Raw genomic sequence first — 101,243 nt, forward strand, 5'->3', positions numbered from 1 at the left:
CAGCCCAGCCCTGCCTGGGCCCTCGTCTCTCCTCTGCAGAGCGGGCTGTTTGTGGCTTCTGCTCGGGAGGCTCTCGGGTCGGGGGCTGAAGTGACCTCTGCCGCCTGCACGTGGCGGGAGCTCAGGACGCGGTGTTTCTCCTGCCCACCCCTCTCCCTGCCTGGCCCCCAGCCAGGAAGGCGGCTAGTGCTCGGAGCACCTCCATCACCGCCCCCGGCCCCGGCAGCTGTGGGCCACCCCTGACCAGAGGAGGCCCCACACCCGGCCCCTGCCTGAAGCTTCCTGCAGGACGAGCCCCGGCCCTGGGAGCAAGGGGCTTACGCGGGGGTCTGGGGGCTCATCCGAGGACCCCGAGGGGCCCTGAGCTGGCTCTGTGCAAAACGGGCCCCGTGTCGTCTCCTGCTGCGGCCCTGGGCCGAGTTGTTCTGTGTGAGCGTGCACACAGCCGCCGGAGCAGCAGCTGATCCGCCCGCACAGCCCGGCAGCCCTGGGCGGTGCCATCTGCCCACACAGCCGGTGGCTGCATCGCCTGGATGGGCGTCTTCCAGGATTTCCTTAGATATTTTAAGGCCTTGGAGCCCCAGATCCTCCACACGGAAACTACCACGTGGGCGGTTTGCAGATGCTTGGGTCCTACAGATGGGAGTCACTGACAGCCCCCGGTCCCCGCTTAGGGGTGGGGGGCCTGTGACCTCAGACTGGGGCGACCCTGGCACGACATTCCAGCCTGTGCCTGGGGGAGGGCGACCTGGAGGTAGACAGACAGACGGACGGCTCGGTGCCTGGCCAGCTGAGACCACAGAGCTGTCAGGAAGAGCAGCTTGTGGACCAGAGAGCCGGGGGGACCCAGGACAAAGGATGCGCCCCCGGAGGCTCGTGGTGGCCCAACCACGGGCCCTGCTGACTGAGCCCAGTTACCCTGGAAATAACTAAAAGCCACAGGGGAAGGAGTGAATTGGTCACAGGGGCCCCTCCCGCTCAAGGGGCCGAAGCAGGGTGGTGATCACATGGGGCTGCTCCTTGCGAGCCTTTAATTCCCGCACTTTCAGAGCTGGAGTCTGGCCTGCCTCCCGCCGGGAGGCCTGGCTGCTCCAGATGGAGGTGGTTTAAGGACCACAGGCTGGGCACAGGGGTGCCAACAACCCCAGGTCCGCACCTCTCACCTGCGGACGATCCACTCCCCACCACGAGCAGGGGAGTCCCGTCCCGGGGGCCGCCCGGCCGCCTCTGTGTGCCCGATCGGCTCAGAGGCGCCTCTGTTCTGGGTCAGCCTTCCTCCCGCGGCTCTGCCGGCTCCTTCACCAAGGTGCCGGGTTGTTTATGCCTAAAGCTTAAGGAAGTGCCCGCAACACCTGCACAAGTGTGATGGAAGCGACTGGGTGAGTTTGGAATGTTTCTCCGTCTTTGGTAAGTATCCCCGAGCATATTTAACACAGTCCCTACTCCAGGCTCCGTCCCCCCAGGAAATGTCCGTGTTCCTGGCTGTTCCATCGTCTGACGTGTCCCTTCGTGGGTTCTAACGAGGAGGCCTGGGGACAATACCTCTAAACGCTTGCATGTCAAAGGCAGTCTGTCAATAGCGACTGTGTGTGCAAGTTACTTGGACAAATGTGAAAACCCAGCTGTCATCCTATACTGACCTAAATAGAACACTGCATTTTCTTCCTCCATATACCACTGCTTTTGAAAAGTCACAGTCAGATTTTCTTCCCCTGATAGACCTCAGGCATTTTGCCTGACTGTCTGCAGGATTTTTTCCTTAATACACAATAATGTTACAAAAATACGTCTCATTCTGGGTCACTCTCCCTGAGCATGGAATGTGTCCTTTCAATACTTAAGTTTCAGACCTTTTCATGCTAGGTGAGTCATGTTGGATTTTAATTTTTAATACCTGCTCTCTTCCGATGCTTTTGATTTTTTGTTCTTCCAGGAATCCCTTTATATGTATGTTAGCTCCTGTTCTTTCTTTCCTAAATACTTTGAGATATAATTTACATGTCATAAAATTCAGTCAGTCAAAATATACAATTCAGTGCATTTGCCAAGTTGTGCAACCAAACCATCCCCATAATCTAATCTTAGGACATTTTCATCAGCCCCGAAGAAACTGCATGCCTGTCCGCAGGCCCAGCCTCTGGAGGCATGCCTTCCGTCTCTCGGGTCTGCCTGTCCTGACATTCCTCACAAACGGAACTCACAATATGCGCCTTCTCTGAGGGACCTCCTTCGCTCAGGGTGGTTTTCGAGGTCCGTCATGTTGCAGCAGGTGTCAGTAGGTCATCCTTTTCTATAGCTCGGTAATATTTCTATTACTTCATTCCATCAGCACGGCATATTTTGTTTATCACGGTAAGATCAGGCGGACTCCTGTGATCAGAAACGTGGGGGGATGTGAAGCGTTGACTCCGGGTCACAAGTCACAGAGGGCCCGCGGCAGGCTGGGCTGGGCGTCCGCTCCGTCTGCCAAGAAAACCCCTTGGATTCTCCTTGCGCTCACCCCAAGGAGGCCAGCCGCCTTGCTGTCAGGACACTCTACCGGGCCCTGGAGAGGCCCTCACCGTGGACCCGACTTGCTCCCGAGGGAGTCGGTCACCCAGGAGGAGTTCCTGAGCCCCGGTCGGGCCTTTGGAAGTCAGTGACCCAAACAAGCATGGACCACGCGGGGGACCCCCAGCTGAGCTTCCCGCGTGAGCGCCAAGCGCCAGCCCACCTCGCGGCAGACCTGGGTGGGTGCTGTCGCGTCCACCGTCCGGGGGGTGACAGACTGTTGTCCCTGTCCGCGGGGCTGCGACGCTCCAGCTGGCCCGCTCTTGTCCGGGAGACCCTCTGCGCGGGGTCAGGCTCTGACCACAAGCCCTGCCTTTCGCTCACTTCGGCATAAAGCGGGTGCCCGGTGCTCGGAACCCGCAGCGGCTCGGACGCACCGCTCACGACCCCCGCGCCGCCCGGGCGCTGATGCTGGGACCTCTCCCCCGACGGACAGCCCTTCCTGCTCTCCTCTGCTGGACTTAACGTCTCCGGCTTCCCAGTCTGGGGCGGTCCCGGCCCTTGCTCCACGGAGAGCTCGCCCCCCCGCGGACTCCGCTGTCCCCGACCCTCAGGGCCTCTGGGCGGCGACCGCGGCTGGGCGTTTGCTGAGCGCGTTGCTCCCGAGCGTCTGAGCAAGTCCTCGGGCGCTCGGTGTTCGCAGGCCCGCCCGACACCCGCTGCTTCCCGCCTTGCTCCTGCTCCGAGGGCACCGGTCCCGAGCTGCCGGCGGGACCCCCGCCACCAGCAGAGGGACGCCCTGACGCCTGGCTGCTTGCAGACGGTGCCCGTGCACTCTGGCCCCGCTGCCCTGGCGGCCGTCCGGGTTTATGGGGTTTGGGGAGAGCCGAGCCCTGCGCCACCTCTAACACATCCTTCGCCGAGACAGGGCATTGGAGAGTTTCAGGGCCTTAGCATCGCGTTGTGCTCAGGCCCTGGGAGCCAGGAGTCCAGGCTGCGGAGGTGAGGGACTGTTATGGGGGGGGCGGATATTAAGGAGATAAAATGCTCATAAACCACGTTGACCTCTTATACTGTGTGTATGTATAAAGTCGTCAGAAGCTAAAACCTAAAAACACAGCCGTGTAGAGCCCCACTGATTCTTGGGTCCCGTATGTGTGTTCAGGCTGAGTCGCTTTATCCGACTCTTTGCGACCCCGTGGACTGCAGCCCACCAGGCTCCTCTGTCCATGGGATCGTCCAGGCAAGAGTACTGGAGTGGGCTGCCATGGCCTCCTCCAGGGCATCTTCCCGACCCAGGGATCGAACCTCCGTCGCTTCTGTCTCCTGCTTTGGCAGGCGAGTTCTTTACCACAAGCGCCACCTGGTAAGTGTATAAATTTTATAAAAAATCAAATCTTAAAAAACTAAAGGGAATCGCAAATATGAGCAAGGTACATGAGACTACCAAAAATTTTCAGACAGATTTTTAAAGACTTCTAAATATATACATATAGTCATTGTAATCTGGAACTTGGTTGATTGGCTTCACAGCAGATCTAATGCAAATGAAGAGGGAACAGTGACGCGGACGATGGTCTGAGAAGGTTCCCCAGGATCCAGCAGAGAGGCCAGGGGACGTAGAAGGTGAGGACACAAGGGTGCGGAGCGTATGATTTCTGCCCCGAAGGTACGCATGCCCACGCTGGGGAGAGGTAACAGGCTGGGGATTTTCCAGAGCCGATAGACTGTTGAAACCTCCGTTTCATCAATAAGCTGGAGTGAGAGGAAGAAACCCTCACAGCGAACCTGCAGAAGGCCCACTAGAGGGAGCACGGTGGACCACGGCGCGGGGCGGCAGGGAGTCTGGATGTAAGAGAGATTCAGGGAGCGGACAGGCCCCTCTGAGTGCGGGGATGGACGAGGGGCAGAGTCCAGAGTGCGGCCGAGGCTGGGGCTGCAGCAGAGTGTTGGGGTGATTTCCTGGGATGGGAAAGCCGGCAGGGTGGAGAGGGGGTGGCGGGCTCTCTTCTGGCCTCCGACTTGCACGGGGAGAGCAGACGGGAGGCTGGAGGCCTGGCCGAGCTCAGGAGAGGGACCCAGGACGGGGGGGTCAGCAGCAGGCCGTCTTCACGGACGGGCGGGATGGGGCCACCCAGGGACGGTGTGTAGATGGACAGAGAAAAGAGAAGCCGCCAGGGACCACGCCCCGGGCCCTCGGAAGCTTCGAGTCGGGAGAGGAGGAGCTGGCAGAGGGACTGCGGTGAGGGAAGAAGTGGGTGCTCTGGATGGATCCGTGTCCCCCAGAATCCACACGTGGGAGCCCTCACCCACATGGGGACCCGACCTGGAGTCGAGGTCTTCAGGAGGTCATCAAGGTTAAATGCGGTCACAGGGTTGGACCCTAACCCAACACGACAGGGATCTCGCAGGAAGGGGAGGACACGAGGGGCGCGTGCACGGAGGCGAGGCCACGTGAGGACGCACAGGGAAGGGTGGGGGGGAGACCCACTTGCCAGCACTTTGACCCTCGGCTTCCGGCCTCCGGGACTGTGAGGAGTTCACCTCTGCTGTTTACGCCCGGGTCTCTGGTATCCCACTGTGGCAGTCCCAGCAGGCTGAGACCAAAGGGAACCACGACCTCACGGGGCCAGCACCCAAAGCGGGGAGAGAGCCCCAGTGGACAGCCCGCACAAACCCCGAATGGCTCCCCCAGGAACGTCCTCGCAGGAGGCATCCTCAAGCGCATCTTTAGGGAGGAAGCGTCTTCCCGGCTATTGTGGACACAGCGGAGAGGTAGCCACTCTGCAGGGACCCAGTGACTTCTGGCCCAGCGCTGGGCCAGCCTCCACCATCCTGGGTGACTGCATCTTCCAAAAGAGGCCGCACAGTGTCGACCCCTCCCCCTCCGCCACGTCCTCCCAGCGCCTTGTCCGGAGGGAGAGTGGCTGTGCCCTCCCCTGACCTGGGCAGGCCTGGTGATCCAGAAGTGATGCTCCAGGACTGGAAGCCCCTCCTGGCGTCCCCCAGGCTCACCCACTCCTGGACCAGCCACGCTGCTGCCCGGAAGCCCGAGTGGAAGGCAGAAGAGAGGCCCTGGCTCACCAGTGAGTGAACTCCCGGAAGCGCATCGTCCAACCGCCCGCCAGCCGCCCAGGCCGAAGCCACGTGGGCCGAAGTGGGTGACCCTCCCTGCTCAGCCCTGCCTGTGCGGCAGACCTTGAGCCAGATGCGCGATCACTGCCGTGGAAGCTTCGGGGCACTCTGCCCGTGACCACTCAGCCCAGAACTGTGCTAAGTCACTTCAGTCGTGTCTGACTCTTTGCAGCCCTACGGACAGTGGCCCGCCAGGCTCCTCTGTCCATGGGATTCTCCAGGCGAGAATACTGGAGTGGGTTGCCATCTCCTCCTCCAGGGGATCTTCCCGACCCAGGGATCTAACCCAAGTCACTTGCGTCTCCTGTGTTGGCAAGCAGGTTGTTTACCACTAGCCCAGAGCGGAACTTGGTTACTCTGCAGAGGGAGACCGGAAATCCCCGGTCATCCCTGGGTCCTGAGTCATCACTGGGGTGCCCTATTTCTCTCTCAAAAGTGTCCTGGCTTGGAGGGTGAGTTGTGAGGTCATCCTGTCTGTGCAAAACCAGAAGGCCCACTGGCTCCTTCCTGGAAGGGGCTCAGGATCCCATGATTGGACCCGGGTGGGTGAGTTCCCTTCCTGTTCTTTGAAGGGGGTATGTAGAAGCCGAATGTGAAAATGTGAAAATTACATCATAGTTTGGTTTCTGGTATCTTCTTTTCTGGTTTGTGCTTAATCGAAGGTCCTTCAGGGAGGGGTGAGCTGAGTCCAGGAAAGGAGGGGGCTTCCTGGAGGGCAGGGTGGGGGCTCCACCCTCCCTGCACGTGGAGCAGTGTTGGGGCTCCCCGGGAGGGTCTCAGCAATGTGGCAAGGCAGCCCAGCACCTCTGGCACCCAGCACAGGTAGGTCCCGGGTTCTGGTGGGAGCCCTGGGTGGTCCAGTCTTGGGTAGCACCTTGTCTCAACCAGATCACAAGCTGCAAAGTGAGACAGGCTGGCGAGGCCTGTGCAGACGCCGTCCTGCCCCCTGCCCCAAGCCCCGGCCCCTGCCCACGAGCCCCGCCCCGCCCCTGCCCCTGCGGCTCCCCAGGCTCCCGACTGGGGCCCTGCTCCATCCACAGGGCGTCCCGGGCACCCAGGGGCCCACAGCTGCAGGGCGCCTGGACCATCAGGCCTCCTTCTGGAGGCGGGGGGTCCTCCCCAGGTACCCCACAGTAAGTCAGAAAACTGGGACCTCGTGAGCTGCCCTGAGGTCACAGGTCCCCTTCGAGGGACGCCACCCCACCCCCGCCACCCCAGGGAACTCTGCAGCCCCACCTACCTCCCCGCCCCAGACGGCGCTTCAAGGGGCTCCGGGCTCCTCTCCAGGTGGCCCTCTCTCGAGGACACTTTCCTCTCGGGTTCCAGAATCCTCTCTTCCCATCAGGCTGGCCGACCTGCAGGTGCGCTAAGCCCCTGGGGGCCCCCACACCCTGCCACACCTTTATAGACTGCCCTCAACTAAGCTCTCCTGCAGTGTCCTTAATCTGAATGCAAACCTTTCCTCTGGGACCCTGAGAGATCTAAGGTCTGGGGATTTCAAGGAAGGTCAAGTATCAAAAACAGATCAATGCAAATCCCATAAGAATAGATTACAGGACAAAAAGCATATAATTCTCTCAGGTGATGCAGAGAGAGGCTTAACATCTGTTTATGACTTTTAAGATTTAAATAAAGATTTAACACTTCGCTGTGACCTTTTTCAAAAACCTCTCAGCAAATTAGGAATAGAGCCAAAGGAAACATCCCTGACTTGGTAAATGCAGTGAAAGCCCCCCACAAAGGTGTATTTAGGTAAGCAGAGTGGTGGCTTGGCAAGCGGGAGGCTGATCAGCAAAGCACAGAGCATGGTTCAGGGCCTATTCCGAGGGTGGGTACAGAGTAAAGATAAAGACAAACTTTAAATTCACTGTGGACGGTGACTGCAGCCATGAAATCAAAAGACACTTGCTCCTTGGAAGAAAAGCTATGACAAACCTAGATAGCATGTTAAAAAACAGAGACATTACTTTGTCGACAAAGCTACGGTTTTTCCAGTGGTCATGCATGGATATGAGAGCTGGAACATAAAGCAGGCAAGAATCGGTGCTTTCAAATTGTGGTGTCAGAGAAGACTCTTGAGAGTTCCTTGGACTGCAAGGAGATCAAACCAATTCTAAAGGAAATCAAGCCAGAATTGGAAGGACTGATGCTGAAGCTGAAGTTCCAATACTCTGGCCACCTGATGTGAAGGACTGACTCATTGGAAAAGACTCTGATGCTGGGAAAGATTGAAGGCAGGAGAAGAAGGGGGCAACAGAGGATGAGATGGTTGGATGGCATCACCGACTCGATGGACATGAGTTTGAGCAGGCTCTGGGAGTTGGTGATGGACAGGGAGGCCTGGCGTGCTGTAGCCCTTGGGGTCACAAAAGAGTTGGACACGGCTGAGCAACGACTGAGCGACTGAAAGTCTACAACAAAAACTAAAGATAAAAAAGCGCCCGAGCACAGTTGTTTCCCGTGAGGGTTCAATCCTGAAGCCACTCTCCGCGTGTGCTGGAGTGTGATGGGAAGTGAGTGGGAGGTGGCTGGGGGCCAGCGTCCACTGCTGGGTGGGGATTTTCAGATGAGCAGGAGGAGGAGTTCAGAACAGCCGTGTGTTGATGGATCCGAGGTGGAGACGCCGGCAGGAACAGGAGCTCGAGTGTAGTCAGCAGAGATGCAGGCGGGCCCGTTTAGACACGTGCAGATACGTGTGTGTACACCAGTTAGCACACACGTGTTTTCCCTGGCTGTGTCAGCCGCGAGGGCTGAGAAACAGCAACAGCCCAGCAGCAGCCAGCCCCCAACCAGGGCCCAGATCTCGACTTCTAACAGGATTCTCCAGCAAGAGGAACCAGGGCTCCCTAGAGAAATGGCTGATTCTAGGGCTAGGGTAGAGAACATTCCAGAGAACCTGCAGCTTCCTGTCATGCCAGAAAGTAGGAAAGCGTCAGCAAAGCTACAAGCGTGTCCCAGACACAAGAGACACCTGAGGGGCTCCCGGCGACCAAGCCTTGAATAATTTGAGCAATAAAATAAATAGTGCAGGGCTCTGATCCGAAGCGTAAAATAAACATCCAAAGTACATAGCCATATAAACACATGATTAAATAAACAATAGAAGAGAAGATACAAATCTCCCTGTGCAAGCAAGCTGCCTTCCCAAGACAGAAACTGCATTCCCCACCCCACCCCCGCCACATCTTCTGCGAGCTTTGGTTGCCTCCTAGGCCTTCCCTGAGATCCAAAGGCTACATTTAATCAGAGACGTGAGAAAATAGGAAAAGAAAGGAAAGCAGAGAAGACAAAATAATAGTAATAGTTTAGTCATTAGACAAAGTCTAGGGCCTTTAGTTCTTCTTCAAGGACGACAGATGACAGCCTTAGCCATGTCTTTTGAGCTGTTTGGCAGGTGCTGAAACCCCCACCAGGTAGGAGAAGCTACCTGCACGCTGCCCGCAGGCACGTGGCTCTCAGGCCGGTGGGAACCGAGGGGCCAGCTGACCCGAGATGTGAGGCTCAGCCAGCGTCCCAGGCACGAGGGACAAGTGGCCGCTGAGTACGGCTGTGTGAGAGAGATGAGCGTCTCCAAAACTGGAAGACTGCCCCTCCCCAGCCTGTGGCCCCTGCCTCTTCTCCGCGGCTGATCTCCGAGCAAAGCCTGGGAAGCGGGTCGCCGGTTCACCGGGCCGTGAGCCCACCCTCTCCCCGGGGCGGCCGGCTTCCCCAGCACGGCTATCTTTCCTCTTCTCCAACCCTGTCTCTCCGTTTGGAATTCCTGAGTGACAAGCAGCTGAACCTGAGTTGGGTCACACCTGACGAAGAATTCCACGTGGCTTACGCAGAAGCTCAAGGAGGCAGAGGGCGGCCCCCCAGCCCTCGGGGGCTGCAGCGTGGCCTCCTTCCAGGGGACAGTGTGCAAAGCGGGGAGAGAGGCGCTCAACCAAGGGGACCCCTGACGAGCACGGCTCAGCCTGGCGGCCGGGACCAAAGTCCCGGGTCACACGTCACGGTGACGCTGAGTCCCCATGAAGAGCAGTGGTGGAAAGGCTTGCTCCCTCTGTGCACTTCCTCCCCAAGCCCGTGACCACAGTGTAACCATGAGGAAGACATCAGACTCACTCCACTTGAGGGCCACTCGACAAAATACCTGCCAAGTCTTCCTCAAGGTCGTCCAGGTCAGGGCAAGTGTGAGAACTGTCTCCCCACAGAGACCCCTAAGGCCACAGAGTGACCAGGGCAATGTGGGGTCCGCGTGGACGACAGAGGACATCCGTACAAACCAAGGAAGCCTGAGCAAGGCAGAGACTTCGATTAATAGCGATGCATCGATATTGGTTCACTGGTCATGACAAATGTCTCACTAAGGTGAGATGTTAACGTTAGGGGAACATTCAGCACAGGCTGGACAGGAATTCTGTGCTATTTTTGCACCTTTTCTGTAACTCTTAAAACTATTCTAAAATAAACAGGCTATTTTTTCTTTTTTAAGTGCATTTACTATGGCATCATTGAGACCCATCCCCTACAAGATCCGGAACAAGAAAGGAGGGGGAAGTGGGGAGCCAGCCCCCTCCCTCCTGCCCCCACCCCCCGGCTCCCAACAGGGCCCCCCCGGCTCAGCTGGTGAGAAGTTGCAGAGTCTGAAGTCCACCGAGTGGCTCTCCGGCCAGGCTCCCGGGCCAAGACCACGGCCAGAGGCTGCAGCGGGCGGGACGAGGCAGCCAGGAGCCCAGCCCCACTGAGTGAGTTACTAGGAAGTTCCCCGGGCTTCCAGCCTAAGCTCACAGGGGAGATGCGCAGGGCATCGTTTCATATGTTTACCTGGGTTTAGAGTCAAGGTTCATTCTAGCCTCATGACGGGAACTGGGCAACCTTGCTCGTGGTTCTTTCATCTTTCTCTTTTCTGAAACAATTTATCCAGAAAAGGAATCAACTGATGATTTAACGTTCGGTCAAGTCCCCTGTGCTGGCAGTCTGACCGCCATTTCCGTTTCCTGAGCACTGATTTGTATTCAAGCTCTCTCCTTCCTCTCGGGCCAATTTTAGCCTTTCACATGTTTCAAGTGTACCCGCTCCCGCCCTCCAGGTTTTCAGATTCATCATCTGCAATGACAGTGCTGTGCACAGGCCTCCTCTAATCGGAGCCTATTGTGTTTCATCAGCTTCTTTCCAAGGACCACACAGCTGAATCCTGCGGATCTTGGCGTGTGTTGTGAACATCATTTAATCCTGAGAGCGTTCCATTTCCTTTCCACCCAGCAGTCCTGAAGTGGCCAGAAGTGCTGTCGCGTGCAGGCTGACTCACCTGCCCTCCATTCCCCCTGTTTTCCAGATGGGGAAACTGAGGCACAGAACCGTGCCATAACTTGCACAGGCCCTGCGGGGCGGTCAACCAACCCCTAGGGTGTGGGGGATGAGGTGAGCCTTTTCCTCCGCCCCTGTGGGGAAGCCTACGGATTCCCTTCCCAGCACACGATTTGTAAATGCATAAAACAAAAGGCATCGTGCTTCAGAGCAAACCATCGTGCTTCAGCTTACCCTGAAATACAGCTACCGAAACAACAGCAAGTGTAGCCTCTTACGCAGCAATGAATGAGGCTTCTCGCTGGTGTATTAGTGGAGATCCAAAGACGGGTCTCATGACCACCAATATTGAAACATCAACCAGTGCTTCCGAGACCCTACAGTGTCAGCCCAGGACCCGGATTCCAGGCGGGGAGGCACAGGTGAGCACTCAGTTTAGGCTTCCCAGGTGGCCCCAGTGGTGAAGAACCCACCTGCCAATGTGGGAGACGTAAGAGACCCAGATTTGACCCCTGGGTCGGGAAGATCCCCTGGAGAAGGAAATGGCAACCCACTCCAGTGTTCTTGCCTGGAAAATCCTATGGACAGAGGAGCCTGGAGGACCCCTACAGTCCATGGGGTCGCAAAGAGTCAGACGTGACTGAGCGACTGAGCACACTGCAAAAATAAAAGGTGGGACGTTTCCCGTCCAAGTTCACGGCCGCCCGGGATTCCATCCTCAACGCGATCCAGCTCAGGGAGTTGGTAACAGTTTGCACCTGAGGGCTGTGACCAGCCGGCTCCTCTTCCTTCAGCCGGATGTGTTCTCAGAGGACGGTCATCTGAGCGGGGTGGGGTCCCTCCTTCCCGGCGCCTTGAGGGGTTGGGGGGACATCCTCCCTGCTTCCTTTCCCTCCCCACTGACCGCTCCCTGCAAACAGGTTTCCCGGGGCAGCCAGGGCAGGGGGTGGGGTGAGCCGTGGAGCAAGCTTCCTTCCTTCCGTTTCGTGGCTGAGTTCGCCGTCCTCCCCTCATGCGTGGCTGCGGTTTTCCGCCACGCTCCTGGGTCCACAGCGCTTTTCTTCCACGGACTCGGCTGCTGTCGGGACACCGGAGATCAACCTGACTTGTGCTCTTTGGTGAGAAGCCTTCTTCTCTTTGGGGAAACTGCTAGAATTTTCATTTTGTCTCCAGTATTTGGAAACAGAAGCGTGCCTGGACGCCCTTACCTCCCCCATCAGCATCTGAGCCCCTGAATCCTTCCAGCTCGGATCCCAGAAACGTCCCCTGCGTTTTCAGATGCTCCCCACCCCCACTGGGCTCCTGGGTCCCGGAGCTGGCATCTCCACTCTGCCCTTGGTGTGCATTTCCCGAATTCATCTCACCACAGTTTCTGCCTCCTTGATGCTTTCTCAGCCCTGCAAGCTGCCCGTGGGCTCAGCCGCATCCGTCCTGCTCTTTGTCCTCTCTGTGGTCTGATTCACGCTGACCGTCACAGCCGTCAAACCTGATGTCTCCGCTCCGGTCGTTCTTTCATGGCTTTGTGCTTGCTTCTCATTGACTCTCTCCTCCTCTATCCGCTTCGCGGGGTCAACCCCACTAGCTCCACTTCAATCTCAGGCGCACGTCACACTCTTGGCCCACCTGTTCCAGCCGTAGTGCCTGACTCCGGGGGTGTCGTGGGAAGCTGGCACCGCCTCCTGAGGTCGTCTCCTGGCTCCGCAGGGCTGCCCCCGCTGCTCGCCGTCCCCAGAGCCCCGGGAGGGCAGTGACGCGCCCACCTGTGATGTTGTGACCTCTGATAGAAACACATACACGCTCAGGCTTCGTCCCGTTTCTGGCACAGAGCTTCTAAAACCTTCCACGTTTCCTAAGAGACTGATCAAGTTGTCGTCTGTCGTCTGAATGAGTTGACTTCGGAAGTGTGGTGTCAGGAGAACCAGCCACGTGATAACAGCTCCCCGCCTCCGCAGCCTGGCCACGGGGTCCGTGTCCCCCTGAAGGGCGCGCCCGCAGAGGTCTTGCTCCCGCCCCCGCTGCCCCCACCCCCTGAAGCTGCCCTCTTTCTCAGGGGCTTCCCTGGGGTCTTGCTTGGTGTTTACCTTTCCCTAAGTCCATCCTTCCTGCCTTCTGTGGTTTCCTGGGATTGACTGGGGAGGAGCCCCCCTAAACCATGAATCCAGACAGGATGGGGAGGACAGGCTCTGGGGGTTCCTGCATGAGCAAGGCTGTGGCCCCCAGAAGCTCTGCCACCCGGGTGCCGTCTGAAGCTTTGCTGGGTAACGATGCCTGCGCCTCCGCACAGCAGGCCCCTGCGGCTGGTTCCCGGCACCTGCCCGGGCAGGACGGTGAGGGTGAAGTGCCCCATCCTGCAGCAGAGCCTTGGCATAGAAGAGGGGGCCTGCTGAGGGGGCCTGGTGCACCGAAAGCGCGGCTGAGACCACCCCCTCCCGACACACACACGTGCGCACACACAAACTTCACGCCCTCCTCCCACGCCTGCTGCGGGGCATTTTCCACAACCGGATTAACTGGGAGATCGGGAAGGGGATCCAGGGCAGGGAGGGGCCTCGATAAGCAAATCAGAGCCTAGCAGATGTTCTCCTCCTCACCGTGACTGCAGGCCTGAGCTGCAGGCCTGCTGCCGGCAGGTGTGTGCGCTCAGGTGCTCCAGCGGCAGGTGGAAACCCCACTGCCTGTCCCCCCTGCCTCCCCGAGGACCAGGCCCCCCATCCGAGCCCAGCGCTGCTGCAACTTGGGCTAGGCAGAGAGCAGCCCCGGGTTTGGGAGGGTTGGGCTGGCAGAACCGAGGGTGGCACCTGGGGAAGGAGGGGAGAAGGAGCCCAGGGCCCCCCCAGGACCCCCCAGGACAGAAGAGCGTGACTGCACGCCCCGTAGGCCCCGGCCCAATGCCCGAGCGTCGTGGGCTGGACCATGTCCCCCAGCTCCATCGGTGGGGTTCCCGCCCCACTGAGGCTGTATTTGGAGACGGAGCTGTGAAGTCGGGAGGGCGGCCCCGACTCCGCAGGGCTGGTGTCCTTACAAGAGGAGACGCCAAGCTCAAGGTCCCGCCCCTGTGCGCACACTGAGAAGGCGGTGGCCTGCCCCCAAGGGGAGAGGTCTTCCCAGAGAAGAGCAGCTGGGATTTAAGCCAGCTTCGTGGGATCAACAATGTCACTGAGGCCCCTGCAGCCCCCGGGGCGGCTCCACACTTTGACCCCAGACCGAACTCCTCTCCTGAGTCAGGCACCCTCGCCCGCCCTGAGGCCCCTGCAGCCCCAGCTGGGCCCCACAAGGCTGCCTCTGGGCTGGCAGCTCAGAGGACCTGCCGCCCCACCCCAGGAACGCGGCCTCCCACCCCTCCCACCCCCTCTCCAGGGCAGAGGATGCCCCTGGCACAATAGGCCTTCTGTCCCTCGGCCAGGTGACCCCAGGCTGACATGGCAGCTGCAGGGAGGGCAGCCTCAGGCAGGCGGGGCAGGGGGTGCAGGGTGGGCCCCTCCCCCTCCCCCTCCCCCTCCCCCTCCCCCTCCCCAGGCCCAGCATCTTTCCAGCGCCCACTGGGTCGCAAGGTCCAGGAGACAAGGATAACGTGGACATGCCTCCCTGAGCTGTGTCCTCCACACGGCTCCTCCAGGCACTGTTCACCCAGAGTCACGCGAGGCCGGAAGAAGGCACAGGGGTCTCTGGGGGTGGAAACTCGCCTTGATCTGGGAGAGGGTCTCACGGGGCTGCGTGTCTGTCGAAAGCCATCAAACTGCACGCTTTGGATCGACACATTTTACTGTATGTAAAGCATACTTCAAAAGCACAGAATCGAAAAAGAGTTGTTCTTTAAAAAATCAGAAAATACAGGCAACCAGAAGATAGTGAATGTCTGTACCCTGTGAAGATAGTGAATGTCTGAGTCCACGGCTGGGAGAGCATGTACCCTGGCCCACCAGACTCCTCTCTCCAGCGGGGACATGTACCTGACGGCCCCAGACCACACGTGGGCCCTGAAGCCCGCAAACTTCTATCAACAGTAGAGCCTGAGTGTGTTTCTACTACGCCTGCCTCCATTTTTTCTTTAACAAATACACACTTCATACTGTGCCTAAACCTAAATCTTTTTCAACAAGTTCCTTTTTGTTCTAGGGCTTCTCTTCCAACCGTCTCAGTTGTTGCTGTTCCATCTCTAAATCCTGTCTGACTCTTTGCGATTCCCTGGACTGCAGCACACCAGGCTTCCCTTCCTTCACTACCTTCCGGAGTTTGCTCAAACACACGTCCATTGACTCAGCGATGCCTTCCAACCGTCTCATCCTCTGCTGCCTCTTTCTCCTCCTGCCTTCAATCTTTCCCAGCCTCAGGGTCGTTTCCAATAAGTCGGCTCTTCACAGTAGATGGCCAAAGAATTGGAGCTTCAGCTTCAGCATCTGTCCTTCCAAAGAATATTCAGGACTGATTTCCTTTAGGATGGACTGGTTTGATCTCCTCGCAGTCCAAGGCTCTCAAGAGTCTTCTCAAGCACCACAGTTTGAAAGCATCGATTCTTTGGTGTTCAGTCTTCTTTATGGCCCAACTCTCACATCCATACATGACGACTGGAAAAACCACAGCTTTGATGACACAGACCTTTGTTGGCAAAGTGATCTCTCTGCTTTCCAATACACTGTCTAGGTTGGTCATAGCATTTCTTTCAAGGAGTAAGTGTCTTTTAATGTCATGGCTATAGTCAAGGTCAACAGTGATTTTGGAGCCCAAGAAAATAAAATGTCACTGCTTCCACTTTTTCCCCTTCTATTTGCCATGAAGTGATGGGATCAGATGCCATGATCTTAATTTTTTCAATGTTGAGTTTCAAGTCAGCTTTTTCAGTCTCTTCTTTCACCTTCGTCAAGAGGCTCTTTAGTTCCTCTTCACTTTCTGCCATAAGGATGGTGTCATCTGCATATCTGAGGTTATTGATATTTCTCCCGGCAATCTTGATTCCAGCTTGTGCTTCATCCAGCCCAGTGTTTCTCATGATGTACTCTGCATATAAGTTAAATAAGCAGGGTGACAGTATACAGCCTTGACGTACTCCTTTCCCAATTTTGAACCGGTCAGTTGTCCCATGTAAACTTGTAACTGATGCTTCTTGACCTGCATATAAGTGTCTCAGGAGACACATGAAGGGGTCTGGTACTATCTCCTGAAGAATTTTCTACAACTTGTTGTGATCCACACAGTCAAAGGCTTTAGTGTAGTCAATGAAGCAGAAGTAAATGTTTTTATAGTAACTCCATTGCTTTCTCCATGATCCAGTGAATGTTGGCAACTTGATCTCTGGTTCCCCTGACTTATCTAAATCCAGCTTATCCACCTGGAAGTTCTAAGCTCACACACTGCTGCAGTCTAGCTTGAAGGATTTTGAGCATAACCCTTCTAGCATGTGAAATGGGTGCACTGTGCAGGAGTTTGAACATTCTTTGCCCTTCTTTGGGATTGGAATGAAAACTGACCTTTTCCAGTCCCGTGGCCACTGTTGAGTTTTCCAAATTTGCTGGCATATTGAATGCAGCACTTTAATTGCATCATCTTTTAGAATTTGAAATAGCTCAGCTGCAATTCCATCACCTCCACTAGCTTTATTTGTAGTGATGCTTCCTAAGGCCCACTTAACTTCACACTCCAGGATGTCTGGCTGTAGGTGAGTGATCACACCATTGTGATTATCTGGGTCATTAAGACCTTTTTTGTATAGTTCTTCTGTGTGTTTTTGCCACCTCCTCATAATCTCTTCTGCCTCTATTAGGTCCTTACATATTCTGTTCTTTATTGTGTCCATCTTTGCATGATATGTTCCCTTGCTATCTCTAATTTTCTTGAAGAGATCCCTGGTCTTTCCCATTCTGTTGTTTTCCTCTGCTTCTTCACAGTGTTCATTTAAAAAGACTTTCTTGTCTCTCCTTGCTATTCTCTGGAACTCTGCATTCAGTTGGATATATCTTTCCCTTTTCCCCTTGCCTTTTCTTCTTTTCTCAGCTATTTGTAAGGCCTCCTCAGACACCACTTTGCCTTCTTGCATTTCTTTATCTTTGGGGTGGTTTTTGTCATGACCTTCTGTACAATGTTACGAACCTCCATCCATAGTTCTTCAGGCACTTTAGCACCAAATCTAATCCCTCGGATCTATTTGTCACTTCTTCTGTTCCCTGGTGGCTCAGATGGTACGGCATCTGCCTGCAATGCAGGAGACCTGAGTTCCATCCCTGGGTTGGGAAGATCCCCTGGAGAAGGAAATGGCAACCCATTCCAGTATTCTTGCCTGGAAAATCCCATGGTCAGAGGAGCCTGATAGGTTATAGTCCACGGGATCACAAAGAGTTGGACACGACTAAGCGACTTCACTTTCACTTCCACTGTATAATCATAAGGGATTTGATTTTGGTCATAGCTGAATGGCCTAGTGGTTTTGTCTACTTTCTTCAATTTAAGCCTGAATTTTGCAATAAGGAGTTCATGATCTGAGTCACAGTAGCTCCCAGTCTTGTTTTTGCTGACTGTATAGAGTTTCTTCATCTTCAGCTGCGAAGAATATAATCAATCTGATTTTGGTGTTGATCATTCGGTGATGTCTGTGTGTAGAGTCATCTTCTGAGTTGTTGGAAGAGGGTGTTTGCTATGATCAGCGTGTTCTTTTGGCAAAGTTCTGTTAGCCTTTGCCCTGCTTCGTTCTGTACTCCCAGGCCAAAGTTGCCTGTTACTCCAGGTATCTCTTGACTTCGTATTTTTGCATTCCAGTCTCCTATGATGAAAGGGACATCTTTTTTGGTGCTAGTTCTAGAAGGTCTTGTAGGTCTTCAAAGACCTGGTCAACTTCACCTTCTTCAGCCTCAGTGGTTGGGGCATAGGCTTGGATTACTGTGATATTGAATGGTTTGCTTGGAAATGAACTGAGATCATTCTGTCATTTTTTTAGATTGCACCCAAATAATGCATTTCAGACCCTTTTGTTGACTATGAGGGCTACTCCATTTCTTCTAAGGAAGGGATTCTTGCCCACAGTAGTAGATATAATGGTCATCTGATTAAATTCACCCATTCCCATCCATTTTAGTTCACTGATTCCTAAGATGTCAATGTTCATGCTTGCCATTTCCTGCTTGACCTTGTCCAGTTTACCTTGATTCGTGGACCTAACATTCCGGGTTCCTGTACAATGCTGTTTTTCACAGTGTTGGCCTTTACTTTCACCACCAGACACACCCACAACTGAGTGCGATTTTCACTTGGGCCCAGCTGCTTCTTTCTTACTGGAGCTATTAGTGATTGCCCTCCTCTCTTCCCTGGTGGCCCAGACAGTAAAGAATCCGCCTGCGATGCAGGAGACCCGAGTTCAACCCCTGGGTTGGGAAGATCCCCTGGAGAAGGAAATGGCTACCCACTCCAGATTCTTGCCTGGAGAATCCCATGGAGAGAGGAGCCTGGTGGGCGACAGACCATGGGGTCACAGAGTCAGACACACGGGGGCAGCTGACACACACACACTTTGCCTCTTCCGACCTGGGGGCTCACCTTCCAGTGTCGCATCTTTCTGCCTTTCATACTATTCATGGGGTTCTCGTGGTAAAAGTCCTGGAGCGGCCTGCCACTCCCTCTTGCAGGAGATCACATTGTGTCAGAACTCTTCACTGTGTCTGTCTTGGATGGTTCATAGCTTGTGTCACACAGGCCGCAGGACAAGTCTGTGACCCGTGAAGCGGGACGTTCTGAGTAGCCCTGCCATGAACACCGCGGCAGCTTCTAAACTCCTGTCTTGAGATAAAGTCCCAGGATTGGGATTGCTAGGGCAAAAGTCACGTGCATTTTAAAGTTTTCTTTTGCTTGTTTAAAGACCAGCTGGAAAGCAGAGATTTTGACAGGTTTTGCTTTGTTTTTTTTTGTCTAATCTCTCATTTTATCTTTACAACCCAAAGGAGGCCAAGTCTAGAGGCAGTATCAGGAACATCATTCCACTTTGGATCTGAAGCTAAATGATCAGCTGCAGATCAGAAAGCAAATAACAAAGAGTAAAGATAATTACTGGATGTCCGCTTCTGAGGGGGGAAGGGTAAGTCCCACACAGAAGGCCATCAGCCCTGAAGTCAGCCACCGAGAGAGGCACGCTTGTTACAGAAATCCTACAGCAAAGCCAGGGAGCTATGGGCCCCCTGAGGACTAAATGGGCTGCAATTCTGAAGACGGGAGAATGGTCCATATAGGCAGATAGTTTACAACCGCCTTGTTTCCGGGGGACACCTGTCAGTCTGGGCGCCGGGCCAAGGCCTGGGCTTGGCCCCAGCCGCTGAGGAGAAGAGGAATCAGCCACGCTCTGCACAGTCCCGGGAGCATAAGGGTCAAACAGACTTCAGGGGCTCAGACCCATCACTGGCCTCGCACCAGCCCCACTCCAAAGCATTTGCAGAATCGTGTCACTGTATTTGGGAGGAGGCTGACCTCCAAGCTCTCAGGCAAATCTCTGAAGAGGCCAGTCCACAACCAGGCAGGCCCCTCCTGCCCCAGGTCACGGCCACTCCGGCCCCGGATCCACCCTCCTCCAGCCCTACAGCTGCCGGACAGTTTGCTCCCAGGTGCTCTAATCGGACCAACTCTCGCACAGGTAACAACTGCAAGTTCTGGACACAGAGACGACTGACTGTCCGACCGCACTGGAGAGCAGCCAGAACCAGGCGGACGCCGTAGGGGACCGACCCCGGGCAGAGGGAGCAGCTGCGGGTCCGGGTTCAGAGGGCAGCCCCGCCCGGGCCCGGCAAGGTAGCTGCAGCCACGCTGCACATGCGGGCTCAATGCCGGGAAGAACCAGAGGACAGAGTGCCCACAGCAGCTAGAAAGTGAGGACGCAGCCCAGAGAGGAGAGGCAGCCACACGCAGGAGCCCGGGCCACTGCGTAAGAAACTCGTCTCGGGCCTCGGGCTGGTCTGTGCGCTGTGCTTTTATAGGACCTGCTCCAAGCAGCTCAGCGACAGGACAGAGCTTCCCGCCAACCCCCACAGAGGAGACCACGGGCGGTCTGAGTGCTCAGCCCCAGGAGGAAACAAACCAAAAGTTAAAAATCTTAAAGAGAGCACAACAGAATCCAGAGTGCCTGCAACGCGTCATTCACACCCTTCGGGGTGGGGCGGGGGACATAAAACCAATACATGCACTCAAGCTCTAAAGTGCTGCTGAGACTCCAGAAGAAACACTGACGGAAGCCGGATGACAAAGGAACATGTCACTAAGGTACTGAAAACCAAGAAAACAGGCAATCCAAAACCCTGTACCCCGGGACTTCCCTGGCAGTCGCCAGGCTGAGCCTCCAGGCTTCCAACGCAGGGGGCATGGGTTCAGTTGATCCCTGGTCGGGGAACTAAGATCCCACATGCCTCCCAGCCACAAAATAAATAGAACGAAATTCTGTACCCTTCAAACATATCCTTCCGAGATGAAGATGAAGTCAGGACTTCAGAGAAACACAGACTAAAACAATCCATCTTTGTCAGATCTGCACAAATGAAATGAATATTAAAGGAAATTTATTTAGGCAGAAGGAAAATGATCCCAGATGTCAACACAAAAATGCAGAAAGAAAGAATAATACCAAAAAGGATGACATGTGTAGACAGATTGAAATGAATATAGACTGCAAAGCAACACTCATTTACAGAGTTTAAAAATAAAGGACTTCCCTGGTGGTCCAGTGGTTAAGACTCCACGCTTCCACTACAGGGGGTGGGGGTTTGATCCCTGGTCAGGGAACTAGATCTCATGTGCTGCACAACATGGCCAGAAAAATAAGATAAAAATATAAATAGAGCTATATGCATAATGACCATCACTATAAAGGGGGGGGATATTTGCAGTACGTGTGCAGCAAATGGCCAAAGACTGATGTCCAGAATATATAAATACAGAAAGAACGTCTGCAAATCAACAAGTGAAGAATAGAAAAATGAGCAAAAAGACCAGAACAGACACTTCACAGAAGAGAACAGTCAAGAAGATCAGTAAACAAATCAAAAATGACCCAATCGCATTAATCATCATGGAAATGCAATTTAAAATCACAGTGGAATATCCCAATCCCAAAGGACAGTCAACATGATAAAGATGAAAACGCCCAGTTATGAGCAAGGATGTATAGTAAGGGGCTTCCCAGGTGGCTCAGTGGTAAAGAATCCGCCTGCCAATGCAGGAAGAGATGCAAGATGCATTGGGAAGGTCCGCTGCAGGAGGGTTAGGGTTAGGCAGGCCACACCCGTGTTCCCACCTGGGGAATTCCATGGACAGAGGAGCCCCTCAGGTTACAGTGCACAGGGCCCCGAAAGAGTCAGACGCGACCGAGCGTCACAGGGCAGACCACGCGCAGTAAGCAGATCCCGCGGCCACCGGGGCGGTGAGAGCTGGGGCCGCCCCTTGGGGAACGTGCGCGCGCGCAGACACACGGCTGAGCTTTACCCGACAGACGGGTGCGGGCGGAAAGCACGCTCTTGACTGTGGCGAGCAGGCAGCGTCAGAGGCAAAAGCTGGAGCGCCTGGAGAGCCATCGCAGGAGAGCGGCGGGGCGGGTGGTCAGGCCGGGCGCATGACGGGCGCTCACACCGGGGCTGAGCCCGCGCAGCGCGAACGACCCGACCCAGTACCGCCCGTTTCCCGGGCGGAGTGCGGGCCGCAGGCGCGAGCGGGCTGTGAGGGGCTGGGATGGTCCCCGCTGTGCCTGCGGTTACGGGGCGAGTCCGGGCGCGTGGAAAGACGCGGAGCTCCGCTGACCTCGGGGTCCCTCCTGTGTGTACGAGAGCGCAGCGGGAGGGGGCCTGGGGCGCCCCCATCGTGTTCCCAGGGGCCCGATAGCCTGAATCGCTGTCCGCCACGCGGGGACATGAACACACGGACGCGCGTTCAGGCCTTCTCGCCCGTCTTCCTGCGGAGTCGTCTGTCCTTCCCTTGTTGGCCTGCAACGTCCTTGATATATTTATATATTCCGGACATAAGTCTTCTGCGGTCTGCTGCGCGTTTATCCCCACCTTTATGGTTACGCCCGGAGCTTGTTATCTCTTCAAATAATGACCCCCACCCCCGTTTTATTAAAAAATGACGGTGGGAAACGCAGTGCTTCTAGGAACCAGTCTCTTTTGTTAAAATGTTTACCTGAAAGTCAGCAAGTCTTTCCACTTAAATCCAAATGAAGTTCAGCATTTTATCTTAGAATAAAGCACTGAAGCTTTAGCCCAAGCTGGTTTTCAGTTAATCTCCAACCTTCATCTGGACAAACTTATGAAGCAAGGCGTCTGGGATAGGACTGACAAGGGAATGATGGTCACCTCTACCTGACATGGTTTCAGGTGACATTCACAAACTTCCTCTTCTGTGGTTTTTGCATTAATTCGTATTTTAATAACAAGCCTTTTTCAAAATGATGAACTTGTGCTTCTGTGCTTCTGGTCTGAACATCCCCAGCTGAGTCACCCTGAGGAAGTTTGCTATTCTCCTTGGAATTTACAACTTTAAAATGTAGATCATGATGTTACCACACTCATAGATTTTTTAACGATTACATTACATCATTTTTCAAAGCGCCCATAAAGGAGGACGGCTTCCCCAGTAACTCAGTGGTAAAGAATCCTCATGCCAGTGCAGGACGCGGGTTCCACCCCTGGGTCGGGAAGATTCCCCCGAGAAGGAAAGGGCAACTACTCCAGTATTCTTGCCTGGGAAATCCCATGGACAGAGCAGCCTGGTGGGCTGTAGGCCATGGGGTGGCAAGTCTGACAGGCTAAGTGTAACAATTTTCAGAGATTAGGAGAGGCCTGTCGGTGCTGCAGCTGTAGCCTTTGCTGCAGGGCATGAACAGGTAATAAAGTAACAAAAGGACTGGGACCCTCCCAAAAGGAGATTATAATCCAGCAACAAGAGGTGAGGGCAAACACCCAAGCCCAGCCCAATAAACCACCTGCTGCCCCCGCTGGCCAGCAGTATGAAGGGCAGAGAAAGCAGGGCCAGGAAGGAATGGGGGGGGGGCAGGCGGGGGGCAGCACAGGCCTCCTGGAGCACAGAGCACTCCGTGCAGGGCGGGGCCCCCAAAACCAGGAAGTCAGGAATTCCTGGACTCAAATTCTCCAGTCTGAGAGAGAGGTGGGGGGACCAGGCCGACAGAACCCAGGGAGGACCCACTGGAGGGCCCATCCGAGGAAGTCACCGACGCCCCCAGAGACTCCCGTGTGGAAATGGGTGCCCTGGACCCGTGCTCTGGCACATGGATGGCATAATGAGAGACCCGAGCTGCCGGCAGAGATGCCGTTGGGAGGAGGGCACCAAGGTGCAGCCAAGAGGTGGCAGGGCTGACGGCTTACGGCTTCTGTGCAGAGTGAAGCGTTCGTCCCCTCAAGGAGCTTTGCCCCAACTCTCAGAGGCAGGAGGAGTCACCCTCCCACCTGCAACGCTGATGCATCTGTCATCCTGCATCATCTCACCAGCTCAAAGAGCTCCTCAGGCTGGGACTGCTAGATAACACACGGACCACCTGGTTAAGTCTGAATTTCAGACAGGCAGCAAGTAAGTATCAGTATAAGCATATCCCACGCAGTACTGGGGACGTGCTTATATCAGGTATGGCATGTTTACATCAAATATGCATGTATGCGTATAAACATTGCATACATGCTTACAGTAAAGTATTCATTGTTTATCTGAAATTCAAGTTGAACTGAGTGTCCTGTATTTCCCATTACTTCAGCTGGCAACCCTACCCAAAGGTGATGCTATGCCTTTTTTCACCTGGTATAACCAATACCAACCTTATGCCCAGCACATGGCAAGCATTCAGTAAGTGTTAGGCAGATGGATGGATGGTAGATCCATAAGTAGATGATGAATGGATAGGTGGATGAATGGACGGATTGATAGACAGGTGATGGATGGGCAGATGAATAGGTGGGTGGATGGATGGATAGAAGAAAAGATGAACAGATAGATACATGCATGGATGATGAATGGATGGATAGATGATGACATATGCATGAACAGATGGATAGATAGATGGATGGCTAGATGGATGGGTGTTGGATTCTATAAGGGGTTTAACACTAATCAGTCCTAAGTACCTCATGACAGAGCCAGAAAGCAAAGGAAGTGTCTGCTGATGGGAAGACCCCCAGCTCTAATGCATCTCCCTGTCCCTGGGACCTCCCAGTCAGATTCTGTGTATACATGGGAAGCCTCTGCCATGCCCCAGAACCCTGGTGCGCCAGGGCACAGACTGGATGTTCCTGACATGGGGAGGGGCAACAGGACTGACCAGCAGGCTTCACAGCCCTGCTGGGGTCTCGACTTCCCAGCCTCGACCTTCACACAAAGGTGACCTCTCAACTCCCAAGACCACCAAGCTGCTCCCAGACTGCCGCCCACCCAATGGCCAAGCCCAAGCCCGCCAGTGTCACCCAGCAGCCCTTCTGAGGCTTCCTCAGTCCTGGTGTGCAGAGGGATACACCTCTCCCACCCAGGGGTCAGGAACCAGGGGCATGGCACCTTCCCAGAGAGACCCACCTCCACCTGTCGGGAGGGGCCCCATGGCAGGGGCACCTTGCCAGCTGGCTCCACCTCCCCTCTTGGACAGCGGGCCCTGCTGAACCTGGGCCTCGAAGAAAAGGTCTCCCATTTGCAGCACCCGTCTCCCATCCCCTCGGTGCCTCAACACAGGCTGCCAAGGGCGAGTGTGGGACCCAGACGGTCCGGAAAGTCCAACCCCAGGATTTTTCCTCCGAGGGATCCAGGCGAGGAGCTGCAGGAAAGCCAGCACTGACGGGGTGGAGCTGAGCCTGGGGATGGAGAGGCCCTCCTGACCCCGCCCACCCCCACCATGACTCCCGTCCATCAGTTCCCATCAATTCCACCTTCTCTCCTCCACCAGGTTGGGGTTCTGACCCAGGCACCCAAAAGGCTCTTGACTGTTTCTACATCCCGGGACAAGAACCACACACAGGCCCTGGGGCCTTCGTGTCCTCAGCTGCCTTGAGGGTCCAGAGCACCATCTCTGCCTTCTAGGGGCTTCCCCAAGTCAGGTGCAGCAAGGATCTCCCGGACCGTCCTCTGCCCGGCCAGTCCCGCGAAGCCCAGAGAGGCGAGTGTTTCCAGGAAGGGCCCCCTACCTGTGCTTGCTCAAGGAGGCACGTGGCCCAGGCTGGGGTGAAGCTCAGCACCTCTGCAAGATCCACCAGACAGAAGGGTCATTGCTGAACCTGTGCCTCATTCCCACGCCTCAGAACCCACTAGCCCAGCCCAGCTCCCACTTTTGCAGCTGGGAGAGGCCTGCAGAGAGACGGGGACTCTGGGAGCCCCTTCCCCTCTTGGCCCTCAGTTGCCCCCCCCCCCCCCCCCGCCCCACACATAACATGACAAAGGGAATTTGCCGCAAGTCCAGAAGGGTGGGAAAGCCGTGCAGCCTAATGGAGGGCGACAGGGGATGGGGGGGTGCGGGCAGCCACAAAGGGTGTCCCCTCCACCCCCCACCCGGGCCCAGGGAAGGGGCTGACGCAGAGGCCAGAGGAGGGCTGCAGGGTCTCCCCACTCATAGGTTGGTGGTCTCAGGGATGAGCTGTATGGGAGGTGGGGGGCTGCTCAAAGGCTCTGAACCGAGGTTCCCCAGCCTGGGGACAGAGGCCATGGGTCATGGCTAGGGGCGGGGCATGCCTGTGCTGGGCTGGACTCAGGGGAGCCCTGCAGACTCCGGGGTCCCTGGACCGAGCTGAGGGGGTCCCTGAAAAGTCCCCGGGCTGGAACCCCTGGTGTGGCCTGGGTTTGCTGGCTGAGTATCAGACGCCCCTCCGTGCTGACTTGTGGGGCCCCTCGCGGGGCTGAGGCAGAGCGGCGTTGGAAAGAGCCCGCAGCGTCCCCAGGGCCAGGCAGGGAAGAAGGGCCCGAGGCCCTCCTCCCTTCTCTTCCCGAGGAGACAGATGGCGGTGGGAGCGTCCTCCCCCGTTTTCCGGAGCATGACTCAGACAGCTGCCTCCTCAGCCCCACACCGCCGCCTGCCCTCCCTTCCCCTCCCCCAGCAGGGGACCAGCGCTCCCAGGGCCCCCCAGCTCCACCTGGGGCGCGCAGGGCAGAGGAGCTGGGAAACTCCCGCCAAGACCCCCACCCCAGGCCTGGGCAGGGGGAGGGGGAGACTGCCTGTCCCCAGTCTGCGCTGACCCTGCAGAGCCCTCTCGCGCGCCCTGTTGGTACCACCTCCCCACGCGCAGGTGGTAGGGAGACCGGCGCGTTCTGGGCCCCCCAGGTGTGCGCGGTGGGGGAGGGGTGGGGTGGAGGTGGGGCAGCGAAGGGGCGGGACCAGGCGCCCGCTAAGCTCGGTTCTTCCGGGGCGGGGCTGAGGGGAGGGCGGGGCTGGCGGAGGGCGGGGCTGGCGGAGGGCGGGGCCGAGGGGAGGGCGGGGCCGATGGAGGGCGGGGCCGATGGAGGGCGGGGCTGAGAGGAGGGCGGGGCTGAGAGGAGGGCGGGGCTGATGGAGGGCGGGGCTGAGAGGAGGGCGGGGCTGGTGGGGGGCGGGGGCTGATGGGGGCGGGGCTTAGAGGAGGGGCGGGGCTGAGGGAGCCGGGGGGGGGAGGAGGACTAGAGAAGTCTCCAGAGGCAGCAAGTGTGACGGGCGGGGGTCCATGGAGAAGGGCGCTGCCGCCCCAGTAGAAAGCGGACAGGCCGGCCTCCTCCCAGGAGAATGTGGGCCAGAGGCGCTCAGGTCACCCAGGAATTCCCCCGCGGACAGTGAGTTCAGGATAGCGTCCCAGCCGCCCACCACGCCCTGCCCCCGGAAGCCTCCAAGGGCACTCTTGGGGGGAGCCTGGAACCTCCTCTGGACCACCGCTAGGAGCCCTGCCAGCCCACCCCTCCTGCCCCGCCTGGCCTGGACACGGGCGCACACATGTACACACGCATGCACACATGCATGCACACCCTGAAAACAGAATTATGTAGTTGGAAGCCTCTTCCTGGAGCTCCACCATCACCCCGCCCCTCCAGTCCTAGCTGATGGTGGGCCACAGGAGGGTAGTTCGCCCTGCCTAGAGCAGCAGACCCTGGCCCCAGAGGGGACCATGCGGTTCCCTCCACTGAACGTCCCCACATGTCCCCCATCTGCACTTGTGCCCAGGACCCAGGCCCGTCCAGCCAGGTAAGGCCTCCTCTGGGAGGGCTCGGCACGTGACCTGAGGGTCACCTCCCAACCAGGACCACCAACGCTCACGTGTCCTGCTGGGTCCCTGGGTCTTCCTGCACCCCAAGGGCTCCCTGAGAGCTGAGTCAGAGACCTGCCTCTGCCTGCTGGGCATCTCCAACGCGGTCCTGCAGTCCCTCCCAGCCCTCCCTGACTGGGCTGCTCCCGGCTCCAGCCTCAACTTCTGCTTCTGTGGGTTGAGGACAACCAGACCTCACCCCTAGGTCCCAGCCCAGCCTCTGGGAGGAAGTGGGTGGGATGAGCATGTGAAGGGGTGCAGGGGGAGGGGGAGAGGGGTGCAGAGAGGGGCGTGGTCCTCCCCAGGGTGGGAGATGCCCACCCAAGCTGGAGCTGGTGCTGGCAGGAGGACCCAGGCTGCGGGCTCCAAGCCCGGCCTCGGCACCTGCCCTCCGTGGCTGTGAGCTCACCCTTAGCATCAACAGGTGACGGCTGCCTGCAGAGCCAAGCGAGGGTGAAGGAGGCGAGTCTCCGCAGGTGCCTGCATCCAGCGCTCGGGGTTGGCCTCCTGGTCTCATCTGCCCACATGGATGCCTGCTTCACTTTCTGGGGCCCTGGGCACTGGCCCATATCCATCAGTGAGGTGAACAAAGCCAGGCCACACTGAGCCATCCAGAGAAAGCCAGAGAGACACGGAGCTCTTGGGGTCCCAGGCCCCGTGTGTGTCTGTCACTCTGATGGTTTTAAGCCCGGGACCCGTGGGAGAGCCTGCCACCCCGGGTGGCCTTTCTCTGTGCCCTCAGGGGCTGAACGGGGCCCGAGGCCCCAGAGGAAGGCAGCACTGTGGCTGAAACAGGCTCTCCAGCGACCCCAGCCTTTGTGAATTGCCAGCTGTTCCCACAGGCCAGCTGACGTCATTACCAGCGAACACCAGGGGGCCTGGCCGCCTTCTCGGCTGGACACTTGAGTTTGCCCCCCTCACCCCCATCCCAGTCTTCCCAACACCAGGCGGTGCACCTTCTCCACCCGTAGAGTGAAAGTTGACCTCCCAACAGTCTCCCACACGTGCACGCCTGTCTAACCCCCACCAGATCTGCCTGCGTGGCCCCCCATTACAGCCCTGCCTGGCCCTATCCCACCGGGATCTTTCATGCCAGAAGTCAGGGTCCCCCACCCCGTCCCTGCTCAAACCTTGAGAAATGGAATATTCCGTGCCATATCTGTAAACAGAGGGCGACACAGTCACCAAGGTCTGCAGCCCCCCACTGTGAGCTTGTGAGCTCTGGGGAAACTCCGGAAAAGAAAACCCGGGAACCTGGCCCCAGACCTCTGAGGTGCAGATCAAAGGAATGACTGCAGTGAGCACAGACTCTTGCATGTTCCCATACACAGTAAAGCACTGAATTCTTTAACTTGGATTATGTGGGTTTCTTTAATTAACAATCATCTTTTGACATTCAGACTATCTACCCTCTGTTGCAAATCTTCTAGGTAACCTGGCTCCTCCCCTCACCCCCTCAAAGCAGTTCACTCAGGGTCACTTGAGATGTTGCCTCTCAGGCATGAAGTCCTGAAGATTCCCATCAGATAAGACATAACTCTCGACTCTCAGGCTGTGAATAATTCTCCAGTCAACAGCCCCTTCGAATCCTTCCTGCTCCCACGTCTTCTCACCCTGCACGATCTCCACCCTGACTCTGATCTCCACCAGGCAGCGGTGGGCGGTGGTGTGAAGCAAGATCTTAATTCCCTGCCCAGGAATTGAACCTGGGAATCCTGGATGAACACCAGGAATCGCAGCCACCAGACCAGCAAGGGCTAGAGGCTATTTTTCCCTGGATCTTTGTTCCCAGTTTAAAAAAAAAAATGCATTTATCACAGAGGGAGAAACTGTAAATGCAGGCACAAAGTTTATTAGTAGAGACAAAGTACAATTCATGGAAGAACACACAGAGGAAACCATCTAGATGAGCTGGAAGCAGGGCAGAGATGCACACCCAGAGAGAGACGGTGTGGGCGTCCCCGCCGCAAGGAGGAGCGCCGTGAGGAGGCGGTTAGGTCATTTATTTAGGTCAGTTGTTCTGGGTCTTTGCTTACCCTGAGCAAACTATCTGGTTTCTTTTTCCACACCTGACCTACCCTGGGACCCTCCCCTGGGTGGACACACACCTCTCAACCAAGATGGATCTCGAAGTCTTGAAGTGAAGGCTTCTGGGAAGAGCAAGACGCATTATGGCCTGGCATCATCCCTTGACTTTTGACCCACAAGGAGACTTTCTGAACATGTGTGGTGCTTCCCTTGCCTCATAAAGGGGGGAGCGGAGATCCCTTAATTCTTCACTCAAACACGGTCTTGCCCCTCTTTGTCCCTGACTTGACTATTACCTTGATATTCCTGTGACTATTACCTTAAGGTGTTTACAAGAGACAAAGACTGCCTATTGACCCTGATTCTACTGTTACTTCTATTTTGGAGGGCAAACAAGAGGCTGATTGTAAATTCCTCACCTGGAGCCCACCTGTCTCTGGTCTCAGGAAAGGCTTGCAGCTGTAAGTATCCAGCCTGAAGCCCACTTCTTTGTGCCCATGAAACGCAAACAGGAGCCAGTTGTAAACGTCTAGCCTGCAGTCCATCTACCCCTGCCTCGGGGCTCCCTCCTGCCCCCTTGGCATGTCCAAAGGAACTGTCCCTGCCCCAGTGAAGCTGCCCAGCACCACCTCCCCTGGATTTGAGCCAGGGCGCCCACTCACACTTCATGACACTGCTAGAGGCACAGATGGGAAGAGGACCTCTCAGAGGATCCCCCCCCGCCCCACGCCGGGAATGTCACTGCTTTCCCCCTCGACTGGGGCAGGGGCCCAGCTCCAAGCAGCCAAGGTGAGGCAGCTTATCAGCAGCAGAAACCGGATCTGGGCCTGGGCCATCCGGCTACACGGCTCCTGGACTGGACCACGGGGCCACACCGCCTGCTGTCTGCAGCAGTGTTCCTGGCTTCCACAGGCCGGGACAGGCCCGGAGCTCTGGAATTCGGCACACCCTGACTGCGGGCCCAGCCTGCAGGCCCTGCAGGCCCCCATCCCACACCGAGTCTGCCCGTCCGCCACTCTCCTCCCCCCTCAGCTGCTCTTCCAGATGACGCGGACCTGAGTCAGCGGCTGCAGGAGAACGTGGCCACTTCGCTGCCAACACGAGGTGGGGGGAACCAGAAAGGCCCAGGCTCTGTTAGCTGGGGTCAGCAGGGACCCTGGCCAGGGCTGAAGTAACCACACCGCTGCCGGTTCCCAGAGCCCTGCGTCCCTCTTCTGGGGAAAGCTTACACACACACACACACACAGCCCACCTTGAGGCGAGCTGCCGTTGGAGGGACCACAGCCCAGCCGTGGAGGAGGAACCAGAGGCAGTGAGGTGGGGTCTTTCTGGGCTCACCACCCACGTGCCCGCCAGCCATCACCCAGCGCCTTGTGCCGGGCCCAGGAGCAAATGAGCAAATAGTTGTGCCTTGAGAAGCGGGCCCGGGGAGGGGACCGAGTGGTGGGGGACCCACAGATGGGAAGAAATAGCACAGGGGTCAGAGCTCCCCAGAAGCTAAAGTAGGGAGGGGCGGGCGTCTCGCTGCTGCCCTCCCCCCATATAGCCTGGTGAATCCGGACCTTAGGTAATGCGTTCAGTGTTCAATAAATAAATTGATCCAATTTAAAATGAGAAAAGTTAAAAAAGAACATCCCTTGATAGCCATCAAGGGAAAGCGTGGTGCTGTGGCTGTCCCTCACCTCTGCAGTGCCAGAAGTGGTTCTGGCTGCCTCCCCAGGTGTGGTCTCGAGAGGATTGGGGTGAGACCTGGGGTAGGACACTGTAAGAGTGCCGGGCTTAGGGCCTGGCTTAGCACCCAGCACCCTGCGCTGGCGAGCTTCCCGCCCCCACGTGCACGCCCACGGATCCTCCCACCCCAGGGCGCTCAAGCAACAATCGGCTGTCCCTGGGCACTGCTAGCCACGGCCCCCGCGCCACTCATCAAGTTAGAGCTTGATTTCTAGTTAATCTCAAAAATATGGCCAAGGTAATCAGGAACTGACGGGAGAGGAAACGGTGTGCCACGCGGGCGGGCACAGAGAGGAGGGCGGGTGCAGAGCTCAAGGGGGTGGAGGGCGCGCAGGCACAGAGAGCCTGGCAGGTTCAGAGCCCCACAGAGGCGGAGCGCGCAGAGGTGGGGGTGGGGAGGCGGCTGGAGCTCACTCCTGCCTCCCGCCCCCACATCCTGGACACTCCGAGGCTGCTGGTACCCTGAGCCGCAGTCGCTCCCCGACTGGAGCTCACAGTCCAGCCAGGGAGCCGGATGGCTGCCCCACAGCACCGGGCTCGCAGGGCTGAGGTCCGCGGTTCCTGGGAGAGGGGAGCACGGTGATCCTTCCAGGGTGGGGAGGACTGGGGTCGGAGAATCCCCGCAGAGAGGTCCTCGCAGGGGAGTCCTCTGGGAGGCGGGGAGGGCAGTAAGCAGGAGTGGGACAGACAGCAGAGTCAGACCAGGCGCCGAGCAGCCAGGAGAGGTGGGTGCAGAGGGTCATACTTGGGTTATTTTCAACCCTTAAACCTTCCCACTGCTCGGGAGGAAAAAAGGAGAGTTCTGGTGGGGTCAGGAAGAGGCCGAACAAGCGGGTAGGCCAGGAGGGGCGGAGACCCCCAAGGGGGTGGGGCCAGGAGGGGCGGAGACCCCCCCAAGGGGGTGGGGCCAGGAGGGTCAGGAGACCTCCCCCAAGGGGGTGGGCCCGGAGGGGTGGAGACCCCCCCCAAGGGGGTGGGGCCAGGAGGGTCAGGAGACCTCCCCCAAGGGAGTGGGCCAGGAGGGGCGGAGACGTCCCCCAAGGGGGTGGGGCCAGGAGGGGCGGAGACCCCCAAGGGGGTGGGGCCAGGAGGGGCGGAGACCCCCCCAAGGGGGTGGGGCCAGGAGGGTCAGGAGACCTCCCCCAAGGGGGTGGGCCCGGAGGGGCGAGGGCAGAGCCGCCGCGTACGGGGCCTTCGGGGAGCAGAGCACCTCTGGGGGGCAGAGGGGCCACAGGAGCCCCTTCCTCCGCTCACTCACCCCCCCCACCTCCCGCATGAGATCTATAAACTCCTCCTGCACGGGAAAGCTCAGATGCCAGCGGATTCTTTTCCACCGGAGGAGAGGCTCAGAGCCTAATTCAAGGATGACTGGGAGCCAAATGGAGCCAGCTATTCTGGGCCGTGCAGGGGGCTGCGGCGGGGCGGGGCCTGGAGGCTGGAGGCTGGAGGCGCCAGGGTGGTCTGCAGTGAGGCAGGCGGGCCGGGGTAAGAGGCCCGTGAGGCCCGGGCTTGGCCCTGCGTCTATGAAAAACGCAGCCCAGTGGCCAAACTCAGGGGCAAGGATTGCGGGTCTGGTCTGAGTGTTAGTTGCTCAGTCGTGCCCGACCCTTGGCGACCCCATGGGCTGCAGCCCACCAGGCTCCTCCGTCCATGGGATTGTCCAGGCAAGGATACTGGAGTGGGTTGCCATTTCCATCTGCTCTCTAGAGTCACCACAAACACTGAACTAGCGGGAACTGAGCCATCGCCCTGGGGGAGCCCGGAGTCAGGGTCCTCAGACCACGTGGCTGAAATAACAGCCAATCAATACATAACCTTGTTCTGTGTTCCTTACTGTCAGACACTGCATTTGGGACATATTGTATTGCTGATTCAGGAGCACTGAACCGGAGGCAGCTGCCCGGAAACTCACATGGACAGGAAACTCCTCAAACACACATGTTTTCTCTGTGAAGCACACCCAGCCTTCCTGCACTTAGAGACCCAGGATGCACTTAGGGACACTGGACGAATTTAGGGTTAGGCTAGAGCCACTTGAAACAGGACTATCTCCCCCCAAAAGCACAAAAACGTGGAAGACTGAGTGCTAAACTGGCCGTGTTTGCAGCGTGAGATTGAACAAGTAAGCCCAGAGTGGCTCCTTCTGACCTCAGCTGGGGACTCAGAACTTCTGCTGGTCTATACATATCAGCAAATGATTGCCAGACAAGTATTGATTTTAGGGTTACAAATAGGTTTCAGCGAGTAGGCAAGTTCCCAAATGCAGAATTAGCAAGTGATGAAAACCTCCTGAGTGTGTGAGCGACCCTCAAAGGAAGAGGCTAGACGTCACTGACCTCCCGGAGCCTCTGAGTGACCTCCCAGTCCACGGTCCCACCGGGGTCCTCCCACCCCTCCCCAGACCAGGGATGGGCCCTGGTCCATCCTCCTGCGTGAGAGAGTGCTGAGGTTACAGCAGCCGAGCTGCCAGGCCACAGAGGAAAGGGGCTGAGGCAGAGGTAGAGGCAGGAGCGGACCCAGGGCCAGAGCGCCAGCCGCTGCCCCACCAGAGCTGACCTTCTGGAGGTGAGCAGAGTGGTCAGGCCCTGATCAGCAGGACCAGACGCAGAACGGCTGCCCGGGGTGCCACGGCCGCTCTGTAGCAGAGCTGGGTCCCATCGTTCTTGCTCACCAGGAAGACCTAGTCCTGGATGGATGAGTGCACGGATGGATGGATGCAAGGATGGATACATGGATGGGCGTAATAAGTGGATGACTTGGGGGCCGAATCCCAGATTCCCAGCCAATGCCAGGCTTCCCTCTTCTGCCTCTGAGAGGGAGGTTCAGGACTCTGCCTGCTCCCCACCCCAGGTGGGGAAGAGTTGGGGATCTGGGGCGCGGGACACCCCCCTCAGTGCTGCTCTCGCAGATGGATCACTCTCCCCAGTCCAGCCTGAAGGCTGGAAGGTCACTCCCCACTGTCCTCCCCTGCCCTCTTCCGTTCTCTGGATCCACAAACACACCCACTGACCACAACCGGCTGCAGCCAGGCGCCAGGCTGGGAGACCGATGAGTCAGCGACTGGTGCCACCCCACCCCCACCCTCTCCCCCAGGAGGGGCCAACTGCTGGATCCCAGGGAGCATGCAGAGGCCTGAAACCCAGCTCAAGGGAGGTAGGAAAGCGCCCGGAGGTCGAGGAGAGGGCCAAGGTGCCAGGCGGGGGTGCCGGCCAGCCTTCCAGGCAGCGGCCCGTCGGCAGAGCTGGGACTCGCGCATTCTAAGAACGGCAATCCCGGCGCGGGCGGCCACCAGGCGCACAGGTCCCCGGCTGGACGGTGTCCAGGAGCCAGTGCACCCTGCTTGGTGGCTCACCTGGCACGCCCAGCGCTCATTCCACGCTGGCCTGTTGCCAGGAGCTGCTCCCACACCGGGGCTGAGCCAAGGAGACTTCAGGGGCTGAGGCCGCGGGACCGGCAGGGGCGCGCTGGGCACCAAGGGGTGCGTGCTTGGCCCCAGGGAGAAGACAGAGCAAGGCTGTGAAGCCACCTGGACCCAGCTCTGAAGGGTCTGCTCCCAGTCGCCCACCCGCTGTGAGCCCTCAGCCCCCAGCCTCATGCCCCCATGCTCCAAAGGCGGCAGGTCTCTGGGTAGATTTGGTAAGCCAAAGCCGTCAGTGGAGACATTTCACCCACTGTGCTCATCTCTCCCAGTAACCTTTAGGCCGAATTGTCCATCTCTTTAACAGACGGGGAAACTACAGCTCAGCGGTTCAGGTCAGGTCCTGCCTGACCCTGAGGTCAGGCACCGCCAGTGCAGAACCCTCTGGACAGGGTGGTATCTCCCCCTGCAGGCCTGGGGCTGAAGGCACGCCTGCCCCTCCTTAACCCACGGCTGCCCTTCCCCAGAGGACTGGCCTCCTGCTGGGCCATGCAAGGGGGGCGGGGGGGCGCTCTTGATGAAGTGGGCACCCCCTTCTCACCCCCCACCCCCGTTCGTAGGAGTGATGAGGCAGGACAGAAAGAGGGGGCGGCACTTAGGCCTGCTGCCTGCAGCCAGCAGTGTCCAGGCCCAGAGACCGCTCAGACTGCATCTCTGCTGGGGACCAGGAGGAGGGCCGGGGGCTGGCCCCGATGGGGACGCTCTGGATTCCAGAAGACAGGGAGACCCAGCTGCCATGAGGGGACCCCAGGCGTCAGTTCCCGGGATCAACTGGCCCGAGGGGTCTCCCACGCGGGGTGTAGCCAGCACGGCCCGGGAGGCTGGTCCACCTGCCGCCAGACTTTGACAGGAAGCCTCAGTGGGTGAGCCGGTTACCCGGCGCGCTGCCTCCCGAGGCCTGCGGAAGGTTTGTGGAAGGGGCGGAGCAGCGGAGCCCAGGGAGGGGGGCGGACAGAGAGAGCTGAGGCGGGGGGGCCACTTCCAGAGCTTTCCCCGGACCCCCACTCCCCGCTCCCTGTATCCCAACCCCCAGCGCCACCCCCGCCCGGCAGGAGCGAAAGTGGGAGGACTGGGAACAGACCGAGCCCTGGCGGAGGTGCCGCGGGTATTTGCGGGCTTGGGGAGAGTCCCTGGGCGGCCCCGCCCGTGGCGGGGGCAGCAGTGGGCGGGGCCTCTCCAGGGACCCCCGTCTCCCCCAGTAGACTCCGCCCCGGGCCCGCGCCCGCTCCCCACGTGGCCGCCCGCGGGCTGGGCGGGGCTGGGCCGGGCCTCCTCTTCCTCTCGCGCGCCCCTCCGAGCCTGAGCCCCAGCCCGAACCCGAGCCGTGCGGAGCCGCAAGGTGGGCCGGCAGCCCGCGGCCCCATCATCCGACCCCGACCGAAGGCCGGCCCCATCCCCTCCCTCGGCCGCCGTCCCTGTTCGGTAAGTCCGCGCGCTCTGGGCCGGCCGGGAGCCGCGGGGAAACTGAGTCGGGGCCGTGGGGTGCTGGCGGCTGGGGAGCGGAGTTGGGGTAGCGGCGTGTGCACCCGGGGTGGCGACCCGCGGCCCCGCGGCGCAGGGCGGCTGGGTCCCCGCTCCCGGCGGGGATCCCGCGGCGCCCGGCCCCGTCGGCTCGCGCCCCGCCCCAGACTGCCGGCCCTGGCGCGGAGACGCCGCCCGAGCGCGCGCTGCCCGCGAGTGGTGGGCCGAGGGCCGGCAGGGCCGCCGCCCTTCCCAGTGCCGGCAGGTTTTACCCGCCTTGCGGCTGCCACATCCTGACCATGAATCAGCCACAGTTGGGAAAATAAACTTCATTTTCGCGTCTGCCGCCCTGGTGACACGAGGCACGCGGTGGCCTGCGGCCCGTCTGAGCTGCAGGGTCTGTAGCTGCCCGGGAGCAGGTGGGCGCAGGGGGCCTGGGCACCCCTCAGGAAGGCCTTGCGGGCGTGAGCCCCCGTCCCTGCCCTCTGTCCTCCGGAGTGGGGCTGGCAGTCTGGCCCTGCTCCTCCAGTCCCATCCTGGGACCCCTTTCCTGGGGAAGAACCTGGGGAGTGACCACAACCTTAGGAGGGAATCTGTGCCGCCCCCCACCCCTGGCTGTGCCCGCCTGACCCCTGAGGCTCTGTGACACAGGGCCCCAGGCTGCCCCTCCCACTCGGACACACGAGGAGTCAGAGGCCCTGTGATGGCCAAACCCTTGCAGCCAGGAATCAGGAACAAGGCCAGAGGTCGGCACACCCATGCAGGATCCTGGGTTGGGAAGTCCCCTCCCCACCAGCCCTTCCCCTTTCTCCCTCTGGCAGTGGGAACTGGCCAGGACTATGGCCTTCACAGGCCTCAGTTTCCCTATCTTCACCCTCAGGGTGGGGACGGTGGCTCAGACCCGGACCTCCTCCACCGCCCAGCAGTGGAGGAGTCGGGGACCTGAAGCAAACCCCTAGATTCCCTGGCATTGCTGCCCAGGGCAGGGGCGGGGGGGGGGGGTTACGGAGGGGGGTTAGCGTGCGTGCTGCTGCCCTCCTGCACCCACTGCGAGGGCCTTGGGTCCCAGTCTGGAGTCTGAGAGCTCACACTGTTCCCACCGCTCTCCCGCCCAGCACCAACTTTTTGCTGAAAGCCCGGTTGGTACCGTCAGCCCCTCCCGGCCACTGCCACCCTCCTAGGAGCTGCCAGCACCCAGTTCGGAGCTGACAGATCATCAGGGCAGGTGCGGGTGGAGGGGGTGCTGGCATGAACCCAGGTGACCGGTGGGGCTGCCCTCCCGTGACCCACGCAGCTGGCTGGTCCCCCGAAGGCTCTGCTCTTTGGTGGCAGAGGGTTAACCTCCAGGTGAGGCCCCCGCTGCGTGGAGGCGCTGACGGGGCTGTCGGAGCTAATTGCACACACCTCCCCCTTAGTCCGGGCCGGGAAGCTGTGCCCTGAATAGATTCCGTTTGCCTTTCGTCAAAGTGCAGTTGTTTCCCGGTTTGGGGAAGTGATCGGGTTCGTGAAGGTGGTGGGAGGGAGGGATGGAGACTGGGCGGTGAGAGGGCAAGGCCCTGCGTGCAGGCATGACCAGCTGGCCTGGCGTGGACCCGGGCAGAGGTGTGCCCAGAGGTGGACTCGAGCCCCTGGCCTGTGAAGGCGGTGAGAGGAGGAACCCAGAGGTGAAGTCCCCGCCGCGGCCCAAGGGTCTGTGGGCCGAACAAACGGAGGAGAGGAGTTGGTGAACTGGTCTGAATGTCCCCATCCGCTCTCTGACTGTCACGCCCCCGGGTGAGGGTTGGTCCTGTTTCACGGAAGAGGAGGCCGAGACAGGGTGGTTGGTTGACAGGATCAGGGCACGCCGTCCTGGAAAGAGGTGCCTACAAAGCCCCTACTGTGTGCACCAGCCTCTGCAGGGGCTGGAGCGCTGTGTTCACCATGCTGGGCATGGGGAGGCACTGCCCCAAGCGGGAGAGAAGTGGCCAGCCCCGGGGAGCCAGCACCTGGAGGCCAGGGCTGTCCCCCTGCCCCTCGTCACTCCCGCAGTCCCCACGGGAACAGCAGGCACGTGGGTGCAGCCGCCTCAGGGTCCCGGCTCCGACGCTCTGGGAGCTGGGGGAGCTTTGTCCTGGCCGAGCAGCGCCCCCTGCCCCTGGGCCTGCAGTGGGAGGCAGGTGCTGGCCCACCCTCAGGGCACCCCTCCCCCCCCGTGTGACTCCAGAGCCCAGCAGTCCTTGCAGGCAGATGGCGGCACTGGACGCCAGGGGCCACAGGTTCTTCGAAGCAGCGGACCCTCTTAGGAGTGGGGGAGGGGCAGGCACGGGTGGAGGGCCCCCCCTGAGCTGTCTGAAGACCAAGGGGCCAAGGGCGAGGGCGAGGCCCCTTTCCTGCAGCCCCCATCCTCCCCGGCCCTCCCTTGCCTCTGCTTTTTCCAGCTGCAGCTCCTGAAGGCCCTGCCAGTCATCCCCCAGCTCATGGGCTAACCCTGCACCCTCCAGCCCCCCACTTGGCGAGCTGAGTCCCCATCAGAGCACCCTGGGGCCTGACGGGGAAGGAGGGTGGACCAGGGGACCACCTGCTCCCACGACGCTGTGCCTGGGCCCACCCAACAGGAAAGGCAGACCCCCAGCAGGGGCTTTGCGGACTGCACTGCTGGGAGGCCCACTCAGCTGGGGCCATCGAGCAGAGCCCTCCTTAGATGGGAGGCCAGCCTGAAAACACGCTTGGGGAGGTGCAGGAGAGCATGTTTTGCACCCATTCTGCAGATGGTGCCGCTGAGACCTAGCATCAAAGGTGTGCGCTGTGGGTCAGGGAGGCAGAGAGGGCCGTTCCACTCTGCCCGCATCAAGCGTCCTGTGTGTTGATTTCCTGGGGCTCCTCGGAGTTCGCACTGGGCTGCTGTGGGCAGAGGCCAGCTCAGCCCCTGGCAGTTCCGGGCCCCCCACCACACCCGCGTACACACGCTGTCCCAGCAGACCCCACGGCTGGGGCAGGCACTGCTCCGTCCCTGAGCTTGGCCTTGATCCCTGCCGATGCCAGTGGGTCTGGGCGTGGACGCCACCGTGGGCCCTGCCCAACTGGGTGAGGGGGTCTCGGTCTCCCCGCCTGGCCTGGCGCCGGGTCCTCTGGGGCCCTGGGATGCGGCCTCGGTGTTCAGCCTGCCTCCCTTCACCCATGCGCCTGTGCCAACGTCCCCGTTTCTGCTCATGCACAGCTCTGCACGGCCGCCCGCGCACTGCAGCCAGGAAGCAGACATCTGCTCTTGACCGGGCCCCAGGGTGGGAGGGGGCGCTGGCCGTCCCCTTTCCTGCCTGGCTCTGCCGCCCCACGTGCACGAGCGTGAATGGCCTGAGAACACCAGCCCGGGGTGCCCAGATCAGCTGCTGCCCACTTTGGGGACACCCGTGCCCCCCACCCCGCCCCCGTGCTTCCAGGCTATCCCCCAGGGGCAGGACCAGGCCGTCCAGATGGAGGCGGCAGTGACGGACGGACGGCCAGGACCTGGGCGGCCACCTCTGAGAGGAGGGGGGAGCTGGCCAGAAGGGGCCTTGCTGGCCAGGCAGGCCCGGCCCTGCGCAGGCGGATTTGGCTCAGCCAACCCAGCTCCCTGGACAACATCCTGGCCATTTTACAGATGTGAAAACCAAGCCCAGGATGGGCCTGGCCCTCGGTGCCTGGCAAGGAACAGCACGCAGCGTCTCATGCCCGGCACTCAGGATCCTGCTTGCCTGGTTCGGTCGGGCTGCTGGCGCCGGCTGCGTGGCTCGGGAGGCCCAGGAACGCTGAGTAGGGGCCGAGGAAGTGGTGACCGCTCCAGCGCAGTGTCACCCAGGGACCCGGCCCAGGAGGTGTCGGGTGCAGTGGACTGGCGGGCAGTGGGGCCCAGCGCTTTCTGGCAGTGGCGGGCCTGCTTTGCAGATGGCATCCGTGGATCTGTTGGCAGATTGGGGGAGGGGTGGCATCAACTTGCTTATCCCTGGGTGAAGACAGGAGTCAGGGCCCAGAGGTCCTGAGGCCCGTGCCCAAGGAACATGGCTGGTCAAGCAGCAGAGCCTGGTCTTAGCTGGAACCTGAGCTGTCCCCTGCCCCCGGGGCCTGGCCACAGCTCCTGGTGGTGCCAGGCTCTGCAGGCTGGCCCTCCCCACCCCCCCAAGCCTGCTGCTTTGTTCTCCCTCCTCTGGGCAGGCAGCCTGGACCAGGGACACAGGAGAGGCGGGGCTGCGGGTGGGGGGTCCCCTGGGGCGGGCAGTGGTGGCCTTCACATCCAACCCCGAGACTCCAAGACAGGAGCAGGGTGATCAGTGACCGAAGCTGGCCTGACCCCTCCTTTACCCAACTCTGCGGATCCCCCGAGTGGCCTTTCCTGCATGGTGCAGGGGCCAGGGGAGGGACCCGAGGCTTCCTGTTCTGAGCTGTGTCTGCTCTTCAGGGACGGAACCCGGGCAGGGGGGATGCTGGTGACAAGCCTCGGGTCTGTGTGCGGCCCAGCAGAGCCTGCAGGTGGACGCTGTGGCCAGACACCTTGCCCCTCGGGGCGCCGCGGAGTTCCTCACCCTCTCACCCTCTAACCGCGGGCCTGCACACATCACTTCCCTCGAGCGCCGCAGCTGACTCAGCAATAAGGGGTGGCGGTAGGGATCACTGTCCCAGTCGGCCCCCGAGCCGCTCCCCACCCTTCCAGCCTCAGGCTCTGGAAGCTCGACCAGAACCCGAGACAGGCAGAGGCGGCCAGGCCTCTGGGCGCTCCCCGTTAGCCCAGCTTGTGCACCTGGAGCACTGAGCCCAGAGAGCAGGTGCCAGCGGAAGGCGAGGACAGACGCGGTCGCCGTGAGCCCGCAGGGCAGGTGGAAGCGAAAGCTGGGCTTCCTGGTGTGGCTGCCTCCACCCTTCCTGTCCTCCCCCTGCACCTGAACCCGAGCCGGCTCATCCTGGGGGCGGGGGACTCCCAGACCCCTCAAGCCCATTCCCCAAACCCGACACCCGCAGCGCCCAGTGCAGGGTGGACCCTTCTCCCAGCGCCCCCAGCACAGGGGCGGCACCACCCCACCCCCAGTGGCGAGTGTTTCCTGTCGAGTCAGGCCCCTACAGGGGCGCCCTCCGGGGCCCCCACTGACTCCTGCTTGTAACGAGAAGGGTGGGGTTCGTGGAGGTCTGTGTCTATCACCACCCCAACCTGACCCAGATCCTGGGGCACCAGGGACCGAGCCCCGGCCTGGCTCCCCTGACCACTCGTGTCCCCCGGCTCTTGGCACAGCCCGCCCTGGCCCCGATCCTTCTCCACTCACAGCACAGGAGACCCGGCTCCTGGCTCTGCCTTTCACCCCTGGTGACCGAGCTGGGACAGACCTGCTCGGAGCCCAGTTCTCCCTGTGAGATGCCGCTGGCCCCCTTCTGCCCCTGTGCTTGCAGGCTCCTTTCTCATTGTGAAATGACCGCATTCCCCCTGGACGCAGCCTCTCCCAGTGTCTGGCGTGTGTCCTGTGTGACACACCCCATTTCAGGTGGTTGGAATCCCACACAGTGCAGCCGGCCTCCTGGCGGTCGTCTCTGTTTTGCAGTTCGGCGCTGCCCCGGATGTCTTGGTGCCCACCTGCCTCCCCTGCCCCTCTCTCCTGCTGCTGGGTGCTGCGGTGGCTGGCCGGCCTCCTCACGCGCAGTGAGGCTCGGGAGGCAGAAGCCTCGCACCCCATCCTGGAGACACAGGTGGCAGTGGGCAGGAGAACTGTGTGGACAGGAGGTGGGCAGGGAGCCGTAGGACCCTGCGTGCCCGAGGCCTTGTGCCCTGCCCCCAGGCACGGGTGGGCGGTGGGCGGACACTCAGTCACTTCCCCGAGGGCCCCTGTCTGCAGGACCCCCTGCCTGGGACGAGCCCGAAGCGGGTGGCCCACACAGGTCAGTTGAGATCCCCAGAGGGCTCGGGGCCTGGTGAAGATGACACAGTGAAGCCGAGATTCTGGAAAGGAGGGAGACAGGGGGTCATGGCAGGGCAGCCTCAGCTCCCCCTCCCACCAGGCAGGGCCTGGGCTGCCCCTGGGCTCCAGGGAGCTGCCAGGAATGTGATCCAAGAGTTGCCAGGCAGTGGAAAAATTTTGGTTTTGTAGAAGCTAAAAATACTGTGTGGCAGCCCCTGCCTCCCAGTTCCGGAACCCCGCTCCTGACGGTTTACCGCCCACCCAGGGGGGAGACAGCTCACTCTGTGCGCCCCGCCCCCAGCCTTGCTGGCTGTGGGCCCAGCAGCACCCCAGCTCAGCGCTGATGCCGGCCGGCAGGGCTGCCCCAAGCTGTCTCCCCAGCTGCGAGCAACCGTTCCCCATCACAGGTGCCTTCCTTAGCCCTAGTTCCCGCCCCAGCCCGAGACCCCCCACCCTGCAACCCCTCACCAACAGGGACTGCAGAACAGAAAACCTCACCCACCTCCACAAGGTGAGAGGCTCAGGCCCGCGGCTGGGCGGCCCACCCACCAGGCCGCTTGAAGCCCAGTGGGCCCTGGACCCCTCCAGGGCCTCCCAGCCACAGCTCAATGTGTGTCCAGGACACAGCTCAGTGTCTGCCAGGGTCAGTTTCTCCATCTGCAGGGGCTGGTCTCGGGGATCTGGGAGGCCGAGTTTGACCCTGCCCCCTGCTACACACACACACACACACACACACACACACACACACACACACACACAGTTTGACTGATTATTGTAGGCAGGGGTAACGGCTTCCTGTCGGTCAGCACACTGCCCAGGTAACAAGGGCACCCGGGTGGAGGGGCCAGCATCACCATGCCAGGCTGGCCATGCGCAGGAGAGCCGGATGGGTGTCTGAGGAGGTGGCATCTGTGTGGGCTGGGTGATGCCGGTGAGCAGGACACCCAGATCAGTGAGTGGACCCTGGGAAAGCTCAGAGGGAGACGCTATCTTCCAGAGTCCCAGTCGGAAGGGGAAGGCATGACCCCTTTCCAGAGGACACCCCACGTTAATGGAAGAAAAAAGATGAACGCTAAGGATCTATGGGCAACGTCCCACTAATGTCAGAGCCTCAGGGGCTTTCCCTGCAAAGGGCCCTTCCCTGCAAAGGGCCCTTCCCTTTGTCCGCTGTAGTTTCGGTGCGGGGTGGGGCGGACTGCTTGGAGGACAGAAGAGGTGCTGAAGCTCCCGACCTTTCAGTTGCCCACGGTACAGGGTCTGGCCTGAGCCTCTTGAACTTGGACCCTGGGAACCCCAGACTTTTTCAGCCTGCGGTGCTGATTCCAAATTCCTGCGCAGGCCCTACCCTTGGCGGGCTGGCCACGCCCCTCGCCTGAGGGAGCCCGGAGCGCCGGGAACACATTCCTGAGCTTAGGACCCCGCCCGGTGGGGCCCCGCCCAGGACAGAGCCGAGGCCCCGCCCCCGGGGCCGCCCAGACTCAGCCTCGGCCCCGCCCAGAACAGAGCCGAGGGGCCGCCCAGACTCAGCCTCAGCTCCGCCCCTCGGCCCCGCCCAGAACAGAGCCGAGGCCCCGCCCCCGGGGCCGCCCAGACTCAGCCTCAGCTCCGCCCCTCGGCCCCGCCCGGAACTGAACCGCAGCCCCGCCCCCCCGGGCCTTGGCCCCGCCCCGAGCATAGCCGGGGCCCCGCCCGTCGGAGCTCTGGTCTCTGCGCCCGGCCTGGCTGCAGGGTGGGCGCTCAGCCCGTGGACAGGGCAGGCCGGGGCTGAGCAGGGCCAGGGCTGAGAGCCGGGCATCCCACGGACTGAATGACAGCAGCCGTGAGAACCCGGCGCGCTCGCCCTGTGCCCGCCAGGATCAGCTTCAGTATGAAAACCTGCTGCAGCCCGCCTTCTGGCTCGCTGCCTCCCACAGCGGGGAGGACCTCCAGGGACCCTCCCCGGGGTCCCTGCGTCGTCCCCAAGGGCCGTCGCCCACAGCCTGTGCTCCTGAGAGGGTAAACCTTGGTTCCCTCCTTGAGCCCCTCCAGTGTTCCCTGCAGAGATGCTCAGTCACCACCCAGAAGGGAGCAGGCAAAGCTGTTTGTTTGGAATCGGGGCAGCCAGGAAATCACTGCCGTGTGGTTACTAAATACATAGGACGCTACCTACACACACTTGACTATATGACACGCATTACTATGTTAAACTATTTTCTGTGTATAGAAAGCTGCTTTACAGGATGGGGCTTCCCGGGTGCTGGTGGGGGCTGCAGGGCTGGAGCTGCTCGACTGAGGAGACGTGGGCCCCCACGCGATGGCTGGGCGAGGTCCTGTCCTGTCCAGCTTTCTCTGGTCCTCAGTGGGAAGCGAGGACAAAGCCCAGGAAGCTGTGGGTTACTGATGAAGCCTGGGCCGTGGGGGGATGTCCCAGGGCCATCGTAGGGCTTCCGGGGCTGTCGCTGGAGATAGAGGCCTGACATCTGTCAGGTCTGGCCCACAGGGAGTGCGCTGGGTCCTGGGCTGCTTCCTGTGGGGACGGCCGGGTGTTCTGGTCTGCTGGCTGCAGCTGTGGGTCAGAGTTCCGTATGTGATCTGGCTGAGGTCCATTTGTATATTCACTCTTTATCCTGAAAAGCGGTTGGAACGTTTCTAGGAAGATGTTGTTGGCCTGGGGCCTGACCAGGTGGACCCTGGATGAGGCTGGCAACCTGGTGGGCATCACAGAGGGAGAAAAGTCACCCACGTGAGCCTCTGGGTCCCTAGCTGAGCTCGCTCTCCCAGCTAGATGCGCCGTGCTCGCTGGGCCATGTGGGCCGTGGCCAGTGGGGCCCTGTGCACCCTCTCTGACCCGCCCAGTGCCTCCATGAGCTGGGGGGGTGGGGAGCGGACAGCCAGGGCAGCTCAGCTGCAGGACACAGGGCCTAGGACCAGGCGGACAGGTGGGCAGGCTGGGCTGGTCACCAGCGGTGCTCCCCTCCCCTCAGACCCGGGGGCTCCCCTTTGGGGGGTCTTTTGGGGCAGTGAGCCTGTGGCTCCGGGAATTAGGGGCATGTGGGGAAAACTGGGCAGCACCGGAGGGGCAGCTCTGATGATGGGTGGCCTCTGGGAGCTTGTTTCTCCGCGTCAGGGGACCCCTGGGGCTCTTGGCTGGAGACGCACTTGGATGCCAGAGTGCTGGCCTGGGAGAGTTCCTCTGTGTCCGCCCAGCCTGTGCCAGGCAGCCGGGGCCTCAGGCCAGGGGAGGCGGGGGCAGGAAGGGAGGGTCAGCTCTGGGTGCTCCTTAAGCAGCGGCACCCACGGCGGGTGGCCGTGTGTGCGGAGGTCTGTCTGTCTGTACTCCTGGCTCTTCACAGTGCTGGTGGGAGTGCCCCGCCCCCACACCGCGAAGCTGCCTGGGAGGGGCAGCTGGGGGCTTCAGTGGGCAGCAGCGATGAGAAGCCAGGGGAATGCAGGGGGCAGCCCGAGGCAGGGCCCAGCCTGGGTGGGCAGAGGCAGCCGGAAGGTCCTGCGTGTCTGGGTGAGTGCCTGGGGGCCTGGAGGGTGGGTTAAACCTTGCAGTCGTGGGGCGGGCCAGGTCCAGTACAGGCCCCAGGCCGCAGGGGCCCCTGAGGGAGGGCTGGAGGACACCCCGCATCCCCCCCACCCGCCCAACTGCTGCAGCAGCCAGACCCGAGGCTCAGCCAGAACAAGCAGATCAGCCAGGGTCGGCTGAGAGGGCCGGAGCTGGACACAGTGGTCAGCGCCCTCCCCGCCCCCAGCCAGTCTGCCTCCTGGGAGGACCCAGGGGTCCTGCAGGGAAGGGGGAAGGATGACGGATGGGGGACCCCCTGCAGACAGACGAGGGGCTGCTGAAATGCCAGGAGGCCCCTAGGGGGTGGGGGAGACTCCGGAAACTCAGGTGTGGCCAAAATCTTGGCTCCCTGTCCACTGATGCCGAACAGAAATACGGAGGCAGAGTTTGGTGGAAAGAGAAAAGGGCAGCTTTACTATTTGCAGACAAAAGGGAAACACAGTAGGCTATTCCCTCAAAAACACTGCCCTGCTCTCAGGAAGAGGGAGGGGTTTTGAAACCTCATGAAGGTCTTGCCTTTTTTTTTTTTTTCTTCCTTTCTTTTGCAAAGTTTCAAAATGGTCACAGCTGACATCAGGCAACTCAGCTGACATCACCAAGTCTGGTGTCCCTGAAGTTATCGACTCCAGATCTTCTTTTTGAAATGTAGAATGCTACAAGAGGGTGTGGGGCTCAGGGGTAAAGGATCCACCTGCCAAGGCAGGAGACCAGGGTTTGATTCCTGGGTCAGGAACATCCCTTGGAGAAGGAAATTGCAACCCACTCCAGTTTTCTTGCCTGGAGAATTCCATGGAGAGAGGAGCATGGCGGGCTACAGTCCATGGGACTGCAAAGAGTCAGACATAACTAAGCTACTAAAGCAACAACAGCAAGAGAGTGTAAGGGGAGAATAATGCCGCATACAGAGTCCAATTCGCGTGAAGTCACAGAGTAATTAGCTCTGCTGAGGACAAGTCTACCTACGAGTGTTTGTTAGTAGCAACAGTTAAAGAATAACTAAGATTTTTAAACTGGCCTGTTTACGCTTTTTCCCCAGCCTGTTCATTGTCTCCTTATTTTCCTTGTTTATCAGGAAAGTCTCATTTCTATTTAAGAAAAGCCTCATGTCTATTTTTGCTGCCGCAGATTGCCCACTGCTAGTTCATCCCTCCATATCACTGGAGGAAGGGAAACAGGCGTCGTTCATGTCAGACTGAGGACAAAATTTCAGTTCTACTCCCATTTGACAAACATCAGCTGCCTGGCCCAGGGGCCCGTCTGTCTAATTCACAAGGGAGGACACCCAAGACCCTCACACAGTTTGGGGGGAGCCTCCAGGAGTGAACAGCGAGTGCTGGGGACCCCGAGCCCCGCCGGGCATCGGCACCTGGGCCATTGGCCCCCTCAACCTGTCTCCTGCATCACCCCAGCTGGTCCCTGGGGTCTCCCCCGTAACTGGCCAGGACCAGCAGCCCTTAGGGTGATGCCACAGTGGGCGCCAGCCTCTCAAGGGTCCCAGGCCACCTTCTGGCGTCCAGCCTCACTCTGCCATTTCCATGTCTGGGACCCTGGGCACGTTCGTGACCCGGCTTCCCTGGTGCCGCCTCCCTTTCCCTCCTGTGAAGTGGGGGGGGGGGCGTACCGTGCCCTTCTCCGGGTGGTGGGAGGTCAGAGGTCAGGGTGGGCAGTGCCAGCGTGAGGCCCCCTGGCATGAGGTGTGGTGGTGTCGCTGTCCCCTGCCCCCTGGGCCTCCAGCCCAGCAGCTCCACGCTGCCCTGCTCACACGCTAAATATAAGACCATACATGGTCACAGAAGAGCCTGGGCCACCGCTGACCCTCTGGGCCAGTCCCGGAGCTCGGGTTGGGGCCCACATCACAGCCCCGGGCCCGAGGAGAGGGACTTGACCGGCTATAGTGATGGCACAGAGAGACTTGCCACCTGTCCCCACTGTTCTGTTCTGAGAAGGGAGCCTTTGGGAATGTTCTGGCCTGGGCCACCCCCGACCCTCTGGGGGATGTTCTCTGGGCAGCAATCAGACTTCCTGTGTCCGTGTCCGAGGACATCCTTGGTCAGTGTCCGAGAGCCCCGGGCCTGGGGGACGCTGGTCCCTGCCCCCTGACTGACAAAGTGAGGCCCACAGGAGCTGGGGCCTGGCAGGGCTGCTCCCCGAAGGGCCCTGGTCTTGCCTAGAACTGAGTGGGCATTGGACATGACCCTGGAGCCAGCCACATTCCTGGTGCCGTGGGCAGTCTGGAAATGCCCCGGGTGTGGAATTGTCCCCGCCCACACTACTATCCGCCTCTGGGCCTGTCCACTGGGCAGGGAGCACCCTGGGCCCAGGTGAAGGAGCCCCGGAGACCATTTCTCTGCCTGAGCACCATGGGGCAGCGGCCTTCCTACCAGTGAGGCCTCCTACCGTCAGGGCAGGGGTGCGGCCTCCTTGGTCGCCATGACGACCGAGACGGCATGGGTGTAAGAGGCGCTTGGCACAGGGGAGCCTGGCGGGTTGAGGGATCGCCAGCACAGCGGGTCCGCAGAGCATCAGCAGGCGAGTCCCCAGTCGGCAGGTGGAACCACGGAGCAGGGGACACCAACTGGCCCCGCTGGGCCGCGGGTGCCCTGTAGGCCCTGGTGCTCACACCCATCTCCTCCCACCTGCAGCTGAGCAAGATGTCAGTGAAGGAGGGCGCCCAGCGCAAGTGGGCGGCACTGAAGGAGAAGCTGGGGCCGCAGGACTCGGACCCCACGGAGGCCAACCTGGAGAGCGCCGAGCCCGAGCTCTGCATCCGGCTGCTGCAGGTGCCCTCCGTGGTCAACTACTCGGGGCTGCGCAAGCGTCTGGAGAGCAGCGACGGCGGCTGGATGGTGCAGTTCCTGGAGCAGAGCGGCCTGGACCTGCTGCTGGAGGCCCTGGCGCGCCTGTCGGGCCGTGGCGTGGCCCGCATCGCCGACGCGCTGCTGCAGCTCACGTGCGTCAGCTGTGTGCGCGCCGTCATGAACTCCCGGGAGGGCATCCAGTACATCCTCAGCAACCAGGCCTACGTGCGCCAGCTCTCCCTGGGTGAGGCCCGGGCGGGTGCGCGCATGGGTGGGGGTGGGGGCCGGCCGGCCGGCAGGCGCGGGAACGGCTTCCTGGAGGAGCCAGTTTCCCGTCTGCCCACGTCCGGAGCCGGGGCGCTGTGCAGCCGTGATCCTCCGCCAGCTGCACCTAGTCGCCCGCCCTGCTCTGACTTCCCCTGCGTTTCCGCCTAGCCGGGTGCTAGTCCAGGCTGTGCCCCAGCCTGAGTCTTCTCTGCCCTTGAGGCCCCCGTCCACACCGTGGCAGTCAGAGTCACCTGGATCAGAAACTCACGTCCAGCTGAGGGGGCCCCCCTTCCACTCCGCCTGGTTTCGAGCTCCTCGGCCTCAGCCGGGGCTCAGCTCCTCAGGTCTGGGCCCCACTGCGGGCGTCAGTCTCCACCCCCACCCCCGCCTCTGCACTGGCCTCCTGGGGGCGCCTCCCCCTCCACGCCCTCCAGCCTCCTCCCCCACTCAGGCTGTGGTGCCCACATGTGCCAGCCGAGTCCTGCTCACCCTCCGAGCTTGGACTCGCTGTCACCTCTTTCAGGGAGTCTCGCCATGCTGTGGCCAGACTTAGCCCCCAACCTGGGGGAGACCCCAGGCGGCCCTTGGTGGACAGTGGTCACTGCACGCTCCGCCTGCCAGGCCGCGCTGCCCCCACTGGTGCCTGGGGCTCCAGGGCGGGCAGGGCCCATGTGGGCGAGTGAACCAGAGATCACCCGGCCCAGGCCCGCTGCTGCAGTCTGTGGAGTCCTTTGTGCCTTAGTCTCAGCAGGGTCAGCCAAGAGACACCCCCAGAGCGTCCCCAGCTCCGGGAATGCGGTGGGAGGCAGGGGCCCACGGGGACAAGGAGGCCTCGTGGGCTGTCAGTCGTAAACACGGTTGCTCTAAGTTTGGAGAAAACATGGGCTCAGCACTGGGAGGGGTGCCCGTGTGGGCCTTGGGCCCAGAGCCCGCAGAGAGCCCCCAACTTAGAACTGAGGGCCATCGGGAGTAGAACCCCAGTGACTGGGGCCGTGCCTGCCTCCACACCCCTTCCGGGGGTCCTGGGGGTGGCCAGCATGTTCAGAGACCAGTGCCTGATGTGGCGGTGGGCCCTCGTTTCTGCCAGCCCAGCAAGTTGGCAGCTGCAGGGTGGGAGCCCCGGCCGGGCAGTAGGTGCAGGCGGAGGGGGGCGGGACTGGGAGGAGGGGCCCCGAGCCCTCTGAGAGGCCCCCTACCCCTGGCAGCTCTGGACACGTCCAACATGATGGTCAAGAAGCAGGTGTTTGAGCTGCTGGCTGCCCTGTGCATCTACTCGGCCGAGGGCCACGCCCTGACCCTGGACGCCCTGGACCATTACAAGGTGAGCCGCACGTGGCGGGGGCCAGGCCGGAGCCGGGGGCACGCTGACCCCTGCCCCCGTCCCCGCAGACGGTGTGCGGCCAGAGGTACCGCTTCAGCGTCATCATGAGCGAGCTCTGGGACAGCGAGAACGTGCCCTACGTGGCCACCCTGCTCAGCGTGGTCAACGCCATCATCCTCGGCCCCGAGGACGTCCGCACCCGCGCCCAGCTACGCAGCGAGTTCATCGGTAACCTTGACCTCGGCCCCACGCTGCTCGCTCCTGGGGCGATGCCCCTCGCCCCTCTCCAGGGCCCCGGGGGCGGGCTCTGCTTGGGCCGGGGAAGCCTCCTGCCCTCCTGCTCCCTTCAGTGGACGCAGGGCCTCAGGACCCCTGGACGGTAGCGCTGGAGGGATCTCGGTGCTAGGCTGCCGCGTGAAGGGAGGCGGGCGGGCCGGCCGACGTCGGTCTGGCCCCACTGGCTGCACCACGTGTGTCCAGGGTGGGCTTCCCAGAGCCCGTGGCTCCGGCAACCCGAGGGAGCGGGTTCCCCTCCTGCCCCACAAGCTCGGCGCTGTGGGTGGTGGGAGTGAGCCCGGGGCAGGGCGGAGGGGAAGGCGTCCCATGTGCCGGTGACCCCCTGTCCCTTCCCAGGACTGCAGCTGCTGGACGTCCTGACGCGGCTGCGGTGAGTCCCCACGCACCTCCCCCCGGCTCCCGAGCAGCACCTCCAGGTGGGCGGGGAGGCGGCTTCCCGGAGTAGCCCCGACAGGCCACGCCTTCTGGGGCCAGGCCCAGTGAGAGGACCCGGCCTGCCATCCCTAGCTGGACGGGCCGTTGGGCGGAACTTCCCCCAGCGGCCGGCAGCTGGCCTAGAGCCAGGGTCCCCAGGTTTAACGCAGGACGCCCGGTTAAACTGGAGTGTACCCAGACCGTTCTGTCAGCGTGTGTCCCAGATGTCGCACGGCACACACTTGCACTATTTATCAGTCGACGTTTAAAGAAGCCCGTGTAGCTGAGAACCCCATCCTGGTCCTTACCAGGACCATGTTCCCCCCAGGGCAGAGGGCGGGGGCCACCCCACGAGGAGGCTCCCAGCCGACATGACTGGTGCTGAACTGGCCTCAGCGGAGAGAGGCCTGCTGGATTCGAGGACAGGTCGGGGCTGGCCTTCGTGGGCCCAGCACCCAGCTCAGACCAGCGCCGAGGCTCGGCGGGCCCTCAGGGGCCTTGGTGCCCCCCTGCCCTCCGCCCTGCGCCCCACGCGGCACAGCCGCGCCCTCTCTCCCTGCGAGTGTGGGAACTCACGCTTCCTGTCCCAAGGGGCATGGAGCTGACCGGAGAAGCCCACCCGACCGACTGTAGTGCCCCCCGCCCCCACTGTGGCAGCCACAGGCCCTGCTCGGGGTGGTCTGCGTGTCTGTCCAGGGAGGAGGTGGCGGGGGTGGGGGGCAGCCAGCTGAAGTCCCCGGCCTCCCGCTTCCCACCCACCCCAGAGACCTGGAGGACGGGGACCTGCTGATCCAGCTCGAGGCCTTCAGGGAGGCCAAGGCCGAGGACGAGGAGGAGCTGCTGCGGGTCTTCGGTGGCATCGACATCAACAGCCACCAGGAGGTCTTCTCCGCGCTCTTCCACAAGGTGTGTGCGGTGGGCAGCACCTCCCGGGACTCGGGGGGGGCCCAGGGCTCAAGAGGGGCCGCATGTCCTGACCCGGTCACACCCCGCCCTACTGGGCCTCGGGGAGCTCCGGAGCCGCACTCCGAGCCTGGGGCGGGGCCCCAGCAGGACAGCGTGGCTGCACGGTCCGTGGCCCAGCAGCCCGGCCCCTGTGGGGTGGTTCGAGGGGACGCTGGGACGAGTGAGAGGCTGAGACGGAGCTGAGTTCCAATCCAGCCCAGGTCCTGTTTTTTTTGTTTGTTTGTTTGTTTTTGTTTTTTTTAATTTTTAATTTTTTATTTTTCAGTGGGTTTTGTCATACATTGATATGAATCACCATAGAGTTACACGACTTCCCCATCCCGGTCCCCCATCCCACCTCCCTCTCCACCCGACTCCTCTGGGTCTTCCCAGCCCACCAGGTCCGAGCACTTGACTCATGCCTCCCACCTGGGCTGGTGGTCTGGTTCACCACAGATAATATGCAAGCTGTTCTTTCGAAACATCCCACCCTCATCTTCTCCCACAGAGTTCAAAAGTCTGTTCTGTACTTCTGCGTCTCTTCTTCTGCCCTGCATATAGGGCCATCGTTACCATCTTTCTAAATTCCGTATATATGTGTTAGTATGCTGTAATGTTCTTTATCTTTCTGGCTTACCTCACTCTGTATAATGGGCTCCAGTTTCATCCATCTCATTAGAACTGATCAAATGAATTCTTTTTAATGGCTGAGTAATATTCCATGGTGTATATGTACCATGCTTCCTTATCCATTCATCTGCTGATGGGCATCTAGGTGGCTTCCATGTCCTGGCTATTATAAACAGTGCTGCGATGAACACTGCGGTGCACGTGTCTCTTTCAGATCTGGTTTCCTCGGTGTGTATGCCCAGAAGTGGGATTGCTGGGTCATATGGCAGTTCTATTTCCAGTTTTTTAAGAAATCTCCACACTGTTCTCCATAGTGGCTGTACTAGTTTGCATTCCCACCAACAGTGTAAGAGGGTTCCCTTTTCTCCACACCCTCTCCAGCATTTATTGCTTGTAGACTTGGATTGCAGCCATCCTGACTGGCGTGTAATGGTACCTCATTGTGGTTTTGATTTGCATTTCTCTGATAATGAGTGATGTGGAGCATCTTTTCATGTGTTTGTTAGCCATCTGTATGTCTTCTTTGGAGAAATGTCTGTTTAGTTCTTTGGCCCATTTTTTGATTGGGTCATTTATTTTTCTGGAATTGAGCTGCAGGAGTTGCTTGTATATTTTTGAGATTAATCCTTTGTCTGTTTCCTCATTTGCTATTATTTTCTCCCAATCTGAGGGCTGTCTTTTCACCTTACTTATAGTTTCCTTTGTTGTGCAAAAGCTTTTAATTTTCATTAGGTCCCATTTGTTTATTTTTGCTTTTATTTCCAATATTCTGGGAGGTGGGTCATAGAGGATTCTGCTGTGATTCATGTCAGAGAGGGTTCTGCCTATGTTCTCCTCTAGGAGTTTTATAGTTTCTGGTCTTACATTTAGATCTTTAATCCATTTTGAGTTTATTTTTGTGTATGGTGTTAGAAAGTGTTCTAGTTTCATTCTTTTACAAGTGGTTGACCAGTTTTCCCAGCACCACTTGTTAAAGCGGTTGTCTTTTTTCCATTGTATATCCTTGCCAGGTCCTGTTTTCACTGAACCCGGTGACTCAGCCAGGGGCCAGGGTCTGCAGGGGCCATCCAGAAACAGCTGGAGACGTTGGGGCTGTCACCCTGGGCAGGGGCGCTTCCAGTGGGTGGGGGCCAGGGGGTCTGCTAAGCCCCCCCACGGTGACCCGGCCCCTGACATCACCACTGTGCCCATCGGAGAGCCCTCACTCAGGCTCATACCGGGCTCCCCGCAGCTCAGTTAGTAAAGACTCCGCCTGCAATGCAGAAGACTTGGGTTCGATTCCTGGGTGGGGAAGATCCCCTGGAGAAGGGCATGGCAACCCACTCCAGTATTCTCGCCTGGGAATGCCCATGGATAGAGGAGCCTGGTGGGCTACAGTCCATGGGGTTGCAAAGAGTTGGACACGACTGAGCAACCACCACCTGGGCATAGGGTGGGGACGGGGTGGACACTCGAGGGGAGGCTGGCGGACGTCGGCCCGGGAGATGACACCGCTGACCCGCACTCCTCGCCCGCCCCGCCCAGGTGAGCTGCTCCCCGGCGTCCGTCCACCTGCTGTCCGTGCTGCAGGGCCTCCTGCACCTGGAGCCCAGCCTTCGCTCCAGCCAGCTGCTCTGGGAGGCCCTGGAGAGCCTGGTGAACCGGGCGGTGCTCCTGGCCTCTGACGGTGAGCGGGGTGGGGCTGGGGGAGGAGCACCGTGCCCCAAGCTGCGAGCCCCTCCCGGACCCCAGCCGGGTGGGCAGACACGGGGTTCTCGGCCTGCGGGCGGAGGAGGCCAGCCTTGGCCCGTGCCCCCCATCCTGACTCCGGACATCCCCACCCAGGCCAGGAGTGCACCCTGGAGGAGATGGTTGAACGCCTCCTGTCCGTCAAGGGGCGGCCCCGCCCCTGCTCCCTGGACAAAGCCCACAAGAGCACCCAGGCCGACCTTGGCCAGAGCCAAAGGGGCAGCTCCCCGCAAAACTCTAGCGCCCCGACGGCAGGCCTGCGGGGCCAGCAGCCAGCCGCGGCCCTCGCCAGCCCGCTCGTCACCAGCGTCCAGGGCGAGCGTGGGCCGGCACCGCAGCCAACAGCCCCGGAGCGGCTGGAGCGCGCCCCGCCCCCGCCGGCGCCCCCGCTCCCTGGCTCCACGACCGCGCCCCCTCCCCCGCCGCCCCCTCCCCCGCCGCTGCCCCCGCCCCCGCCGGGCATGGGGGCTGCATTCCCCTCACCTCCGCCGCCCCCGCCGCCCCCACTGCCTAACTCTGCTGGGACCGTACCGCCCCCACCGCCCCTCCCGGGCCTGGGGGGCCCGCCCCCACCGCCCCCACCCTTGCCCGGCATCTCCGGGCCCCCTGCCGCGGGCGGCGTGGAGGAGATAATCGTGGCCCAGGTGGATAGCGGCCTGGGTTCGGCCTGGGTCCCCCGCCACCGGCGCGTGAACCCTCCCACCCTGCGCATGAAGAAGCTCAACTGGCAGAAGCTGCCGTCCAGTGTGGCCCGCGGTGAGGCCCGGCCGCCGTGGCTCCCCTCCGGGGCAGGGGGCGGGGACAGGTCAGGTTCGCCCCTCGGGCCCCTGTGCTCCCAGCCCCTGGAGGCTGGCGTGTCTCTGCTGCCCGGCCCCTGCACTGCGCGGGCCCAGGGGCTCGGCGTGCTGATACCCAGAGAAGGTCAAGGCCAAGGGTGGCTGGAGGCCAGGTCACCGGCCAGCCTGGACACTGGGCCCTGGGCACCCGCACGCACATACACAGCATGGCATCAGCTGGAGGGCTTCTTTGGCTGGGCATTTATGAAGTGCCTGCTGTATGCTTGCCCTGGGCCGGGCCCCAGGCAGGGCACCCCTGCCAGCCCTCCGGCCTGCACCACCTGCCCCTGAACTTGGGGGGCAGGCGTGAGCCTGACTGGCGGCCCCTCACCCGCAGAAGGCAGCTCCATGTGGGCAACGCTGAGCAGCCCCGACGCCGAGGTGGTGGAGCCCGACTTCTCCAGCATCGAGCGGCTCTTCTCCTTCCCCACGGCCAAACCCAAGGAGCAGGCGGTGGCCCCGGCCAGGAAGGAGCCCAAGGAGGTAGGGATGGGGCCGGGGCTAGGACAGGGCTCCGTGGCCGCCCTCCAGGTACTGACAGGCTGGGGGTGTTTTGCAGATCACTTTTCTGGACTCCAAAAAAAGCCTGAACCTCAACATCTTCCTGAAGCAGTTTAAATGGTGAGCTTCCAGGATCTCGATGCCTGGGTCAGACGCCCAGCCTCGGCCGTGGCCCGTCTTGGGCTCAGCAGTGCCCTCTGCAGGCTTCCCTGGGAAGTGTACACCCCTTCCCTGGGACTGGAGACAGTCGGATAATAGCAGCAAACGGTCCCAGCTGGGGGTCCTGGAGACCACCAGTGCAGCCTCCCTGGGGAATATGAGACCCAGAGAGTGGCAGGGATCCCCTAAAGCCACAGACGGGGGGTGGCCGCGCCCGGCCAAGGAGCTGGCCCTGCCCCCCTGCCCTCAGTGCTTCCTTGCAGCAGGTGCCCTGCCCCGGAGCTCACCGGGTACCGCTGAGCCTTCACCCTGTGTCCTGAGCAGGCCCTGGAAGGAGGCGGCAGGGGTCGCTTGGGCAGCTGGGGAGTGCGTCATTCAGCCACTCCCTGGGCAGGTGACCCGCCTTCTCTGTGCCCTGAAACTCCCTAGGTGGAGGGAGAAAGCCTGCTATGACCAGCATGGGGCTGTGGGCCCAGGGCTGTCCCAGGCGGGCAGGGTCCCAGGAGGCCAAGGGCCATGGTTCGTGCCGTCCTTGGCCACCTCCACCCTCTCGCCCCTCCAGCTCCAATGAGGAGGTCACCGCCATGATCCGGGCGGGGGACAGCACCAAGTTCGACGTGGAGGTCCTCAAGCAGCTCCTCAAGCTCCTTCCGGAGAAGCACGAGGTGAGTAAGTGGGGGCGACATGTGAGCCTGGGACCCTCCACGCAGAGCCGCGCCTGTGAGCGGGCTGTAGTGAGCACACGTGGGCGCCTCCCGCAGATTGAGAACCTGCGCTCCTTCGCGGAGGACCGGGCCAGGCTTGCCAGCGCCGACCAGTTCTACCTCCTCCTGCTGGGCATCCCCTGGTGAGCCGGCAGCCCTGGGGGTGGGCGGGGGTTGAGAGCGGGAGCTGGGCCCGGACCTGGAGCAGAGAGAAGGGGTTCCGTGAAGGGTGGGGGCAGACACCACTGGTGGAACCCTCAGCCTCGGGGCCCTCCGAGGAGCCCTGTGGGGTCCAGGCCTTCCTCCAGGCCAGGGACGTCGTGGGGGTGGGCGGTGGGCAGGGCTCCATGGCCTCCCGCAGGCCAGCCTGGGCCCTCCTGGGCGACCCCTCTGCTCTAGGAGGGGAGTGTCCCACAGAGGGCGACTGTCCTTGTCCTTGGCACCTGGGGGCTTGTCCAAAGCGCCCTTGCTGGGCCCTCCCAGTCCTGCCGGATCCCATCTGGGGCCTGGCCCGGGAATGAGCATGTTGAACCAGGCCAGGCCGCGAGACCCCGGCAGCTCCGAGCTGAGAGGACCCTGCGGGCCCCAGGCAGGTGGATGGGGGCCCCTTGAGCCTGAGCGCCTGCTCTGCCGCCCCAGCTACCAGCTTCGGATCGAGTGCATGCTGCTCTGCGAGGGCACAGCCGTCGTGCTGGACATGGTGCGGCCCAAGGCCCAGCTGCTGCTCGCCGCCTGCGAGAGTGAGTGCAGATGCGGGGCTGGGCGGGCTGGCCCCAGGCGGCGCCTGTGGGTGCCGAGCTTCCCCTCCCCACGGACCACCGCGGTCCTGAGGGCCGCGCCATGCATGCAGTCACGCGTGCACACACCATGTGGGCACACACACACTCACACACACCTATACACATGCCCACACACATGCATGCACGCGCACACACATGCATGTGCTCAGAAACACGCACACGCTCTCACATGTGCACATGCACAGCTCTTGCACACTTGCACACATGCAGACACATGTGCATGCACACTCACAGGTGCACGCCCTCATATGCACACACGTGTGCACGTCCACGTGCATGCACACACCTGCAGACACGTGTGCATACATGTGCTCTCACATACAGAGGTGTACACATGCGTGTACACGTGTGCACACACTGACACGTGCACGTGCTTTTGCACACATGCAGGCACATGTACGTGCACATGCACATACATGCAGATGTGTGTGCTCACACCTACACAGGTGCACGCATGCGTTCACATGCTTTCACACACACATACCGCTTTCCCTGAGTGAGGAGCCAGGGAGTCACCACAGCCACGTGGCAGGAACATAGACGGGCCTGACCACTGAGGCACAACCCGGTTCTGCTGGGCATGCACTGAGGGATGTGCCTGTCACCTCGATGACAGAGCCGAGAGCCAAGGCAGCCACAGGTTCCAGAAGGTCCCCTCAGCGTCCTCGCCCACAGAACGGGCAGTGGGGTTCAGGGAGCACTGCCGTAGGCATGCCCCACACTTCCCAGGGTCGGGGCTCCACCGCCCTGCCCCTCCGTCGTTCCCTGCGCCCCTGTCCCACCCTGGGCAGAGCCTGGGGAACAGGCCAGAGGGAGGCATAAAGGGACCTGTCCCGCAGGCCTGCTCACCAGTCACCGGCTGCCCGTCTTCTGCCAGCTGATTCTGAAAATCGGGAACTTCCTCAACTATGTGAGTGGACGGCACCCAGCCCGCCCCTGCTCCCAGACCCCCAACCCCCACCCCTCCACCAGGCCGAGAGACTCCCTCCCCGCCCTCCCCTCACAGGGCAGCCACACTGGGGACGCCGACGGCTTCAAGATGAGCACACTGCTGAAGCTTACGGAGACCAAGTCCCAGCAGAGCCGGGTCACACTGCTGCACCACGTGCTGGAGGTAGCAGAGTGGGGGGCGCCTCCTGGGTGCAGCACACGGGTCCAGAGGCCCCCGGGGCCCTGTCCAGCCCCCCAGGGCTCCCCTTGACAGCACTGCCCCGCCCTGCAGCCCGAACCCACTCTGACCAGCCCCCACCCCGCCCCAGCCCCGGGACAGCAAAACCGTGAGAATCGCAGTCAGGCCCAAGGGCCTGGAGGCTCAAGGTGCCGGGGGTTTCCCGAGGGACGTGGACCAGAGCTGCCGAGGGTGGGGCTCACAGGGCGGCCTTGGCTGTGTGGCCTCAGTGGGCCTCACTGAGCACACCGTGCTGCAGGAAGTGGAGGAGAGCCATCCTGACCTCCTGCAGCTACCCCAGGACCTGGAGCTGCCCGCCCGAGCGGCAGGGTAGGTGCCTCCCACCCCCACCCACACCCCGGCCAGCATGGCCGGGCTCGACCAGGCCGCTCTTGTGCTGGGGCACCACCCGGACCCCGGATCCGCTGCCTGACTCTCATCCCACTTTGGGACAGGACCTTGTGTCCACTGTGGCCTGTCCCTGTGCGACCGAGTGGGGAGGGGGGTGACCCGGCCACGGTCACCCCAGGGGCCGGTCTACCACGGCCCCGTCACGAGGCTGACTTTGATGACCTGGACATGCTGCCCGCATTGTACAGGCAGGGAAGCTGAGGCCCCGGAAGTAGGGTCAGGTCTGTGGGGTCGCACAGCCCAGGGGCGGCTCTGGGAGGGCAGGGTCCACCCTCAGCACTGGCCGGCCCGGCTCCATGCCACCATGGAAGGCTCTCTGGTCCTGGGGAGGCTGAGCCTTGCAGAGAGTCAGGCAAGGAGGGCAGGCTGAGCCGTCAGGGTCACTGTTTTGACTCCACCAGCCCAGCACCTTCTCAGGTGAGCGTTTGACCCACGCTGCCCTGCCCATCCTGGAGTTCTGACGTGCCTCTGGCAGCCAGTGCGCTGTCCGGGGCCACTGTCCCTGAGGGTGAGCCGTCCGGGGGCCCCGCTGACCTAGCAAGGCTGGACGGCAGCGTTCGACTGATCCAGCGGGCCCTCTGGCACCTTCAGGATCAACCTTGAGGGCATCCACGCGGAGTCCAGCACTAACCTGAAGAAGCTCCTGGAGATGGAGCAGAAGGTGTCCTCCTCCATCCCAGAGGTGCAGGAGCAGTACGCCCACCGCCTCCAGGCAAGCGCTAGGCGGGCACCGCCCTTTCCAGGGCTGGGGCGTCTGCCGGGCCTGGGGTCTCCTGTAAGGTGGGAGGGCGAGCAGGCGGGTGAGCGTGAGCGGGCGCAGGAGAACAGCCCCTGCTGCTGGCCCCCAGGCTGTTTCTCCTGCTGAGGGGTGTCGCCGGGTGCTGGGCTGAAGGGCTCAGCCCCCCGGCCCTCAGAGCCCCCGCGACCACGCTGCCTGCAGAGCCTGTGCTGGTGGCCGTCCTGCTGTGGCCGCACCTAGCGCTCCAGAGGCTCCAGCGCAGGCACCTCCTGCGACAGTGGGTGGGGCCCTGACGCCCCGCCCCCTGACCCCTCGCACGGCCCTGACTCCTCCCACTGCAGGCCCCTGACCCCTCCCACTGCAGGCCCCTGACCCCTCCCACTGCAGGCCCCTGACTCCTCCCACCGCAGGCCCCTGACCCCGCCCCTGACCTCTCACAGGGCTGATCCCTCCCACTGCAGGCCCCTGACTCCTCCCACTGCAGGTCCCTGACCCCTCCCACTGCAGGCCCCTGACTCCTCCCACCGCAGGCCCCCTGACCCCGCCCCTTACCCCTCCCATCACAGGCCCCCCCCCCGACCACGCCCCCTGACACCTCGCAGGCCCCTGACTCCTCCCACCGCAGGCCCCTGACCCCTCCCATCACAGCCCCCTAACCCCGCCCCTGACCTCTCACAGGGCTGATCCCTCCCACTGCAGGCCCCTGACTCCTCCCACTGCAGGTCCCTGACCCCTCCCACTGCAGGCCCCTGACTCCTCCCACCGCAGGCCCCTGACCCCGCCCCTGGCCCCTCCCATCACAGCCCCCTAACCCCGCCCCTGACCTCTCACAGGGCTGATCCCTCCCACTGCAGGCCCCTGACTCCTCCCACTGCAGGCCCCTGACTCTTCCCACTGCAGGCCCCTGACTCCTCCCACCGCAGGCCCCTGACCCCGCCCCTGACCCCTCCCATCACAGGCCCCCCCCCCGACCACGCCCCCTGACACCTCGCAGGGCCCTGAGCCCTCCCACCGCAGACCCCTGACCCCCACAGAGCCTTACCCGCCTCCCCCCGCCTCCCCCTACACAGGCCAGCATCACAGACTCGCAGGCGCTGGAGGCGGTGTTCCAGGCCATCGAGCAGAAACAGCTGGAGCTGGCTAGCTACCTGTGCGAGGACGCCCAGCAGCTGTCGCTGGAGGACACGCTCAGCACCATGAAGGCCTTCCGCGATCTCTTCCTCCGCGCCCTGAAGGTGGGGGGGGAGGTGTGCTGGGTTTGCGGCCCCGCTGTCCCCGAACAGGGCCGGCGGAATTGGGGTGCCGGAGGCTTGGGGTCACGGGCTGCGCCTGTCCCGCAGGAGAACAAGGACCGGAAGGAGCAGGCGGCCAAGGCTGAGAGGAGGAAGCAGCAGCTGGCGGAGGAGGAGGCCCGCAGGCCGCGGGGCGAGGGCGGGAAGGCCGGTGAGGCGGGGGCGGGAACGGGCGGTGGGGACCAGCCAGTCTGGCGTGGCCTGTCCGCCGCCCCGCGCTCTCAGGGGCTCCGGGGACCCTGGGCAGTGCCCCTGAGCGTCTCTGGGCTCCTCAGCCAGGAGGGGAGGCGGGAAGCAGGAAGAGGTGTGTGTCATCGACGCCCTGCTGGCTGACATCAGAAAGGGCTTCCAGCTGCGTAAGACGGCCCGCGGCCGAGGGGACGCAGAGGCGGCCGGCAGGGCAGCCGCCACAGACCCCCCGCGGAACAAGGCGCCTGGTGAGGCCCTGCACCAGCCCCCTGTCACCCCCCCCACCGTCCTTGCCTCCCCTCCTCCAGGAAGCCCTCCTTGTTGGTTCGGGAGAGCCCGCCCCTCTTCCCTGTTGCCCTGAGATAAGGGACACACCCCCGTGATCCTTGCACGCGTCTCTGCCGCAGCAGAGGGTTCCCTGGTTGCTGTGACAGCCATTCATCCAGCCCCCAGGCGGGCGGCAGAGCTGGGCCGGTGGGCTCGTTGACATATGCTTTGGGGCTCACAGGGGCTCTGAGGTGGCTGGGGGAGGCGGGATGAGGCCCTGGGGTGGCATTCTCCACTGCTGGGTAGGCTGCCTTGGGGGCTCTAGGGGCAGGGAAGACATATGTCATTGCCGTGGGCCCCGTGGGCCCTGATCCCCCATGCTGGGTACAGACCGTGGACACCGCGGCCCAGGCCTGCCTGGTGGGAACCCACTCGACCACCAGAGAAGGCTTCCCAGAGAAGGGGGTCCGCGGGACGGGTGGTATTGACTTGGGACGTGCTGAGTAGGGCCCTGGGGATTGGGATCACTCAGGGGGTGAGGCCCGTGCCCTCCAATGACCAGTATTTCATCCACAGCCGCCACCAGGGACCCCGTGGGAGGTACCAGCGCCCCCACCTCTGAGCCTGGCCTGGACGCTGCAGCCGGCAGGGAGCCCCGGGGCTGGGATCTTGCCGATGCCGCTCCCACCAGCCACCAGCCCACTGGAGACTCATCAGAGACGGGTGGCCCTGGGCCCCTGGAGAGGCGCTCTTCCTGGTACACAGATGCCAGTGATTTCCTGCCCATGGAGGACCCCCAGGGCCCCCAGCCCCCTGCAGGGGCCTGGTCAGTGGTACTGGGAGATGCTCAAGCCCTGAAGCCCCTCGACTTCAGTGACCAGCCCCCCAAAGCCATGGGTCTGAGCCAAGACGCTGAGGAGCCCATGGCTCCGCTGGGTGCCTGCCAGGCCAAGGCCGACAGCACAGGTGAGGGCCTGGAGGACGCAGCTGCCCACGGCCGCCGTGCCGGCCTCCCCGCTGCAGGCCCCATTGAGGATGAGGACGGGGAGCTCACAGCCCCAGACTCCGCGCTGGACACCTCCCTGGACAGGTCCTTCTCCGAGGATGCCGTGACTGACTCGTCGGGGTCTAGCACCCTCCCCAGGGCTCAGGGCCGGACGTCGAAGGGCACGGGCAAACGGAGGAAGAAACGCCCCTCCAGGAACCAGGAAGGTAACTCGAGGCCCCCGTCCCTCCCCATCCTGCGGAGCAGGGGTTCTGGGTGGGCGAGTCAGCAGGGTTGGGGGCATCGATGTGTGGTCTGAGCTCCTCTGTCCCACAGCCGGGGCCTGGACCTCCCCCTGAGGCCAGCCACTGCCCCCGGGAGTGGGCGATTCCTCGCCCCTCCGGGTCCTACCGCCTCTGCATCGGGAGGGCGCCGCCCAGCGGCTGCACCTGTAACCCACTAACTCTGCCTGGTGATGCCAACTCCAGTTGGGTGCGGCGGGGGGCCTGGGGTGAGGCTGCGCTTCGGCTCAGCGTCCATGCGGCCCCAGCCCCGACTCTGAGTCCAGGGTCGCTCGTCAGGGATGAGCTGTTGAGCACGTTTCTTTTATTTGGAAGCAGAGGTTGCCCCCGACCCTGACGCTAATAAAACAAAAAGGCTCTGTGTGATCCAGTGAGGTAGGTACTCGCCTGGCCCTCCGCACTAACTGTGGCCAGCAGGGGCAGGCCTGCGCCAGCCTCCTGATCACTAACCCGCTTCCCCCCCGCCCTCCCCGGGACCCTCCCGGCGCCCGGCTTCCCCTCCCACCCTCTCGGAGCCTTGCTTAGCTGCGTCTCTTGTCTCTTCCTGGGGCAGATGCAGCCTCAGAGCCTCCGCCGCCTCGCAGACGGGTGAACGGGGCTCCAGGGCCCTGAGGGTGGGAGAGAGGTCCTCCTGCCTGAGCGTCTGGCTCACTCCTACCCCTAAGGCATCCCCTTCCCCCGAGTCTGTCCTCAGGGCACCTTCCTCGGGCCCTGGTGTGAGCCACGTGCATCCCCAGGGAGGCAGCAAGGGACAGCGAAGGCCCCAGGGGCCGCTGCCAGGGACAGACAGACTGCCCACCCCTGCAGGGGTGCTCAGGCCTCCTTTCTAGCGGGGAGGCCTAGGGAGAGGGTTTGTAGGTGCCTCCCCGGTGACGGGCTCCAGGCCTCCCGGGGCCCCTGAAAGTGGGCGGGCCAGTCGGGGTCTTTGATGAGGCTCACAGGTGAGACCAGAGCAACAGGCCTGGGTCCTCACCACGCCCCAGCCTGGGCTGTGGACCATGATCGGATGTGGGGACTGGGAGCCCTGCGGGGTCCAGAGCTGCATGAGGACAGCCCTGGTTCTCCATGCACCTCCCACCCGCTGGACTTGAGACGAGGTCCAGCAGGTGCTGGAGACCTGGGCAGGGGTGCAGTCCGGGGCAGCTCTGACCGCCGGACACAGCCTTTCCCTCTGCTCCAGGGGTCGCCCCTGGGGGGTTCCGAGCTGGACTCTCCGCTCTGACACGCCCGCCTTCACTTTACAGGAGCCCTACACGGCCCTCGGGGCCAGAATCTGGCCTTGCAGCCCCAGCTGCTGGCCCTGGGTGTGGGGGACCTTGGGGGCGCGTCTGTGAGTTTGGGGACAGCAGCCACACGTGACCACTGTCTGGGGAAGACCACTGAGCCCGGTGTGGGATCTGAGCTCCCTCGAGCTCCCCCTGCCCCCACGCCCCACAGGGCCTGTTGTCCCTGGATCAGGAGGGGAGGAAGGGCCCCTCCTCTTTGTCGCCCCAGCTTTTTGTTTGGAAAAAAACTTCAACTTGAAGGAAAAGTTGCAAGGAAGACCCTGCTCCACAGGCCCCAGGGAACACCATCTACTCTTCACCTTGAAATTTCAAAAACATGCAAAATATAGGAAAACTGCTAACATCTGCGTCCTTCCCTCACCCCAGCCCCGCCCCACGCAACTTCACAGACCAATTTGAGTCGTCAGGACACGCCATCCCGGGCTGGTCCCCGGCCCGCAGGTCAGGGGCTCATCCCTGGCCCCCAGGTCAGGGCCGTTCACCCCACGTACCTGGACGGTGAGCCAGCCTCTGCTGCAGCCTCAGGGCGGCCCCACGTCTCCGTCTGCCCTTTGGGGCCGCTGCTTTGCTTTTCTGGACCGAGGTCCTGCCAGGACCGCTCACCCAGCCCCCTGTCTTGTGTGACGCTGAAGACACAAGTCACTTTGGGGGCATCCTGTTCGTCCCCCGCCAGGTCCAGATTGCGTTGGGGGCAGGACCCACACCCAGTGACAGGAGTCCTCCCCAGAGCACCGCAGGAGGGGCTCGCGGGCCCGTCTGCCCCGTGCTCGGTGGCACGGACGCCCGTGGAGAGGTCAGCTGGTGGTTTCAGCGGACCCTCTGCTGCCCGAGCGGGGCTTTCGCTCTGGGATGAGTGGGCGGCCCGTGGGTGAGGCCCGGGGACAGCTGTCAGTCTGCCCTTGGGTTTCTGTTCCATCCTTCCTCCCACAGTCTTCCCTGCTGGGCAGCGTCGGGAGCGGGTGGTCTGTGCCCACGCTGCAGTGCTCCCGTGCCCGTGGGACGAGTGGCATCAGGCCGCCTCCTCGGGGCCCTTTCTTAGGCACAACCCCACTCCCTCCATCAGCCCACCCCCGCCGGCCGGGCCCTGCCTGCCGGTTCCTCGCGGGGTGGGAGTGACGGACCGTCTGCTTCTGCCCCGGTTGTCTTCATCGTCTGTCTCTTCCAAGCACTGGTGCCCACGCCCCATGCTGCCTGGCACCGTGGTGGCCAGAAGGGCAGGGCCTTTGGGGGGAACAGCCAGGCAAGGGGCCCTGCAGCGGGCAGGAGCTGGAATTGGGGGCGAGGGGAGGTGCTGGTGCCCTGAGGATGGAGCAGAAAGACCGCAGGAGGCCCCCACCAAGGGGCTGGTGGGGATGTGACCGAGGGAGCCCCAGGGAGAGCCAGCAACAGCGGGGCTGGAGAGTGTGGACAGGGTGGGACTCAGGGACAGGACACCGCGGAGACCCCACCTGCCCATCTCAGAGGCAGGAAGTGTGCCTGGCGACACCGGGCTAGACGGGTGAATGGGGGCCGGCCTGCTGGGGGTCAGCTGGCACCTGCCGCCTGGGGCAGCCTCGCTGCTCCAGAGAAAGGGCCCGTGGTCAGAGTGGACCTCAGGACGCAGAGTGCTGCCCACTGGGCAAGGCTGACGAGCGGACGGCGGGAGCCTGGGCACTGAGGCAGGCACCGTGCCCCGACCCCCGGCCAGGCCGCTCTGACCACGTCCTCTCCTCTCCCCACAGGCCTCAGGCCCAGGTCCAGAGCCAAGTGAGAGGACCCACAGCAGGGCTGCCGGACGAGCTGCTGGGCGGGGCCCCCCCCCAGGCCAGGCTGGGGCCAGCCCCTGGGAAACCCAAACTCCGTGCCTTACCCGGCCCGCGCCACGGCCTCTCGGAGCCTCGGACTGCCGAGGCCAGGACCCCCACGGGCACTGGGGCCCGGCCCCCCTGGCGCCCCCCTGGCCTGCCTGCACACCCCTGCCCTCTGCTTTCTAAATGCCGCCGCCCAACCCCGACCTCACACGGCATGCACCACGGCCCCCATCCGACCGCCTGGGGGGGCGGGTCAAGTGGCTGCGTCCGGGGCACCCCGAGCTTGTGACCTGGCTCCCAGATTCCCCTGGGGACAGGCCCTCACAGACCTCCCCCCGAAGCGACGGAGCTAGGGAGGACTGGAGACCCTGCTCCACAGATCTGCCCCCAACTAACTCAGTTGGGCTGAAGCACTCGTCTTTAACTGAAATAGGATGATTTGTGGGTTTCTACCGTTTTGTGTGGCCGAGTTGGGGACAGGTAGGTGGGTGAGAGGACCCAGGGCCTTAGGGTAGAGGCAGGCCGTCCGGCCATGCATGGGAGGCCCAGGGTCCCTCTATTCAGGAGAGGAGGATCCCTGTGGAGTTGGCACCCATCCCCACACCTCCAGCCCTGAGGTGGGGGGGGCCTGCCCTTGGGTCCCCTCGTCAACAAGACAGCTGGCCTGCAGCTGCTGCCCCCTCCTCCAGGCCCCACGGGGCCAGGGGGAGGCCAGGATCCAGGCCGAGGGGCCAGAGGGGCTGCCGCCTCTCCTCACTGACCCCGTGGGCCCCTTGCACTGCCCCCACCCCCTGTGTGTACTGCCAAGACTGGAGAGGCTTTGGCTAATAAAGAACAAGGCTAGCCCAGCAAGGACTGTGGTGTATTTACAGCTCATGGGTGAATGTGGTGTGATCACAATGGCTGTGTGGAGAATGGATGGACTGATGATGGACAGATGGGTGGGTGGATGGATGATGGACAGATTGGAGGATGGAGGATGATGGACAGATCAGAGGATGGATGGATGATGGACAGATGGGTGAGGGGATGGACGATGGACAGATCAGAGGATGGATGGATGATGGACAGATGGGTGGGTGGATGGATGATAGACAGATCAGAGGATGGATGGACGATGGACAGATGGGTAGGTGATGGATGATGGACAGATGGGTGAGTGGATGGACGATGGACAGATCGGAGGATGGATGGACGATGGACAGACTGGTGGGTGGATGGACAGATGGGTGGATGGGTGGACAGGTGGGTAGAGGAAGAGACGAATAGACAGGTGGAAAGAGTGAGAGGTAGATGGATGGGTGGGTGGCTGCATTAGCAGGAAGGTGGCTGTGTGGACAGGCGGATGGAGGGGGGTGGGGTTGGCCCGAGGGGCCCTCCCTGCCCCCACAGAGCACCTGGGAGAGGGGCAGGGCAGACGGCAAGCAGACGCCAGCGCCGCGGGGAGGCGAGCATGCCCCGTGGGGCCATAACGTACACGTGTAGACGTTGCCCGTTGTGAGTGTGTGTGATGCAGCTGCCCCTTCAGCAGATTCACAAGGTTGTGCAGTTGTCACGGTCTACTTTTGGAATATTTCCGTCCTCCCCCTGAAGCTCCCGCATTCTCCCTCCCCACGGCCCGGCAGCCACTGCACTGCCTTCTGTTGCTACGGGTTGACCTTCCGTCGACATTTCACTCGAGCGGAATCAGACAGTACGTGGCTTTCTACGATGGGCTGGCTTCACCTAGCGTGACCTGGAGATTCAGCTGCACAGTGCGTCAGGACCCCATTCCTTCATGTGGCTGAGTGACGTCTGGCCTACACAGACCTCATTCCGTCTGTCCATTCGTGGAGAGACCACATTCTGTCCGTCCATCCCCCTGTCTGTGGACACTCAGGCGGCTGTGCAGGGCTCTGAGCCACGCCGCTGAGAGTGTGTGTGCTCTGCAAGTCTGTCTTCATTGCTCTGGGGCGGATTCCTAGGACAAGAATGGCTGGGTCATATGCCAAGTTTTACATTCAACTTTTTAAGAAACTGCCAAACTGTGTTCCAAAGCGTCTGCACCAGCGTTCATTCCTGTCCTGTTTCAGGTTCATAGGTCTGCGTCCTGGGACACCGTGTGCGGTGTGCAGTGAGGTCACACAGGGAGCCCCCCAAGCCCCGAGCCCTGTGCTGCCCCTGCTTTGGGGACAGACCCGCTGCCTGCAGGGCTTCTGCTGGGGAACGTTCTAATTCGGGCTGGGCCGTGTGACTGGCCCGGCCCCAGCTGCCAGGCCTGGACAGGGCTGTTTATAGAAAAGCCCAACTCCCCCCGCCCTCCCCCAGGCATGCTGGCTATTTATAGACCGGGGCCTGGGGGAGCGGTGCCTCAGCCAGCACCTGGCTCTGGAGCCTGTCTGAACCCCCATGGCATTCCCCTGGCCCCCCGAGGCCTCCATCTCACACCTGCTGGCCCGGAGCCCCGGGTCTCACTTGGTCAGGGCTCGGGGCGGCAGCCCCCGCGCAGGCCCTTCAGCACCAGTGACAGACAGGGAAGCAGCCCACCGCTCCCCCGCTGGAGGTGGCGTCAGCAGAGCCCTCTCCAGACTCAGGGTGGGCATCCTGAGGCTCCACCCACACATCCGGAGACAAAGAGGAGACCCCCATCCCTCCCGCCCCGCCCACCCTCGGTCCCGCCTGCCTGCGCCCCCAGCCGCGCCGCCGGCCACACCCCGCGGCTCGCCCACCCTCAGCTTCTGCAGCTCTGCACCCAGCCCAGCTCCGGCAGATTCCCAGAGCCGGTGGCCCGGGGGCTGGGGGGATAGGAGCATTGCCCGTCCTATCACTGTCACCGAGGGAGGCCTGGCACCCGACTTGTACCCCGTGGTGTCCCCGTGTGAGACAAGAGGGACTCAGACACAGGGGCCAAGCGGCCTGCCCAGGGTCGGAGCCTGACACTGCCCAGGAGCCCTGGGGATGAGGCTGGGGAGGGAGAAGGGAGGGGGAGGATGGGGTGCGGCACAGCACACGGCGCCCACCCCCACCCCCGCCCCGGCTAGAATCCCTAACCCCCCACGAGGCTGTGACAGGACCAGGCAGGGAGTGTCTGGTCTCCCCCTGCCTCGGGCCTGGGAGCCCAGCGGCTCTCTGAGCACTGGGCAGAGGCCAGCGGGCAGACTCCGGGCTCCTCCGTACCAAGAGTCCCCCAGGAAAGGAACTAGAGGTAATGGCTCCCAGCCCCGAGGCAGGGGCCTCATAGACCACCCCTGCCCCCAGGGGCCTACCCGGGCATGTCTATGACTTGTAGGGCCAGTCATGTCCAAGCCCAAGTCCACCTAGGGTGTGCGGGCTGCAGGGCTGGGCAGGCCGTGCACTCAGCCGGGAACTCGGGAGCCCAGCAGACCACGTGCACCGTCTCTGGGCCCCCAGTCTCAGCACAGGCGGAGCAGGAAGGAAGTTTTGGGGTGGGGTCTCCAAGAGACCCGCTGTGGCCGGTGAGCACTGTGGCCGCCGTCCGCCGTGCCGGCCAGGTGACCTGAGACACCGTTGCTTCTCCCTGGACTCAGAGCCCTGAGAACCGAGGGCGGCTGGAGGGCAGCCGCACTCCTGGATGGGTGGAGCCCGTCTGCTGTGACAGGCAATGGGGGTCCCCGCCTGAGCAGGTGCACGAGGGGCGGGCTGTCCTCTCTGTGGCCACCAGAGGGCGCCCGCGCCAGGACGGGGTCCCGGGTTCACGGTGGGGCAGGTGCGCGCCCAGAGCGCCCCGCGTGGAACGCAAAGACGCAGCTCCCTTTGGGCCAATTGCACTCCCGCCCAGGAGGGGACCCCCGCGGTTTCTGGACCCCCGAACGTGGGTTAGCCGGGCCCAGGCCCCGCCACGGGGAGGACGAGTGCGATCGCTCCCAGGAGCATGCACGGGTCGCTCCAGCTTGGCAGCGCTGGAGGGACCCCGGAGCGCGCCTGCGGCCCGCGAGCCCCGCGGCCGGGCGCGCGGCCCCACGAGGCCCCGGGTGGCGGCGGGGGCGGGACCGAGGGCCCCGAGGTCTAGGCGGCGCGTCACGGCGCCCGAGAGCCCGCCCCGGCCCCGCCCCCCGCCCCGGGCCGGCTCCTTTTAATGGCGCGGCGCGCGGGTGCGGCGGGCTCTCGCGCGGCCCAGCGCAGAGGACGAGCCGAGCCAGCATGTCCGGGACCCGAGCCTCTAACGATCGGCCCCCCAGCGCGGGCGGCGTCAAGCGGGGGCGGCTGCAGCACGAGGCGGCGACCACCGGCTCCCGCGTGACCGTGGTGCTGGGCGCGCAGTGGGGGGACGAGGGCAAAGGCAAGGTGGTGGACCTGCTGGCCACGGACGCCGACATCATCAGCCGCTGCCAGGTGCGGGCGGGCGCCGGGCCCCTCCCCCACCCCGATCCGGGCGGACCCTGCCCTCCTGCCCTCCTGCCCCCCCAACACGCCCCTTGGACGCCTTCCCCCCAGGACACCCTCCCCAGTCGCCACCCCCACCCACTCGGGGCAGACCGTCTTCCCTCCCCCACCCTCCCCCAGGGACCCCGCCTTCCCCGCCGGCCCCACCCCCAGGGCCGTGGGCCAGGGGCAGAGCTATAAATACAAGTCGCTGAGTTGGGGACACCCGATCCTCAGGGGGTGGGGTGTGCCATGGGTGTGACACCGGGGCGGGCAGTGTGGGGGGCGAGGCGGGGACCCCAGGTCCCCAGTGGCTTGGAGGCCACCCAGACTCCGCACTTCCTCCTTCTGTCTGGGGCTCGGACAGAAGCTGGCTGACCACAAGGGGTCAGTGTGCGGGAGGAGGCTGCCGCCGGAACCCAGAGTGGGAGCCGGCATGGCCTCTCTGAGCGGAGGAGGGTCAGTCAAGCCGGGGCAGAGACCCGGGCAGGACTGCGGGCCGGGACCCGAAGGAGAAGAGGCAGGAGCCTGGGTCTTCTGGCCAGGGTGACCCCGAGGCTGGTGGTGCCACCCAAGACGCCAGACACAAGCTCTGTCCCCCGAGGGCCCCGGACAGGGCCTGTGCCCACTGCGGACTGCCCTCTGCACCTGTCTGTCGTCTCCTGCACCCCTCGGGCCGTGCTGCGCTGGCTGCTGTGGGCTGACTTACAGCTCGGGGTGCAGGGGGGTCGGTCTGGAGGGGTGCACTGCTTGCTGAGGCTCACAGCCCCGCGCAGGGAGGCTGCCAGAAGTGAGGAAGGGACGCCCTCTGGGCACCTCATGCCTGAGCTCCCGCCAGGCGAGGCCCAGCGCTCAGCACCGCCGGGGGGCCAGCACGCCTGCGGGGGCAGACGCTGCTCACAGGCTGACTGTGGGCTTCTGGAAGGTGCCTCCTGGGATGGCGGGAGCCTCCCACAGTCAGCCCCTCAGCCGCAGTGAGCAAGTCCACACCCCCTCCCCTGGCCCCTGGGCTGGTCGTGCGGTTCGTCTGCTGCACATCCCCTTGGGGGGCCTGCCTGCTCCAGCCGTGATGCTCAGGGCCCTCTGTGTGACCTGCCCACTCTGGCCAGCCTCACCCGCCCTCCTCGAAGTGACCTCGGGGCTTGGCAGGTGTCCATGAGGGCCCTCGCCTCGGAACCACCGGGCTCCCCGCTGTCGACGCAGTTCTGGAGGGAGGCCTTCTCTGCCCTGCCACCTGGGTGGGCAGGCCGGGCCCTGCCCTCGCCCGACGCTTGTGAGAGCCGTGACGGGAGCAACCAAGGGCAGAGCCGCCTGGAGCCCCCCACCCAAGCGGGCACCCACCTGGCACCCTCTCCCTGACCCAGCTTCTCCCTGAGATCCAGTCCTCCAGCTACCCTGGGAGCCCACCATGACCTCCCCTCCACCCTCTGAACAAGCTGGTGAGACGGGGAAACAGGACCAGAGCCGCTGAGCCGTTGGAATAAGCGGCACATATGGGTCCTCCCGCGTGCCACACCCGCCTGGCACCAGCGCTGCGCTCCGGCTGGCGCGGGGAGGGTCCAGCCCCTGCCCCGGGGAGGACTACTTTTCCTGGAGCCCAGCGTCTTGGCCTTCACACAGCACTTGGCCCCAGATCTGGGTCCAGCTCAAAGCGAGGGGCCAGGGCAGTGGGCAGCTGGCCGCAGAGTCACGTGTAGGGGGCAGCGTGGGCTGGGGTCCAGCCCTGCCTGGGTGGCTGTCTAGAAGGGCTGAAGCCAGTCAGCCCCAGTGACCAGAAGGGTCGCCTGGCCTGTCACCTGGGCTTGGGGTCATCCCAAGCGGCAGCCACCACCCCGGTGGCCGGCCAGGGCTCTGGTCCTGCTGCTGCTCCACCCCCCCCCCCCAGGCTGGTCTTCCCTCTCGGCTTCGTTCCACCTGGGAAGCCCTCCGCGCGCCTTTGGCTGCCTGGTTTATGGGAACTCACTTTCCACCTACCCAGAGGCGCCCCCAGTGGTCACCCTCAATTCACCCCATCTCAGTGGTTTGGAGCCCGTGGTCAGCATGCACCCCAAGACCCCCAAGACCTTCCTTAGGGTCCAGAGACTGGGCCTTAGACCCCTGCTGTTCTGTTTGCCTCCCCCTCCCCGTGTGGGTGGCGCCCGACCTTCCCCCCAGCGTCGGGAGGCCCCCTGCAGCCTGGGCGCAGGTCCGGGGGCTGCTCCGGGCCCGCGGCCCCCGGGCTCCCTTCTCCCCTCACCCCCCGCCCAACGCCCCTTCCCTCTTCCTGGCGCAGGTCCCTCTGCAGCTACGCGACCCCAGAGACGCCCGGCCTCCCTCCGCCCTTTGCCGGCCTCGGCCTCGGGCCGCGAGCTCCGCCCACTCCCTGGAAGACCCCGCCCCTGCGCCGGGCTTTCTCTTGCGGTGCCCGCGGGCATCCTTCGTGCTGTTTGGCGTCCCCCCGGCCCCCGCCCAGATGGGAGCCCGAGAGCCCACGCGCCTGGCCTGCCTGTCAGGGCCCCGGTCACGCCCTTCCCACGCGCGACCTGTCCCTCCGTTTCCAGTTACCTTCAGCAGGCTTTGGGCCCACCCACGGCCCTGAGGCCTCAGGGCGCCCCGGCAGGATTTACATACAATTCTCCCCTCCAAGGGCAGGGAGGCGGCTCGGTGCCGGAGTCCAGGGCGGGATGCCCGGGTGTGCGCCCTCAGCTCCCGGGAGCTGTGGCCAAGCGCATGGTGGTCTCACTCCTGCGGGGTAAGGGGCCGCATCCTGTGACTTGTTGGCGCCCTGGGATCTCTCTCCCTGGGAGAGAGACCGGGAATGCCCCCCGCCTGGAACCCCAGGCCAGCCCAGGAGCCTCCCGGGTCGGGGGCTGTGGGGGAGACCGCCGGTGGTGCCTCCGCGTGTGCACCCTCTGATGACACCTGTCCCCCAGCAGAGGCTCCAGGGGGACAGTCTCCGCAGGGTCACCTGGGCAGTCGTGGCCCTGGGCAGGGAAGACCTGTGCGCCCACCTGGGGGCCCTGCCCTCCTCCTTCTAGGCCTCACTCCGGTGCCTCACACGCAGAGCAGTTTGGGGTGAACCGATGATAGGGTCCCGCAGAGCAGACACCCAGAAAGAGCCGCGCGAGGACTGCCTGGGCGCGCGACCTCCACGCTTTCACCCAGACCACGGTGGGGGTGGGGGCAGTTCACAAGGCTCTCCACTCCGAGGGCAGACCCCTGGCTGCTGCCTGCTGGGCACGCTCCTGAGAAAACCCACTTCTCCGTGCCGCCCAGAGGCTCCGCCTCCGCCCGCGGCCACGCCCAGGCCCGGGAGCAGAGTCACAGCCTCGGAGACCTGCCGCCCCGCACCCACTCTCTGTGCCTTCTTCGCCCACTCTGCACTGGCTCCAAAGAGGGTGGGCTGGCAGGACGCCTGCAGAGACAGGCTGGTCAGATCTCGGAGTGGGCCGGCCTTGGCCTTGGTCCCGTTCCTGTGTCCGTGAGCGAGAAAGGCCCACTTGCTTAGATTCCTGCTGCTCGGGCGGCACCTGGTGGCATCCACTGGGGACTTTGAGTGCCCGGCCAGGCTGTGGGGGCGGCGTCAGCGTCCCTGTGGACTCTGAGCTGGCTGTGCCTGCCCCGAGGCTCCATCACGGAGGGGAGAGCCTGGAGGGAGGCAGAGTTCCGAGGGAGCCCCCGGGCACACAAGAGGAGTGAGGCCGGCTCCCGGTCACTCCGGATCCTCCAGAGCCTGTCCACCTGGGGGGACAGGGAGACAGCACAGCCCGGGAGTGAAGGCGCTGAGGGGGCCGCCAGGCTGGACCTGGGACTCTGAATCGGCTGTCCCTCTAGGTGGCTTTTCCCTGCCATGCCCCACAGCTCTCCCGGCCTGTGGACTGCAGACCACAGCAGGGCTGGGTCGTTAGGAGTGGGGGGTGGTATATCCCTGCCCTGACCTCACACGCACCCCGGGCAAGGGCAGACGGGGGTCTCTGGGGCGGTTGCCTGGACCTCTGCAGAGCTGCCAGGAGGGACGCCCTCAGGTCAGTGGGTCCCAGGCTCAACGTCCAGGGCTGGCTCACACCCCTGGGAGTGGACCGTGGCCTGACGCCTGGGCCCTGTAGCCGGCGGGGGTCGTTTGCTGCCCACGGACCCACGGCGGCCTGCGCCTGTTCCTAGGCACTGGTGTTTACCGCAAACAAAGGTGGGCTGCGCTCGGCCCAGCTGACACTGGCGCTGGGCACTTGAGAACAAGGGAGGGGAGCAGGGTGTCTGGGCCCCCACCGTGACAGGCAGGACGTGGCTGGGGGCGGTTCTGGCTCACAGGGAGAGCGTCTGCCGGCAGGCCGTCGGCCCGCCCCCCGGTCTCCCTGGAAGCTCCTTTTCTGGGACCTCGGGTCCCCCCACCCCTCCGCCAGGCTGCCCCACCTACAGTGGCCAAGGGGGCCGTGGGCATGAACTGCACAGAGAACCTCGTGTGCGGGGAGGCACTGCACGTGTCCCGAGGCAAGGGCAGAGTAAGGATGGGGCCTCTGGGGGGGCCCCGTGACCCCAAAACCCCAGCCCTCAGTCACAGTGCCTCAGATGTTCAAGGCTGAGCCCACCGCCTCTCCCCCCGCACCCCTCTCCCCGCCGCATCTGGTCAGCATCGCGCCCTCCGCCCCAGCAGCCCCCTGGGGTCCCTTACTTGGTGGCCCACCCACCCGCTTCGCTGCCAGCTGGCTCCATCCTGAGGCCCTGTGGCCCGGCTCTGTGCCGCCTCTGCCTGTGGGCCCCCCCTTGGCCCCCTTCCCGCCGTCGGCGGCTCAGAGCCTGTGGTCGGTTCCCACGGGGAGCACCGGGCTCAGGCACCCGGGGGCGGCAGGCCGGCCTCCAGGGTGAGCGGGCCATGGGACAGGGCCCAGTCGTGCAGCAGGGGCCCTAGGACGCACACCAGGACCCAGTGACCCCAGGGGTCATTAGAGGCAAGCCTGCCCCCCCTCCAACCCCGGGGTCATTCCAGACAGGCCTCCGCACATGCGCGTGACACACGGAACACTCGGTGTCTGCAGGGCCGTCGGGGGGCGCCTGGGACGGAGGCTGGGAAAGGGGCGTTGAGGGGAGGTCGGGCTCCGGCCGCTCTCCTTAAACTTGCCCGAGTGTGAAGTGAGGTCCAGGGCCGGGTCTCCCCCTGACCCCCACCTGGGCCGTTTCCGTGGGGGAGACGGGAGGTGTAGGTGCCCCTGGGGGAGGACACGGCCCTCGTTCGGCCGGGCCTGGCCAGGCAGGGAGCGGCCACGTGCATGCGGGACTCGTCTCTCTGCTGGGTCCTGAGGGGCATGGGTGCTGGAACCCTCACAGCCAGTGGCCATCGCCTCCTCTGCCAGCCAGGAGGACAGCGGGGCGTGGGGGGCGGCGGCCCAGCCATGGAGGGGCCCCACAGATACGCGAGTGCCTTTGCAGCAGGTGGGGCTGGCGGGGCTCCAAGGCCCCCTGACCTGGGCAGCAGCCAGGACGCGTCCCCTCCCTGGGCCCTGCTCACTGGCTCCAGGGCCCCACGTTGGGGCCTGCACTGGCCTCTGTGCCCAGACCTGGGGCTGGAGGCTGGCTTCCCTCCTGAGTGGGGCCTCCTCCTGGCTCCCCCTCCCACCCCAGTGGGCCTCAGGATGGCTTTTCCCTCTTTATTCCCAGATGGGAGGCGCAGGCCCACGGGGGGGCCTGGTGTTGCACGCTGGCTCCTGGTCCCGAAAAGGCTGTGCTGCCTGCCCGCCCTCTGCCCCCCCGGAGTTCAGGCTGTGCGGCAGCGGGGCCTGAATCTGTGCTCCCCACATCATCCCTGCGTCAGAGGAGGAACCCCAGAGGGAGTCGTGGGCGGGCAGGCAGGGCTCTGAGCCCGTGGAGGCTTCAGGGGCTGCACTGAGCGGGCCTCTCCGGAGTGTCAGCCCAAGGCGGTCCTGGGTGTGGGGGCCAGCCTGCCTCTTGGACCCAGTGCCCTGGCCAGGCCCTGGCACCCCAGACACGCATCGGAGGCAGCCACGGGGCCAGGCTCCCCACGTCCCAGCAGAGATGGCGTCTCATGCTCCTGCCACCCGGGCGGCCTGGGCGGGGGCGGGGCTCCTGAGCGCCTGCCTTTGAGCTGCCCCAGCGAGCCAGGTGCCGGGCAGGCCTCCCGGGGTGGATGCTGACCCGGTTTCTGTCCCCAGGGGGGCAACAATGCTGGCCACACCGTGGTGGTGGACGGCAAGGAGTACGACTTCCACCTGCTGCCCAGCGGCATCATCAACACCAAGGCCGTGTCCTTCATCGGTGAGTGCCCGCCCCCGCCGCGGCCCTGCGAGCCCTTGGGTGTGAGCAGGACAGGCCTGGACGCCATCGAGCCCGGGGGTCCATACGCAGACTGGACGCAGCGGGGCGCGGGGCTGGGCCCGGAGGGTCAAGGTTCCAGCCCCACGGGGACCCTCGCAGAGGCCTCTGATCTGGGGGCCCCGCCTCAGTGCCTGGGCTGGAGCCCAGGACCCCCTTCTCCCCACGCCTGGGACGGAGGGATGGACGGAGGGCGCAGGAGGCTCCCCAGAGCGCTCAGACTCCCCGGGTGTGTGTGTGTGCACGCCTGCAGGCGTGTGTGTGAGCGAGCGTGTGCGTGTGCATGCGTGTGTATGCAAGTGTGGGTGTCACGTGTGTGAGTCTGTGTGCGTGTGTGCATGCCTGTGAGAGTGTGTGCGCGTGTGATACCCGTGGGTGAGTGTGCGAGCGGCGTGGGTCTGTCTCCCTGTGGGTCGGCGTGGGGCTCTCCGTGGGCAGCTGTCCCCCGCCCTCCTCCAGCCCACCCCTTCCCGTCGCCCTCTCCCGCCCACCCCTCCGGGAGCTTCGGGGACCTTCCCTTCCGGCTCTTTCCACGACTGAGCAGGGCCACACACGTGGCCCACTGCCCCGCCCCCCAGGACGCAGGGCTGGCACCGCAGGCATGTGCCCGCTGGTGGCGCGGGTCCAGCCCTGGGTGTGAGCCCAGGGACGCTACAGCGGCAGTGGGCCTGCCAGGCGGTGGGCATTCAGGCTGAGCGGGAAGGGGCAGTGACCCACAGGCTTCTCCGTGGGTGCGGACTGGGCCCCAGTGGAGGGTGAGGACTCCAGCTCACCCAGGACCCCGCACCCAGGGGCCAAGTGTCTGCCCCAGGAGGCTGCTGGGCGCCACTGGGTGGGAACCCGGCCAAGGAGGCAGCGCTCGCTGCGGGGAGGGGAGAGGGGGTCTGCCCGGTGGCCCGGGAGCCGGGAGCATAAGCAGGGTCAGCCCAGCCAGCCGCTGCTGGGAGCCCCTCGGCAAGGGTGGGAGGTGCGGGCGCTTACGCGGCCCCTACCAGGCCCTGACCCCTGGCCATCTCGGGGCTCCTGGCATTTAGATGACCTTTCATGCTCGATGTGGCCGGCTGCCTCTGAGCCACTCCCGTCTGGGCCTGTGTCCCGTCTCCCTCCGCCAATCCCAGCGCCCAGGGGACGCGCCCCCCGGGGAAGGCTACGGGGGCCCCACCCGGTGGGCTTTGGTCTCAGAGGAAGGGGCAGCCTTGGCTTCAGCCTGCACCCCTGCTGAACTCGTGGCCGTGGCGAGCCGCCTCCTTGCCTGGAGTTGCCACCCGCCCTCTGCAGAACCCCCTTTAGTTTTACGGGGATGGGGAGGCCTGGCTCCCGAGACCAAACAGCTGGAGGCTGTTTCTCCCTGCTGCCGGCTTTCCCGTTTCTGTGCCGTGTAAATCAAGCACGACGGCTCTATTGAGGTATAACTTACGTACCATGAAACGCACCCCGCGAGGGTAGGACGGTGCATCCGTCCGGCTCAGTTCTGGAATACCTTCGCCCTCCTGAAGGCCTCCCCCAGCAGCCGCTCATCTGCTCTCTGTAAATGAAGGCTTTTGTTTGGACCATTTTTTATTGTGATAAAGTACACATAATATAAACGTTCCATCTTTCATAAAACAAAATTTATTTTATGTAAATCCATGTATTTTCTTCTAAATTTTATGCCATACTTCCTTTCTGCATATTCAGATTCTCTCTATTTTATGAAACAATGGCCACACAGCTTTTTTGTAAATGCCCTTTCATGGCAAAACAGTTGGCAACCCCAGATCCGTGCACTGATTTTTTTTTTAAACGTGGAATCTTCTCAGAAGCCCTGGGCAGCTCAGCGGTCACCTGAGAGCTGAGTCTGGGGAGGGGACAGGCACATCTGAGTTGACCAGATGTGAGCTGACCACATCTGAGCTGACCCTGACCCACCACACAGCTGACAGCGAGCTATGTGACGATCAGGGAACGTTGGCCCAGCATGCAATTTAACCACTTATTTCTTCCGAATTGCATCCTGGGAATTTAGCATCTTAATGAGGATTATTAAGCTCCTCATGGCAAAAATAAATTTTCCATCTTAACCATTTTTAACCGTCCAGTTCAGTAGCCTCGAGTACATCCGTGTTGTCATGCAGCATCACCGTGTCCGTCTGCACAGCTCTGTCTTCTCCCTAAACAGAAACTCTGTCTGCCCCGAACTCTCACTCCCCTCCCTCCCCTCGCCCCTGGGCCCCAGCACCCTGCCTTCTGTCCTTGCGGGTCTGACTCCTCCAGGAACCTCGTACAAGGGGGTCACACAAGAATGTCCTTTAGTGTCTGCCTTACTTCACTTCATTTATTTATTATTTATTTCACAGGGGGGCTTCCCTGCTGGCTCAGATGTTAAAGCATCTGCCCTGCCATGCAGGAGACCCAGGTTCAATCCCTGGGTGGGGAAGATCCCCTGGAGAAGGGACTAGTTACCCACTTCAGTATTCTTGCCTGGGGAATTCCATAGACAGAGGAGCCTGGCTGTGGTCCATGGGGTCACAAAGAGTCAGACACGACTGAGCGACGAACACTTCCACACTTTACGTAGAGTATTTGAAGTTCATCCGTGTGGAGGCCTGTGGCAGCATTCCCTTCCTTTTCACGGCTGTATAATAATCCCGCCATGCGGTTGTACCACATTTTCTTTATCCATCATTGATGTCCACTGACAGACTGCCGGATTGTTCCCCCATCTTAGCCATCATGAACGATGTAGCTGTCAGCATGAGGGCGTGAATTTCACAGAGTTTTAAGTGTGAAGTCCCTCTGTCTGTGACCCAGCTCAATCTCGTGTCCATGTGTCGCAGGCAATGGAGTGGTTGTCCACTTGCCGGGCTTGTTTGAAGAAGCAGAGAAGAACGAGAAGAAAGGTAGGTCCATGTCCCAGCGGAGCCGCCCCGCCTGGGCCTGCTGACCCTGCTCACACCGGAAGCCTGAGAGCAAGCACGCAGTCCAGGGGCCCCAGACTTTGGCTTCAGGCCACAGCCTCGTTGTCACAGGCACGCTTTCATGACACTGGGGACCGGTGACACCAGGAGTTGCAGACTCAGGCTCTCCAGGACTTTGCCCCTGATGTCCCGAGACTGGGGGCGGTGGGGCCGACATCCCTGCAGGGAAGGGGTGGTCCCCGGGGGCTGGTCAGAGGCAGGAGGCGGGCAGGCGGTGACCAAAGCCGCCAGCCAGGCATGCAGGCAGGCGGGCCCCCGGTGGTTGTCAAGAGGCAGGTGGGCAACACACAGCCCTGAGCTGCCCTGGAGGAAGCGGAGCCTCCGCCTCAGGTCCCAGGCTCAGCACAGGCACGAAAGGAGGCAGCGGGCCCTGGCCCTGGAACATGGGCTCGGGGAGGCGCTGGGACGGAGCCCGTGAGGAGATAGCTGCCCGTGGGGATGCGAGTGGATGTCCCCAGGTCCCCAGGGGCAGGCCCGTCGCCGACCGCGTGCTATGTCCACAGGCCTGAAGGACTGGGAGAAGAGGCTCGTCATCTCTGACCGGGCCCACCTCGGTGAGTCCCGGGGCTTCCCCCCCCGCCTGTGAACACGTGACCCTGGGCGCCCCCCCAGGCCTTCTCCGAGGTTCTCCTGGGGGTGCCGGGTCTGGATGACTGCCAGCACAGGCAGATGGGGAAACTGAGGCCTGGGGGAGGGGCCCGTGGTGTCCCCAGAAGCCCCGTAACCATCTCTCTCTCCCGCCTGCCCGCCCGGCAGTGTTCGACTTTCACCAGGCAGTGGATGGGCTCCAGGAGGTGCAGCGGCAGGCCCAGGAGGGCAAGAAGTGAGTGGCGTCTGCGCTGCCCCCGGGCCTCGAGTCCGCGGCCGGACAGTTGGGAGCATGTCGGGTGGGGGGTGCCGTGCGTCCACCAGAGACCCGAGGACAGCGTCCGTCAGTTCACCCTGCGCCTCCCCAGCCCTGAAGCCCAGGCGAGCCGCCTCTCCCCGGGGCCGTGCGGTCCTCCCCAGGGCCACCCCCGGGAGCGCCCGTGCCGTCCGTCACCTGCCGCGCCGCCCACCGCCCCTGCTGGAGTCCCAGGCCAGCCTTGACCGCAGCTCCACTGGGCGCCAAAGCCTGCCCGCGGTGGCCCGTCATGGTTCTCCAGAGTCGTTCACTGCAGTGGGCCAGGGACAGTGTCAGAGCCGGGACGGGAGTGACGCAGACCAGAACCCTCCTTCTCACACACGTGTGCCCACAGGCGCACACCAGTGCATGCATGTGCATAGATCACACACACTGCCGTGCACACTCAGAGGGACACACATGTACGCACAGCACGCGCTCACACGCAAGTGCACACATGCTCGCATGTAAACATGCACTCACAAGCGTGCGCGCACACACAGGGCTCGGCCACACAGGGGCGACGCTGGGCCTCCCCGTTCGCTCCTGGGCTGGGCTGTGGTGGGCAGTGGGCACAGCGTGGCCCTGCTAGGCTGCAGTTCTGAGGAGATGGAGGTGCCCAGGGCAGCAGCCTCAGTGCCGGGCAGAAGGCAGCCGGGCCAGGAAGGGCACTGCCGGTCACTGGGCCTCAGGGGGCCACGGGAGGGGCAGGGCCGGGACTTGGACCCACGTGCTGCCCCGCAGCTCCCGGTCTCGGGAGCTGGCTGTCAGAGGCGTCCAGGGGTTCCCACGGCCACCCAGCCCCCGGGGCTGTGGCTGGGAAGGGCCCTCGGGCATCGCCCGGCTCGACCTTGGTTTATGGGGGTGGACGCTGAGGGCTGGCTGAGGGTTGGCCGGGGGGCCCCGGGTTCCCAGGCTCCTCCCCCAGTTCCGGCAGGCCCGCCTGGTCCCCCTGGGCTCATGGCCCTTGGCCTGTCTTCCAGCATCGGCACCACCCGGAAAGGGATCGGGCCAGCCTACTCGTCCAAGGCCGCCCGCACCGGCCTCCGCATCTGTGACCTCCTGTCCGACTTTGATGAGTTCTCCACCCGGTACCTGACCCGTCCCCGGCCCTGGGCTGGGGGAGGCCGGGCCAGGGAGGCGGGCGCGGGGCTCCGGGGAGGCGGGGTGGCCGTCACTGTCGCTTCCGCAGGTTCAAGAACCTGGCGCAGCAGCACCAGTCCATGTTCCCCAGTTTGGAAATCGACGTGGAAGGTCAACTCAAAAGGCTCAAGGTAGAGCTGAGCACCCGGTGTCCCAGCTCACTGCTAGAGGGATGGAGCGGGCGGGAGACAGGAGGATGTCCGCACGGAGCCCTTCTGGAAACCTCCAGGGCCAGACCCCAGCTCCTCCAGCCTCGTCTGGCGCTCTAGATGTAGACGGGATGGACCCACAGGGATATGTGCAGACACCCTCGCTGGGCAGGAGTTTGCTGGAAGACAGAGGCTGTGGGGAGGAGGCCAGAGCTGGGTGGACCCCCTTCTTGCATCCTGGCCTCTTCTCCCAGGGCTTCGCTGAGCGGATCCGCCCCATGGTCCGAGACGGCGTTTATTTCATGTACGAGGCGCTCCACGGCCCCCCCAAGAAGATCCTTGTGGAGGGCGCCAACGCAGCCCTCCTTGACATTGACTTCGGTACGTCCCCATCCAGAGCCCCACGAGCCCTGCCTTTTCTGTCTACCGAGGAGACAGCTGTGGTGGGCTCGCCTTCCACCCAAACTGCCCTCTGTGCTCTGGAAACAGTCATACTGCCCTCTGCCCGTAACTTCAGCCGGGAGGGGAGAAGAGAGGCTAGGTTGGGGAGGAGGGATGGGGATGAGGGGGGATGAGGGAGGGGGATGAGGAGGATGAGGGATGGAGATGAGGGCGATCAGGGGGCATGGGGGATGGGGGATGAGGGATGGGGATGGGGGGATGAGGGATGGAGATGAGGGGGGATGAGGGATGGGGATGAGGGGGATGAGGGAGGGGGATGAGGGATGGAGATGGGGGATGAGGGAAGGTGTGGAGGATGAGAGAGGGGGTTGAGGGGGATGAGAGGGGGATGGGGGATGAGGGAGGGGTGAGGGAGGGGGATGAGGGGGAGGAGGGATGGAGATGGGGGATGAGGGAGGGGGATGAGGGGGATGAGGGATGGAGATGGGGGGATGAGGGATGGAGATGAGGGGGGATGAGGGATGGAGATGAGGGGGGATGAGGGATGGAGATGAGGGGGGATGAGGGGGATGAGGGAAGGGGATAGGGGATGGAGATGAATGGAATGAGGGATGGAGATGAGGGGAATGAGGAATGGAGATGAGGAAGAATGAGGGATGGAGATGAGGGGGGATGAGGGATGGAGATGAGGGGGGATGAGGGATGGAGATGAGGGGGATGAGGGATGGAGATGAGGGGGGATGAGGGGGATGAGGGAAGGGGATAGGGTATGGAGATGAAGGGAATGAGGGATGGAGATGAGGGGAATGAGGAATGGAGATGAGGGGGAATGAGGAATGGAGATGAGGGGGATGAGGAATGGAGATGAGGGGGGATGAGGGATGGAGATGAGGGGGGATGAGGGATGGAGATGAGGGGGGATGAGGGGGATGAGGGAAGGGGATAGGGGATGGAGATGAAGGGAATGAGGGATGGAGATGAGGGGAATGAGGAATGGAGATGAGGGGAATGAGGAATGGAGATGAGGGGGGATGAGGAATGGAGATGAGGGGGGATGAGGGAGGGGGATGAGGGAGGGGGATGAGGGGGGATGAGGGGGGATGAGGGATGGGGATGAAGAATGGAGATGAGGGGATATGAGGGATAGGGATGAGGGGGATGATGGGGATAAGGGAGGGGGATGAGAGATGGGGATGAGGAAGAGACCGGCTGGGTCCGGAAGCTCTGACTGCCCCACCTGGGCCTCTGTCCCTGCTGTCCCAGGCCCAGGGACACACCAGCCCCGAGGCTGCCTGGTGCAGGCAAGGCACCCACCGTCCAAGCCCGAGGGCCTCTCCCCCCCGCCCAGCTCACACACACAGCACCGTGTGTCGGCCCTGCCCCCTGGATGGCCCCTGGGACCACCGGGGTGACCCCGCGCCAGGGTTCCTGCGGGGTGGCAGCCCGACTGACTCTGTCTCGCAGGGACCTACCCCTTTGTGACGTCCTCCAACTGCACGGTGGGCGGCGTGTGCACCGGCCTGGGCATCCCGCCCCAGAACATAGGTGAGGTCTACGGCGTGGTCAAGGCCTACACCACACGCGTGGGCATTGGCGCCTTCCCCACCGAGCAGATCAACGTGAGTCCCCAGCCCTGAGGGACGTGCACGGGCAGCTGGTGGAGGGGCGGGGGAGGCCACAGAGAAGATGCTGAGGCTGCAGCCGCAGCCACCCCCCCACCACGTGACTGTCCCGCGGAGCCCCTGGCTCAGGAAGGACCCTGAAAGCCTTCTCTCTGGCCCGGCCTGGGCGCCCGGGCTGCCTTCCTCCTGGGGCTGAGCGAGCCTGGGTTTGGTCCCAGCTGGGCGAGAGCAGGGCAGGAGCAGTGCCCCACCTCACCCCAGCAAACTGCCCTGCAGCCTCTTGGGTGTCTCTGGGCGCTCAGGACGGCCCCCACCTTCCTCTCCCTGGCCTTGTGCCTGCGAGGCTGGAGGGACACGAGGCTGCTGTCCTGAGCAGGCGCGCGGGGGCCAGAGCAGGAAGGGGTCGTGCTGGGCAGGGTTGTGAACCCCGGAGAAAGAAGCACAAAATAAGCACACAGCCTGCTCGAGGGCAGCTGCGGGGTCTGGCGGATCCACCCTCACCTGCCCACGGGGCTAGGACGGGGCCTGCGGTCATGAGGCTCAGCTGGGGCAGGCATGCCCGGGGCGGGTGAGCAGGCGTGAAGAGGGGTGGTCATCAGGGGCCGTGGGAGGGCGGGGCAGGAGGCCGGCTCGGGCTCCATCTCCGCAGCCCCTGGGCCCTCTCTGTCGCCCCGCAGGAGATCGGGGACCTGCTGCAGAGCCGCGGCCATGAGTGGGGCGTGACCACGGGCAGGAAGCGGCGCTGCGGCTGGCTGGACCTGATGATCCTGAGATATGCCCACATGGTCAACGGATTCACCGCGTGGGTGGTGATGAGGCGGCCCACTCCCCGCCCTGGGCACCTGTCCCCCGGGGACCCAGCCCCAACTCCCCAGACGCCACAGGAGCAGGGCAGCCGGGCTTCGCAGCTCAGGGCCATGGTCCTCCCCACACAGGATGACCTCGCCCCGGGGAGACCCCTCCACACAGCGAGGCCTCTGGGGGGTGATGGGGAGGGCTGTCCAAGGCACCTTGGGGCCAGCCCTGCACCGGCTCCTGAGCACAGACAGGGAACGAGACATCGTGAGCCCAGAGGGCGTCCCACTCCCAGAAGCGGTGCAGACGGCTCTCCTGGAGCCAGCGAGTCCATGCTGCCAGACCCTCCGCTGAGCCGGGCCCAGCCTGCCATCCAGACCCCTGTTCTGCTGGGCCGTGGGGACGGGGCAGTGCTGGGCTCCCGACCTACCCGTCGTGGGCTCGGCCATCCTGCGTCCTAGTCCCGTGAACAGGAGGAGCGAGGGGTGGGGCTGGGCGGGAGCAGCGTTGGTGGCTGACCGCCCCTCGGCTTCTCTGTGCTCTGGGCAGGCTGGCCTTGACGAAGCTGGACATCCTGGACACCCTGGACGAGATCAAGGTCGGCGTGGCGTACAAGCTCGGCGGGAAGCGGATCCCCTACTTCCCAGGTGCGGGCGCCGCCGCCCTCCTTCCCTTGGCCACTGGTCTCGGGCGGAAGGGACAGCGTGTGCGTGTCGGTCACGCGGGGGAGCCCCGGTCGGAGACTCTTCCCACTTCTGTCTGCAGCAGGTTGTCACCCCGACCGGAGGCCTGCGCGTCCGCGCTCTGGGGGGGGCTCAGAGGGACTCAGGGGCCACCCTGACCCCAAGACCCTGGGGAACCCCCAGGGTCAAGGCTCACCTCCCCGGAGCTGGGGACTCACCTGAAATAGCAGACATGGGCTCTGGACGCTCCAAGTGCTGGACCAACAGGAAGATGATGTTGACCTAAGAAAACACATGTGTCTGGTTGGACTTTTTAAGGCCTCCCTGAAGTTTCTGTCACCAAGCGAGTGTCCCTTCTAGAAAGCGTAAAGGCAGCGATGCTTTCCTGGCTTCACAGTTGCCTGTGCGTCTGGCCTGGGGTCACGGATGACCCCACCCCTGCCCCCGCTGCCCCCAGCATGCGTGTGCAGCCTCCTGGCTGTGGGAGCCCCGCGCGTCCTCTCGGCCAGCGTCCCCAAGACCGACTGACTCTGAGCTCCGAGAGGACACAGCCGGGGAGCGCTGGGACTCAGGGCGTGTACTTGCGGTAGACAGCTCCTTCCAGCAATTTCAGACCACAGGGGTGGTTGGCGTCTGCTGTGAGGCTGGGAGTCCAGACCAAGTGGGATCCTTGCCCTGGGGAGGGGAACATAAGATTCTTCAGGAACCCTAACACTGCAGGACCTCAAATCCCCTTGGACATGGGGACCTCAGAACTCCTCAACTGAGGTGTCCCCTGGAATCCAGGGCCAGGATGCCGTGTCCCCTGGGCTGGAAGAGGAATAGGCAGCGTCCCAGAACCAGCCCCCAGCCCTGAGAAGATCAGGCAGGGCCACTTGCCTTCTCTGCCCCCGAGCCCTGGGGCAAGCAGACCCCAGGCTGGGGTCCCAGGCCCGTGTCCGTGTGGACGTTGGCGGCATGTGGCTCACCCGGCCTGTGTCCGCAGCCAACCAGGAGATCCTGCAGAAGGTGGAGGTGGAGTATGAGACGCTGCCAGGGTGGAAGGCGGACACCACGGGCGCCCGGAAGTGGGAGGACCTCCCCCCGCAGGCCCAGAGCTACATCCGCTTCGTGGAGAACCACGTCGGAGTGGCAGGTGGGTGCCCTGCGTCCGGCCACCCCCTCCACCCGCCTCACCCCGGGCTAAACCTCCCCTTCCCCTTGCAGTGAAATGGGTTGGTGTCGGCAAGTCCAGAGATTCGATGATCCAGCTGTTTTAGGCAAAGCCGGAGCTGACCCCAGCGGGCCATGCCATGTAGCCACGTCGTGTCCTTTCCTCGGCTGGCAGAACCAACGCCGTAAACAAAGAGATTTGAAAGCTATTTTCTGTACTTTTGTATTTCTCTTTAAGCCTTCAGCCCAACCCACTGATTTCTACAAAAACTTGAAACATCTGAAAGCCAGTGTTGTGTACATTTTTTTAAATCCTGCTATTTCACATCAGCTCAAACCAGAGCCCTTTTCTGGCTCATGAACTGTCACGTGGTTGTCTATGCAGTTGGAGCCTCTGAGCAATAAACAAATCCCACAGCCTCTGAACAGCAGTGATCAGTGCAGGTTTTTTTCTGACTTCGTCATTGTTGCTTCGACTTCTAACTGCTGAAAGGCACCGCTCGCCAGCATCAGCAGCCTGGGTGACTCACATTTTCAGTGTCAGGAAGCCAAGCCGTTTGTTTGCTCAGGCAACAGATTGGGAGCAGCCCAGGGAAGGAAGACCACGGGCATGAAGCATGTTTTCCAAAACTGAACGTCTCCGCAGACTCTAGATCCCAGAGCCCTTCCCCACACGGCAGCCCCTGCCTTCAGTGGGATGCCCTCTGCCCCCACCCTGTGTCCCCTGGGAGAAGAAGACCCTTCTCAGCTGGCAGAACCTGCAGAGACCCTACTGTGGTCTGTGCTCAACTGGAAGCCATACTCGGCTCATTCAACAATGCTTCAGAGTGTGTGGTCAGTTTAGAAAAATAATTGGCCTTTTGGTATCATTTCAGAGAGGGAAGGGCTTATACATCTGGAGAGACTCGGAGTCCACCAGGCCTAAATCCTCATTTTCTAGAGCTGAGGATGCCATCTGGGTTCACTGACATTGGGCAGGTGCCAACCCGGCTTGCTTCCCATGGACCCCGCCAGCCCCAGGAAGTTCTGCAGGGCGCGGTGTCACCGCCTCGCACCCTGGAGTCCCGGTCTCTTGTGACAGGGTATTAGGTGAACAGGCCACATACCGAGAGTGTGGCTTCACACACACTAGCGAGCTTTCCCAAGCGGCCGAGACTGGCTTTTGGTGATTTGAACGAATGCAGGAGCACATGCGTGGACCAGCCTCCTCAGGCAGCAGGGCCAGAAGTGAGAAACACCAGGAGAAACTGGCCTTGGCGTTCCCCGAGAATTATTTCCCTTCATGACAGAGCAAGGGGGAGGAAAGGAGAGAGCCCCGAGGCAGGGTGAGCTCTCAGGGAAGGAGGAAGTGGACCCCAGCTCTCCTCCCTCCCCCCGGGGACTGTGCTTCTCCTGACCAGATGACCGTCTCATCCCGTCCTGCTACAACAGATGGGTGCACACTCTGGGCAATCAACCAGAGCAGGCATTTTTCAGAAGAAACAGAAATCACTTTGTTCTGTGTAAAAAGCTGCACTCCTGACTCGGCAAGGTCAGCCTGCAACTTAGATTAGAAAGCTGCCGCTAAATCCTTCACTCCAATACAAGTTGTTTTTTTCCTTCCAGCTCTGGACCACATCTTGGGGAGGCAGCCCCAGGCAGTATGTCTGAGCACCAGCAGAAGTTTTACAGAAAAGACACCAAACTAGAGGGGACGTCATTCTTGCCTGGCACCGGCATCCTCGCCCTTGTGTGGTCCAGAGATGGGAGGGTGGGGGGTGAGGTTAGCCGCCTTCTCTCAGTATCACGAGCTGTGAGGGTCTGAGCAATTATAACCTGGTGCCCCTTCTCCTTGGCGCCAACAGCAGACGCCCAGGATAGAGGAGCTTACACTGGTCTCAACTGAATATGTAGGGAAAAGACAAGTAAGTGATTTGAGGATGTTGCTCGATAAAATGTGTTTTTGATCCTTTGGAAAGCTGTCGTTTTGCTCAGAAGGTTAATGTTCATTACCCTACCACCGAGCCATTCCGCTCCTAGGGACTGACCCATGAATGTCCAGAAAAAGCCTTAGAAGGGGATGTTCAGAGCAGCTGCCTTCATCAGAGCCGAAACCCCGCACGGCCCACGTGCCTGTCCACAGGTCAACAAAAGCTGTGGCCCATCTACACACGGAAGACACTCAGCAACAGCAGGAGGAGACCACGGGGGGTGCGGGACCCTGGACGGTCTCGAGTCAGCCAGCTGAGGGTGAAGTCAGGCACGACGGGCCGTGCGCACAGCGAGCCCGCCCTGCGTGGAATGCCGAGCACCGAGCACTCCTGCGGGGCGGGGCGGGGCGCCGGGTCACCATGGGAACGGGTGGACCTGCGGACCATCCAGGGGACGTTCGTGCACACAGCTGTACTATCAGTAAACTATTTCCCAATCTAACAGTCACGCAAAGTAATGCAACCACGGTACACAACTGAGATGATAAGTAACTCAAAATTTTAGGACCCCGGGGAAACTGTGATTAATATATTTTAGCGAAAACATTTCCGGCCAGCCCTGCCCCTCTGCATTTGTCGGAGGGGAGCTTTGCTGCACTTCTGGGGAAACACAGCGCATGTCCCTTCCTCATCTGACGTGTATTCAATTCCAGAAAGTCCGACTTTCTAAGATCAAGTTGTGCCATTCCACAGATGCTTCGCCTGTGTTTGGTTTCCGGCCAGCCAGTCTTCCGGGCAAGGTAGGTCTCCTTACTCTGCTTCCATAGCCCCTTGTACTTTCCCTTTGGTAACAGTTGTCCCACCAGAGGGCAGGGACCCAGTTGGCTCTGCCCAACACCACCCCCGAGAGCCTGGCACAGAGCATGGCGCCACTTATGGGCCAGCTTGTGTCCCCCTGGAATTCACATGTGGACACCTCAACTCCTAGCACCTCAGACTGTGACTGTATTTGGAGGTAAGGACTTAAAAAGAATTATCAATCATGTGATTGCTATTCTTGTTCAGTCGCTAAGTTGTGTCTGACTCTGCAACCCCATGAATTTCAGCACACCAGGCTTCCCTGTCCTTCACCATCTCCTGGGCTTTAAGCAAACTCATGTCTATTGAGTCAGTGATGCCATCCAACCATCTCATCTTCTGTCACCCCCTTCTCTTCCTCTCAATCTTCCCAGCATCAGGGTCTTTTCCAATGAGTCAGCGCTTCACATCAGGTGGCCAAACTATTGGAGCTTCAGCTTCAGCATCAGTCCTTTCAATGAATTTTCAGGGTTGATTTCCTTTAGGATTGAATGATTTGATCTCCAAGGGACTCTCAAGAGTCTTCTCCAGCATCAAAGTTGAAAGGCATCACTTCTTTCGTGCTCAGCCTCTTTATGGTCCAAATCTCACATCCATACATGACTACTGGAAAAACCATAGCTTTAACTATATGGAACTTTGTCGGCAAAGTGATGTCTCTGCTTTTTAATACACTGTCTAGGTTGGTCATAATTTTTCTTCCAAGGAGCAAGCATCTTTTAATTTCATGGCTGCAGTCACCTTCCGCTGTGATTTTGGAGTCCAAGTAAATAAAATCTGCTACTGTTTCTATTTTTTCCCATCTGTTTGCCATGAAGTGATGGAATCAGATGCCATGATCTTAGTTTTTTGAATGCTGAGTGGTAAGCCACCTTTTTCACTCTTCTCTTCAACCTTCATCAAGAGGCTCTTTAGTTCCTCTTCAATCTCTGCCATAAGGATGGTGTCATCTGCATATCTGAGGTTGTTGATATTTCTCCTGGCAATCTTAATTCCAGCTTGTGATTCATCCAGCCCAGCATTTCACATGATGTACTCTGCGTAGAGTACATAATGTACTCTACTAAAGAGCCTCTTGATGACAGTGAAACAGGAGAGTGAAAAAATTGGCTTAAAACTCAATATTCAGAAAACTAAGATCATGGCATCTGGTCCCATCACTTCACAGCAAATAGATGGGGAGTGGAAACAGTGAGAGACTATTTTGGGGGGCTCCAAAATCACTGCAGATTGTGATTGCAGCCATGAAATTAAAAGGCACCTGCTCCTTGGAAGAAAAGTTATGACCAACCTAGACAGCATCTTTAAAAAGCAAAGAAAAAAAAAAAAAAAAAGCAAAGACATTACTTTGCCAACAAAGGTCTGTCTAGTCAAAGCTATGGTTTTTCCAGTGGTCATGTATAGATGTGAGAGTTGGACCATAAAGAAAGCTGAGTGCTGAAGAATTGATGCTTTTGAACTGTGGTGTTGGAGAAGACTCTTGAGAGTCCCTTGGACGGCAAGGAGATCCAACCAGTCCATCCTAAAGGAAATCAGACCTGAATATTCATTGAAAGGATTGGTGCTGAAGCTGAAACTCCAATACTTTGGCCACCTGATGCGAGAACTGACTCATTAGAAAAGACCCTGATGCTGGGAAAGATTGAGGAAAGAGAAGGGGACAGCAGAGGATGAGATGGTTGGATGGCGTCACTGACTCAATGGACAGGAGTTTGAGGAAACTCCAGGAGTTGGTGATGGACAGGGAGGCCTGATGTGCTGCAGTCCATAGCGTCGCAAAGAGTTGGACATGACTGAGTGACTGAACTGAACTGAACTCTGTATATAAGTTAAATAAGCAGGGTGACAATATACAGCCTTGATGTACTCCTTTTCCTATTTGGAAGCAGTCTGTCGTTCCATGTCCAGTTCTAACTGTTGCTTCCTGACCTGCATACAGGTTTCTCAGGAGGCAGGTAAGATGGTCTGGTATCCCCATCTCTTTAAGAATTTTCCAGTTTGTTGTGATCCACAGAGTCAAAGGCTTTAGTGTAGTCAGTGAAGCAGAAATAGATTTTTTCTGGAATTCTCTTGCTTTTCCTATGAGCCAACATATATCAAGATATAATTGACACAGAACAAGAAATTGGCACATATAATGCACACCTTAATTATACACTGTTGACCAACAATAAAAGAGACCAGCAAAATCGATTTATTTGGAAACAGCCAAGAGTTGCAATTTGGAACATGCAATCTATGGCAAACCACAGGCAAGTCGGGAGAACAAAGAAGAGGCACTTCTTTAATAGAGAAGGGGTAATTAGGAGGGGCCCATCTAAGCAAAGAGTCCATTGGTGGAAACTGAGACTTTGGCATGTAAGCGGTCGTTTACTGGCTGGCTTGTTGCCAGGAGTGGAGAAGTTCTTCCTTCCTCCTCCTATTAGTGAAGTAAGGCAAGGTGCTCTCTTCCTATTGGGTCTGCAGTTAATGTGGTGTGGCAGGGTGTGCTTGGCTTCCCAGGTGGCTCAGTAGGTAAAGAACCTGCCTGCAATGCAGGAGACACCAGAGATAGGATTTAATTCCTAGGTCGGGAAGATCCCCTGGAGGAGGGCGTGGCAACCCACTCCAGTATTCTTGCCTGGAGAATCCCATGGACAGAGGAGCCTGACAGGCTACAGTCCACAGAAAAGAGTCGGACACGGCTGAAGTGACTGAGCATACAGCACACACACCGGGTGTGCTTGCTCCCTCTTCTGGCCTCCTGACTCCAATTTATTTTTTAAATCTTTGACCATGCCACTTGTGGAATGGCCAGGGATTGAACCCTCAACCCTCAGCAGTGAAAATGCAGAGCCCTGACCCCTGGACCACCAGGGAATTCTCTGTGACTCCATTGTATTTTATTTAAATATCGATTTATCTGTCTGGCTGTGCCGGGCCTTAGTTGCAGCACATGAGATCTTAGTTGCAGCATGCTTGAACTCTTGGTTGCATGTGGGATCTAGTTCCCCAACCAGGGATCAAACCCAGGCCCCCTATTTTGAGAGCCTGGAATCTTAACCACTGGACCAGTAGGCAAGTCCCTCTGACTCCATTTTAAATGAGGTTTCTGTTTCTTAATTTTTATAACATTAAGGTGTACAATGTCATGATTTCATACACATACATATTGCAAACCATGATAAGGTGAGATAATACATCCTTCACATCATGTAATTACCATTTTGCTGTTTTTGTCATGGTGAGTACATTTAGCATCTACCTTTAGCAACTTTCAAGTACACAATACTTGTTAACTCTAGTCACTGTGCTGTACATTATTAGAACCATGGAACTTCTCCATCTTATAACCAGAAGTTTATACCATCAGACCATCAGCTCCCCATTTCCCCCAATGCCAGCGCCCGGCAACCACCATTCTACGCTGCTTCTATGGTGATTTTGAACTCCACATGTAAGTGCAATTATACACTACTATATTTGTCTTTCTCTGACTTAATTGGCAAAACACCCTCCAGGTTCTTCCATGTTGTTGTAATTGGCAGGATGGCCTTTTTTATGGCTGAATAATATCTCACTACATGTAATTCCAAATATCACTCATTTCTTTACTCACTCATCCATAGAAGAACACTTAGGTTATCTCCATGTCTTGGCTATTGCAAAAGTGCTGCAGTGAGCATGGGGGCCCAGCACTTCAATACTGGTTTCAATTCCTCTGTATACACCAAAGTGGTATTGCTGGATCACATGGTAGTCCTATTTTCAACTTTTTGAGAAACCAGGATGTAATTAAGTTTTCAAGAGGTCTTGTGGCTTCCTCTTAATCCAGTCTGACTGATGTCCTTGTTAGAGAAGGGGATGAGGAAGAGGCCTCAGGAGAAGTCAGCTCTGCCCTCCTCAATCTGGGACTTCCAACTCCCAGAACTAAAGAGAAGAAATGTGTATTGTCTACACCCCCAATCTGAGAGTTTTGTTACTAGCACCTCTAGAAAAGGAATCCAACACTGACCAGGCCCTCAACAAATATTTCTTAAAATTAAGTTGAAATAGAAGAGCTATCAAGATTCTTTTAATCACAATGTTTTGCATCTATTGAATATTTACTGTGACTGAAAAGAGTCTAAGGCAGTTTCAAATCTGAGCCCAAAGAAACTTTTTAAAATTCCTAAGATCTGTAAGATTAAAAACAATATTCCTGGGAATTTCGTCTATTTCTAGGATAAAACCAATCAAGCGTCTCTTCAGTCACAGTTACTGCAGACGGCTAACAGGAATAGTACCACACGACAGCCACACGACAGGGAAAACGCTGCCAAAGCCCCCTCCCGACCTGGTCTTCCAGACCCATCAGGCCAGGCGGGAAGGGGCAGCTGGACCACAGGCGGCCTCGCCCCTATTCGTTCTAGAAGGGGTCAGTGTCCAGGGCTGTGACGCGCCTCATATGGGGCGTGTCCTGTAGCCTGAGGCCCTCGGCTTTGTCACCAGAAATCCAGGCTACCGAGGAACATTCTGGATGGCCCCTGGGCCGGCAGGCAGGCAGGCAGGCAGCGCGAAGAAGCCTGGGTGGGGCCGGAGTCTCACTGCTCGGTCAGAACCCAACATTGCCTCAGACCTGCTCCAAATGACGCAGCAGGGCCCAGAACGGCCCAGGGCAAGGCACTCTCCACTTGTGAAGGCGAGACGTTCCTCCAAATCAAGAAATAAAGAAAAGTTAGCACATGGAACTCTGCTCAACACTGTACCAGCCTGGACGGGAGGGGGCGTTGGGGGAGAAGGGACACGTGTCTAGGTATGGCTGAGTCCCTTTCCTACTCACCTGAGACTACCACAACGTTGTTGAGCAGCTATACCCCGAAACAAAATGTTTCTGGTGTTAAAAATAAAGAAATACGAAAAGGTGAATCCTCCTCAGACCATTGGTGATTTAAAGGAAGAAATATAATGAGTTTCTAGAGTTATACCTATAGCTGATTCATGTTGATGTTTGACAGAAAACAACAAAATTCCGTAGAGTAATTATCCTTCCATTAAAAATATGAATAAATTTAAAAAAAAGAAAAGAAAAGAGTTGTTTACGGACCAAAGAAACAGCCAACACGCTCGCCTTTCTCGCGCCGCCTCATATGAGTCCTCGCCCCCTCAGACGAGTCCCTCCCCCATGTCGCCTCCGGCCTATCACGGGCCGCGTGTCTCACGAGTCCCGCCCCCACGTCGTCCCCGGCCTATCCCGCGGCGCTTTCGCACCACTCCGCCGTCCCGTATCCCTGCCCGTGGCGCGCCCGCTCTGACCCTTGACCTCTCCCCGGACTTTCCCGCGCCTCTGAGTCCCACCTCCCAGAGCAAGAGACCCGCCCCCGCCCTCGCTCTGGGCCTATCCCACTTCGCGCCGCGTACTAGTCCCGCCCCCGCTCCGCGCCGGGTTGGCGCGCGGCTGTGACGTCACGGGCAAGAGAGGCGCGGCGGCCGAGCGGAGCCGCTCCGGGCCGCGGCCATGCCCAAGCGGGGCTGCCCCTTCGCGGATGCGGCCCCGCTGCAGCTCAAAGTGCGTGTCGGCCAGAGAGAGCTGAGTCGCGGCGTGTGCGCCGAGCGCCTCACGCGAGAGATTTTCGGTGAGTGCGGCGAAGCGGGGCTGGGCGGGGTTCCCCGCCGACCGCGCCCCCTGGAGCCGGGGCCCGTGTTGCCCGCCGCCTGACCGGGCTTAGGAGCGGCAAGTAGGACGGCGTGAATGCTCCCGCGTCCACGACCTGCCCCTTCCCCACCTCCCGAAACGGACGGCTTCTGCGTGGGGCCGAGTCGGGGCTCGGTCCTGCGGGAATACTGGACTCACAGGAGCCCGCTCTGATCTGACCAGCCCAGCGAGAGGCCTCCGGGTCTCGCTTCCCGGGACTCGTCCCGGTGGGAAAGCCGGCAGAGGAACCCCATATAACCCGAGAGGCTTGTGTGGAGCGCGCCCTCCTTGCCAGGCGGTGTCTCTGCGGGAGACCCTGCCTCCCGGTTTGCTGGGGGGCCGGTCGAAGGAAGATTCTCCTGAGGGGCAGGCACGGGTCACCGAAAGACCCCTGCAGGCCCTCAGGTCTTCTGGAGGAACAAAGTCAAAGCCAGCTCCTGCGGGGTTAGGCAGGCAGACAGGGAAAGGAAGGAAGTTCGTGGCAGAGGGAACAGCCTGTGCAAAAACCGGGCAGCTGGAGTGTGCTGTCCGGCTCAGCGCGGCTGGACTGTCCGGTTGGAGAGATGTGAGGGTGCTGACCTAAGCCTTCCCTTCTGGCTTCCTCATGCACATTTTTGAGTGCATTGATAATACCGATCATCACTTTGGAGGGGTTAGCAGGTAATGTAAATGAGTGAAGCCTAGGGTACTTGGGCCAAACTGCAATTGTTCCTCTCTCAGGACATTCCAAAAACGGAAACACTGCAAACAGAAAGAAGAAAGGGGTTCCCTGGTGGCTCAGACAGTAAAGAATCCTCCTGCAATGAGGGAAACCTGGTTTCGATCCCTGGGTGGGGAAGATCCCCAGGAGGAGGGCATGGCAACCCACTCCAGTATTCTTGCCTGGAGAATCCCATGAACAGAGGAGCCTGGTGGGCTACAGTCCATGGGGTCGCAGAGTCAGACACGACTGAGCAACTAACATACACACACACAAGTCAATCTAGCTCTTGACCACGATGTCCTGGAGCACTTGCAGAGCTTGTCCCATGCAGAGCCTGTCGGGGAGGGAGTGCTAGGCTCCCTGGACATTCTCTGAGACAGGCAGGACATCGTGAGGCCCGTGTGAACTAATGTGTAATGTTTCCAAGTCTCTAACTTTGGCCTCTTTATGTTGAACTAGCCACAGGCCCTTGAAGACAAGGGTTAGCCTCACCACATGACCTGCCCTCCCGCCCCCCCCCCCCCAGTCCCATCCTGTTATGAATGGGGAGACTGGAGGAGGAGGAGCTGGGTGTGGCATGCTGTCATCACTTCAGTTGAGTTATCAGCCATGTGTTTCTGTCGATATCACCCAGCGCCAGCAGCTTCTAAGCTCTCCACCCTGGCTCTGTTGGGACAGGGCAGACAACCACAGAGCAATCCTGGGGCTGGCGCCTAGCATTTGACCTTGTGAAAGCCCGTAGTACCCTGATAGAAAGCTGCTGCTCAGGGGTAGGGAGATGTCCGGGCCCCACAGAGGTCTGGAAAGTTCTGGGGTACCTTGCCAGGAGCTCTGCAGCAGCCGAAAGGTTGCAGGCTCAGCTCTGAGCCTCTTGCTGTGCTTTAGTTGGTGATCCACAGCGCAGAGCTTCCTCTGTCGAAGGAGGCCTGCCTGTGGGTTCTGGGGAGGAGGTGAGGCCACACGTTGTGAAAAATGAGCAGAGTGACAGGACGGGGAGCCCAGATGGGGTTGCAGGGTGCAGAACCTGGCTGGAGGAGGTGCCTGCTGAGCCCGGGCAGGAGGGCAGCCTCGACAGGAGCAGCTTGGTTCCGGGTGGCTGGAAGACTGCTCAGAGGAGGGCTCAGCACACACGGTTCTGGGGACAGGCAGCCCCGCAGGGGCTTCCACACCACAGGGGGGTAAGCGGGCAATGCTTGTCCTCCCCAGAGAAGACCACGCAGCTCCTCTTCCGTGGGGCCCAGGCCTGCATGGACCCTGCGTGGGAGGAAGGCTGCGCCATCGTCCACATGCCAGAGTCCCCGAGGCCCGGCCCCACAGAAGCCCCTCGGGCTGCGCGCGGGCAGATGCTGATTGGGCCCGACGGCCGGCTGACCCGGAGTCGAGCACAGGCCTCCGAGGCTGGTGAGTAAGGCCTACAACAGGCGCTTCCCAGGTCTCTGCTGCAGACAGGATGGGGCGGGGGCTCTTCCTCCTGGGCTGGAGTCTGATGCCAAGAGCGGGGCAGATGCCTGGAGGCTCCCACTGCAGGAGGCTCTGCCACCTCTGACGTGTGGGAGCTGTGGACAGCTCTAACCGTTGGATCGAAAGGAGCAGACACCCCTCTGGGTGACCCTCGTGGGTGTCCTGCCTGCTTTCCACCTGTAGCTCTCATCCAAATCACTCTGCAGTGTGCTGTAGCCTCAGACTGTCACGTGCATCACTGGTTAAAAACTCCCACCCCCCAGGGCCCAGGAGCCCCTGTGTTAAGCCAGGACACGGGGACCACACTTTGAAACCCAGCTATGAGACGCACCAGGGGTTGAAGGCCTGGCGAGTTCTGCTGCAGGTGGTCAGGGGAAGAGCTGGCCCAGGCTCCCGACCTCTGGGTGCTGAGAGTTGCAGGTGGGCCTCAGGGAAGCCAGCTGGGATATCCCCCGGTGAACTGGTCCAAGCGCCGTGCTTCCGCATAGGGTGACTAGTGGTGGGTCAAGCGCTGGAGGAGGGTGGCCCGCTGTCCTCCGGGGGGTGAGGGGAGGCCCCCGGTCCCAGGCCTCCCGGTCACCATTGGGCTGACTGCTGTTTCTTCCGCACAGACCCGGCTGGGGCGGCGTCGGGAGCCTGCTCGTCGTGCGTGCGGGCCGTGGACGGGAAGGCGGCGTGCGGCCAGTGCGAGCGGGCCCTGTGTGCGCGCTGCGTGCGCACCTGCTGCAGCTGCGGAGCCGTGGCCTGCGCCCTGTGCGCCCACGTGGAGTGAGTGCGGGGCGGGGGGGGGGGGCCTCCCCGGGGTGTGTGAGTGCGGGCCCTGGGGCAGGGCCTCCTGGTCCTCTCGCCTCCCCCAACTGCCTGGTCCCCAAACACACTCAGAGCCCACCGCTCACCTGCCTGCATCTCGTGGCCGTGACGGGCCGGGCGCCCTGCCCTGTGTGATGAACAGCTGACTCACTCCAGGGCCCCCTGGAGGCCGGGCCTTGGGCCTCCGAGCTGCAGCATGGCCCTGGCAGCGGGCATCCTGCCCGCGCCTGGTGATCCCTCAGCCCCCGGCTCCGGTGGGGCTGTGGGCTGGGTCGCTGCTGAGAGCCAGGCCTGGGATCAGCCACAGCCCGACTCTGTGGCGCCCACCTGGGGCAGCTGCCGCCTCCCAGCCCTTCAGCTCCTTCCCAGGGCGGTCTCCTGTTTGCCTCTTCCCTGCCTCGCTGGAGCCGTCCGGGGCCAGTCCACCTGCCGCACAGTTGGGGGCTGCCCGGGGCGTCAGGCCCCTGTGAGGCCTGAGCTGCGCCCCGGGGCTCCGAGGCTGGCGGGGCCACTCCAGCGAGGGCTCCAGACATTCACCATCACGCCCTGCAGGTGGATGTCCCCTGGGGGCTGGGGGCTGAGGGGGTCTCCTCGGGCCGCCCCTCGTCAGCGGGCTCCGCACTCCGGCCTTGCCCCAGCCGCCCCCCTCGGGGACGTCCATCTCCGGGGGGCTGGCCGTGGGGGCTCGGCCGCCCGGGGGGCGGGACCCCCTCGTGACTGTCTCCATCTGGGCCGGGCGGTAGGCAGCTCACGGGACTCAGCCCTAACGCAGCTCCTCCCCTGCCCGGTCTCAGCTGCGGAGGCGACCTTCACGAGAGAGTGCTATGCTCCGGGTGCGCCGTGTTCGAGGCCTGAGCCCGCCGAACCGCCGCCCCACTGGGACCGCCCTGCCATCTCGACTGAGGAACCGGGGCAGGGTGCTTTTTCTCTTTTGTATTTTGTGCTCCTGACGACCGAAGACAATAAATGCTTTATATTTGGACGAGAGGACTCACTTGCCAGCTCCTGGGGCCTGTGACCCGCCCACTCCACTGAGCTCTGCTGCCGCTCGGGGGTGGGCCGGGTCACAGAACGTCCCTGAAAGGCCACCGGACACGCTGCCGTCTCGGGGCCTGGGCCTGGGGGACCCGCCCGCCCCTGCCCAGGAGGGTGGGTTCTCGCCGGGGGTGGGGCCTGAGGGAGGCAGCGGACAGGCGGGCCGGTTCCCACACACAGACCCCCGCAGCACTGTGTGCCAAGAGGAGCCCGTGGGCGGTCAGCCTGGCTCCCCGGAGGACCTGGCGGAGCCGGGAGGTGCGCTGGGGCGGGCAGCCGGGCCGCTGGCCAGCTGGAGGGTCAAGTGACCGCGGTCCTTAGGGGGCTGGGCCAGGGCAAGGTTTTCCCCCATGGGCAGAGCCTGGGACCCCGGCAGCAGGGAGGCGGAGGGCTTCGAGGAGGCCTTAGGTCTAAGAGAGGGGGTCACAAGTGAGTCCCGAGTCTTCTGAGCTGAGAACACTCAGGGGCTGCCTGGCTCAGCCCCGGGAGCACGGCATAAGGCCCTGGTCGGCGGTCGGCCGTCCTCCTCAGGGGTCACCTCCGTCCCCGCGTCCACCTGCAGACCGTGACCCCGGCGAGCAGGGGAAGAGAGGCTTGGCATGGCTCATCGTTGGGGACACAGGTCACCGTCGGGAGGAGCGACCTCGCCCCCATTAGGGTGCCCGCGGGGACATGGAGCCCCGTGCGCGGCCGTGGACAGCAGGCGGGGCGGCTTCGGGACAGCGCCGCAGTGACCCAGTGCTCCCGCCTGTGGCAGACACCCTGCAGGGAAGCAAGCCTGTGCACCGTGTTGACAGCAATGCCGTCCACGAGAGGACAGAGGAACACGCGTCCATCTGGGGGCAAGGGCTAAGCCAACACGGCCCGTCCCTACAGTGGAATAGGGTCTGGCCTTAAAAAGGAAGGAAAGGCTGACAGACTACAGCACAGACGGACCCAGAGAATGTCGAGCCGAGGGTCGTGGGCCAGCCGCAACAGGACGGTCCTGCGAGTCCACTCGGAGATGGGCAGGGGGTGGGGCCGGGGGCGGGGCGGAGGCGGGCAGTGAGTGAAGGGGAGCAGGTTTGGTCTGTGAAGGTGAACGTTTCTGGAGATGGTGGTGGTGGTGCTACGACCACGTGAACACACCGAATGCCACTGGCCTGGCCGAAGCAGTAAACGTGACGTGTGTTTTACCGATTAAGGATATTTAAAAATGTTAAAAAGACAGTTGTTGAAAGCAAAAATAATGTATGTTGGGGATTTTGAACGTGATGGCAACAGGCTGTGAGCGCAGCAGGGACCGGGACGTGGAGGTGTGCGATCTGAGGACCGTGTGGATCACTGGGTCTCAGGCAGGCTGGCGAGTCAGTTACAGACCGAGGTCCAAGCACAGCCAGGCCAGAGCTGCGTCCTCCCTGCAGAGAGCACCTGTTCTGAATTCCTCATGGGATCTGGGTCCTGGAACTGAAAAGAGACCGCAGTGGGAAAGCTGATGAAATAGAAATAAGCCATAAAAGACAGGGAATGGGGTGTTAAAGAACAGTCATTAATCCAAAATGAGGCAGAGCGAGAGGAAAGAAGGCATAAAGAAGCAGCGAGGCGTACAGAGAGCCGCACGATGGTGTTCAGGCTCAGCCACGACTCGACCCGCTGCTGGAGGTGGGCCAGGCACCCCCGGGGCGTGAAGACCCTCAGACAGCGAGAGTAGCCAGCCCCCTTGTCGACAAGAAACCCACTTCAAGTAGAGAGAGGCAATGTCAGAATACAGGGCTGGGTGAGTCTCTGTTGAACAATGAGCCATCTTTGAGCAGACATTCCTGGGCTGGCATCTCCTTCAGGGAAGGCCCCAACCCTGTGCCATTCCGACACCCCAGCCTGGCCGGCCCCTCGCTGGGAGCTGGGAGCTGGCCCGACCCGTGGGCACCCCAGATGCTAACGGCGCTTCTGTTCCCGTCTCCCTGTCCCTTGGGGGGCCGGCCTGGTGAAGGACAGGGTGAGACATGGGCGGGTGTTACAGCCTCCCGTGCAGGCCAGGGTGCCCTGCTGGGCCTCACTGCTCCGGGGCCGCGATTCACCAGGCCCCTCCAGGTCTACTGTGGCCTTACCGGCCAGGACAGGATAGCCCTGTGGAATTTCTCCCCGAGGTGCCTGACTCCCCGCACCCCACCACTCTGCTGGGGAGGTGCCTCCACAGCCCCGCCTCCTGGAAGGTCCGGATGTTCTGGGGTCTTCGCCCTTGGTTCATCCCCTCTTGGCCCAACCCACCTGGACGGGACACAGAGTAAGTTTGCTCTTGTGTCCATGCCCATGACCTTGAAGCCTGTCTCAGGCCAAGGAATATCCCTGAGGCCACCAACCCATCTCCCAAGGGGGTCCCGTGGGAAGGAGCAGCTCGAGCCCCTCTCCCTGGCCAGCTGCCCCCCGCCGTGCCCCAGCTTCAGCTGCAAAGGCGTCCACCCCGGGTTTCCACACCACACTGGCCACATTGGGGTACCATTTGCTTGAAGTTTGGGGGTCATCAGGTACTGCTGTACTGTCTGGTTTCCACATTGCCCCCTTTTCTATGGTGTTAAAAATGCACACCTCCTCAAGACCCTACTTCCACCCCTCTGGGGCACATACATATTTGCAGGAGTGGGACTGCCGGGTCCCATGGTGGTTCCAGCTCTGTTTTGAGGAGCCTCCGTACTTTTTTCCATGGGCTGTGCCATGGTGCATTCCCAGCAACAGTGCAAGGGCTTCCAACCTGAAGCACGTTTTTTTGTTTCTGAAATTGATCTAAAGCATGTTTAGCAGGTAACATTTGGCATGTTTTTGGTTCCCAAGGGAGCTGCGTACTAGAGTGAAATAGCTGAGAGCCTGTCAGAACTGGGCCCTAAGGGACCACCCAGAGAACTGGGCGGCTCCAGAGGCACCCCCAGGAGAAGGCAACGGCAACGCACTCCAGTACTCTTGCTTGGAAAATCCCCTGGACGGAGGAGCCTGGTAGGCTGCAGTTCATGGGATCGTGAAGAGTCAGACATGACTAAGAGACTTCACTTTCACTTTTCACTCTCATGCATTGGAGAAGGAAATGGCAACCCACTCCAGTTCTTGCCTGGAGAATCCCAGGGATGGCGGAGCCTGGTGGGCTGCCGACTATGGGGTCGCGCAGTCGGACACGACTGAAACGACTTAGCAGCAGCAGCAGAGGCACCCCCAGGCCTGGACTGACCTCCAGCACCCCACACTCCTCTCAGGCACCCCGTCCAGCACAAGCGGGCAGCCCCCCCACCCCAAGGAATGCCTTGCCAGGGCCACCTGCTCCGGAGCCTGGAGACGGCTGCGCCCCCGTCCCCAGGCCCAGGCGC

The 101,243-nt window shown here is 61.5% G+C and overlaps 5 protein-coding genes across 10 annotated transcripts; 4 read left to right on the plus strand and 1 right to left on the minus strand.

The window, feature by feature from the left end:
• The first annotated feature begins 21,484 nt into the window (after positions 1-21,484).
• On the plus strand, positions 21,485-30,100 carry LOC136146999 (basic salivary proline-rich protein 4-like). The gene is made up of 4 exons (XM_065906086.1): positions 21,485-21,830; positions 25,947-26,114; positions 26,908-27,058; positions 29,914-30,100. The coding sequence occupies exons 1-4, from the start codon at positions 21,485-21,487 to the stop codon at positions 30,098-30,100; spliced, it is 852 nt and encodes a 283-aa protein (XP_065762158.1).
• Positions 30,101-35,022: 4,922 nt separating this feature from the next.
• Positions 35,023-65,873, plus strand: INF2 (inverted formin 2). 4 transcript variants are annotated; one of them, XM_065906857.1, is made up of 24 exons: positions 35,023-35,159; positions 35,330-35,718; positions 47,844-48,243; positions 49,472-49,587; positions 49,656-49,815; positions 50,221-50,254; positions 51,063-51,204; positions 53,398-53,539; positions 53,698-54,357; positions 54,775-54,920; positions 54,997-55,058; positions 55,660-55,762; positions 55,859-55,944; positions 56,441-56,541; positions 57,441-57,511; positions 57,608-57,715; positions 58,029-58,099; positions 58,772-58,892; positions 59,990-60,154; positions 60,260-60,362; positions 60,487-60,648; positions 61,244-61,879; positions 62,273-62,329; positions 64,962-65,873. In XM_065906857.1, exons 3-23 carry the CDS (start codon positions 47,853-47,855, stop codon positions 62,326-62,328), a joined length of 3,636 nt encoding a protein of 1,211 aa, XP_065762929.1. In that variant the 5' UTR covers positions 35,023-35,159; positions 35,330-35,718; positions 47,844-47,852; the 3' UTR covers position 62,329; positions 64,962-65,873. The 4 variants fall into 4 exon arrangements, with proteins under 4 accessions (XP_065762929.1, XP_065762926.1, XP_065762928.1 ...); XM_065906854.1 differs by lacking the exons at positions 35,023-35,159; positions 35,330-35,718 and adding an exon at positions 44,976-45,147 and having other exon boundaries at positions 54,778-54,920; XM_065906853.1 differs by lacking the exons at positions 35,023-35,159; positions 35,330-35,718 and adding an exon at positions 44,978-45,147.
• Positions 65,874-69,083: 3,210 nt separating this feature from the next.
• Positions 69,084-85,907, plus strand: ADSS1 (adenylosuccinate synthase 1). The gene is made up of 13 exons (XM_065906858.1): positions 69,084-69,362; positions 75,536-75,638; positions 78,512-78,574; positions 79,156-79,206; positions 79,409-79,475; positions 80,519-80,626; positions 80,728-80,809; positions 81,082-81,208; positions 82,694-82,848; positions 83,529-83,653; positions 84,196-84,293; positions 85,315-85,464; positions 85,536-85,907. The coding sequence occupies exons 1-13, from the start codon at positions 69,171-69,173 to the stop codon at positions 85,586-85,588; spliced, it is 1,374 nt and encodes a 457-aa protein (XP_065762930.1). The 5' UTR covers positions 69,084-69,170; the 3' UTR covers positions 85,589-85,907.
• Positions 80,635-85,335, minus strand: LOC136147441 (uncharacterized). Of its 2 annotated transcripts, none has more exons than XM_065906859.1 (5): positions 85,209-85,335; positions 84,911-85,004; positions 84,548-84,611; positions 84,077-84,229; positions 80,635-81,006 (listed from the first exon to the last, which is right to left on the minus strand). In XM_065906859.1, exons 1-5 carry the CDS (start codon positions 85,286-85,288, stop codon positions 80,843-80,845), a joined length of 555 nt encoding a protein of 184 aa, XP_065762931.1. In that variant the 5' UTR covers positions 85,289-85,335; the 3' UTR covers positions 80,635-80,842. The 2 variants fall into 2 exon arrangements, with proteins under 2 accessions (XP_065762931.1, XP_065762932.1); XM_065906860.1 differs by lacking the exon at positions 80,635-81,006 and adding an exon at positions 82,744-82,883 and having other exon boundaries at positions 84,859-85,004.
• Positions 85,908-93,661: 7,754 nt separating the features above from the next.
• Positions 93,662-97,858, plus strand: SIVA1 (SIVA1 apoptosis inducing factor). Of its 2 annotated transcripts, XM_065906442.1 has the most exons (5): positions 93,662-93,843; positions 95,812-96,006; positions 96,330-96,486; positions 96,678-96,834; positions 97,671-97,858. In XM_065906442.1, the coding sequence occupies exons 1-5, from the start codon at positions 93,726-93,728 to the stop codon at positions 97,824-97,826; spliced, it is 783 nt and encodes a 260-aa protein (XP_065762514.1). In that variant the 5' UTR covers positions 93,662-93,725; the 3' UTR covers positions 97,827-97,858. The 2 variants fall into 2 exon arrangements, with proteins under 2 accessions (XP_065762514.1, XP_065762515.1); XM_065906443.1 differs by lacking the exon at positions 96,330-96,486 and having other exon boundaries at positions 93,666-93,843.
• Positions 97,859-101,243: the final 3,385 nt, after the last annotated feature.

This window comes from Muntiacus reevesi, chromosome 15 (genome assembly GCF_963930625.1).
Source record: "Muntiacus reevesi chromosome 15, mMunRee1.1, whole genome shotgun sequence".
NCBI lineage: Eukaryota > Metazoa > Chordata > Mammalia > Artiodactyla > Cervidae > Muntiacus > Muntiacus reevesi.

Bases quoted from the DNA above. Each gene is read 5' to 3' on its own strand.
- LOC136147441 (XM_065906859.1), bottom strand. From the start codon at position 85,288: ATGCCGCCAACGTCCACACGGACACGGGCCTGGGACCCCAGCCTGGGG. The intron at 85,005-85,208 runs GCAAGTGGCCCT...TCCCCTCCCCAG, and splicing joins AGGGCTCGGGGGCAGAGAAG to GGCAAGGATCCCACTTGGTC. The intron at 84,230-84,547 runs GTGAGTCCCCAG...GATCTCGTCCAG, and splicing joins GCCCATGTCTGCTATTTCAG to GGTGTCCAGGATGTCCAGCT.
- SIVA1 (XM_065906442.1), top strand. From the start codon at position 93,726: ATGCCCAAGCGGGGCTGCCCCTTCGCGGATGCGGCCCCGCTGCAGCTC. The intron at 93,844-95,811 runs GTGAGTGCGGCG...TGTCCTCCCCAG, and splicing joins CCTCACGCGAGAGATTTTCG to AGAAGACCACGCAGCTCCTC. The intron at 96,835-97,670 runs GTGAGTGCGGGG...GCCCGGTCTCAG, and splicing joins GCCCTGTGCGCCCACGTGGA to CTGCGGAGGCGACCTTCACG.
- ADSS1 (XM_065906858.1), top strand. From the start codon at position 69,171: ATGTCCGGGACCCGAGCCTCTAACGATCGGCCCCCCAGCGCGGGCGGC. The intron at 80,627-80,727 runs GTACCTGACCCG...TCGCTTCCGCAG, and splicing joins TTTGATGAGTTCTCCACCCG to GTTCAAGAACCTGGCGCAGC. The intron at 85,465-85,535 runs GTGGGTGCCCTG...TTCCCCTTGCAG, and splicing joins GAACCACGTCGGAGTGGCAG to TGAAATGGGTTGGTGTCGGC.
- INF2 (XM_065906853.1), top strand. From the start codon at position 45,061: ATGAGAAGCCAGGGGAATGCAGGGGGCAGCCCGAGGCAGGGCCCAGCC. The intron at 45,148-47,843 runs GTGAGTGCCTGG...TCCCACCTGCAG, and splicing joins GGAAGGTCCTGCGTGTCTGG to CTGAGCAAGATGTCAGTGAA. The intron at 58,893-59,989 runs GCAAGCGCTAGG...CCCCCTACACAG, and splicing joins AGTACGCCCACCGCCTCCAG to GCCAGCATCACAGACTCGCA.
- LOC136146999 (XM_065906086.1), top strand. From the start codon at position 21,485: ATGACGGGCGCTCACACCGGGGCTGAGCCCGCGCAGCGCGAACGACCC. The intron at 21,831-25,946 runs GTCTGTCCTTCC...CCCCTCCCCCAG, and splicing joins GCCCGTCTTCCTGCGGAGTC to CAGGGGACCAGCGCTCCCAG. The intron at 26,115-26,907 runs GTACCACCTCCC...CCGCCCCTCCAG, and splicing joins CCCTCTCGCGCGCCCTGTTG to TCCTAGCTGATGGTGGGCCA.